Consider the following 141,808-nt stretch of genomic DNA (forward strand, 5'->3'; position numbering starts at 1 on the left):
GTGAATTCACATTTAAATTTAAATGGCACATGAGGTTAGCGGCTGCAGCATGGGGCATCTCAGGACTAAAGGTTTGGTGAGGGGGAGGATTTTCTTTCTCCTTTTGGTGAGGTGGTTGCGTGGAGCGTTTAAGATCAAGGCCTCTGGAGCCAGGCTCCTTGTTCCATCGTTTACTACTGTGAGGACTTGGGCAAATACCTTCTGTGCCTCAGCCTCCTCATCTGTAAATGGGTACAACAGTTGTTCCTGGTACTAAGGAGCACCATGTGTTTGCTATCTGTGGCCTCTGTTTCAGCCGTCTGTCCTTGAGGCACCCCCTGCTTGCCTGCTGTTTGCCCCCAGCCCAGCATTTCCCCCAACCCAGGCCTCCCTGGCCCTGTGTGGGCACTCACCCAGGCCGGCTATCCTGGGTCTGCCAGGTGCTGTCAAAGTCAGCATCGCCAGGGGTGGGCACCTCGCTAGGGAGTGCTTTGGCATCACCAGGATCACCTCTGAAGCCATGGAGGCTACAGAGACGGCCCCAGTGCCTGTCCTCGGTACTCAGGCCGCACCATCAGGAATAGCCTGTTGAGGCTGTTGAAATGCAGTGGGAGCTAGGTGCCCACCTGCAGCACCATGATGCCCTGGTACCACCACATGTGAGCTCCGGGGCCCAGTTACACTGGGAGGCTCACTCCCTCGCTGTCCACCTGGACATGGGGGACGCTCAGGGTCTGACTCCTCCTGCCACCTCCCGCCCCCGCTCAGTGTTGTAGGTGTTGGGGAAGGGAGGAAGCAGTAAGAAATGGACATCTCCAACTCCACGTATCCAAATCTGAGCCCTGTCTCGCCCCGTCCCCCCACCTTCTGCATCTCAGGCAGGGACCGCTCCATCTTTCAGAATACGGAGGCCCCAAACCAAGTCATCTTGGACCTCGCCCTCTCTCTCACCCCACATCTGATCCTTTCAAAATATTTCAAAATCCCACCACTTCTCCGCACCCCCTCCTATCCTTGCCCTGATTCCAACCCCTGTCACATCCCGCCAGGCCTTTCACATCAGCCTCCCACTCCCAATAATAGTCTCTTCCCCATAGGAAGCCAGAGGGAACTTCACCCCATTTAAAATTGTAATCCCCTCCTCACACACATGGACTCCCAATCTTCCCTTCATGTTTTATTTTTCTAGGACTTATTACCATCTGATGTGTATTTATTTTTACTGTCTGTCTCCCACTGTTATAATGTGAGCTCCAACGGGGCAGGGACCTGTCTGTTTTGATCTCTGCTGTGTCCCCAGAGTCTAGAACAGGGTCTGACACAAATTCGCTGTAAAGTTTTGTTGAATAGATGAGTGATGATTGATGGATGGATTTAAAGATGGGTGGATGGATGGAGGGATGGAAGGATGGGTGTATAGAGGGAGGAATGAACTGAAGGATGGAGGGATGGATGAATCAATGGTGTGCTATACACTAGAGATGATTTGATGCAGGGGAGTTTCAATAAAGTTTGATAGAGGAGTAGGTAATTGAGGAGTGGAAGGATGGAGGGGTAGGGGGTGAGTGGATCAATGAATGGATGAAAAGGTGGATGGATGAATGGATTGAGGAGGATTGTATGGACGAATGGTTATATGGATTGATGGATGGATGACTGCATGGAGTTAAAGCATGAAGGTGGGATGAGAGATCGGCCTAGACAGGACAGAGAGTGGGGCTCCCCAGTCAACCCTCTCACCTGAACTTGCTGCCCCCATTTCAGGGTCACACAGGTCTTCAGTCTCCAGCTGCTGAGCTCCTCCTCCTTGCTGCACAGGAAGGACACGTGAGGGCTGCGGAGGTTTCTGTTGGAAGTCACACTGAAGGAGAACCCCCACAGGAATGGGCCAGGTGGTGGGTGTAGGTATCTTGCAAGTGAGCCACGGCCCCATTGAAGGGGAAGTAGTGAGGGTCTCTGTGTCCATACAGGTGCCTAGGGGGCTCTGACAGCCCAACTGGCCACCCCGAAGACCACAGACCTCCCCAGCAGGGCATGGAGCCGGGCTGCAGCAAAGATGTCCTGATCTGTCGCAGTTGCAGTGGTGGGGGCATCAGATCAGCCAGACCACGTCTCCTACCTGGGGAGGGAGGCCAGGTGAGCATCCCCGCCCCAGCCTGGCCGATCAAAACAGGGCACAGCAGAGGCCTGGGGCAGGCAGAAATTTAGGTCTGGCTGCTGGATCGGGAGGAGCAGAGGCTGAGGGGCTGGCTCAGTGAGGATGGGTATGAAGGAGATGCTTGGAGTCAGCGATGGGCATGTCTGATGCTCATGACGGGCCAGAGAGCAAAAAACTGTGAAACCAGTGTCCTCTGGCAGAGAGCACAGCCCAGCAGTGAAGAGCACAGTTGAGGGTCAGAGAGACCTGGAGTGCAGGCCTGGCTCTGCCCCTTGATGGCTCAGTGCACCTGCAAGTCTTGGCTTCCTCCTCTGAACAATACAGATGATAAACTCGAGCTGTTTAGGGGTCAGTGCGATTGTGTGTAGGAGGCACGTGGCACCCAACTGGCCTACAGTAAGCTGTCCACACACACTGACTAATATTACTATTAATAACGTGCTGACTCAGTGCTTGGTTTAGAATGAGGTCTTAGAAAATATTACCTGCTACTATGAGGACAGGATTACACATGTAGTAAATGATGAGACATGCTGGTAAATGACCAACATGTAGTAAATGACCATTTACATGTAGTCAATGTATTACATGTCGTGTAAATGACAACAACCATTGTTGTTATATATCATTAAACACTTAGCACAGGGACACAGCAAATGCCCAGTACCTATTGGCCAATATTATTGCTATGATCACCATCATTTTAATATGCTTACATACAGATAGGCACATGGGAAATACCCCAAATATATTAGCTGTTCTTGTTGTTGTTAAAATGCTTAGCCTAGGCATGAACACAAAGTAAATAACCAATATACTTTCATTACCATGAGCCTTAATAGTAAGGGACTTGACATATGGTCAGGACTCAAATGTCAGCCAAAAAAATAATAGCACCAGCAGGGCTTCCCTGATAGCTCAGACAGTAAAGAATCTGCCTATAATGAAGGAGACCTGGGTTCAGTTCCTGGGTTGGGAAGATCCCCTGGAGGGACATGGCAACCCACTCCAGTATTCTAGCCTGGAGAACCCCCATGGACAGAGGACCCTGGCAGGCTACAATCCATAGGGTTGAAAAGAGTCGGACACAACTGAAGTGACTTATCGTCATCAATGCTAAATAGCTTAAGACTAGGCATGTTCACTGGCCCAGGTTCAATCCCTGCTTGGGGAACTAAGATCCTGCAAGCCATGCAGGGAGTAATGCTCCCTAGAGAATATGCCTTGTCCCCATTGTATCCCTAATGTTCGAGCCTCTGATATCCAAGCATTAGGGAGTGAGGAAAAATTGTGGTGTAGGGGAGGAGGGCAGGATATTTGGGGGACAGTCAGAAAGATCTGAATATGCACTCAGTTCTTCATATCAGGGAATTCTTACTCATTTTGTTAAGTGTGAGCAAATAGTGCCTTTTTTAAAAAGCCGTATCTCTTATTAGAGCATCATGCTGAAATATATACAGGCTTCCACAATATCTGGGACTTGCTTTACAAAAAGTGAATAATGAGTTCAGGAGTGGGATGTATAAAACAAAGTTGGCCACAACTTCAGTTCAGTCACTCAGTCGTGTCTGATTCTTTGCAACCCCACAGACTGCAGCACGCCAGGCCTCTCTGTCCATCATCAACTCCTGGAGTTTACCCAAACTCATATCCATTGAGTCAGTGATGCCATTCAACCATCTCATCCTCTGTCGTCCCCTTCTCCTCCTGCCTTCAATCTTTCCCACCATCAGGGTCTTTTCAAATGAGTCAGTTCTTCACATCAGGTGGCCAGAGTATTGGAGTTTCAGCTTTAGCATCAGTCCTTCCAATGAATATTCAGGACTGATTTCCTTTAGGATGGACTGTTTGGATCTCCTTGCTGTCCAAGGGACTATCAAGAGTCTTCTCCAACACCACAGTTCAAAAGTATCGATTCTTCAGCGCTCAGCTTTCTTTATAGTCCAACTCTCACATCCATACATGACTACTGGAAAAACCAAAGCTTTGACTAGATGGACCTTTGTTGACAAAGTAATGTCTCTGCTTTTTAATATGCTATCTAGGTTGGTCATAACTTTTCTTCCAAGGGGCAAGTTTTGTCTTTTAATTTCATGGCTGCAGTCATCATCTGCAGTGATTTTGGAGTCCAAAAAAAAAAAAAAAAAATATGCCACCGTTTCCATTGTTTCCCCATCTATTTGCCATGAAGTGGTGGGACCAGATGCCATGATCTTAGTTTTCTGAAAGTTGAGCTTTAAGCCAACTTTTTCACTCTCCTCTTTCACTTTCATCAAGAGGCTCTTTAATTCTTCTTTGCTTTCTGCCATAAGTGTGGGGTCATCTGCATAACTGAGGTTATTGATATTTCTCCCAGCAATCTTGATTCCAGCTTGTGCTTCATCCAGTCCAGCATTTCTCATGATGTACTCTGCATAGAAGTTAAACAAGCAGGGTGAACCTGGACCTGTGCGTTGGGAGCATTGAGTGAGCCACTGGACCACAGGTGAAGCTCCCAACACATACCCGAATCTGTGTATTTACCTGTACTCTTTCTGTCTTTTCCACTGGAATGTCACACCCTTTAGAGCAGGATTTTGCCTGTTTTGCTCACTATAATGTTAGTCGCTCAGTTGTGTCTGACTCTTTGCAACCCCATGGACTGTAACCTGCCAAGCTCCTCTGTCTATGGGATTTCCCAGGCAAGAATACTGAAGTGGTTTGTCATTTCCTTCTCCAAGGAATCTTCCAGACCCAAGGATCAAGCTTGCACCTCTAGCGCCTCCTGCATTGGCAGGCAGATTCTTTACCACTAGTGCCACTTGGTGGGTCCCTAGTCAAAAGTACTGCTTGGCACTTAGTAGCTGTTCAATTAACATTAGTTATTGTTAAAGTAAAGTGAGTAATGATCTCAGGGCTTGTCTCTGGCTTTAAGAGGAGGGGCAGGCCAAGGAGGGTAGAATACCCAGCCATCCTCCCCAACACCCCGCCCACCCCACCCCCATCATATCCGTCCCTTCTGCTGGCCTTTGGAACATCCAATGGGCTGCTTCCTTTAGAAAAAACACTAAAACACTTCCTTTAGTGTTTGAGGGACACTAAACTCAAACAAAATGGGAAAGACTAGAGATCTTTCCAAGAAAATTGGAGATACCAAGGGAACATTTCATGCAAAGATGGACACAATAAAGGACAGAGACAGCAAGGACCTAACAGAAGCAAAAGAAATTAAGAAGTGGCAAGAATATGCAGAACTGTACAAAAAAAGGTCTTAATGACCCAGGTAACCACGATGGTGTGGTCACTCACCTAGAGTCAGACATCCTGGAACGTGAAGTCACGTGCGCCTTAGGAAGCATTACTACAAACAAACTAGTGGAGGTGATGGAACTCCAGTTGAATTATTTCATATCCTAAAAGATGATGCTGTTAAAGTGCTGCACTCCATGTGCCAGCAAATTTAGAAAACAGCAGTGGCCACAGGACTGGAAAAGGTCAGTTTTCATTCTAATCCTGAAGAAAGGCAATGCCGAAGAATATTCAAACAACTGCATAAGTGCGCTCATTTCACATGCTAGCAAGGTAATGGTCAAAATCTTTCAAGTGAGGCTTCAACAGTTCGTGAACTGAGAACTTCCAAACGTACAAGCTGGATTTAGAAAAGGCAAAGGAACCAGAGATCAAATTGCCAACATCTGTTGGATCACAGAAAAATCAAGAGAATTCTAGAAAAACATCTGCTTCATTGACTATGCTAAAGCCTTTGACTGTGTGGATCACAACATACTGTGGAAAATTCTTAAAGAGATGGGAATACCAGACCACCTTACCTGCCTCCTGAGAAATCTGTATGCAGGTCAAGAAGCAATAGTTAGAACCCGATATGGACCAATGGACTAGTTCAAAATTGGGACAGGAGTACATCAAAGCTGTATATTGTCACCCTGTTTATTTAACTTATATGCAGAGTACATCATGCTAAATGCTGGGCTGAATGAATCCCAACCTGGAATCAAGATTGTTGGGAGAAAGAGTAACATGGAAACTTACATTACCATATGTAAAATAGATAGCCAATGGGAATTTGCTGTATGGCTCAGGAAACCCACACAGGGGCTTGGTATCAATCTAGAGGGGTGGGATGGAGAGGCAGATGGGAGGGAGGTTCAAAAGGGAGGGGATATATATATATATACCTATGGCTGATTCATGTTGAGGTTAGACAGAAAACAACAAAATTTTTAAAGCAATTATCCTTCAATTAAAAAATTAATTAAAAAAAGATCACTGGGAGAAATATCAACAACCTCAGATATGTAGATGATACCGCCCTAATGGCAGAAAGTGAAGAGAAACTAAAGAGCCTTTTGTTGAAAATGAAAGCAAGTACAAAAGCTAGCTTAAAACTCAACATTCAAGAAACTAAAATTACGGCATCCAGTCTCATCACTTCATAGCCAATAGATGGGGGAAAAATGGAAACAATGGCATATTTTATTTTCTTGGGCTCCAGAAGCACTGCAGGTGGTGACTGGAGCCATGAAATTAAAAGAGTTTTGCTCCTTGGAAAAAAAGACAGAGACAGCAAACCTATGACAAACCTAGACAGCATATTTAAAAGCAGAGATGTCACTTTGCCAACAAAGGTCTGTAAGGTCAAAGCTATGTTTTTTTCAGTAGTCATGTATGAATGTGGGATTTGGACCATAAAGAAGGCTGAGTGTGGAAGAACTGATGCTTTTGAACTGTGGTACTGGAGAAGACTCTTGATGCTTTCGAACTGTGGTGTTGGAGAAGACTCTTGAGAGTCCCTTGGACTGCAAGGAGATCCAACCAGCCCATCCTAAAGGAAGTGAACCCTGAATATTCATTGGAAGGACTGATGCTGAGGCTGAAACACCAGTCTTTTGGCCACCTGATGCGAAGAGCTGACTCATTGGAAAAGACCCTGATGCTGGGAAAGATTGAGGGCAGGAAGAGAAAGGGACGACAGAGGACGAGATGGTTGGATAGCATCACCGACTCAATGGATATTTTGAACAAGCTCCGGGGGATGGTGAAAGACAGGGAGGCCTGGCGTGCTGCAGTCCATGGGGTCGCAAAGAGTCAGACACAACTGAGCGACTGAATAACAAGCTCACTCCGTCCTGAGAAGTGCATGGGACTGGGCTGGGGGAGGGGAGTCACTGGGCACCATGAGTTGGGGGGCGGGGGGGCGGTCCCAGGCCGTCAGGATAAAGCCCTCGCTCCATGCCTGTCATTTCAGGCCCACAGGCCTGCCCCTTGCAGCCTCATCCTTCTGCAGGCTCTCTCTGGCTCCACTGCATGCAGTCCTCTGCACTTAAAATTTTTGCCTCTAGGTTGAAAACACTGTTGCTTCTTCCTGGAACATTTGTCTTCTTGTTTACCTGTCTGACTTTATCTTGTCATTCAGGCCTCAATTCAGTTGTCTCTTCCTCTGGAAATTTTCCCAGACTTCCCCGGCTGGCCCAGATCCCTCCTAAGGGCTCCCAGAGACCCCTAAGTGTCCCTCACTGAGCCCCGATCACTCTGCCTGCCCTTTCCCCATCACAGGCACCCCCTGCCTCCACCCCCCAGGTTCTTGCTGTCTGAGCACAGCTGTCTATCCCAGCAGAGTGTGGATTCCATGGGACAGAGGCAGGGACCTTATCAGTTACTACTGTGTCCCCAGCATCACCTAGGACAAGGTCTGGTCTGGAGTACCTCAACCCACTCTGTAGCTGTGTGTCCTCAAGCCAGACCCCTCACTTCAGTGCCTCAGTTTCTCATCTGCAAAATGGGTAAGAACATGGATCAGGCCACCCCTCAGCTGCCTGCTGAACTAAGGAGGTTTGGGTAAGGCTGACTCCAAGTTTTCCCCAGGACGAGGTGACTCAGGGCTCTGGAACAGCACCTATCACCAAAAGGGCCCTGGAATGCAAGCCCTGTGGGGCTGCTCTGGGGGCAGAATGACATCAATGCAGTGTCCTTCCCTAAAGTGAAGAGGGTAAATAAAATTATGACAGCTAATCCTTAACAGCAGTCACTGTATTACGTGGAACTGTTAAAACACTTGATTCTCACAGCAACGCCACAAGTTAGGTACTATTAGCGTCATTTGTTTTCATGAAAAGGGAAACTGAAGCACAGAGAAAGGTTAAGTGATTTTCCCAAGAGCATCTGGTTAGGAAGTGGTGCTGCCTGAATTCTAACCAGAGGAGGCTGACTTTGGGATCTGCGTTCTCAACCTAAAGGCTGTACAGATAAATTGGACAATCTCTACTTTTATATATATATACATATATATATTTGTTTATTTGGCTGCCTTGGGTCTTAGTTGAGACACATGGGATCTTCATTGTGTCAATTGGGATCCTCCACTGCAGTGCACAGACTCAGGAGTGTGTGAGGTGTGAGCTTACTTTCTCTGGGTGCTGCATGTGGGATCTTAATTCCCCAACCAGGGATCAAGCCCACATCCCCTGCATTGCAAGGTGGATTCTTAACCACTGGACCACTTGGGAAGTCTCAGAAATCCCTGTTAAAAAAAAAAAAAGGCAGAAAAAAGGGAATGGGAAGTATTTGAGTCACCTATTTGGTGATACTTTGTATTATGTATATGCATATATTGGTGTGGCCAAATAATGGCTGAATCCCTGGCTCCTGAGAACCTGTTACATCACATGGCAAAATGCCTATGCAGATATGATTAAGTTATAGACCTTGAAGTAAGGGATGTTATCCTGGATTATTCACATGGGCCCAAATGTAATCACATGAGCTCTTGACAGTGGGAGTTGAAAGCAGAAGGGTTAGAAAGAGACAAGAGAGATTTGAAGTATGAGAGGGACTGAGCCTGCTGTTAGTGGTTTTGATGATAGAGGAAGGGGCCATAAGCCAAGGAATGTGGGAGGCCTCTGGAAGCTAAGAACAGACCTCAGTTTATAGCCAGCAAAGAAATGGAAGCCTCAGTCTTACAACCACGAGGAGTTAAATTCAGCAACAATCCGAATGAACAAGAAGATGGGTCTCCCCTAGAGCCTCCAGGAAAGCCTGCAGCCCTGCAGCCATGTTGATTTTTAGCCTGATGAGAACTGTGTTCAATTTCTGACCTAAAGACTTGAGTGTCATAAATTTGTGTTGTTTTAAGCTATGGAGTTTATGGCACTTTGTTATAGCAGCAACAGAAAATGAATATAATTGGGTCCTCAAACTAATAGTATTTTGTTCTGTGGGTCCTTCATTAAAAAGTATCTGAAAGACTCCTTAATACTCCTGATGAAGGTGGCATGGCAGCAGGGCAAGGATGGGGAGAAGAGTGTATGTTTGTCCTTGGGGCACTGGCCAGCATCCATTGCCCACTGCTAACCTCACCCCAGCTTCTGCCCATGCAAACACCCAGAGCCAAAGCCTGGAGTCGGGGAGAAGCCAATTGGAGAATTATCCCACCCTGCATCCACAAGAATGAGATAGAAAAACATCTCCTGAGAGAGACATTTAAGGTCTCCAATCTGATACCTAAAGAGATTCTCCGACAAGCAAAAGGAGTCTTCAGTGATGGAATAGCCTCAGTTAAGAATCGATGGTTTAGGGACTGACTTCCCTGCTGGCACATTGGACAAGAATGCCAATGCAGGGGACACGGGTTCAGTCCCTGGTCTGGGAGGATCCCACATGCTGCAGAGCAATTAAGCCGTGTGCCCCAGCTACTGAAGCCTGGGCACCTGAAGCCTGTGGTCCGCAGGAGGAGCCACCACCACGAGAAGCCCTTCACCACAATGAAGAGCTGCCTCCCCTTGCCGCAACTAGAGAAAGCCCACATAGCAACAAACACCCAGCTCAGCCAAAAATAATAAATAGCGAAATTATATTTTTAAAAGAATTCATGGTTTAGGATTTTCCAGGACTACATTGAACATCTGGTTGATGATAAAGTGACGGCAAAGGCAGTCCAAAATCTCCCATCAATACTCCCAAAATGAAAGAAGGCTGTAACTACCATCAGCTCTTTGAACTCCAACACCAGAGACACGCCAACAGGCTGCCCCAAAACTCACGTGGACCAGCGCCACTGACCCTTCCCGCCGCACTCTGACCCACTGCAAGGCCACTGGCAAAGCTTAGGCACTCCAGTAGCAGTGGGGTGAAAGTAAAAATTTTCCCTTCCTGTGAAAAGCAGGGGGCTTGAGGACAGAAAAGATCAACTGCCCAGATTTGCTTGAGTGTGAAAAAGTAAGTGTTACTTTTGAAAAGAAAAAAAAAAAAAAATCAGACACAGTGATTGGTTCAAGAAAGAGCGAATCACAGCCATGGAGACACAGTGTAACTCTGCTGGGACTTCCCCACCAAGGATTTCTCTTTCCTGCTGGGCACCTGAGTGTCTGAAGGTCCTGAGCTACTCTGCTCAGGGTGAGCCTGGCTGGACAAGGGCCAGAGTGGCAGGAGGCAGCAAACCAGGGCTGATGATCCTGAACTCCAGGTTGATCCAGGCCTGGAGTAGCTACTCTTAGATCTTTAATCACTTAAGCCAACAAAATGAGCTGCTCTCAGTTGGTGAAAAATCTGCCTACAATGCAGGAGACACAGGTTCTATTCCTGGGTCAGGAAGATCCACTGGAGAAGGGATAGGCTACCCACTCCAGTATTCTTGGGCTTCCCTTGTGGCTCAGCTGGTAAAGAATCCACCTGCAATGTGGGAGACTTGGCTTTGATCCCTGGGCTGGGAAGATCCCCTGGAGAAGGGAAAGGCTACCCTCTCCAGTATTCTGGCCTGGGGAATTCCATGGACTACAGTGGTCCTTGGAAGAAAAGTTATGACCAACCTAGACAGCATATTAAAAAGCAGAGACATTACTTTGCCAACAAAGGTCCATCTAGTCAAGACTATTGTTTTTCCAGTAGTCACGTATGGATTTGAGAGTTGGACCATAAAAAAAGCTGAGCACCGAAGAACTGATGCTTTTGAACTGTGGTGTTGGAGAAGACTTTTTAGAGTCCCTTGACTGCAAGGAGATCCAACCCGTCCATCCTAAAGGAAATCATTTGTGAATATTCATTGAAAGGACTGATGCTGAAGCTGAAACTCCAATACTTTGGCCACCTGATGTGAAGAACTAACTTATTGGAAAAGACCCTGATGCTGGGAAAGATTGCAGGCAGGAGAAGGGGACGACAGAGGATGAGATGGTTGGATGACATCACCGACTCAGTGGACATGAGTTTGGGTAAACTCTGGGAGTTGGTGATGGACAGGGAGGCCTGGAGTGCTGCAGTCCGTGGGGTTGCAAAGAGTCAGACATGACAGAGCGACTGAACTGACTGACAGTCCAGGGGGTCACAAAGAGTGGGACATGACTGAACAAGTTTCACTTTCACTTTTCTGTTTTCTGCAGCTAGCAAGAAGAAGACTCCTGGCCGGCATGGATAGGAAGGCAGAGCCCAGTGCCTGAGAACTGGTGGAGTGGCCCCTCACCACAGTCTACCCGATGTCTTCACAGCTGCAGGCGGAGGCCGTGTGGCTGCCATTGCTGGGTGTAGCTCCCCAGCCGGGCACACAGGATCTCCCTGAGCCCCCAGGGGCATGGAGGTTGTGGATTTGGGCCTCGGCTGGCTCGTCGCAGGCCTGGAAGGGCCAGTTGTGGGCTGTCAGCCCACAGAAGGCCAGGGACTGGTGCCAGGAAACCCTGTTGTGAGGGTACAGAGGGACGGGGCCTGTGATGGAGCGGCTGACTTGGGGAGGCCAGGTCCTTCCAACTGAGTGCAAAGTCTCTGTGTCAGGCAGCAGGGAGCCGTCAGGGCCATGGAAGTCATCCTGGGGATCCCCACTGAAGTCCCCCACCTAGGCTTCAGAGGGCAGCAATGTAGATCTCAGGCACATGGCAGATAGGTGGTGGGCACCAGTCATAGGCCAGCCTAGGCCAGAACCACTGATGCACACGTGGCTGGGGCTGCTAGCCAGAGGCAGGGACAGGTGGGCTGGAAACATAAACGGGGCCGTGTCCACATCAGACAAGCCCCGGTGGGCTCTCATTCCCTCAGGACCCTTGGCATGGGCCATGTCCCCTCAGCATCCCCAAACCCAGGGCGGGGGGGCTTGGACTCTGGTCCTAGCCCTGGCTGAGCTTACCTGGATCTTCCCAGGAGTCTGAGCCTCCATCATAACCTTTACCCCCTGGGCACCCACCTTGATCTGCCATGCCCCAGTCAGGCTGGCTGTGGGGCTTAGGTAGTCATTATCCACCCACACGGTGAATGCCAGTGCCCCTTGGCCAACTTGACAGGCACAGCTTGGCACATAGTGGCGGGCCCCCTGGCTTGTGAAGATGACCCCACAGAAGGTGTGGTGATGGGGGTCACCTGACATTTGGTTACTGCCACTCAGGACTCCGTAGCCAGACCCCCGCACACAGCAGACTCATGGTCCCATCTCCACAAACCTGGAGGATGCAGCGAGGTGGTCGCCCAGCCTCCTTATCCTTGCACAGCTCACGCAGTGGGAGCTCAGCTCTCGAGCCCCTAGGAGCAGGACATGTCTCTGCCGGGGCAGCCACAGAGGGCTGGGTGCATGCAAGCCCCACCACTGAACACATAACCAGCATGGCATACACATCCCTCACGACACAGGCTGTGGCAGGTCAGAGGCACCTTCTTGTGTGGGCACATGGTCTGGCAGTTACTGGCACATGTCTCCCAGTGGCCGTTTTCAGGGCAGGATAGTTCTGGAGCGAGGAGAGAGACAGGGAGAGACATCAGTATTAAGTTTGGTGTTCAAGACAATCCCTGCCCTGACACACACATAGAGTAGGTCTGTATCCTCTCAGACCCCAGAGCAGGGCCAGATGTTTTTGTGCAGTCCACAGCCTATGCAACTGCACACAGCGTTCCCAGTTCCAGCTTTCACACTTCTCTTTACTATCTCCCTCCAGCTTACCACAAAAGTCAGGACCATGCCAGGTGCCCACAGGGATGTCAGTAGCTTGACAGACCCGGGTGAAGGCAGCCAGTGCCTGACAGATGACAGCACACTGCTATACACCGTTCCTCCACACAGCTTGTCCACACACTGGGCGGGTCCAGGCACAAGCCAGAAAGGCCCTCATCAGTTCTGAAAGCTGCCCACAGGTCTTGGGAACTGCATACCTGGCCCTCAAGTAGGCTGCAGGGCTCCATCTCCTGCCAACTGGGCTGGAATGGCCCAGGTTTCAGCTAGGCCATTCCCAGAGAGGTCAGGGTCTTGGGCCTACACAGGCCCTTGGTGATGGTTACCTCAGTGTGTGGTGCCACAAGTTCCAAATACCCGTCCTGGATCCACAGTTTGAGGCCTGCCTCCATGGCCAGGCAAGTGACTAAGTCCCATGTGTGGACAGCGAACCCAGCTTCGGCGATGGAGAAGGACAGGGGAAGCGGGTGCCCATTCACTGTGGGGACAGGACACAGCACTGGGATTGGGGAGCCCCAGCACAGATTCCACTCTGGGGGAGGCTATTGGTGGGAGGAGTCTGAGACAGAAATGCATGTGTCCAGTGAGGCTCATGACAATGACACTCTTGAGGGGGAAAGGGGACACAGATGGGGGTGTTACAATAGAAAACATGGAAGGGACACCTAAAGGAGTGGGCAAAGATGGGGTTGAGAAAAGGGTGGGCTGAGTCCACAGGCACGTCTTTAGAGTGACGGCTGAGAAGGTGGCCTAGCTGGAGAGATAAGAGGAAAACTAGATGCTTGGGGTCCTACAAGTGGGGAAAAATGAGCTTCAGGGAGAAGACAGGTGTTGGGCATTATCTAAAGCTGCTGATGGTCAAGCAGGACATGGCCGGGGGATTAAGCGCTAGACAGGGGTTGGGGAAAGCGAAAGTGAAAGTCACTCAGTCATATCTGACTCTTAGAGACTCCATGGACAATTCTCCAGGCCAGAATACTGGAGTGGGTAGCCGTTCCCTTCTCCAGAGGACCTCATCAAGAATGGTTTGGGAGAAGGAGTTCCTCCTTGATGGTCCAGTGGTTAAGACTCGGTGCTCTCACAACAGGGACCCAGGTTTAATCCCCAACTGGGGAACTAGGATCCTGCAATCCCGCAAACTCGGCCAAAAGAAAAAAAAAAAAAAAGAGTGATTTTGGAGGCCTGAGGTTGAAGGATGACAAAAGCCTGATCAGAGAGGGTTCAAGAGACTGGAAAGAGAGGGTTGGAGGCAGCAGGCTTTGGGGGTATTTGCTGTAAAGGGTGTCTAAGAAAGGGGGCAGGAGCTGGGTGTGGGGGAGGGGTGCAGAGGGACCGAGGGATGTTTCTTGTTGTTCAGTCGCTAAGCTCTTTTTGACTCTTTGCAACCCCATGGACTGCAGCACACCAGGCTTCCCTGTCCTTTACCATCTCCTGGAGTTTGCTCAAACTCATGTCCATTGAAGCCGTGATGCCAACCAACCATCTATCCTCTGTCGCCCCCTTCTCCTCCTACCTTCAGTCTTTCCCAGCATCAGGGTCTTTTCCAGTGAGTTGGTTTTTTGCATCAGATGTCCAAAGTATTGGAGTTCAGTCTCAGCATCAGTCCTTCTAATAAATATTCAGGGTTGATTTCCTTTATGATTGACTGATTTGATCTCCTTGCAGTCCAAGGGACTCTCAAGAGTCTTCTCTAGCACCACAGTTTGAAAGCATCAATTCTCTGGCATTCAGCCTTCTTTGTGGTCCAACTCACACACCCGTTCATGACTACTGGGAAAGAAGCTTCTTAAGATGGACAGATCAGAGCCTGTTGGAAGTAGTGAGAAGGATCCTATAAGAAGAGGCAAATTGATATCACAGCATTAAATCAGTGTTGCCCAAGCTTGAGCTTGCATCAGAGTCCCGGAGGGGCTGGTTAAAACAGACCACTGGCCCCACCCAGAGTGGTAGTCTGGGGTGTCACCCAAGGATATCCACCCAAGAATATTCAAACAAGTTTCCAGATGCTGCTGCTGCTGGTTTGGGCCCCCTTTGAGAAGCACTGATATAGAAGAGAGAGCACAGAAGAATCTCCAGGTGAGATTCAGGAGCAATCACGGAGCAGTGCTTAGCCGGGAGCACAGACCATATTCCATCCCCAATGGCCTGGAAGGTACAGGGGCCTGGGCAGAGGGGAAGGGAGGGTTGGGGCTCACGAAGGGTTTCTGCCCCCATTTCCCAGTGAAATAGGAAGCGAGACCATCACAGCCAAGAATGAGGTGACTTGGTCTGAGGGGAGAGGGGGACAGTGAGGGAGGCTGGTGCGACGGCCCTTCAAGTTCATGATCCCAGGTATGAGGTTGGCCGGGCCACCTAGGGGCGAGAGTAAGAGGAGAGGGGCGTCTTCTGATGAGGGGCTGCCTAGGTGCGAGGGAAGGAGGGCACAGGTGGGCACAGGTGGTGAGGGCGCAGGCCAGGAGGGAGCTTGAAATCCTAGAAGGAAAGGGATGAGGAAGAAGCAGCATGGCCAGGGAGGTCAACCAGCGGCTAGAGTCAGGGAACCAGGGAGTAGGAGCCAGAGACTGGGTTGTGTAACAAAGAAAGGGGAGGGGGTGGGGACAGAGGGGTATCAGCCTTCCTCTCGCTTTCCCTCAGTCTCTTATTTTATTTTTTAAAAATATTTGGTATTTATTAAAAATATTTGTTATTTATTTATTTGACTGTGCTGGGTTTTAGTTGTGACACTTGGGATCTTTAGTTGTGGCATGCAAACTCTTAGTTGGGGCATGTGGGGTCTAGTTCCCTGACCAGGGATGGAACCCGGACCCCCTGCATTGGGAGCGCAGTCTTGGCCTCTAGACCACCAAGGAAGTCCCTTTAGTCTCTATTTTTTATTTCTCTTTTTCTGCCTCCACTCTCCCAGTCCCCACTCCCCAGCCCTCAGTCTACCTATCCCTCTCTCTCTCTTGGTCGTCTCTCCGTCCATGGTCTCACTCCCTCTGCCATCTCTCTTTCCGTCTCTCTCTCTCCCAGTCCGTGTCTGTCTCCCTTTCTCCATCACCCATTTTCTCTCTCTCTCACTGCACTTTCCTCTTTGTCTCTCCATATCTGCCATCACCCTCCTGTTTTTAATCTTTTGCTCTTTCCCTCTGTCTCTGACTCTACCTCCTCGTGTCTCCCACTTGTCAAGGAACCAGATCCTTCTTCCCTGGGCCTGGGCCAGAGAGCCCCAGCCTTGGCCCTTCTCCCTTCACCCCTTTCCTCACCTGGAGACCAAGGGCCCCAAGAGTGGGAACTCGGTCCCAGGTGGCCACAAGCAGGGCACACTGGGAGGAGGCATGGGCCAGATCTTGGGCCTTCCACTGCAGCAGCTCAGGCTGGCAGCTCTCCACCTGCTCAAAGGGGATCCCACTCAGTGTGGACCCATCTGCCCAGAACGGGGCCTCAAAGGCCTGGCCCATCTCCAGGGGAAATAACCTCAGGCGTGAACAGGGCCACAGGCTTCCCAAAGGACTCCAGCCTGTTGGTGCCGACCTGGGGGAGGCAGAAAAGGAAGGGGTGGGCAGAAGGGGCTCAGGTCAGCGATTGGAGAGGGTGCTGGGCCCAAGACCCAGAAGGAGGAGGGAGCAGATATAGACTGGATGAGGCAGGAGTGGGGTCGGGGGAAGTGGGGCCCCTGTACAGTTAGGGGTTTGGGGCACTCACACAGGCCATCCTGTGCGTGACCTCAAAGAGTGTAAAGGGCTTCCGCAGCTGTAGCTCCTCAAGAAGCCATTGCCCTCTGAGGGGGGCCTCATCCCCACGTTCCAGCCCCAAGGGAGTGAGGCTGGGTACACCCAGACCACTGAGGCTCCACCAGCCCCCCCAGGGTGGGGCCATGTCCTCTCAGACACCCACCTGGGTAGGGCCATGTCTCCTCAAACATGCCCTGGTGGGGGGGCCTGTCCCCTCAGACACCCCCCAGGGAGGGGCCCTGTCCCCTCAGACATCCCCCCACGGTGGGGCCATGTCCCTTCAGACATCCTCCCAGGGTAGGGCCATGTCTCCTCAGACACCCACCTGGGTAGGGCCATGTATCCTCAAACACGCCCCGGGGGGAGGCCTGTCCCCTCAGACATCCCACCAGGGTGGGGCCATGTCCCTTCAGACATCCTCCCAGGGTGGGGCCATGTCCCGTCAGATACCCCCCTGGGGGGGTTATGTCCCCTCAGACACCAACTAGAGTGGGGCCATGTCCCTTCAGATACCCCCTGGGGCGATTGAGTCCCCTCAGACACCCCCCAGGGTGGGGCCATGTCCCTTCAGACATCCCCCCAGGGTGGGGCCATGTCCCCTCAGATACCCCCCTGGGGGGATTATGTCCCCTCAGATACCAACTAGAGTGGGGCCATGTCCCCTCAGGTACCCCCGGGGGGATTATGTCCCCTCAGACACCCACCAGGGTGGGGCCCTGTCCCCTCAGACACCCACTAGGGTGGGGCCATGTCCCTTCAGACGTCCCCCCCAGGTGGGGCCATGTCCCCTCAGATACCCTCTGGGGCGATTATGTCCCCTAAGACACCCCCCAGGGTGGGGCAATGTCCCTTCAGACATCCTCCCAGGGTGGGGCCATGTCCCCTCAGATCCCTAGGCCCCTCTCTGCCTGCCCCCCAGTCCTGTTCCCTGACCAAGTTGGGGAGCATGTCTAGCTTTACCTCCTCACTCCTTGCTCCAGGTCACTTGGTTCTGCAGGACTGAGGGAAAAGGAGAAGGTGTCAGCTAAGGGCTGGGGTGCCCGCATCACATCTGACCCTTTTCCAGAGTCTTCTATCGCACTCATCCACCAGCAATGGCCAGAGAAGCCCCCAAAGTAGCCCCATGGGCTGGGTGGTCACTCTGGCTTGTACCTGGAGGAGAAGGGACTGGATTGCCAGGGAAGTCCCATAATAGGTTTGATTTATATTGAAATAAAAGTATGCCACTGCCATATGAAGCCCATGGTTTCAAAAATATTACTATTAATGTCAAGGTTAAGTTGAAAAAGGGGGAAAGACAAAAAGAAAGATAATTATTATATTTTATTTTATTAAATAATTATATTTTATTTTATTAAATAATTATATTTTATTTTATTAAATAATTATATTTTATTTTATTAAATAAAATAAAAATAAAAATGGTACCAGAGTATTTGTTCCTGGTCTGTCTTTCTTCAAGGCAGCTCCATAGGGCAAGGAATTTTGTCTGTTTATTTTTTTGTCTCCATTTCTAAGCCCCTGGTGCTTAGAACGGTGCTTGACACATAATAGCTGCTCAATAAATATTAGTTGAATGAATAAATAGTAAAAGTTAAGAAAATCACACTCAGACATCTGAATTTGGGAAAATGATTAATTAACATACATAAAACTCTCAGCAGTGCCCAACACATAGGAAGTGCTCAAAAAATCTTCATGAATATTCTTATTATTATAAAAATGATTATTATTTAAAGATGCAACACATAGGCATTCTGGCCAAATGCTTATGTGCTCAAAGCTGAATATCATCATCTTAGAATGAACTTCTGAGATATAAAAAAAAACCTGAAAATGTATTTAAAATGTATTACTGTTATAATTTTATTATCCACAAAGGTCAAGGGCAACTCTTCTGAGTTGACACTTCAGATAATTTCTCCACTTTGTCAGCAGCCAGTGTTCAATTGCAGTCAATAAATGTCTATGGCAGTTCTAAAACATAGCCCTAAATTTTCTGACTAGCCTACCATCATGAGGTGGGGATCTGTCTCTGTCTCCCCTCCTTGAATCTGAGCAAGTTTGTGATTACTTCAACCAACAGAGTAGAAAAATAGTGAGGCTGAGCTATGAAAGGCAGCATTTGCTAGCATGTTTGCTATGGAGCCCTGAGCTACATGAGCAGTCCACATGTCCTGAGGCAGCCATGCTGGGAGGAAGCCCAAGCCGCTTGGACAGACCAATGCATTGATGGTTCCAGCTGAGCCCTGCCGCTGAGCCGTTCCAGCCCAGGCACCAGACTTATGAGTAAAGCAGCCCCTTTTCACCAAGTCAGTCCACCCTTTAGGACAGTGGTCCCCAAACTTTTTGGCCCAGGGACTAGGGTCAGAGGGAAGGAGTTTGGGGATAATTCAAGCTCATTATACTTATTGTGCACTTTATTTCTATTATTACTACATTGTGATATTTAATGAAATAATTACACAGCTTACCATAACATAGAATCAGTGGGAGCCCTGAGCTTGTTTTCCTGAAATTAGATGGTCCCATCTGAGGGCGATGGGAGACAGTGACACCCAAAGTATGTTGCTTATGTCCAGTCTACTACTCTGTGATCTTGTTTGGTTGCTGTCACTGCAGAAAACCCTGCTTCACAAATATAGGATGTTGAAACAGAAGCAGGCTTTTCAGTGTTTGGTGGCAATCCTGAGATACTCTGCTTTGACTTTAATCCAGACTGTATGGAGATTTGAAGTCTTCAGCATACTTTTAAGGCCACTGTCATTTGCCATCTCAAGTGGTAATGCAAGCTATAGGGAGCTGTTGTAAACACAGATGACGCTTCACTCTCTTACCCACTGCTCACCTCCTGCTGTGCAGCCCAGTTCCTAACAGGCCATGCACTGGTACGGGCACATGGCTGAGGGGTTGGGGACCCCTGCTTTAGGACTTCTAGCTGAAGACCTGGACATCATGAAGTAGAGTTGTCCCTGCTGTTACCCCTCTGACTTTCTGAACCACAGAATCTGCATAATAAAATGGTTGCTATTTTATACCACAAAGTTTGGGATGGTTTGTTATGCAGCCTAGAACTGGGACAGCTGCTCACTAAGTAACTGTAGGATTTAAATAGTATTACTTTTTCTGCAGAAACTAAAATCCATTCTCTCCTTACAGCCCTATTTGAACATTCAACAATAATTATTTCTGAATACAGAATTCATGGCCATCATAATCATTGTTAATTATGGTGCCAATTTACTTGCAGAAAAACCATGGTAGAAAAAAAATAACTGTATACTTCCCCTTCGATTTGACTGGGAGAATGCCAACTTATAAACCACATATGGAGCTTTCCATTCCAAGTTACATCCAGAAGGCTTTCTATATTTGAAAGTGAATACTCAGATATAAACACTCACCATGAGTGCAAAGCCTTGCATGTATCCCTGAGGTGGTTACATAAATTGGGCCAAAGATAAGATGGGCCAAATATTTCTGGCTCGGAGATACACAGCAAAGACGTGGAAGAAAGAGTTTTGATATTTGATCTTTCTGAAGACCAAGATCCTGGCAGAGCTTCAAAGCAACCCTGTGCTTGTTATTAATATTTTTCTAATATCTGCATGACTCCTTGAGTGGGTGGCAAGGTTTAGTGAGAGCGGAAGGAGAAACTGAGGCTTACCTACCGCTGGCCAACATAGGAGACTGCTGATTGGCTGTTGAGTAAATCAATCTCCCCAACCTCTTCTCCCCTCCAAGAGCAATGATGCAGGCAAAACCCAGAATGACCTCCTGGTTAACAACTTCCCAGAGGAGATCTATAGGTTTTTAATGTCCAGACTTCCAACCAGACCCCCTAGAATCAGATTGCATCTCCTCAAGCTTCCCAGGGTGGGAGTCCTACCCTGGGACTTCAGTCCCACCCAGAACAAGATTGTGTCTTCTCAGACTGGCCCCCTCCCAGCCAGAGTGAGCTGTGTCCCCTTGAACCCTCCAGGACACCGCCATATCTGCTCGGAATCCCCAAGGTAGACCATGTTCTCTCAGAGCTCCCAAACTTAACAAAACACATGTACAGTACATTTTTCAACTGACAATGATAAAGGAAAATTTATAGTCCCATTCCTGCAGTTCAAAACATTTTTAACAAGCAATGTGTGAGTCAAGTCTTGAATTATATCTCCAATATGGTGGGTAGAACAGCGAGTGCAGCCGCACACAGATGTTTGGAAAACTGTGTGGAGATGTGGAGTCAGGGCATTCCTGATGGACAAAGCCATGGTAAGGATCACCAGATCCTAAGGGTCTGATCCAGGGAGAAATGCTCGGGGCATTTTCCAAGTAAATAGTCTGTACTCATTGGAAAAGACCCTGATGCTGGGAAAGATTGAGGGCAGAAGGAGAAGGGGGTGACATGATGAGATGGTTGGGCAGCATCACTGACTCAACGGACAGGAGTTTGAGCAAATTCTGGGAGATGGTAAAGAACAGTCCCTGGGGTCGCAGAGTCGGATATGACCGAGCGACTGAACAACGATGTTATTTGCAGGGACTTTTCGTGTCTATTTGTGTTTTAGGAAATTGCCTGGGGATTTGTAGTTGATGGGCAACACATTGAATTTTTATCATGGGAAATAGGCATCTGGTGGGTGTTTTCCTGCAGAGCATCTGGTGTCCAGCAGCACCTGGTCAAGCCTAACCAGGAAGCCCCATAGTTTAGGAGCAGTGGTGCCCCCTGGTGACCATCTGGGTTCCCCCCGCCCAAGATCTGCCAATACTTATGTGCTGCTGCTGCTGCTGCTAAGTCACTTCAGTCGTGTCCAACTCTGTGCAATGTGCAGTGGTACCCAATCTTTCTGGCACCAGAGACCGGTTTTGTGGAAAATAATTTTTTCACACCCGGGATGGGGAAGCTGGTTTCAGGATAATTTCAGCGCATTGTGTACTTTAAGGAAATGGTGGGCTTCCCTAGTGGCTCAGACGGTAAAGCATCTGCCTGCAGTGCGGGAGACCCGGGTTCGATCCCTGGGTTGGGAAGATCCCCTGGAGAAGGAAATGGCAACCCACTCCAGTACTCTTGCCTGGAAAATTCCGTGGACTGAGGAGCCTGGTAGGCTACAGTCCATGGGGTCACAAAGAGTTGGACACGACTGAGCAACTTCGTTTCACTTTAAGGAAATGGCAACCCACTCCAGTACTCTTGCTTGGAAAATCCCATGGACAGAGGAGCCTGGTAGGCTACAGTCCACAGGGTCGCAAAGAATCGGACACAACTGAGCGACTTCACTTCACTTATTACTATTATTACTACATTGTGATATAATCATAATGCAGAATCAGTGGGAGCCCAGGGCTTGTTTTTCTGAACTCAGGCGGTGATGCAAGCAATGGGGAGCAGCTGTAAACACAGATGAAGCTTCACCCCGCCCAATGTCCACCTCCTGCTACAAGGCCTGGTTCCTAACAGGCCACAGACTGGTAATGGTCTGTGGCCTGGGGTGTTGGGACCCCTGCTCTAGGGAGCAAAGTGGGTCCCAGGGGAAGCTGAAACCACCCTCCAGCCCAGATGAAGAGATGAGGGGGATGTCTCAGGCTGTGCTCACCGGGCCTGGCACACCTGCCTTCTGTCCACAGGGTCCAGCTTCCTGTGGAGATCCACAGTAGATGTCTTTTTTTTTCTCACTGGGTATCTACAACCATTTTTTTTTTTAAACAGCACCTCATTCTCCTCTGGAGAAGCCCTCATTCTCAGGTCATGTAGTTCTTGAGGGTCAAACCTCCTCCCCACCCCATGCACAGGTGCACAGTGATCTGATTAGGGATGAGCATATGGCCCAAATCTGTCCAGGGAGAGCCAGGCCTGGGGCTTCTTTGCTACAGCTGATGGGAAAGAAGCATTCTTTCTCTACTGAGGCTGCTAAGTGGTCCACAGCATATAAGCTTAGAGTTTCTGTGGGTTGGGGGGGAACATTTCTATCTCTAGTTGTAGAAGAGACTGCTTGAAAATGAAGCTGACACAGAGAAAAGCAGATGTGAGAGAGGAAGTAAGGCACAGTCCTGAAAAATGTTTGAGCAGCTGGATCGAGAAGAGAAGCCAGAGGCTCCAGTGCATTTTCAGTTAAGTGAACCAATTAAGATCTTTTCTGTTAAGCCAGTGGGAACTGGAGGATTATGCTCCCTGCCTTGATCTATGCCAGGCCCTAATCGCTCTCTTCGATGTGCCCAAAATGTCCTCATTTGCTGCTTACAGCTGCAAACTCAGAGACCACATTAATCAAAACCATCTTTATTATTTAAAGAGCATCCTGTCTTCAGGAGCACAAGATGGGGGGGGGGGTCCCAGATGGCAGAACAATATTTACATGGGGGGCAGGAGGGTGGTCCCAGGGCTGAGTGGGCCCGCCACTGTGGAGGACCTTGGAGGGAAGAGTATCCTTGGACCTGTGGGCTGGGCCCAAGAAGAAAAATGTTCCATCCCTGGCCCAGGGTGAACCCCATCACGTGGGGCTGGGGCCCCTTAGATCAGCTCGGGCCCTGGAGGCGTGCACAGCGAGGAGAAGCCACAGGTCAAAGCTGGGTTACCATGCCGCTGGCTTCGGAGTGAGTCTGGGGAAAGACAACTAGGGGCTCCCCCCAACGTCCCACAAGTGCCCACCCCTCCCCAGGAGCCCCGTGAAAGCCATCTGTTCCCTAGGGTGACCGCTTCTAAGCCCTATAGGTTTCCAGAAAACCCTGCCTCCCTTTCCCGCTCAGAGTCCCAAACCCTCCCGCCCTCTGGCTCCCATCTGGGCTCAAATTTCACCTTTATGGCCTGGAAGATCCACTCCCGGAAGTCACTGACTTTGGTGTAGACGCCTGGCTTCTGGGCCAGGGCACAGCCGGTGCCCCAGCTCACAATGCCACACAGCCGCCAACGTGGCGTCCGAGAGATGCTATCCTCACACACGAAGGGGCCACCACTGTCGCCCTGGTTGGGGATGGAAGGCCTGGCTGGAGGCTGAGACGGCTGGCCGGGAGGCCCTCCTCGGAGGGCCAGGGGCTGTGGTCATAGAACCCTCTGGCCCTGAGATAGGGAGCCCAATCGCCCAAGGCCCTATGTCTCCATCCCTGGGGAGGCCAGGGCCCCGGCTGCCCCTCAGCATCCCTCACCTGGCAGGCATCAATGCCACCCTCAGGGTAGCCAGCACAGAACATCTTGGGCTTGATCTGGTTCCCGTAGAAGTCGGGGCCGTTGCAGACATCATTGCTGATTATGGGGACTCGGGCCTCCTGGAGCACCCCAGCCTGTTGGCCTGGGGGTGTGTGGGCAAGGCTGGCCGAAGCTGGGAAGCATGCACACCCCCTCCCCTCCCCTCCCAGTGCCCACCTGGGCTGCTCAGTGTCCCTACACCCCCGGGTCCAAGAGGCACTGGCGTAGCCCAATTGCCCTTCCCCAGCCCAGCTCAGAGTCTCCCTAAGGCAGCTTCCCAGCAGAGGACAAGACTCACCGTAGTACTGCGTGTTGCCCCAGCCAGTCACCGTGCAGATCTTGCCATCCACCAGGGCCTGCCCGGCAGCCGGGAGACACACGGGCTGGATGTACTCTGTGCAAGAGACCACACCGGTCTGGGCCCCTGCCAGCCTGCTCCACCCAGGACAAACCTCGCTCCAGCTGCCCCGGCCCACCTTTCCCTCTGTTCTTTCACAAACACCACAACAGAAGTTGCCTCCTATAAACAAGGTCCCACTGCATAGTGCTGGGAACCATATTCAATACCCTGTGATGAAACATAATAGACAAGAATATGAAAAAGATGTGTGTGTGTGTGACTCAGTCACTTTACTGTATAGAGGAAATTAACACAGCATTGTAAATCACTACACTTCAACACAGGGCTTCCCCAGTGGCTCAGCGGTAAAGAATCCACCTGTAATGCAGGAGACATGGGTTTGATCCCTAAGTTGGGGAGAGTCCCTGGAGGAGGGCATGGCAACCCATTCCAGTATTCTTGTCTGGCAAACCCCATGGACAGAGGAGCCTGGCAGCTACAGTCCATGGGGTTGCAAAGAGCTGAACACGACTGAAGTGACTTAGCATAGCATAGCATCCTTCAATACATTTTTAAAAATAAAGGAAGCTGACTTCTATTGAGAACTCACTATGTACTTGCATCTTTCTGGGTGAATTCCCTTAATATCCCATCAGCTCAGAGAGGTAGGGGCTATTATTACCCCCACTTAAAGAGGGGGAAATAAAACCATGTCACTTGTCCAAAGCCTTAGATTGAGTCAATGACAGAGCCCAAATTTGAACCCAGGTTGGCCCAATTTCTAAGCCTGTGTTCTTAACCATGGCCCATGTGGCTGCCCCCTACCTAGAGAGTGACTTTGAGAAATTTTAATTTATTTTTTCAATTTTTTGGCCACCGTGGCATGTGGGATCTTAGTTCCCAGAATAGATCGAATCTGTGTCCCCCCGCATTGAAAGTGCCTCCCATTTAGCTACTGGATCACCAGGGAAGTCCCTTCTGTAAGAAATTTTACAAAGCACTCTCTTGAGATATTGGACTTCCACCTGTCAAAAAATCATCATCATAAACACACCAGTCTATCCTGTCCACAGTAAGAATGGCATCCCTGAGACACGACATCCTTGTGCAGTGTACAACCCATGCAAGTGGTCCTGGCAGCCCTGCTAGCAAGCCTTGCTGGTGACTTCACCTGCCTGAGCTCAGAGCTCTCAGGTGCAAAATGGAAAGAATAATCATTTCCCCCCCAGAGGTGTATCGTGAGAAATTGGTGAAGTGTTAAATAGCATGCCTGGCTAACAGGAAATGCTCATGTAACTAGGAATAGTAATAAACAACAACAGCAATGATTATTAGTATTAACTGAATGCAGGCATTGCTCTAAGCTCTTTGACTCAGATTAACCCTTTTCAGCATTTCAATAACCTTCAGGAGTCATTTAACAGATGAGGGAAACAGGTTTGGAGAGGTGAAGCTACATACCCAAGACCACAGAGCTGCTGAGTATCTGACCCCAAAGCCCATACCACTCCTCTCAGCCCCATTTCCAAATACAGGCCACTCACACGTATTGTTCCCTTAAATGGAGAACTAGTATCATGGACCATTCAAAAGAAAATAACCATTAAAAATAAGAATAAGGCAGACTTCCCTGGTGACCAGTGGCTAAGACTCTGAGCTCCCAGCACAGGGGACCCAGGGTTCAATCCCTGGTCAAGGAACTAGATCTCACAAGCTGCAACCAAAGATTCCCCATGCCACCACTAAGACCCAGTGCAGCCAAATAAATAAACAATTTTTTTAAATTATAAAAAACAAAGACAATAATGACTTTCCTGGCAGCTCAGCCAGGGGCTTATAGGCACAGATTCCAGAGCCATGCAACTTGGGCTCAAATCGTTGCCATTTTCCAGTTGTGAGAATGTGGGGTATTATGCATCTTCTCTATGTCGGGAATTTTCCTCTTGTAAAAAAAAAACAACAACACAGGATCATAAGAGAACCCACCTTCCCCAGGCTGCTGTGACAATGAAATGAGTGCGTGCTTGGGACAAGCTGAGGCCTGTGGCTGCCCACAGGAGGAACTCGCAAGTGTTGGAGTTCATCCTATCATCACTATTATCGTATTCTTTCATTACTATTTTTTAAGATGTTTTAAAATCTTATTTATCTATTTAAGGCTGTGCTGAGTCTTTGTTGCTGTGAGGGCTTCTCACTATTTGTGCGAACTGTAGTGGGGCTACTCTGGTTCTGGTGCACGGGCTTCTCATTGCAGTGACTTCTCTCGTTGTGGAACAGAGGCCTACAGCGATCAGGCTTCAGGAGTTGTGGTACCTGGGCTTAGTTGCTCTGAATCAGGGACTGAACCTATGTCTCCTTCATTGGCAGGCAGATTTTTAACCAACGAACCACCAGGGAAGCCCAAGATTTTTTAATTTTTTAAATATGGACCATTTTTAAACTCTTTATTGAATTTGCTACAAAATTGCTTCTGTTTTATGTTTGGGTGTATTTTGGCAGAGAGAGCATGTGGGTCTTAGGTCCCAACCAGGGATCAAACCCACACCCGCTGCATTGGAAGGTACAGTTCTAACCACTGGACTGCCAGGGAAGGCCCTTTTTATCATTATTATTATCATCATCATACTGATGCCTGCTGAAGGCTCATCATCATTGCTATGATAACTTCCTTATCATTGACATTATTATTATTACTATTACTACCACTTGGTGGCCTTCTGATAGCTGAAGCCCAATGCTGCTGCTGCTGCTAAGTCGCATCAGTCGTATCCGACTCTGTGGGACCCCATAGACGGCAGCCCACCAAGCTCCCCCGTCCCTGGGATTCTCCAGGCAAGAACACTAGAGTGGGTTGCCATTTCCTTCTCCAATGCATGGAAGTGAAAAGTGAAAGTGAAGTTTCTCAGTCGTGTCCAACTCTTCGCAACCCCATGGACTGCAGCCTACCAGGCTCCTCCATCCATGGGATTTTCCAGGCAAGAGTACTGGAGGCTGAAGCCCACAGCCTGCTCTTAATTCAAAAGGCATGTGTAGATGAGGTATGAAAGACACACTGACACCCAGGTAAGTCTTTCTCATTGACAGCAAGGAAATGCTCTGGAGAACTACAAAGGGAATAAATAACTCCTGACTTTCTGACTCATTCATACACTTATTTTTCTTTCATTTCTTTCTTTTATTTTGGTAATAGCTTTTTTGGAGATATAATTCCTGTACCACACAATTCACCCACTTAAAGTAAACAAGTCAAAGGGTTTTAGACAGGTTTTAGATTCAGGGACTAGCCTGCCTGGCAGTAGGAAGGTACCACCACCACCAAGATCGATTTCAGAACATTTTCATCACTGCCTTTACCTCTGACCTCCCAACGTTTCTGTGCCACCCCCATGCCTGGGGAACCACGAATGTACTTTCTATCTCTGCAGGTTTACCTGTTCTGGACATTTCATGGAAATGGAATCATATAGAATGTGGCTGTTTGGGTCTAACTTCTTTCTGAGCACAATGCTGTCCAGGGTCATCCACTGTGTACCATGGATCACTTCATTCCTTTCTAACCTAATATGATTCCATTGTATGGATCTAGCATGCTTTTTGTTTATCTACATGTCAGATGGTAGACATCTGGTGGTTTCCATCTTTTGGCTACTGTAAATAATGCTGCTATGAACACCCACGCACTAGTTTTTGTAGAGCTATGTATCTTCTTTTCTTTTGGGTACATACCTAGGAGTGGAATTTTGGGGCCAAATGGTAATACTCACACACGGTTTTCTAAAGTGGCTGCACTAATTGCCCCTACCTAATGAATGCACAATGAGTGCCCCTGGAGATCATTTCTCTCATCACCATGAATTCTGCCCCAGCCCCTCCTCTGCCCTCCTGGCCCCTGGAGTCCCCAGGCCCAGACGTACCTGTGAGGGGCAGGGTGCCGGAGAGGTGGACCAGGGCGATGTCATTGCTATTCTCCTCGCTGTTGGGGTCTCGAAAGGGGAGATAGCCCCCATGGTAGATGACAGCCTGCACCCCCAGTTGCACGCCATGGGGTGAAGTCTGGGCCACAGCACCAGCAAACACTCGCCATCGTGATAGGACCCGGTTCCGCCTACCGGGGAAAGGAGGGGAGGGTGGCCACCTGTCTGGGCACAGCCTCCCCCAGCTCACCACTCCCCAGCCTCTCCCCTCAGTGCCCTGGGGGACACTCACTCAGGGAAGCAGTGGGCGGCTGTCAGCACCCAGTCCCTAGAGAGCACGGACCCCCCACAGAGATGTGCTCCATCATAGCGAAGACTGACTTGCCACGGCCACCTGCCCAGGCTGGTGTCCTGGCCGCCCACAATGCGATCGACCGGCAGTTTTCGGTGGCCACAGTCTGTGGGGAGAGGGGCAGTCAGGGCAGCGGGAGGCCTGGACTCCCTGCCCTGGGGGTCTGAGAGGTCATGCCCCACTCTGGGGAGAATGAGTGATCACGATCTTAACTGAGGGGTCTGAGGAATATCGCTCTGATGGAGGGGGAAGGGGTCTGTCTGAGGAGACACAGCCCCATCTGTGGGGATCTAGGGGGACATGGCCCTATTTTTGGGGTCTGAGGGGACGTGGAACCCCCACCCTGAGGGAGTCTGAGAGAACACAGCTCCATCTTTGGAGGATCTAAGAGGATAAGGCCTATCTGGGGGTATCTGATGGGCCATGGCCCTACCACGGTAGGGGCAGGGAGTCTCAGAAGAGGGCTCTGAGTTTTGGGGTCTCACCTTGGCAGCTGGTAGCCAGGAAACGGCCTCTGGGACAGTCGCTGTGGGAGGGACAAGGATGAAGACACAGAGACAAAAAAAAGAGGCCAATTAAGACAGAGGAAAGGCACCCAGGGGATAGTGGGTACTCAGGGGTGGTGGGGCCCGCGGCGTGCGCCCCACCTGCCCGCCGCCCTCCTCACCACACGGAGAGGACCTCGAGCAACCTCCGGGCATGCGGCAGCCTCCCCTCGTCCACGCAGAAGAAGCCCGACGTGCCATTGGCGCCCGCCGTCCGCACGTCCAGCTCCGAGAAGTCCAACGCCCTGGGCAGGGCAGCGGTCAGACCTGTCCCCCCGCCCTCCCAGCCCCCCACCAGGGGCACCCTGGGTACCTGAGGAAGCCCATCTCCTCGCAGCTGAGCCCCGCCACCCTGGCATTGGAGCGCGAGGAGCAAAGCAGGCGCCACGTGCCCTCTGTCTGGTCGAACACCGTGAGCCGAGCATCCGCCGGGCCGACCTGCACTGCAGGGCAACAAGAGGAGCGCCTGGGTCGCCTTCCCGCCCGAGCCCTCCCGGCCGCTTCTCTGCTCGTGCCAGTCTAGTCCTGAGTCCTGGCAGGCCCGATCGGAGCACCCCGGGCTCCGCACATTTGTGACTGCCTCTGGAAGGGCTCAGGACTCAAGCTGGACCAAAGATTGGGGATCCTAAGACTCTGGCTGCATCGCCATGGGGAAACTGGGCAAGGTGGGGGAGGGGCGTTCCTTTTGCCACCGGGATTCCTAAACTGGTTGCCCAAGAGCTGGAAGCTAGATTTGTCAAGGTCCATCTTTGCCTGCAGGAGGGGGAATGGGGGGCAGCAGTGATAAACCAATGTAAAGGAAAGCCAGGAGATTCTGATAACATTTTTATAGCTCCTTAATGGTTGGAGAAGGAAATGGCAACCCACTCCAGTATTCTTGCCTGGAGAATCTCAGGAACCGGGGAGCCTGTTGGGCTGTCATCTATGGGGTCGCACAGAGTCGGACACGACTGAAGCGAAAGAACCTCCAGAATCGTTACTTAAATGAGTTAATAATTTCCCTTTTTATTTAGCCAGTTTCTTGGTTTTTCCTTTTCTCTTTTACAGCCTGAAGATCATTGACCAACACATCACATTGCCAAAATATCTAAATAGATTTCCTATAATCTTAAAAAAGAAGAGTTATCTTTTTTCTGCAGGACTCGCCAGAGCCTTGAATACGTACTAAGTTGCAGGATAATTATTCAAGCAGAGGATGCAGTATTCATTCATTCATTCAGCAAGTGTTAACTAGACACATACTCCATGCCCGTTCCTATGTGGGGTGATGCTGGGGGACATAAAAATGACCAAGACATCTCTGGGCTGTACCCTCACCAAGCACAAAGTCCATCCATAGGGGAGACAGACAACAATAAAAAAAAAAAATGACCCAATCAAACACAGCTTCACTGCAGAGTGCTTATGGGGGATTCTTCCTGCCTGCTTAATGCACTGAAAAGTGATGCTCCCCTCAGCCCCTTCCAGCCTGCTCCTCACACATGGCTAGAGGACCCTTGCCACACCTAAGCCAGGTCACAGCCCTTAGGTGTGCTTTAGCAAACACTCAGTCTGTGCCAAGCTCTATTTTGAATGATGAACAAATCAGACAAAACCCCCAGCCATTGGGAGCTCAAAGGCCAATGGGTGAGATGGATAACAAACAGGAGAGAGAAGTAAAATAGATGCTGTGTCACAAAAGAAGGGGCCTGGGAGACAAGTCGAGCTTGACAGAGAGGCAGGAGAGTGCTGACATGGGGAGAGACAGGAGGTTGTCCTTTCCTATAGGTGGGCAGGGAAGGCTGCACTGAGAAGGTGGTATGCAAGCAGAGATCTGAAGGAGGTGAGAAGACAGGTGAGGGAACAGAGAACTAGGCCAAGAGAATTGCAAATGCAAAGATCCCAAGGTGGGGGCGGGGTTGTTGTAGGAACAACAGGGGGTCTGGGCAGAGTGAGCGAGGGGAGAGGGAGCCGGAGACAAGACTAGACTGACTTTGACTTTTACCAGGAGTGAGGGCTGAGCCAGGAGGGCCTTGATCTGACTCAGGGGTTCACAGGCACCCTCTGGCTGTGTATAGGGAGCAGACTGTAGGGGGCAGGATGGGACCAGGGAGACCAAGGAGGAGGCTGCGTGATGGTCCAGGGGGAGAGAATGGAGGCGGGGCCAGGGTGGGGGCAGTGGAGGATTCTGCATAGAATTTGTGGGTGGAGCCCACAGGGTCGGCTACGATTGGATGCGGGTGGAAGGAAGAGGGGCCAAGGGCAATTCCAAGGTGTTAAGCTGAGCCACTAGAAGGATGAGCTGCCATTGACTGAGATGAGCAAGGTGGCAAGGAGTAGGTTTGGGGAAAGATCAGCTGTGAACCCCTTTTCTCTGGAGCCTCCTGAATGGCTCCTGTTCTGAGAGCACATTCTGGGACAGTGAATCTGGTCCAAACTCAACTTTGCATCCTTGGAGGAAGAACTTGATGAGGCCACACCCAAGCTGAGCAGTCTTCCCACAGCCCCACAGATCTGGACAAGGGGAGGCAGAACTTCCGGGGAGAGCCCTGTCCTGCTGAGGACAGAGAAAGGCAAAGAGAAGATTTGCATTCAGGCCTGAGTGACTCCAAACCCCAAGCTTTTAATGTTGCCTGTGACTGCAGTCATGAAACTAAAATACACTTGCTCCTTGGAAGAAAAGCTATAACAAACCTAGACAGCATATTAAAAAGCAGAGACATCGCTTTGCCGACAAAGGTCCGTATAGTCAAAGCTATGGTTTTTCCAGTAGTCATGTATGGATGTGAGAGTTGGACCATAAAGAAGGCCGAGTACCAAAGAACTGATGCTTTCAAACTGTGGGGCTGGAGAAGACTCTTGAGTGTCCCTTGAATGTTAAGGAGATCAAACCAATCAATCCTAAAGGAAATCAACCCTGAAAAATCAACCCTGAATATTCATTGGAAGGACTGATGCTAAAGCTCCAATACTTTGGCTGCCTGATGCGAAGAGCTGACTCATTGGAAAAGACCCTGATGCTAGGAAAGATTGAGGGCCAGAGGAGAAGGAGACAACAGAGGATGAGTTGGTTGGATGGCATCACTGACTCAATGGACATGAGTTTGAGCAAACTTCAGGAGTTGGTGAAGGACAGGGAAGCCTGGTGTGCTGCAGTCCACAGGATCACAAAGAGTCAGACACGACTGAGCAACTGAACAGCCAGTCAAGCAACTTTCCTCCTAAGGGTTAAACAAAAAAGGCACAGTAATAGCACTGGTGAAGGAGTGGGTGGGACAAACTGAGAGAGTAGCACTGAAACATATACATTACTATATATAAAATCAATAGCTAGTGGGAAGTGACTGTGTAACAAGGAGCTCAACCTGGTGCTCTGTGACGACCTAGAGGTGTGGGATGGGGTAGGGAGTGGGAGAGAGGTTCAAGAGGGAGGGGATATATAGCTGATTCATGTTCTTATACAGCAGAAACCAATATAACATTGTAAAGAAATTATCTTCCAATTAAAAAATGAATTTTAAAAATAGTAACACTGACTACATTTCCTGGGGATGGGCTGACCCCCATGTGTCACATGCTATGTGTCATATCTGGGGGGTTCTATCCCACAATCATCCTGGGAGGGAGATACCATCTCTATGCCCATCTTACAGACGAGAAAACTGAGCCTTAGAGAGGACATACTTGCCCCTGAGAATATAGCTAAGAACTGGCAAAGTCAGGATTTGAATCCAGACCTGCCTACCTGCATACTCCCTGCTCCTTCTGTGGCTGTCATACGGACCCTTATCAGCCCCTTTTCCCCAAATATACTCATGTAGGCCTGTACTAGGAGCTTCCTGGTTAACTGGCCTTAATCATGGCTTCCTGTTCTGGGATGGGGCCTGGAATATCTGGTACCTCCACTGGGTACCACCCCTTGAGTTTCCAGACCAAGACTTGGGGTTCTAAACACCAGCTGGGGATGGGAGTGAATTCTTATTTTTAAATGACTTCTCAGTGCTCCAGAGATTGTGATTTCCAGAAAGTGTGAGGTTTTAGGAAAAAAATTATCATTTTATGGATGTATTTGGAGGGAGGAGCGGAAGGAGGAGAAGGGAGGGAGGAAGGAATATCAAATGCCCCCTCCAAGTATTTTTAAAGCTATATTCTGTGCCACTGTTTCTCACTTTTAAACTCTTTATTCTTGTTTGTGTTATTTTAAGCCATGCAGAAAGTACGTTCTGGGTCACCTGGTTTGCTTACCAAATTGTCTGATATATTTAGAGGTGTGAAAAATCCCAGAAAAGTGAGGTGGGGATATCATTTCTGGGTTGTTTCTGTTTGTTCATTTTGTAATTTCCCAACGTTTTTGAAAAACCCAAGTGTAATGGGAGGGCACAGTGCTGGCGATGGCCAGAGTCAGGTCTGAATTGTGGCCTTATTACTTTCCAGCTGAAGCTCAGGACAAGTTAGTTCACCTCTGAGATTTGTCCTCATGCTTATTCATTAAACAAAGGTTTCCTAAGCACCTTCTATGCACCAGACACTGTCTAGGGCGGTAAACAAAATGCCCCTGCCCTTCTGAAATTCACCAGGAGTAAATCATGAGCCATGTGGGGAGGGTCATAGAGGGGGTAGTGGTGGTATGCAGAGTGGTTGTGGGGGGCGGAGGGTATGGAGCCTGGGAACAGAAAGGTCCAGCTCGGGAAAGTTAAAGCCTAAAGGCTGAGACACAGAAGTCCATGTTAACCAAGTTGGCTGAAAGTCAAGCATTGCACGGATCATCACCTCCGCTAATTCTCACCAATTACCAGATAAGGATGCTGAGAATCAGAGAGGGCAGGCCAGGTGGGAGCCTCAGCTCAGCCATGATGGTACAGGACCCAGAAACCTGCCTCTGGGTGTGAGCATAAAGAGGAGGTGAGCAAAGACTGTGGTGCTAGGAGAGTCCTCTGAGAGTGAGAGCAGCCTGTGGGCTGGGGCCTGAAGAGTGCTGGGAGCAAGCATGAAGTGAGGGTGGAGAGGGGCGGCACCCGAGGAGCCTTGGAGTCCGCCAAGTGTTGGGATTTTAGCCCAGCAGCAGTAGCGAGTCATAGAGGCCCATCTGGTAGGTGCATGACCCCTCTGCCCTGCCATTTATTCAATGTGCAAGTTAGTACAAGTCACTGGGCCTCAGTTTCACCCATGTGCAAAATGGGAGTGATGATAAACGGCCCCAACTCACAGGGGTCTTGTGCAAAGGCTGCAGCCAGGGCCTGGCATACATTAGCCATCGACATGGCAACTCACTGGGCTGTTTCTTGAGAAACAATAGAGTGTAGTAGTTCTACACAAGCTCTGGATCCAGGCTATCTGAGGTCCGATCCCTGTGGCCTGGGGCAAGTCACTTGGTCTCTCCACACCTCATTTCCCCATATTAAAATGGCTGTGGGAAGGATTTAATGAACTAATACTTGCAAAGCCCTGAGGCCTGTGCCTGGCACAGGTAAATGCTCTGCAAGTGTCAACTGTGGTGGTTGACCTTGATGGCCTTCCTGCCTAGATGTTCATTTCTGCTCTTAATGTGAGCTGAGTCCTTTATGGAACTAGATGGGCCTCGTGGGAAAATGAAAAATGTGGGACACGTGAAAGATGTGTCCCATCATCCAACTTCCCCTTTCTTCCTGCTGCCCTGGGCCACTGAATGGCAGCCTGGGGTTGGCATTCAGAAAGATCCATTCATTCATTCCACAATTAGTTTCTATATCTATTCGTTTTTCCACCTATGGAAAAACTCAAAGGAACTTTTTGGCCACCCTGGTATTTATTCGCGTGACCATTCCTGCCTCCACATCTCTTCCAGTCAAGCCTAAGTGCTATTCCTGGAGCGATCACATGCCCACGGTGTGTCCTCTCCAGTCCTCACTTTCTACGTCTGTAAAATGGGAATAACAACAGTAGGTACCACCAAGAAGCGACAGAAAAAGGTTGGCTGAATTCATACAGCACCTCTACCTCTCAAACATGTATTGACCATGTTTCACAGTAAGAAACTCATGTTTACATTATGATGTAGCCCCGAACTTCCGTTTCCTGGGGTGAACTATGGCATTGCTCCAAGCCTCAGTTTTCCCATCTGTAAAATGGAGGGAATAACAGTCCCACCTTCATAAAACCCAAAGGAAAGATTAACAGAACTTTTTCTTATGGAAAGAGATGCATTCTGATTTTTTTAATCAAATCTGTTTCATACTTTTTTAAATGTGGTTTTCAACTCACTGATTTCATGATGCACTTAATGGATAACATGTTTAGAGTCTGAAGAACACTGGATTAGACCAGCCACACGTGTACATAAGCACCACCAGTATTCCTGCAGGCATTCGGGCATTCATTTAAAAAATCCTTTCACTGAGTTCCCCCCAGGTGCGAGTTTCCTCCAGGGCTCCCCAGAGGGTCTCAGCCCGCTCTACTCACCTGGATACAGTGGCTCCTGATCACTCCTGAGTAGAACAGTCACTGCAGAGAAGGCAGAAGTGAGGGCAGGCAGGCTGGGGGCTGCCAGGGGCAGGGGAGGGTAGAGGTGCAGGGGTCTGTCCACTCTCACCAATGGCCCAGGACGCTGCCCCGATGCCTGTCAGGAGCAGGACGGTCCCCACAGTGAGAGCGGCCACCTTGGGTCCGGAGCAGCATGGCACAGTCCGGCCACCTGCAATAGACACCATGCTGGGGCCACTGCCAGGTCTGTCCTCACTGTGGCAAGGGGCCAGCTCTGCCCTGCACCCCAGGGTTAACTTAGCACGCCCGAGCCTGCCCTGCCCTGGGTCCAGTTTCTTGGGACGAGCAGTTGGCAGGCCTGTCCCTCCCCTGCGGGAAGGGTGCCCAGCCCCCCAGGGCTTCCAGCTGGGAAGGGGTGTGGCTGGGACAATTGCCACCCTCCCTGCCCACACTCCTGGCACTGAAGGGACTTCTCCTTCCCAATGACGCTGCGCTCTGTATCTCCTTCTTGGACCTCTCACTTCTGCTAACTTTCCCAGAGGTTCTTGGAGCCTCTTGGGGGCTGTGACCCCTGACCTTTGCCCTCTTGGCAGCTCTCTTCCCTGCTGTTTGTCATTTCCTCACTGCCTCATTTCTCTCTGCTGTTCCAGATCCTCTGTCCCTGGGAACCCCCCAAAACCAGACCTCTCCCCAAGGACCCAGCTCCAACGTCAAATTGACCCCAGAGGTTGAGAACCTACATTTGGAATTTTGTCAGCCTCACTTAAAAATATTGGCCTTGGGAATTCCCTGGTGGTCCTGTGGTTAGGACTCCATGCTTTCACCGCTGAGGGCTCAGGGTTGATCCTTGGTTGGGGAACTAAGATCCCGCAAACTGCGTGGCCCAGCCAAATTAAAAAATACATACATTGGCCTTACCCACTGCTATATATGGGACCTTGGGCAGGTACTATCACCTTTTGAAGCCTCAACTTCCTCATCTATTTAATGGGCATCCACCTAGCACTCACCTCTAAAAATAATACTTGAAGTTTCTTTCAAATAATTAAGAGCTGTACTCTTATCATAGCCTTATGTGCCAAGCACTGCTCTGACTGTATTAAATTATTCAGTCCTTGTCTCAGTTATGATTCCTATTTTTCAGACAGGGGAAACGGAGGCTCACAGAAGTGGAGCCACCTGCCCAAGGTGACTCAGCCAGGAAGAGGTGGTACTGATTTGGCACTGGGATCCAGGCGTATAACCACTAAGCCTTGCCACCCTCTCTGTGCTATAGTGGCTGGCGCAGAGCAGGTTCTCAATAAATGCTTTTTTTTTTTCATTTTTATTGGTCAATAAATGTTTTTAAATCATTATAGCTGTGTGGACTTGGACAACTCCCTTCACCTCTCTGGGCCTCAGTTTTCTTATCAGTAAAACGGGGGTTTATTCACTTGTGGTCCTATGGAGCATCCACTGTGTACCTGGCACCATTCTAGGCTCTGGGGACACATCCCTGAACAAGACAGCAGAAATGCTCTCACAGAGCTCACATTCTCATGTGTGGAAAGTGAGGGGGAAACCAAAACAAGCAAACAAGTAAATGAACTCGATCATGTTCAGAACATGGCCAAGTCTATAAAGAAAATGATAGCAGAGGAGGCAGCAGGTTCTTCTGTGGGGTATTCAAGAAGGGCCTCCCCAAGAAGGAGCTTTTGAGCTGAGACCTGAGGGCTGAGGCCAGCCAAGCAAAGAGCTCTCATGGAAGAGCACAGTGGGCAGAGAAGAACACAGGCCAGGGCCTTGAGGCCAGAACAAGCATGGTGGGTAAGAGGGCAAGAGAGGCCACTGATGTGGCCAGAATGGCATGAGCTTGGGGAAGGCATTGGGGCCAAGGCTGGGGCCAGCTGGAGAGACCTGGCAGCCTGAGGAGAAGAGGAATTTTATTCCCAGTGCAACAGGGACCCTGGGGCTGAAAAGCCAATCCTTTGGCTAGGGATGGGGGGAACCAAAGAGAAAAGGCAGCTGAAAGCCTTCGCTGGGCCTGGCGTGCACCCGACTGCCCCTGGCATCTGCAGGACCTTCCAGTTCTGCCATCTGGGTTACGGCAGTATGGCTGATGGGCACAGGGCCAGACCAGCACCCAGAAAGGAGCGGGGAGTGGTCCAGGACCTTCCTGTAATGGCTATTGTCTGAGTGTCTTAAGAATTTGAGAACCCAGCCATTCTTGTCCAGGTGTGCCTCCCTCCAAAGAGGCCCCGGCGGACCAGCTCAGCCCTGCTCCGGCTGGCTGACCCCTCCATGTCTCCCTGAGGGGGCCTCTCAGGCCCCGTCCCAACCTTGCTGCTGCCGTTGCTTTGTCACTGCAGTTGTGTCCGACTCTGTGCGACCCTGTGAACTGTAGCCCTCCAGGCTCTGCTGTCCATGGGATTCTCCAGGCAAGAATACTGGAGTGGGTTGTCATTCCTTTCTACAGGGGATCTTTCCAACCCAGGGATTGAACCCAGGTCTCCTGCACTGCAGGCGGATTCTTAACCACTAAGCCACCAGGGAGGACCCCGTCCCCACCTTGGTCTCCAACCATATTCCTGGTTTCATTGGGAGGTCTTGGCTCCTGAAGCCATTAGGCTGGTCCAGGGTCCTTTGTTTTCAGACATGCCTGCGGAGCTTTGGGCCACCCAGAGCCCAGCTAGAGGACCTGGCATGACAGCTGGGGCAGGAAGCACGGCCACCTTGTGTCACTTAAGGTGAGAGGAGAAACTTGCTCCATGCCCTGTGATTCAGGAGACTTCAGACAACCCCCAAACAGTGCCTCTGGTGGGACAGGAAGCGTCCTCACCCAGGTTCTTCAGAGAGGCATCCTGACTGCATATCTTTGCCAAGGCAGGAAGTGTCCTCACTGCATGATAGGCAGCATCCTGGTGTGATTCCTCGGAGAAATAGAGCCTGATAAGCTGGGACCTCTGAGCATCCTCCTGAGGCTCCGCTCCCTGTTCCTTCACGGGCACTAGGCTGTCCTTGTCTCCTCACAAGGCAGTTCCTTTGCCTCCACCATTTGGCTGCAAAACCCTCCCAAGTGATGTCCTTGGTTCCTTATCTCTGAAACTCCACTCAAACAGCTCCGTGTCTGTCCTCGTGTACCCAACTCCAACTTCCTGAACAAAATTCTCTCCCCATCTGATTTCGGGGACACCACCCTTGTCCGATTTGCTTACTACTTCTCAATCTCCTGACCCTCCACATGCTCTCTGAAATCTGGGGTTCACAGGGTGGCCCTGGCCTCCTTCCCCTCATGCCTCCCCGCTCCACCCCCACAGACTGTGTTGCTCTTCTGTCCCCAGCTCTGGACTCTGCTTAGTCCTAGGCTGGGGGTCCTGCAGCCTCTTAGATGCCTCCCCCCGGAATCACCACACTCCGTCACATCTCCCAGGTTCCATATTGGCCTCCACGTCTCCCTAAGTCCCCAGGTCCCATCTCAGAGGTCCTCACCCGCAGGTCTGTCCCTGTGTGCAGAACACCTCCCTCTCCCCATGGCTCAGGCCTCCTGAGGGTCTCCTGCCCACTCTCTCCTTCCCTGCCCCAACCCCCTCCAACCTCTGGGCTCAGTCTCTCCTTCTGGTCCAGCCTCCACATGGAAACCTGGGGGGTCTTCCCAAACAGCAAATCCAACCTGTCCCTAGAATCCTCCATGTGCCTCTCAGGACAGTCTAAGGCCCTCAGCCCAAGGTGCCAGGCCCTCTAGGATGTAAGCACAGCTATCAGAGATTTGGAGGTTGCACATGTTTTCCTCAATCCCCAGACAGCCATAAGGGTCCTTACCAGACAATTGATAGAGCTTCCAAAAAGCAACCAAAATGACAGGACTTATACAAGGCAAAAAAAAAAAAAAAAAAAAGAAACGAAGAATAACCACCAGCTCCATCTTGTGGAGAGAGCCGGCCTTGCCCGGGCATGGGTCGGCTTCTTACTGGAGTCCTAACAAAACTTGGTCCAGCCTGCGTGTCTCATCACCCGCCCAGCTCCATTTCCAACTTCACCTCCAGAAATCCCGAATTAGCTACATGCCACCATACACCTGGCAGACTGTCACCCCCAGCTGTTAGCCTTGCTCGTCTCTCTGCCTGGCACACCTACTTACTCCTGCCTCATTCTGAGCATCAACTCAGATATCACCGCCTCTGATTTGGAGTCCCCAGGTAGCACCAAGAACCTCACCTTGGGCGCACTTCACCAGCAGAATGGTAACACAAATGTTAGCATAACTGCAGCTCTCAGAAGACACACCAACCCTAGGCCTGTCCTAACCCCATCCTGCGAGGATGTGTGTCAGTGACAAGTTGCTTCAGTTGTGGCCAACTCTCTCTGACCCTATGGACTTCAGTCTGCCAGGCTCCTCTGCGTACGGGATTCTCCAGGCAAGAATACTGGAGAGGGTTGCCATACCCTCCTCCAGGGGATCTTTCCCACCCAGGGATCAAATCCGCGTCTCCATGTCTCCTGCATTGGCAGGCGTTACCACTAGCGCCACCTAGGGAGCCCAACCCCATCTTGCAGTTTCCTGAAATCCTTGCAAACTATCAATGAGGAATGTATCATTATCACCACCCCCCGATGTACAGATGAGGAAAGGAAGCCCAGAGCGGTTCAGCCACCCACACCAGGCAACCCAGCAAGTAAGCCCAGGTTTGCCATGACGGTAGGACTCCCCTCCCAAGACTAGGACTGAGCTGCCTGGAGATGTACTGAAGCTCACTGTGCCTTGGCTGTCTGTCCTCAGACCAGTCCCTGGCCGTCCTTCTGGACACACTCCACTGTGCTTCTCTGGTTCATTCCCCCATAGGCCCCAGGCCTGGTGAGTCCCTTCAGTGGGCTCCAGGAAGGAAGGTTTCCAAAGGTGCAAGGCTCTGCCACCCCCCTCCTCAACAAGGGTGCAGTGCTGTCTCCCAGGCCACTGGGAGCCTAGTGGCTCAGATGGTAAAGAATACCTGCAATGCGGGAAACCCAGGTTCAGTCCCTGCATTGGGAAGATCCTCTGAAGAAGGGAATGGCTATCCACTCTAGTATTCTTTCCTGGAAAATTCCATGGACAGAGGAGCCTGGTGGGCTACAGTCCCTGGGATCGCAAAGAGTCGGACACAACTAGCACTTCACAGCTGGATGGTTTGGGCTCTGATTTTCTAGCTGTGCTGAGATGCAAGGAGGCCAGCGATCCATACCCATCATTTCAGCCAACACACTTAGTGCTCCCTGCCTATCCCTGCATTTAAATCCTCACACCATCCTATAGGGTGGACATTAGTACTGCTTTTTTTTTTTTTTTTTTTACAGAGGAAGAAATGAGGCCCAGAGAGGGTGAGCCACTTGTCCAGAGCCTCACAGCTAGAGTGATACTGCCTGGGACCGAGACCAACTAGCCTGGTTCCAGGAAGAAGAGAGAGAGTCAGCCCCAGCTGGGGAGGGCAGGAAGAAAGAGCCACCCCAAACTGGTCTCCTCCAGCTGGCTCTCAAGTGTGGAGGAGGTTAAGAGGGAGTCAGGGTGTCTGGAGCCCCTGCCAGGGGCTTCCATAAACCCTTGAGTGTCTGTCAAATTGGAGGTGTGGTTTCTCCCCACCATCCCTAGGGTGGTTTCTCTGTTGTTTCTCCTCTCTTCATCCATTCAGACCGGGTCCAAAGTCCTCCCTCTGCTCTGCCCACAGAGTGAGGAGGTGGGAGGAACGTCTGGGATCGGTGGAGGTCTTGGGCCCCAGGTCTCCAAGTCTGCTGACCTCTGCCATGACAGCTCTGGGGCACCCCGCATCTGGGACACCCCGTGTGTTTTATGCATGAAGCCCCAAGCTGGTGCCTTGTGCGTGTTCTATGCTCCCAACAACCTCATGTAGGTAGGGAGGTGGCATTAGAACCCACGCTTGACCCAGGGGGAAATGAAGCCCAGAGGAATGACGACACTTCTCCAGATCGCACAGTAATAATCAGTGGCAGAGGAAGGTTTGAAGGCAGCCTGGTGGGGCTTCCCTGTTGGCTCAGTGGTTAAGAGTCTGCCTGTCAACTCAGGAGACTTGGGTTCCATGTGAGGATCCCACATACCGTAGAGCAACCAAGCCCGTGTACTAGAACTATGGAGTCTATACCCTAGAGCCCGGGAAGCGCAACTAATGAGCCCATGTGTCCCAACTACTGAAGCCTGAGCGCCCTAGAGCCCGTGCTCTGCAACGAGAGAAGCCACCGCAACGAGAAGCCCTCTCACCGCAACTAGAGAAAAGCCTGCATGCAGCAACGAAGACCCAGCACAGTCAAAAATGAATAAATGAATAAATAAAATTATATATATATTTTAAAGGCAGGCCTGTGCATTCCATTCCAGAGTCTATGTCCTGAACGGTGATAGCTAGTTTCCCCGCCTTGACCCCAAGTAAAGGACAGGTCCAGACATAGCTGAGAAATCACTGGGGGGTGAGGGGAAACTGAGGCAGGGAGCCAGGAGGGTCATACGGGGTGGCCGGGAGGCAGGTGGTGTTCCAGCCCCACAGAGAATTTGGTTAATAGTTAATTAGGTGGAGGAGGCTTCGGAAGGGGGTGGGGGTGGGCCCATGAGGGGTGCCAGAGAGAGGGGGCTCCAAGGGAGTGGAGGGTTGGGAAGACAGCACAGAGGGAGGGGAGGGGCACCAGGCAGAGCTCAGGTCTCCGGGACAGGGGGACTCACCCTCCTTCTCCGCCATGTCACAGCCTCTAGTTAATGATTCCCCGGCTGACCTCCGGGGCCGGGGCGGGACCTGTGGGGAGATGAACAAGGGGGAGGCAGGGCCTGGGGGAGCCCAGCCCGGCCCCTGTGCCCCCAGTCCCAGGCGCCCATCCAGGGAGGCTGAGGGACTGGGTCCCGGCCAGAGCACGCCGTGATCACGGACACAGACTGGGCTGGGTTCAAGGATGGGGTCAGTGTGTGACCAGCAGCTAGGGGATGATGGGATTTATAGCGCCGGGGGACCCTGGGCCTGGGCCGGGGTGGAGAGGGGACTGGGGGTCTGAATTCCTGGGTCTGAGGAAGGCGAGCTGGAGGCCTCAACTCCTGGATCCTGGGGAAAGAGAGGTTTGGGGACCAGGACTGCTTCTTATGAGGGAGGGGCAGCACAGGGGCTGGACTCCTGGGTTGGAGGGAGGAGGAGACTGGGACCCGATCTTGGGAGTCTGAAGAAGTGGGGGCTAGAACTCTGAGGTCCTTGGAGAGAAGTCCGACTGGCCCCTCTCGGAGCACCTCTAATGGGAAGTGGGCATTAGGGTGGGTAGGGGTGAGGGGACCCATGTCCTGGGGACGGGAACCTGAGGACCCTGGTCCTTACCCTGGGGTCCGGCAGGTGGGGGCGGAGCTGAGAGATGGTGCGGGTTTAGGGTCAGTCTCCAGGCCTGGGCAGGAGCATGGTGGCCCCGCAGCGGCAGGCGGGCCGGAGGCAGAGGCAGCGGCAGCGCGAGGGGCCTGCTAGGCCTGGCTGCCTCACCTGAGGAGGAGGGGGCGGGGGAAGGGGCGGGGAGGGGCCGGGCCAAGGGATTGGCAGAGCTGGAGGCCACCTGGCTGGATGGACAGGGTTTGCAAGGGGCTGGACCGGGGCGCCCAGCAACCTGCCTCCAGCCTGGACGGGCCCCAGGTGTGCCGGTATGAGGGTATGTGGAGTTGGGACAGATCTGGCCTGAGGGCCCGGAGTCTGGGGAGACAGGCCAGGCTGGGGAGTGCTGACAGGGCCCCCAAGAAGGAGGTGTAAAGTGGAGAGGCACAGATGGAGGGTTGCCCCAGCTGTCCCAAGGCCGCCCTGCCCCTGCATCTCCTCTGCCCCCTGCCCAGCCCCCTGCCTACCGCTGCCCCTGCCATTTCCTGCACCCGTTGTCCATCTCCTGAACAAGGCATTCCCAGCTCCAGACTGGGCCTCAGCCCAGCCCTGGCCCCAGACCCCTCCTGCACCCCAACTCCTGCCCCAGCCTCTGCCCCTTCCAGTGTCCCTGGTCCTGACTCCAGCCCCCACCTTTATTCACCCTCCCCCCAGCCCCCTCCCCCCAGCCACTTTTCTACAAGTCACGGGGGCTGGTTTGCTTTGGCAGCCTCTCTGCCGCCTGCAGCAATGACCTCTGGAGCTGGGAAGTCCTAGACAAGGGGGATGGGGACTTGGCCCGGAAAAGGCAGCACGGAGTGCTGAGGCCCAGGCCAAGTGGCCGGAAGTGTCCACAGGCAAATACGCACTGTCCCGCCAGCAGCCCAGGAGTCATCGACGTCAGACCCCAGGGCCGGATAAACACCCAGACACATAGGGTCACTACTGTGGACAGCCGCCATCCAGACTTAGTCAGGCCACAGCTGCTCACCCCAGACAGGCCGCCCCTATTCCATCAGACCCAGCCCCTGGCCCGACGCACCCCTGCACTCAGAGCCACGGCTCACCTGGGGGACAGGCCGGTGCAGGGTTCCCAGTCCCTTCTCCTCCCCCTCCATTCATTGCCCTCTTTCTCCTTCCCTAATCACCTCCCACCTCCACTACCAGTCTGCTTCCTCCGCTCCAGTCTGGCTCCCTTGAAACTCCAGGTCCCCGCTGAGCTAATGACTCCCTGAACCCCAACACTAATCAAGTATCAAGTAGCTGCACCCGCTGAGACTTCAGGCAGGTGTCGAGCCTGAGATGCAGCTCTCGTCTGTCCTCCCCCATCCTTCCCCCACCAAACGTGTGCACAGAGGCCCTGTCACCAGGCCAGGAGGGCGGGTCCCCGGAAACACCAGGAGGCTCTCTCGGATTTGGAGGGGGTGTAGAAGGTGACTGGGCTCACGAGAGAGACTGTGAATCAAGTCCAAGAATCTTTATTTCATGAACAAAACTACTTGTGTAAAGAGAGACGAGGCTGAATGGGCCCCTTTCTAAGTGGCCACAATCCAAGGCTGGTGAGAGAGGGTGGGTTGGGCTGGGGTGAGAGTGCGTCGCAGGGAGAGGAGACCCCAGGTCCAGCCAGAGGAAGCAGGAGGGGAAATGGCACCAGGGCTCAGAGGGGAGTGGGGGGGCGGGGTCCAGGAACCCCCTGCCCCGAACCGTTCCAGCCATCACAAGCCCCACTGGGCGGGGAGGGGGCAGGGAGGCACTGGGCCCCTGTTAGTGCGTGTCCGAAGCGGCCAGTGTGTGCAAATCAGCAAGAAGGAGGGGTGCGGAGCCGCTGCCCCCACCTCACCGCCCCCCCCACCAAACAGGCAGCAGAAGCAGGGGTAGGGGGCAGCGGCAGTATTGCTTTAGCCATCATGCATGGCGCAGGTGGGTGATGGGGCAGGAGGAAGAAGGCTGGATTAGGGGTGTGAGCCGAGCCCCCTGCCCCCTCCCACCCTGGAGGCTCCGTTGGCAGGACTCTGAGGCTTGTGGAGGCCCAGGAATGGCCAACCCCCATCGGGGCAGACCTTGCCTGGATGTTACCCCGTTAGGGCTGGCTCTTCCTTGAGGCGGAGCCCAGGGCCTGAAAGGGGAGAGACAGGGCACGATGAACCTCACAGCTAGCTGGCACCTCCTAGGCTCTCCAGCCCCCTGCCCGCCTGCCCGCCCACCTTACCGGGGCTATTCGGCCACCTGGACACCCGTACAGTTCTCTTTGCTTTCTGAGGTGATGGCCAAGTATTCCGAGCTGTGGGGGCAAAAGCCAGGTGTTCAGTGACCCCATTGTCAGTCTGGCCCATCCCCCCATGGAGACTGATGAGGGTTGAGGTCTCTGTTCCCCAGGGGCACAGGGGTCAGAGAGAAGAGGAAGTGGCAGGCTGGATCCTAGGGATCCAAGAGGAGCCCAGGCTGGAGGTCTGGAGTCCTGAATGTGGGGGAAGAGGGGTTCTGGGGGCCTAGACTCCTAGGTCGCCAAGGGGTTGGGGTCTGAGTCTGAGGAAGCAGCGAGCGGGGGGCTCAGACTCCTGGGTCCTGGCAGATAAAAAGGGCTAGGGCCTGGAGTCAGGTATCGCTGGAGCAGAGGATGCCAGGCCTGAGCTCTGGATCCTAACAGAAGTGGGTGCTAAAAGAATCTGAGCACCAAGGGGCAGGGACCCAATCGCAGCCTCACCCCATCTTGGGCACCAAACGGTTCCCTCTGGGGAGGACTGGCAGATGGTGCCTGGGTCACTTCCCCACCCGCCTCCCCACTCAGCCCATGATCCCCTCTGGGAAGCACTAGGCATCCTGGGCCGTTTCTCCCCTCCTCAGGACCCCACTCACGCATTCTCTTGTGCGGCAGCCTCCGTGGCAGCGGCAATCTTCTTGTAGCAGTAAACCATCTCTGCCACGAGCCAGATGGTCAACACCACGATGAGCACGTACATCATGATCTCGGACACGATGGACGCCATGTCTCTGTTGGCTGCAGGGGCCAGGCAGGGTCAGGTGGCAGCCTGAGTGTGTCCTGAGTTTGCTGTGCAAGCCTGGGCAAGTGGCTTGACCTCCCTGGGCCATGTCTGCAAATGAAGCCACGCTCTCCCCCTAGAGGCATCATTGTTACTGTGGTTCTTAATAATCAGCCTTGGAAGAGCTTTCGGATCGCCCTGAACCTGTCTCCCTGTGTAACTCGAGGGTGCCTCCATGTCATACAGGTGATTGTAAGTGCCCCAGAGCTGAAGCTCTGCAATGAGAAGGCTCAGGTTCAAATCCTGGCTCTTCCACTTGCCAGCTGTGTGACCTTGGGCAAGTGACTCAGCCTCTCTGGGTCTCAATTGCCCCACCTGTAAAAAGTTGATAATCACAGTGTCTCCTTCATGAGAGTATTGTGAGAATTAAATAAGCTTTTAACACGCTTATAATTGTGCTTGACAGATAGAGAGCACTTTATACATATTTACTATTATCAATATCATCACTGTTATTATTGGGGCGAAACAGCATAGTAGTTAATAGCAGGGCTCTGGAGCCAGACTGTTAGGGTCCAAATCTTATCTCTGCCTCTGCTGTGTGACCACAGGCAAAAGACTCCACCTCTCTGAGCCTCTATTCCCCTGCCGTAAAATAAGGATGATAATACTCATGCCTTCTCACAGGGTTGCTGGGAAGAGGAAATGAGTTAACATCTGTAACATGCATGGATGTGCCCACAGTCAGCTCTGCCTAAGCGCTGGCTATTCGCTGACATTTTCCGGAAACCCTCTCTCCTTTCCACAGCCCTGGCTCTTGCCAATGTCAGCTTCCTTTCATGGAGCCTAAATTTAAACTCTAAAAGGAGCATGTTCAGCCGGGGGACCAGAACGCAAGCCCATGGTGGTGTCCTCGGCCGGATTTCGCAGGTGTCCACCCCGCATCCCCAGCCCCTCTTCCCGGATGGCCGGGACGTCATTTTCCCTGCTGTTCCCACGTGGTCTTCCTCCCCTAGGTGTGTGCTCAGTTGCTTAGTCATGTCCGACTCTTTGCAACCCTATGAACTGTAGCTCGCCAGGCTCCTCCGTCCACAGGATTTTCCAGGCAAGAACACTGGAGCGGGTTGCCATTTCCTCCTCCCCTGGGAGTGGGCGCTTTCTGCTGCTCCACCCGAGGCAGATGGTACCAAGGCTTTCTGGGCCACAGGAAGTGGGGTGCAGGGTCCGATGCTTCTCCCCTGCTTCCCAGCAGGAGGAGCTGGGGACAGGACTCCACACCTCACCCATTTGTTTGTTCGCTTGTTCCTTCACTCCAGAGATACCCTGAATGTGTCTCCTGCGGTGAAAGCATGCTCTCACCCAGGCTCTGTCCTGAGTTCTTTACTTGAACATCTCCCTGACTCTAAAACAACCCCAAGGATACAGAGCATCCAGGCTTCCCATGTCAGCTGACCTCCAGAAGCACAGAGTTGAATACATGTTGGATAAAGCTCAGTGGTAAAGAATCTGCCTCCCGGTGCAGGAGACGCAAGGGATGCGGTTCTATCCCTGGGTTGGGAAGATTCCCTGGAGTAGGAAATGGCAACCCGCTGTAGTATTCTTATCTGGGAAATTTCATGGACAGAAGAGCCTGGTGGTTGGGCTACAGTCCATGGGGTCACAAAGAGTCAGGCATGACTGAACACACACACAAGCAAGCATGGATAAAACTCAGTCATCAGAATTCTTGCCCCTGCTCCTGGAACTCACCAACCAAATGGATTAAGTAAACTGGTATCCTGCTCTCCCAATCAGATTAGGACAGTGGCAGGTACGGCTCTCTAGGCCATCTGCAGGACAAGTTTACTGAGGACTTCCCTGGTGGCTCAGATGGTAAAGAATCTGCCTGCAATGCAGGAGACTTGGGCTCAATCCCTGGGACGGAAGATCCCCTGTGAATGGCTACCCACTCCAATATTCTTGTCTGGAGAATTTCACAAACAAAGGAGCCTGGCCGGCTACAGTCCACGGTGTCGCAGTCAGACACGACTGAGCAACTTTCACTTCACTTCATTTCAGAGAGGAGAAAGTGCCAGGCAAGGATGCACAGCCAGGATTGCACTCAAAGCCAGGAATCAACTCCAAGTGGAACTGACTGCAGGGTCCGAGCTCTTATCTACTCTTAAAAGCTCCTGCAGCCCAAGAGAGACTTGGAAATGGCCGTGGTATGTCCAGGGCAGTCTCCATCAACCCACAGACATCTCAGGAGGCGGGGCTGTCATCCCCTCCACCACACTTCACAGATGAGAAACTGAGAGAGAGCGGTCACACCCGGGAGCAGAGGCAGTTTCTCTGAGGGGCATTTGATTTCTTCAAAATCCCTGAATCTTCCGAGAGCTTCACCTGCCTGCCTCCAGGGGCAGATCTGAAGCCCCAGCCTGCACGTCTACGGGCCGCATGTCTCACCAGCTTCAGTCGCCACTGCACCTCCCCACCTGCTCCCCTCTTACTGGGTGTGTCCAGACAGAATAAGCCTTCCTGTCCCCAGATGCCAGCCCCACCCCTAGTGAGAGACACCCAGATGCTTCCTACCATCTTCTGCACCCCTCCCAGCTCAGTGAAGGCCTCATCTCCAGCACCCACTGCTCCCCCCTTTGGAAACGACACAGTTCATTACTGAGGGGTCATGACCAGCAGGCAATACCGACTGATAGGTAATGTTGAAATGGCAGTAAGACAGTAGCTTATGATAAAGACAGCAATGGCTACTGATGCTAACAATACAATAACACCACGGGGAATGAAATGCCATAGAGTGACACATAATGTTAAAAATACTACAAAATGAGCAAGGATGCCGAATACATACCAAATAAAAATTTTTTAAATACTATGACATGACTGATAATATTTTAGAACATATAGCATGGTGGCTAAGGATTAAAAAAATGATAATATGGTGGATAATATTAAAAATACTCTGGGATGATGGATTATAATTTAAAAAAATATTGTTGTTATGTTTGGTGTTTGGTAATGTGAAAACACTATAGCATACAGTATAACATAACATACTATATCACAGTGGGTAAGGTTAAAAAAGCAGGATTATAACATGGTGGATTAAAAACCACTGGGGTATGGTGGATGGTGCAAAAAATACAGGCTCTGGGAAGATAACAGAAATAGTCCTATATTACATAAATATAAGTCCATGCGTGCTAAGTCACTTCAGTCGTGTCCAACTCTTTGTGACCCTATGGGCTGTAGTCCACCAGGCTCTCTGTCCATGGGATATCCCAGACAAGAATACTGGAGAGCGTTGTTGTTCTCTTCTCCAGGGGATCTTCCCAACCCAGGGATGGAACCTGAGTCTCTTATGTCTCCTGCATTGGCAAGCGGGTTCTTTACTATTAGCGCCACCTGGCAAGCCCAATTAAATATAAGTCCTGCATCACATAAATATAAGCCTCCCACATATACTGGGAAGCAGTATAACGTGGTAGATAATGTTAAAAAAAAAAAAAACAAAAAATAGAGGCTCTTCTGGGACCTGGGCGTGCCTGAGCCCAGGCTCCACCATGCTAGGGAAGACAGCATCATGAGCAAGGGCTGAGCCACAAGATGGAAAGAACCTGGGTGCCCAAAGGGCATCCAGGAAACTTCCTACCCCCTAACCCTTCACCTGAGCACAGATTTGGGAGACGGGACTGACCCAGACTTTGTTAAGCCACAGTATTCGGGGGTGTCTTTTTTACAACTCCTCCACCGTCACCCAACTCACCAGGGCAGGGCTCCATCATCGACGTCTGTGGGTGGCCACCCACCCAGCATCGTGACCTACACCAAAGAGTCGCTCAGACATGTCTCCTGAATTGAATTCTGCTAGATCACTTTGCTAATACCCGTAAAAATGCTAATTACCAACAGGAACCCACAGGCTCTGGCTGACGGCAGAGTATAGTGAATCATGCCAAGAATAAAAACAACAATCACACAGGTTTGGCTGGGTTCAAATCCAGGTCGCAACTCTGTGACCTTCGCCTTGTAATCTTACCTCCCTGAGCCTCAGTTTCCCCACCTGCTAAATGGGGATAAGAAGAGCCTCTACGGCAGAAGGTGGGTTGTTTTTTCGTTGTTAAGTCATGTCCAACTCTTTGCGACCCTGTAGACTGTGGCCTGCCAGGCTCCTCTGTCCGTGGGATTTCCCAGGCAAGAATACTGGAGTGGGTTGCCATTTCCTTCTACAGGGGATCTTCCTGACCCAGGGATCGAACCTGCATCTCCTGCATTGCAGGTAGATTCTTTACTGTCTGAGCCACCAGATGCTGGGTGGGAGGATTCAGTGAGGGACTTCATACAGGACGATGAGGCCAGCCCCGGTCTTGGGGAAGGAGGGCACCAATGCACACGGCCCGTGATGGTGGCATGTACTGATGGCCCCTCGGGACTCACCTGCCATGCTCTTTGGAAGACCAAGGTCTGGGATATCTCCCTGACTCTCTAGGCCAATGGCCCCTGGGGCCCTGGAAAATTCCAATTTACACCCAATCAGAAGATGGTTCAGGGAAGGAGTCCAAAGCAGTTGAAGCCGAAATGATGAAAAATGATTCAAAACACACCTTAGATCTTTGCTGCTCAGCATGGCCCCAGACCTGCAGCCTTGGCCTCATCTGAGACAGAATCCTGGGCCCAACATGGATCTGTTGAGTCAAGATCCAAACAACAAGACGACCGCATATGGTAGAATTTGAGGAGCCCCGCCACAGGTGACACCACTGATTTCCTGCCCCAGGTGACACAGGGGGGCAGGACTAAGGCTGTTGACAATCAGAAGCACCACGACCATGGCCCCCGTGTGCCGAGGCCCTGCTGTGACAGACGCACCAGCCTCGGACGCCCAGCATCTCACTCCATCCTCACCACCTCCCCCACGACATCAGAATGGCTCCAACGACACACCGAGAGAGAGACACCATTATCACCTGTTTCCTACAGGACGATACTCAGGCTCAGAGACAGGGAGGCACCCACTGGGGTTCACAGCGCAGGAGGCAGAGCTCAGCTCTGCACTCAGCACTTCCCTGGGACAGGCCCGCCATGACCTCTCCATGGCTGAAGGGAAGTGGGGGCTGGAGCTGGACTCCAGGCGGGAGGTGTTGTCTCCACCCCCTGCTGCCCAGGCGCTGAGCCAGCCCGTCCATCCCCCCCTCCCCCCCTCGCTTCCGCCATCTGTCCCTCCATCTGGCTGCCCGGGGGCCCGACTCACCTTTGTCCACCACCTCAAGGTGGATCTTTTTGACAACGCTGGTGTTGTGCTCGTAGTTGTCGAAGAAGAGCAGGCGGTACACGTGGCATTCATAGTCGCCCGAGTGGTTGTAGGTGACGTTGGTGATGAAGATGGACAGGTCCTGCAGGTCTTTGGTGCCCCGGCTGCCGTTCCACACCACGCGGCCCTCAAAGCGTTCATCCTCTTCCAGTTGCAGCACCTCGTTCTCATAGCGCAGGATCTGGGGGCAGTGGGCGCGGGGTCACTGCCGGCTACCCCCGCCCCACTGAGACCTCTATTCTGCCCCTCGCCCTGACGCACAGACACAGAAGGACCCAGACTGTGCCCAAGCCCTGACACAACACACGCCGCTGCACGTGTTCTGTGGCCATCCTCCGGAGCCCCCATTCAGCCTTTCTGGTCTTCATTCTCTACCATCTTGCCCGGCCCCCAGACACACTCCCCAGGCAGGGCGAGAGACAGCCCAATTCTGGCTGCTGTAGACTTCAATTCTCTGGAAGGCCCTCAAAAAGTTTATGGAACCCCCTCCTATGCAATTCAAAACACAGAGAGTGAAAAGGAGGTCAAAAAGTTCTGTTTCCTTCCACGATAACAATCTGAGGCATTTTTTGCTGGTATAAAATAATTCCGATGACGTATATTTTGTGACAACCGTGTGCCAGGTGCAGGAACTCAATTCTCACACCAGCCTCAGAGCTGGAGACTACCCACTCCCCTTTCTTTACAGAGGAGGCAGTGAAGGTTCAACGGCTTGCCCAAGGTCACCAGCCGGTCCTGGTGGAGCTGGCATGTGGATCCAGGTCATCAGAAATGGCACCTGGGTGCAAACAAACTCGCAACCCCAACTGGAACCCTGCTCCCCGTCACTAGCTCCCACACAGGTGCCACTCTCCTGTGCCAGGAGCCCACCCACCTTGACAAACTCCTCTGTGCCCTTCTGGCGGAAAGTCCACTCAGTGAAGGTCTCAGCGTTGGTCTCACTGCGGCGCTTGCAGGAGATGCACAGGATTTTGAAGGTCATCCCATACACGGCCTCGGTCTCCGAGTCCACCTCCACGCAGCCCCCCCAGGCTGAGGACACTGCAGGGACAGTGGGCTCAGGTCGAGCCGGGGCATCCATCACCCTTGGCAATGCCAGGCTCACTGGTTGACAGCTCTCAGGCCCCTTGGAAGCCATCTGGTTCCCCTCGATTACGATCAGGAATAGCCAGAACCAGGCTCGGAGCTTGGCCCTGCCACCAGCTACATGCCCTTGGTGAGTCCCTCGTCCTCTCTGATTGCCCCTGTGAATAGTGAGGGAACCGATTGTCTTTCTTCTGGAGGTGGCTGGGCAGGTTCTTTAAGGCAGGTAAGGCTGCAGGGGACTTGATACCTTGTGTGTGCACTCAGTCGTGTCCGACTCTTTGCAACCCCATGGACTGTAGCCCACCAGGCTCCTCTGTCCATGGGATTCTCCAGGCAAAAATACTGGAGTGGGTAGCCATGCCCTTCTCCAGGGGCTATTCCTGACCTAGGGATCGAACTCGGGTCTCCTGTATTGCAGGCGGATTCTTTACTGTCTGAGCCACTAGGGAAGCCACGGTACACTGGATGCCCCCAGTCAACAGGGCTGTTATTGTGGTCAGTAACTTAGAGTCTGTGCTACCCAAGTACCCCTTTCTCAGGAGGCCACTTGTCCAAGGTATTGCAGTGTCTAGGTGGTGGGACCAGAATTCTAGTGGCGTTGGAAATTCAAGGTGGCAGCGTCAGTTCTACCAGCATTGATTGCTCTCTAAGACCAACCGGCCCCAGATAAATGGGTTGGGAGAAGCCAAGGCCTCAGAGAGGGAGGTGGGCACTGGATCCAGGGCAGAAAAACACCTCAGCCCTGCCCCCCAGTCCGGTAAGTTCCCAACATCCACCCCTTCCTATCTTCTCCTGCCTCAGTCCCCTCTGCTCCCAGGCTCCTCACTTCCTGAAGCCAATCCCACCCCCATCATCTTCTCAAAACTCTCTGAGCTCTTTCCCGCCACAGGGCCTTCACATCCCCAGCAGATTCCAGTCCCTTTGAGTCCCTCATCCTCATTCTTACCTGCCTCCTCCTTCCTGCTCACTAACTCGTGCTGTCTTTCCAGCTCCGAGGCTTTTCCTTTGCCCCCCATCCTTTCCTCTATTAATCGGGGTTTTCTGCCCTCCTCCTCTGCTGTCTCTTTCTATCCCCCTGAGCGCCTCAGTCTTTGCCGCCCCCTCTTTATTTCTCTCAGGAATCTCTCCGAAGGCCCCACTTTGTATCTTTACTCCGGCTCAGACACCCTCTCCTGCTCTCCATCTCGCCCTGCACCTTTCCCTGTCCTTTTAAAACTCCATCTCTACCTGTGTCTACCTGTGTCTCTATCTCTTCCTGCCTCGCTCAAGTTTTTCTCTCTCCACCGCTCAGATCCCTAACTCTGGCATACTCTACACCCCTCTCTCTATCTCCCCCCTCACTTTCCAGCTCCCCAGTCTCCCAGCGGAGCACTCAGGAGTACTTCTATGTCTCTCGCCGCTGCTTCCCTTCCGTGTCTCTCTCTCTCTCTCTCTCTCTCTCTCTCTCTCTCTCTCTCTCTCGGTCTCTCCGTCCCAATCTCCGGGCGCCGCCTCCCCCCCTCCCACCTCCCGCGACTGTAGGTGTCACATTGCAGCCTGCGGGGCTCTCCGGGAGCAGCTGACTCCGCGTTTCCTCGCCCCCGGCTGGGCGCCCGCAGCCGCCGAGCCGTGCCAGCCCGGCCCTCGCCCGCTCGCGCCCACCCGCACCTCTGCGCCCTCCCGAGCCCCGTTCCCCGCGCGCACAACTTCTGAAGCGGACTTAGCCGGGCCGGGGGATGAGGTGGGGACGGCCCTCGCCCGCGGCCCAAAGTCCCGAGAGCGAATCCCGCGGCCCGGCCAGTGTGCTGGCTGTGCCCCCGCCACGCGCGCCCCCCGCGCACTCACCCAGTGCGGCGCCGACCACAAAGGCCAGCAGCGTCCCCATGGCTGCGCTGAGCACGCTGCGCCCCCCTCCCGGGCCGCCGGTATTAATAGCGGGGCGAGAGGCGGCGGGACCCGGCGGCGGTTAGAATGTCCCCGGGAGCGCGCGGGCGCAGCAGCTGCGGCTCTGGGACCGACGAGGGGGGAGGGGGGGCGCGGCCCCCCCGCTCCGGTTACCGCCGGGGGCCCAGCCCCGGGGCCCGGCGTCCGGGCATCCCCGCCGCGCGGGCGGCGGCCGCTGCTCGGGCTGCTGCGTTGGCGCGCGCAGCCGGACACATCCGCCAGGTGCGCGGACCCCGGCCCCGCTCCGGCTCGGGCGCGCTAGGGCGCGGGCCGCGATCTCCTGCGCACTGCAGCGGCGGCGGCGGCGGCGGCGGCCACGGCAGGGAGGAGGGAGAGGGAGGGGGCGGGATGAATCACCGCCGGGGGAGGGCGCGGCTGCCCAGCCTTTGCCGCAGCGGCCCGGGAGGCGCCCGCCGCACCGGCCTCTCCCGGTGGTGGCGCAGGGACCGCGGCTTCGGGCGTGGGGCGCGTGGTCTGGGCGTCGGACCCCTCCAGACTCCGGGGACCCCCAGACGCGGAGTCTGGGAAGGGTGACCCCCCTAGAGTCACAAGAGGGCTTGGAGGGCGGTTTGAGGGCAGGGCTCCGGACTTTAAATTATGGAGGTCATCCCCCTGGAATCTCCAGGGGAACCTGGCAGGAATCTCTTGGTGACCTCCCCCTCGGACCCCGGGCACTCGGGCCTGGAGGTCACTGTGTTGGAACCCAAGTGGGCTTGGGGGGTGTCAGGCTAGGGCTACCCATAATACTCCAGACCCCTCCCAAGCAGGAGGGACACCCTGGATCCAAACCATAGAGGCTGCTCTGCTCTGGTTACTAGAGGTGCCACGTTTCTAGAAGAGGACCCTTCGTGACCCCGCTACCCTCTGTCTCTGACGTCATCTTCTACTCCGCCCCTTGCGACCCCCCGCCCCCACCCCGCCTTGCTGCTGTCGAGGCCCGTGCTGTTTCCAGCACACCAAGCTCCTTCCCACCTCAGAGCCTTGGTCCTTCCTCACCTCTGCTTGGAACACTCTTCCCCTAGGTGACCCCAGGGCTGACTTCCTCTCCTCCTGCAGCTCTTGGCTCTAACGTCAGCTTCATCAGGCCCTCTGTCCACTCAGGACAAACTGCCTCCACCGTCCCTTACTTGACCTCCTTTACCAGTTTTTTTTTTCCTCACAGCAGTTGTCACTACCTGACATTATACTCTTCTTTATATGGTTCCTCCATTCACCTCTTGTCCTTCCAACCCTGGAAAACAAGCTCCCTCAAGGTGAGAACACTGTCTCGTGCACCACTGCGTCTCCAGCACCTTCACCTGTGCCTGGCACCTCAGCGTTGTTGTAGTTGCTCAGTCGTGTCCGACTCTTTGTGACTCCATGGCCTGTAGCCCGCCAGGCTCCTCTGTCTCATGGGATTTCCCAGGCAAGACTACTGGAGTGGTTTGCCATTCCCTTCTCCAGGGGATCTTCCCAACCCAGGGGTCGAACCCGGGGCTCTTGCACTGCAGGAAGATCCTTTACCATCTGAGCCACTCAGGGAAGCCCTTTGTCACCTTGCAGGTGCTCAATAAATATTTGTCAGGTGAATAAATAAGTACCAGTGCTAGAGCCCTGCTGTATGCGGGGTCCACTTCTACCTCCACAAGCATGTATATACCAAGTTCTGTTATTAACCTGCATTTTACAAACTGGGAGACTGAGGCTGGGAGAGGGCCATTCCCTTGCCTAGGGTCACGCAGCCAGCCTCAGGTGGGTCTGGAATTCTGCCCGAATGGCAGGTAACTTGTCTGCTAAATGAAAAGGATGAGGATAGGGGCTCTTTCGGGACCACAGTGGGGGATTTTTGGCTGAGGGCTGCTCTTCAGGTCCTGACCTTCAGTTCTAGATAGGGTGAATTTCCAGAATCTCCCCAGCCCAACTTTGCCAGGCAAGAGGAATCAAGGGTGGGGCTGGCCCGGGGCAGAGGGAGAGGAAGCCAGGGACACCAGACACCTTTGCGGTCTGGGCCTTTGTGCCAGCACTTCCTGGGCTGTGAAATTCCCCTGCAAAAAATAACTCTCTTGCTGTTCCGGTCCCTTCTGTCAGGGGTGGCAGGCAGAGGCACAGTAAGGACAGGCCTTAGGCACCACACAGGGGCACCTGCAAACTGATGTTCGCTGAGCACCTACTATGGGCTTGTGCCATTCTAAGCACTTTACTATTAACTCATTTAATTCTTCCTACAAGATGGGTGTTAACATTATTCCCATTTTACAGGGGGGATAAACTGAGGCACAGGATGGGTAACTTGCCTCAATCGCTAGCTAGAGGAGAGGAGCGGCCGGCTCTGTAGTTTACCACTTGTGGTCCATCCTGCCCCATCCAGCCCCTCCTTCAGTCCTCTGCCCCACACCATCAGTTAAGATTCTTACAGCCTGTGACCTGTCAGAGGTCTCTTTTTACCCTTCCTCATTCACTCTGGAACCAGAACAGGATTTGAGTGAGACAGATCTGGGTTCTACCTGGACCAGAGGTTTTGCCTCTAGGCTCATTTCTGAATCGGTAAGACAGGGTCCAGCGGCCTCAAATTCTGGTGTGGGGGGCCTCTGTATCTGCAGGTGGAGACACCAGGGGCTAGGCCTTGCCTCTCTGCTGAGTGGTGCCAGGCATGTAACTATTTGTCTCCATCTCATGGTGTAACTGAGAATTAAATGAACATTTGGGTTTGCTGGTGGCTCAGACGGCAATGCACGAGAGGGGGGTTTGATCCCTGGGTCAGGAAGATCCCCTGGAAAAGGAAATGGCAAGCTACTCCAGTATTCTTGCCTGGGAAATCCAATGGGTAGAGGAGCCTGGTGGGCTACAGTCCCTGGGGTTGCAGAGTCAGACACAACTGAGCGACTAATACTTCAGACCTTGGCACAGACTCTGGTACGTACTTGGTCCTCACTATATGACTTACTTTTTTTCTCCCCTGATTTTTTTTCTGCCATAATAGTAACCTTTATTGAATATTTACTCTGTGCAGGCCCTGTTTCAAGTAGCCACCTTTATTAATTCCTTGAATCCTTACAGAGTGGTTCTCACAGTGAGGTCCCTGGACATTCAGCAGAGCATCACCTGGGAACTTGCTGGCAGTGCACCTCAGCAGACTCATGGCAAGTGGGCTGAGTCTCAAACTGAGGGTGGAGTCCAGCTTTCTGCTTTTTAAGAGTCCTCCAGGAGATTCTGATGCAGCTAAAGTTCGAGAAAACTCACTTCTAACAATCCTAAAAGACCGGTGCTATTGTTTTTCTTGGCCACTCTGTGAGGCATGCAGAATCTTTGTTCCCTGACCTGGGCTCCAACCTGCACCCTCTGCAGTGGAAGCATGGAGTCTTAGCCACTGGACCACCAGCTAAGTCCCTGACTGGTGCTATTCTTATGCTCATTGCACAGAAGAAAACTGAAGCTCAGAGAGGTTGAACTGCTCCGGGCGACATGCCTGCTAAGTATCAGAGGTAGGATAGAGCCAGGTCACCAATTTGTCCTTGGAGCCCCCACCCTGGATCCTGATGGTGCAAAGCTGCTTAGGAATCCCAGGTCACGTCGGTGTCTGTGGCCCCAGAAAATCAATTGTATGCCCCTCCTACCGCGGCGGGATCAAGTGTAACAGGAGGCTCTCACCACTCCCAGGGCCCTGCAAGGACAATCACAGCCATTTCCAACCTTTTATTGGGGCTGTCAGCCCCAAATAAATATAATACATTAAACCCAGAGCTGAAGGAATCGTGTACCCCAGGAGGCACCCCACAACCCCAGACGGGCACAATAAGTTAGTGGGGGGCCTGCCAAAGGCTGGGCCAGCTCCCTGGCAGGGCAGGCAACGGCAGCTGGACTCGCACACGCTGGTCTAAAGTGCATCTCGGTTCTGTGGTCCCCGTGTCTGTGTGGCCCCTGGCCAGGCCACCGGGAGGGTTGGGCGGGAGGTTCCCGGTGCTCACACTGTGCCAGCAGTGGCCACCGAGCCTCTGTGTCTATTTGTCCGTTTAGGAGGATGGCTGTGTGTCCTCAGGAGAAGCTGTCGTCAGGCTGTGGCTGGGAGTCGAAGGGAGGGTCTGAGACGGTGATGCCTTGATGTAGCTTCTCCAGTGAGAACTTCATCTGCAGGGAGAGGTGGGCAGAGTGGGGGGTGAGTGCTGGTAGGGGTGATACACCCCCACCATCCTGCAGCTAAGGAACTGGGCAAGGTCCAGAGAGGCCAAGGTCAGCCTGTGCTGAGAGAGGAGCTTTTCCGCATCCAGTCTGACTTCTCACAGGCAGAGAGCGAGATGGTTGGATGGTACCACCGACTCAATGGACATGAGTTTGAGCAAACTCCGGGAGATAATGAAGGACAGGGAAGCCTGGCCTGCTGCAGTCCATGGGGTAGCAAAGAGTTGGACATGACTGAGCGACTGAACAACAAACAACAACCAAGGCAGCACGTGGAAGGGGCCCAGACGGCCTGGGTTCAAGCCATTTTATGGGGTAACCTTGGGCAAGCCCCTTAACCATCCCGGGTCCCTCAGCTGAGACACTAGTCAGTAATATTCCTACATCATAGGATTACTTCAGGGATCTCCCGGGTGTATGCCTAGGACCCGGCACACAGAGTGCTGGGTGCCTGTTAGCGAGTCTTACTCCCTGCCATGCGACCTTGGGAATGTCTCTGTTCCTGTCTGTTACATGGCAGGGGGTGGGAGGCGTGGAGTGGTAACAAAAGCATCCCCCTCAAAGGTTGGCCATGAGAAACAAATCAGTTGGTCATTTTAGCTCTTAGAACTGTCTGGCTCAATCAGCATCTGCTGTTAGTTACTTTGTGTAGTCAATTCCATGCCCTTGGCAGAAGAATATAATCAGAACTGAATTCAGGATGGGAAGGCCCTGACCTCCTATCTCTGAGTGATGGCACACCAGCCTCGATCCCTCCTCCCTGTCCTGCACAGCCCTTCCCCTTCCTCCTAGCATGATTTCAGGGTGCAATGAGGCCCCTAAAGGTGGACCTCAGCATTACGGTTCAGAGTGACCAGAAAGGACTTTTAGCATCACCCAGCAACGTGGGCTATGATGCCCTTGGGCACCCAGTCAAGGCCAGATGCTCCCCAGCGCCTGGCACCTGTGCTGACGCACCACCACCTTTACTGAACACCTGCTTTGCAGGATCCCACTTATAACAGCAAACATAGGCGAGGTGTTTACGTGAGCTGGACGCTACTCACAGGCTAACTCCTTTCTAGTTAAAACTATTTTCTGGCCACACTCCACAGCATGTGGGGCCTTAGTTCCCTGACCAGGGATCGGGCCCACAGCCCCTGCAGTGGAAGCTTGGAGTCTTAACCATTGGACCGCCAGGGAAGTCCTGGATGCTAACTCCTTCAATCCTCCTGGCAGCCTTTGGAGTAACACTGATTATCATCCCATTCACAGAGGAGGAAGCCAAGGCCCCAGCAGTGAAGTCATTGGCACAAGGTCACAGGTCAGAATTTGAACCTGGCTGTCTGAATAGACACTGCCAGCAAACTACAGCGGGTGTCTGGGGCAACCCCTCCTGGAAATGAGATCCCTGACTTTTGGAGAACCTCTTTCCCACCCTCACATGATCCCTTAGTCACCTTACAGGCAGGAAGGGGTTCAGGGACCAAGCTGTGTCTACCCCTGGCTTCTGTGCCTGGTTGGGGGATGGGCACGTGACCCAGTAGCCAGTGAGAATGAGCTCCTTCCTTTGGCTGCTACCTTGGAGCTGCAGGTACCATCTCGGTCCACCTGGGATGCCCCCGAAACAAAGCCAGGCCTGGGGGTGGGCAGAGTCAACAGAAGGTAAGAGAGACTGATTCTTATTACTGTTGGGCGGCTGGATCCAGCCATGCCTGAAGTCAAGACATCCTGGACTTCTTCCCCAGGATGAGAAGCAATAAATTCTATCTTCCATCTCGCTGATTTCTCTAGCAACCCTGGGAGGTGAGGACTATGAATGGCTTCCTCATTTAACACAGGAGGAAAGCGAGGCCTGGATGCATTATACTGCATCTCGGGACATGACTGCAGGACCCCGCAGCCCACGCCGCACCTCGTCCAGGAGCTCCACAGAAGCCCGCAGGATCTGCCTCCACTTGTGCACCTCGACGCTGTGGAACTGCTTCTGCAGGGCCAGGATCTCCGCCCACTCCGTGGCCGTCTGGGGGAACTTACTGTGGGGAAGACAGGGCCCAAGTTGGGTCTTGGCCTCCCCCACACCTCCCCAAGCTCCCAACCCCCTGGGGCTACCCACTCACCCCTTGGCCAGGGCCAGACTGTGCCAGGACTCAAAAGTGTGAGCTGTCCTCTCCAGGGACCAGAGGCGGTAAAAGAGGAGGACGTTGAGGGCAATGAGGACGATGAGGCTGGGGAGACGAGGTCAGAGGTCAGGATACCAATGCTTCCACAAGTGGTGGGCACCCCCTTGACCATGCCTTGAAGGGGCACCATGACTAGCCCTCTTTCCAGAGGAGGAAACCAAGATTCAGACAGGGGGAGCGACGTGCCTGGGATCACACGAGCCAAAGCCAGGGTTCAAACCCAAGCTAGCCTGATGCCTGAGCCCTTAACTGCTGCTCCGGTCACCTTGCTGGGGGAGCCGGGGCCATGAGTAAGAAGGGGTTGCAGCTAGGGGCCGAGACACAGGGGAAGGGAGGGCAGGACGCAGGACCCTACCTCACACAGATCCTGAGAAGGCAGAGAGAGGGGGAGACAAAGAGATGAGAGCTGCCCAGCCTGTCCTGGCCACACCTTGACCCCCAACCCCAGCAGCCCCAAGCTGAGCGCGCCACACAGCCCCTCATGGACCGCTGTTACTGGCCAACCGAGGCCCAGAGGCTGAGCACGAGGCCGATCTCTCACTGGCCATGATCTGGCAGGAGCATGGATCTCATTTCCATTTCCTCAGAGTGCCCTGCTCCCAGCCCAGGCCTCTGTACATGTGGGACCCCCCTACCAGGCCAGGATACTCCCAGGCGAGGCCTGTGTGCAGGTGGGTCCCCCAGCCCAGGCCTCTGTGAAGGTGGGTCCTTCAGCCTAAACCCACTGTGGGTGGGGGGTGGTCTCAGCTCAGAGTCCTCTGCTTTCCCAGGATGCCTTCCCCAATGACCCACTGGCTGGCCTGGAGGAAGCCTTCCCCCGCCTTCCAAGGCTTCCCTGTCAGCCTCGCCCATTCCCTCCATCACAACCTCATCCCTCTGATCTGGTGCCAGACCTGTCTCGCCCCAGGATTACTGGTCACTACTGTGTCCCTCGTGTCACACAGCTCAGGGCTGAGCACAGAAAACCTGAAACCTCCATGCATAAACCTCTCCTGGCTTACCTAACTCCACCTCTCCTGGGAGCCTGCTCCTCCAGCTCCCTGGGCGAGGCCACACCCCCTCTGACCACTCCCCCAGAGCCCCAGGGTTTCCATCTCCCTGCGGGGACTACCCCTCCATGACAGACTGAGCCATACAAGCTGAGGAGCCCTCCTGGGCGCATCCCAAACATCGCCTCCTTAACCCTTGCTGTGGGGTGAGCCCACGCTCCCATGTAAGCAGAGGCCCAGACAGGCCAAGCACTGGCCCAGGGTTGCACAGCCAGGGTGCAGATCCAGGCCTGTCTGATCCCCCCAAGCCCGGCCCCCTTACTCACACAATGCTGATGAGAACCAGGGCGCTGGGGGTGCCTGCCCCGGGGCCCTGGTCCATAGACGGTTCCGAGAAGCGGGAGCTGAGGGAGCCTGTGGGGGAGCAACTCCAAGTCAGAAGGACTCATCTCTACTCACCCCAGCCAGGCCCCCAGCTCCTCCCCAGCCCCCCACCAGGCCTGACAGAACCCACCCGAGGTGTGCATGCCAGTCCGGGCACAGGGGTCAGGGTCCGGGTGTGGGGTCCCATCACCGTGAGCCCTCCAGCTCAGAGGCCGCTTCCGCCGGCGCAGGCCAGACAGCAAGCCCCGCGTGTCCTTCCCGCCTTCCTCCAGGGACAGCTTCTCGGCCTTGGCGAGTTCTCGCTCTGTGGACACAGGAGAGGGCTCTGCACGGCTGCCCCAGCCTGGCCCTGACCCCGGCTGCGGCCCTCCCGGGTCCCTGCCCCCTACCCAGGTGGTGGAAGTAATCTTCAATGCCACTCCATGAGTTCTTCTCAATCAGGGACTTCACGAGGCTCCAGGGCTGCTTCCGGTAGCGGATCTCGGAGGACACCCTGGGGAAGAGAGCCGGGGGAGGGGGTCAGGAGCTGACTGCAGCCTTGCTGTCCCATTCCCCAGGGGGTGCGTGCCCTCTTCTAATTCAGAGAGGGCCCTGTGTCACCCACACACAAAACAGACATCCCCCACGAGGGTTCCCTGTGATCCCCACACAACACCCCACTTAGCCTGCAGCCCCTTCTCTGTCCACACCCGTGACTATGGCAGACCTTCAGTGCTACCCCAGCATTGCCCACCCAGACTGCCATCCTAGCCCGCACCTCACCCTTGAACCCCTTCCACCCTGCGGCTGTGTCCACCCCCACGTGGGGTGGACATGTCCCAAGCTGAGTACCTGGTCTTCTCCCAAGCCCTCCCCGCCTTCCCCTCCTGGTCAGTGGTGACTCCGCCCTTCTGGTGGCTCAGGTCAACCACCTCGGGGTGTTCCTGACTTCTGCTCATCTGTCAGGGTGGCAACCAGCATTCTGTGGATGACTCGAGACAGGGAGAATGTGGCAGGGGGCCCTGGGACCACCCGGCTGTCAGGTGGCGGGGCCAGGGTGCGGCTTACCGGAGGCGGGCCTTGTTCCGGGCGAGGCCCAGGATGCAGTAGCGGTGGGCAGTGTAGAAGTAGTCTTGGTAAGGGATGCCCTGCGTCAGCACCTCGGAGTCTACCACACACCCTCCCGCCTGGGGGCCACGCCGGAACAGCGTCTGCGGGGTCAAAGGGGGAGCCAGGAGTCAGCGCCATCCTCCCTACCCCGACCCTCGGCCCCCCACCCACCGGAAACCCTGCCCGGCTCACCTGTGTCTCCACCACAGAGGCGCTCTTGGGCCCCAGCGGGTTGCTGATGGGAATGGTGTAGGTCAGCACTCGGCGCTGGTGGCATTTGCTGTCCCCACTCCAGGGGCTCAAGGTCACGTCTGGGGGATGGAGGAACAGAATGAAGACACCATTCTCCAGTCCTCTGCCCTCGGGCAGTAGGAGACCCAGCCTTTTGGGGAAGGTTCCAGTTCTCTGGAGACTGGCTCCTAAACCCGCACCTCCTCCCTGCCCCCACCCCGGTGTCTGCCCCACCTTCCTTCTAGATGCCTGAAACTTTAGATGCTGATGACCCTTGGAGCCAGGACCTCTCTCCTGCCCATACTTCTCAGCCCTCCTGGGCCTCTGCATCCACTCTGCAGCCCTGTCTCCATGCTACCAGTCCTGGTTTCTCCCCTGAGCCTGAGACCTAGGGTCCTGCGACCTCTTGAAAACATCCCCTGGAAGTCCTCAGGACCCCGCACAGCCACTGGCCTCTCCAACCCCTGAAACATGCCCATCTTCGCTGGGCCCCACCGTCCTTCAGGCTCCCTGCAGAGCCTTGGGCCTCATCCTGGACACTATCTATTCACTGACTGTCTGAGCACTGTCCTCGTTCATCCCATCTTTGCCATTCCAGGGCACCTCTCCAGCCTCCCCCTGAGGTTCTGGCCTCCATCTCCAGCTCTGGTCCAGGGGGAGCTTCTAACAGCCAAGGCTGACTCTGTCCCTCCCTACAACACTTTATGACTCCCCAGTACTGCTGGACAGAGTCTGAGCTTCAGTCTGATGTGCCACTCTCTCCAGAATATAAGCATAGTTTGGGGGGGATTCGAGAGCTCCCAACCTAAGGCACAGTCTTACCCATTCCGCAGAGGACGCTGCATGGTTCGTTTTCATCAATCAAGAAAAGACACAGGCCTCTCCCCTACTTGAACCTCTTTCGTAGCCTCCCGAGCTCCCTGCTGGTCTCCTGGTCAGCCCTTCTGCCTCCCCTGGTGCTGTGGCTTGCCCCCTCCACACCTGGCCTTGGGGGCTCAACCCCAAGGGCCTTCTCCCAGTGCCTGCCTCCAGCTTCAGGACCTTTGCAGGCACCCTGCTGGCCTCCCTGGACTTCCTCTCTCCTACCCCCTCCCATTTCCCTAGGAAAGTTCCTCCTTCAGGCCTTAGTTTCAATTCACATCCTTCCAGCACCCTTTCCTGATACCCCCTAGATCACAGCCACCCCTCTGATACACATGCTTATCTGTGTCAGTATCTCTTCACTGCTGTTCCCACGGGACTCAAGTTCATCTGTCCTGGGCTCTGCACTGGCCTGACAGAGCAGTCTTTAATTCATATTTATTAAATGGCTTCCTATCTGCTCCTATTCTAGGCACTTCCCCAGTACTGACTCATTTAGTTCTCACGAGAACCTGACAAGGCAGGTAGCATCACACCCGCCCCACACGGAAGAAACTGAGGCACAGAGGAGGTCTGCCCCTGGCCCAAGGCCACTCAGCTCGTTGGAGGTTCTCTGTCTCACAATCGCTGCTTTTCACTCCCTGACCCACCGCACCCAATTTGCATGGCGGTTCCTGCCGGTCTCCTGGCCTGCTTCTCCCCGCTCCCTCCCCTTGTACCCCAGCCACCTCAGCCCCTGACCTGTGAACTTGCACTGCTGCAGGAAGTCCTGCAGGAAGGGCGAGTCTGAGAAGAGCATCTGCTGGAGCCGCTCAGCACCCACGTGGAAGACGGAGTTGATGAGGAGACGGCCGGAGAGGTCAGGCAGCAGGGCCGCCAGGTCGGCTGGGTGACAGAGAAGGACAGTGCCTGGGGCTGCTTGTGTTCCTCGGGTTCCCTCGGCAGGGGGGGCACACCTCCCCACTCCCAGGCTTTGTGGGGTGGTTGGGCAGCCCTGTCCTCCTGGACCAGAGTGGACACTGACATGGAGCGACTCCGCTCCCTCCACCACGGGATGGCTTTAGGGTGGACGTGCGCCCCCAGCCAGACAATCAGAGCCATCACTGTGCGCTGAAGGTGGAGCACACACCTAGACCTACATGCTTGCAGTCCCAGTGATGACAGGGGTGGACCTATCATAAGCCCACCCTCCAGCTCATAACCTTGAGTCTTTGGCCATGGTGATTGGTTCAGGGTGTGTGCATGTGGGCATGCACAAGTGTGTGTAATCCAGGCCAAGCCATCAGCCATAGTTATGGGACTCGGGTGGGGGTGTGTGTGCACGCATACATGTGTGTCCCAGACCAGCCACAGTGATTGGTTCAGGGTGTGTATATGTGTGCATATATGTGACCTAGGCCAGGCCACTAGCCACAGTGGTGGGCTCAGGGGTAGGCCAGCTCTCCAATCAGAAACAACCCTAGAGCTTGGTGCAATCACTGGGAAAAGCTGGCTTTCTTTCCACTAGGCTTATCCGGGGCAGGGCTGGAGCTCTTTCTGCCCCCATAAGAGTAGAAGCTACCTGAGAAGGAAGCTGGCATGGAGAAAATGGAAATGCTGCTGCCGCCAATGGAAATAAGCCAACACTTATGGACTGGCCCAAGCATTCTACATGTATTAAGCCATTTAATACATAATAGCTTATGTATAGGAGAAGGCAATGGCACCCCACTCCAGTACTCTTGCCTGGAAAATCCCATGGATGGAGGAGCCTGGTGGGCTGCAGTCCATGGGGTTGCGAAGAGTCAGCCACGACTGAGTGACTTCACTTTCACTTTTCACTTTCATGCATTGGAGAAGGAAATGGCAACCCACTCCAATGTTCTTGCCTGGAGAATCCCAGGGATGGGGGAGCCTGGTGGGCTGCTGTCTCTGGGGTCGCACAGAGTCGGACACGACTGAAGCGACTTAGCAGCAGCAGCAGCAGCTTATGAATAACAGTTGTCTCTTCATGACAACCCTATGAAGTAGGCATTATTACTGTCAACCCATTTTTCAGATAAGGAAAATGAGGCTCAGAGGTTGAATAATTTGCCCACGTCACACAGCTGGGAAGTGGCATGGCCAGGATTTGAGCCCCAGCCATCTATGGGGCTCTGTCTATGCTCCTATCCACCTTGCCAAGCTGCCTTCAAAGCAGAGCGAGATACGGACAGATTTCTAACAAGAACACGTGAATGCCTTATCTGCCTGTGCTGTGGATTTTTCAGTCCTGTGAGCCAGCAACTCCCTTGGTCAGCCCGTCTGAGTAAAGTCTGTCTCGTGTAGCCAAAGCAAACGAGTTGGGCCACCTGCCTCACCTTCCTCCCCCGTGGACGAGGAGGAGTTACTTGTGTCTGTCAACAGCTCCTCACTGGGCAGCAGATCCAAGGGACCCAGGGAGGTGGGCCCGTCAGGTGGGGTGGGCTCTGCGCTCGGGGGTTCAGCCACCGGGGTCACTGTCTGGCTGGAGGAGGCATCTGGCTGGCTGTCTGTCTGCTCCTCCTTGTCCTCCTCTGCCTGTAGAGAAAAGCTTAATCCAAGCTTGTCCCTTGGGTGCCCACATCCACCAGAAGGCTTCAAGACTGTAGGAAAACCAACGCTGGGGAGGTTGTGTGTTCCGCTCATAGCTGAGTGGCGAGAGGCGCTGGGGCCACCCGGAGGAGGCCTCCTCTCAGCTTCTCAGTCAGGCGTGTCTTGGATGCCTGGGTCATAAGCTTTCTTATGCCTGTCCTGTCCACGCCTCATCTGACTGCACCCACCTCGTCCATCCATCCATCCATCCATTTCTCTCTTGGCTCTTCTGTCTCTCCCCCTTTCCATCTATCTACCTGTCCCACCCCTGTCTCTCTCTTTCCCTACCTGTGCTTGTTTTCCACACCCATCTTCCCAGCTCCATCCCGTTCCTCCATCCATTCGCTCACTCATCCCTCCAGCCACCTCTTCTCTGTCCATTCCCTGCTGGTGCCCTCAATCTGTGGGTCCGTTCATCTCCCCAGCCCCACCCAGCACCCTCCTCTCTCCTCTACCCTCCTGCTCACCCCATGGTCTGCATCACTGCTGGCCCGGGACAGGTTGGGGGTGATGCGGCCACGGCGTGAACCTGCGGGGCTTGGCTCCTGGCTGTGGTCAGCTGCCCCCGAGGGGGTGATGTCGCTCAGGGCAATTACATCGCCCACATCCTTGGGGCTCCTGCAAAGAAAGAGAGGGAGTGAGACCACTGTGATCTTTGAGATTCCACACACCCTCCTGGTCTCCCAAACTTTTGTACACCCATCTTGGTCCACCCAGGATTCCAGGAGCTATGGACACAGTCCCTTGTGTCTTCTCCCAACCCCCCGGAACCAGCCCCCAACCATTGACTCACCCTAGGCCATTCAGCTGTAAGGGGCAGACATAGTCCTCGTCCTCGCTGGTGAGGCCCAGCTCTGAGCCGTAGCACTGATGCACCAGGTGCCAGAGCTCGCGGGGACTCAGCGTCTGGATGGGCACGACATTGGGTTGGCCTCTACCTTAGAGTCAGAGCCCTTCACTGGCCTCAGCTTCAGCAGTTCCCCCGGTGTCCACAAGGGGGAGCATGACTTCCCATAGCAGACATCTCTCAACCCACTGGGTAGGGAGCCAGTGTACTGGGGAATTTTCCCTTAGGTCCTCACAATACTTTCACAGCTACAGGTTAAACTTCCCAGTTTTATAGAGGAGAATAAGAGGCCCAGAGCAGAGAAGTTATGCTTGAGGTCAACTCTGAAGTTCAAACCCAGCCAGACTCCAGAGCCAATGCTCCCACCCACCATGCAGTCATGCTCCCAACTATCAATACTTCTCCCAGGCGTCCTCAGGAGGTACCCACGGCTAGAGTGGCTAGATGAGACTGATGAGACAGTAATATTAATAATAGTAGCAGCAGCAGCAACTGACATTCACTGAGTTGTTACCATATGCCAGGCATTCTTCTAACTTTTCATGTGTGCCAACTTAATAAGTCTTCAAAACAACTCTGTCAAGTAGGTGCTAATATTATCATCATTTTAAGATAATGACAATAAGGCACAAAGGTGCGTGTGTGTGTGTGTGTGTTCAGTCGTGTAACTCTTTGCCACCCCATGGATTGTAGCCCACCAGGCTCCTCTGTCCATGGGATTCTCCAGGCAAGAAAACTGGAGTGGGCTGCCATTTCCAACTCCAGGGGATCTTCCTGACCCACGGATTGAACCCACATCTCTTTCATCTCCTACACTGGTGGGTGGGTCCTTTGGCACTGGCGCCACCTGGGAAGCCCCACAGAGGTGGCATAACATCATTTAATTAGAAAGTGGAGGTACTGAGGTGATCCCAGAGTGTTGGTTCAGCCCTGGAGCTAACCATTGGACTGCACTACCTCCCAAGAGCTGATGTGATGGAGCACTTATTCTGGGGCCAGCTCAGGTGCTACAAGGAAGGAATGGTCCCCATCTGATGGATGGGGTTCAGTGACTTGCACTCAGTGATAGGGCTGAACTCCATCCCCAGCAGTCTGGCTGCCCTCAGCCTCCCTGAAGACTTTGATGCTGCCTTGTCCCTCCCTCAGGCTCCTGTTCCAGGACTCTTGCCCCTGAGGATGGCCACAGCTGCAGCCCCCTTGGAGGACAGGATGTGAGTAAGCCCTGCTAGAGGAGTGTGTTTGGGCCTTCTGAGGTGCTGCATGCCAGCAGTAGCAGACCCCAACATCTATCCACCCTTCCTTCCTGCCAGCAGGACCCTGATATGTCTGAGGTGAAAATCTTCCCCAGCCCCAGCGAATTAAAACTGGCTTATACCAATTCATTTTTTCATTTGCCATATAACCCATATAACTCTGCAACCACAGGTGATCATGTGACCAAGTTTTAGCCAAAGAAATGTAAGGAAAAGTTTGCTGAAAGAGGCTTTCCCTTCCTGATAAAGGAATGCCCACTTTCCATCCATCCCTTTCTTCCTTCACGTTTGGGATAGTTAAGTGAGGGCACGACATCTGGAGCTGTAGCAGCCATACTGCAACCATGAGGCAATAAGCATGTGGACAAAAAACATCAACAGCAGGATGATGGTGTGAAATAATGGATAAGAGTTTGGATCCTGAATGATGCAGGGAGCCCCCAACCACTCCCCTCTCCCAGGATTGCCTACCTCCATACCTCTTGTTACATGGGCATCAGTGTGATTAAGTGGACTCCAGAACCTGACTACAATGGGTCAGAACCCCACTCAGCCACAGAAAAGCATATGTGACCATGGGCAAGGCTTTCCCTCTGTGCCTCCTTGGTGGAATAAAGATAACCATATTGCCTCAAAGGGTGGCTGTGATGATTAAGTAAGTTAATTCATGGAAAGCTCAGAACAGTTCCTGGCACACAGTAGCTCTGTTAAGTGTTAGCTATCCTTATTACTACCTGAAGCACTTCAGCATCTGTTTGCTTAAACCATTGTCTGCTTGGGTTTTTAGCTGATTGCTGCCAAATTCATGCTACATAAACCCATTCAACCATAATGGTCATTCCAGGACAGCCCACTCAAAGCTGGCCCATAATAGACTACCAGAATGTGATAAGTAAAGGTCTGAAATCCCTTATTCAAAATCTTTGGGGGTAAAACTTGATTCAAAATTAAGAAATTTGGGGATATAAGAAACATTTTACAGTGCCTATACTGTAATACCCCAAATATCTGTATTATATTAGTATCCAGAGGTTCTCAAAGTGTGGTCCAATTTCTGGGTGTCCCTTAGACCCTTTTAGGGAATGCATGAGGGAAAAATTATTTCCATTAAGTATGGTAAGTGTTAGTAGCATAAGATATTAGATATTACTTGCCTTTTTCACTTTTACTCTTTTATGACTATACAGTTGGGTTTTCCCAGAGACTGTGATATTATCATTGTTCTGGTAGCTAATCCAAGTGTATTTGTGTATCTTATGTTTAAAAAGCTCCCAGTTTCAATTTCTAAACCAGTTTATATTGTCAGATATACTGCACTTAAACAAAACCTCCTTGGAGTCTGTAATTAAAGAGCGTAAAAGATTCCTGAAACTCTGGTTTGAGAATCACTGGTATATTCTATACTGGTTACTATAATTTTATGTTGAATCACAGTTATACTTAAGATTGACCCCAGTCATACACATAAATATTTTGTGGCCCATTAATTGAGATAAATACAGACCTGTGTTATATAAGAAGCACACAGGATTTTGTAAGTTTAAATTAATTCAAACTGAAATTAAATTAAAAATACAGTTCCTCAGTCACACTAGCCAAGAGTTCAATGGGCACGTGTTGTCAATGGCTGCCATATCAGACAGCATAGCACCAAGTTCTGTTAGATGGTGCTGACAGGGATTGTAAATCTCCATGTTAGCTCAAGTCAGGTTTTGTTGCCAAACATACCCCAAGTCTCCCCATTTTCAGAGCTTTTTTTCTTTTTGGCCATGCAGCATATGGGATCTTAGTTCCCTGACCAGGGATTGAACCCACGTTCCCTGCATTAGAAGCTCAGAGTCTTAACCACTGGACTGCCAAAAAAGTCCCTTCAGAGCGTTTCTGATTCACTGGTGGTTACTAAGGGGCCGTGGGTATGCATTTCTTGTGGGTGGGCTATGGCACTGGAGCCCGCGGAGGCCCTCTGGGCAGTGGGGGGTGGCCTATGGAGAAGCTACAGGTACGTTGGACCTGCTGCCCATGAGGAAGAGCTGGAGGGGTTCTCCGAGTCCTAGCATCCCTGGCTCCATGGTCCCCTCTCCCCAGCCCGACCTCTAACCCCCTTGTCCAGGACTCGCCCAGGCCTACCTTTTCAAGCAGCGCGTTCTGCCAGAGGCGGAAGATGAGGAGGAAGCAGCGATCTCGGGCCCCAAAGGAGGTGAAGAAATGCTGCAGGAGGGAGAGGAGTATGAACGGTGCGGGAGACACCAGGCCAGAGGGAGGGGGAAGCTCTACCTGTGCACACACTGTGTTCCTGGCTCCCCAGCCCGAGGTAGCTATTCAGTCATCCCCTCGCTCACCCAACAGAATGTCAGTTCTGTGGCCAGTCCAGCAATGGTCAACTCTGGAGTCCCAGTGATGAGGAGATGACCTTAACCCTGCCCCGGGACTTACAGTCCAGGGCAGGAGACAGGGTCAGCCTAGAGTGGCTAGGCTGCTCGGGGGAAGCCCATGGCACATACCCAGTCTCTGACGCCCACTTAGGAGTGGCTAACAGATCCCCTTTTAGCCAAGAAAACACAAAGAGAAGTCTGCTGTGAAGCTTTCCCTCCCTATTTCTTTCTCCTGTCTGGGCCACTGGTGTGAGACAGCCATCTTGGACCATGAGGCAACAATCACAATAGAGCATCAGGGAAGGCTTCCTGGCAGAAAAGGCCTCTGAGCTGATAGAATTTGTCTATTAAGACTATCCCTGAGCAGCTGTGTGAGGGGAGACTGCAGGGCCTGAGTCAGGGGCATGTGCAGGGGTCCAGGCTAGAGATGATGGGAGCCCAGGCTGGGGCTGGAGAGTAAAGAGAACGAGTATTCCCTGTGAGAAGTTGGGTGCAAAGTGAACAGGGCTCTGGGTGGCGGGGAGGAGAGAGGAGTCAGTGAAGATCGGGGACCCGGGACCCCTGTTCGCCTCTCCTCTTGCTCACCTTCTCGTTCTCCGTGCAGATCTGGATGGCATTGGGGATCAGCTTGGCCGTCTTTTCCTTCTTCAGACACGTCACTTCCTTCAACTGGATGGAGATCTGAGAACAAAAGGTGGGTCAGAAGGGGCCAGGCCACTGCCCGCCCTGGGGCCCCTCCTTGTCCCGGCTGGGTCGGCTCACGGTTGTCTCCCAGCGGAAGATGTTGCTGTAGAAGCAGATCCAGTTCTCGGAGAGATAGAGGCGGCCCTGGAGGAGGATCTCGCGCTGCAAGGCACAGGAGTAATCTGAGGCGGCCGAGAGGAGAGACGGGCAGACACCCGAGTCACAAGCTGGCCTGGCCGGGCCGGCGCACGCGGGGAGGGTCAGGAGGGCAGAGCTGGGGGCTCAGGGTCTGGCTGGGGGCGGTGGGGGGACGACTCACCCACAATGAGGCGTTCTGCTTCAGGGAGTTTGCTGAACAGTTTCCGGAAGTCCTCGTTCCGCTGTTTGTATGTGGGGCTCAGCATCTGGGGGACGTTTGGGAGGTAAGAACCGGGATGGATTTTCACACCCCTAAAATTCTGCCCCCCAAAGCTCCCAGCACCCCTCAGTCTCAGCCCGGGACAGCCTCTCTGAGGCTTCAGTGTCTAGCTCACTTCTGGCTCCCACTGCCCATAACACAAAAGTAACCATGATGAGAGCCATTTACTGATTGCTACAGAAGCCAGGCGCTGTGTCCGGTACCCACCGGCATCACTGACTCTCAGGGAGCGTTCCCTTCAGTCTAGTAAGGTGGGTACTGTTTCTCAAGGACAGAGCAGCCCAGAGAGGTTAAGCAACTCACTCAAGGTCACAGAGCATGTAAGTAGCAGCCTGGGATGAGACCACCCCCCAGGTCTCCTGACCCCAGCGCCCACTCTCTGACAGTGGCAGCCAGCGGCCCCTGGGCCCAGTACCTGTCCCCCTCCCTCATCCCTCTGGCAAGGCCCCCTGCCCAGTTACTTACACTGTACCAGCTCTGCATCTTCTGCAAGAGAAAGGAAAGGAGTCAGAAAAAGCCCCTGAATCCCCCTGCCCTCCCATCCTGCCCTCACCCCACCTGAGCCGGCACCAACCTTGCTGTTGCGGATGAAGTTCCGGCTGCCCAGGCTCTGGGTGCTGGGTGTCCCAGGCACCCCACCCTTCTCTGAGGAGCTATCCGACCCCTTCTCCACCATGGTGCCCGGTTCTGGCTCAGGCGGGGGTCGGCTTGTGGGCAAGAGCTGCAGGCGCTTACGGAGGGATGGAGAGCTGCTTGGCGTGCTCCGGCCAGAGTGGGGGGTTGTGCTGGGGGGAGAGGAAGAGGGTTCTTATGAGGGGAGGTAGGCTGGGGGATGGCGATGGGCCTGTATGGGGGGTCCCGCTTCAGCCCACTGATTCTCACCCACCCACCCTGTTCCACCTCTTCGCAGAATGATCCAGAGCAGGCCCCCCAGCTCCCTGTCCTTGGTGAGTTCATCTATAACCCAGGGGTAAGAAACACATGTCATCTTCTTGTTTGGAGGGTTAAACAAGTCCATACGTGTAAAGGGCTTCTAACACAGCCTGGCACGAAGTGAGCTCTTAGTCACGCCTGTGTCGTTTTTCAAACTAACATATTCATTCATTCGTATAATAAATATTTATTGAACAAATACTTTCCACTCAGTTGCCTGAGCTAAAAACCTAAGCTGCTTCTTCTTTCCTACTTACTCTTCATTTTTAATCTGTTAGCAGGTTCCCCTGCTCCAGCTCTAAGATCTATTTCCATTGTTTTTATGTTGCCTACTTCCTCCTGCACCAGGACCCTGGCCCAGCCTCCAGGCTCTCCGTCCTGGACATCTCAGCAGCCTCCTCCCCAGTCAGGTCAGGGCCCTCCTGTCTAAGCTCTCCCCACCGCTGCACTTTACTCCAGGCGAAGGCAAGGTCCTCAGCCCATCCCCTGCTCAGGGCTCACTTCTCTAAGACACCTCCCCTCGCCTCTCCATGTAAAGCACATTCCTCCTCCCAAGCCCCTTCCCTCTCCACCATTCTCATCACTTCTCCTGCGCTTCTGTATTTTCTTGTTTCAAATCCTCCCACACCAGCAAGTGCACTTCACAGGGGGAGGGGGTTTCGTCCCCAGGTGCACCCCCCTGCCTAGGAGGCCTGGCATACAGCGGGTGCTCCGCAAGCTTCTGTCCTGGTGGACTGAATCACTCATTGAATGAGTGATTCAGTCCACCTACCCCCACCTACCCCACCCCCAAACTTGGATTCCACCAAGTGTATGATTTGCCCAACCCTTGGCAGCCTGAGACCCCTGCAGATCTCAGCTGGGGCCCTGCATTGTGTGACCCTGGGCAAGTGTCTTTCTGGGCCTCGGTTTCTTCTCGAGTATAATGGGACTAGTAGCAACATCCACCTCACAGGGTTGTCTGGAGGAGGACATATATACATAAAGCCCACCACTTGGAAGGCACCTTTATTAAGAACTGTCAGACTGAAATGGAGCACACAGCCCTGCTGTCACGAAGCCAGCCCATTTGCTGCCAAAGTGCTATGTTGACTCCAACAGGTACTGCACAAACACCTCAGCCTAACCCAACTGACCCCAACCCCAGCCATTCACTCTCTGAGTGCACACCGAGCCCCTGCCCTGCACCAGGCACTGGGGACACAGAAGGGGGCAAGACAGATGTACCACCTGCCCGCAGGGACCTGGCATTCTGACTAGGGAACGGGGATGATCAATAAGATAACAGGTAAATGAGGATGATGACCTCAGACACTGGTCAGTGCTACCAAGCAGCGCTGCTCAGAGGAAGTGCTCAGAAGTGGTTAGAAATGCAGAGTCCGGGACCCACTGCAGACCTCCTGAATCAGGAAGTGGGGGCGGGGCCCAGGAGACTCTAATGCAAGTTCAAGTTGGAGGACCCCAGAGATAAAGGAGGACTAAGTTGGTGGGGGCAGGGCGGTGTTCAGGGCACACTTGAGCTGAGCCCCAAGGACAAGGATCTGGCAAAAGGCTGGGGAAGGCTGTTTTAGGGGCAGGAACAGTGAGTTCTGGAACAGGACTGAGCTTGGCAAGGCTAAGGAGGAGTGAGGTGGCCAGGAGGTGCTGGGGAAGGAGAATGGGAGGCCCCAGGCCTACCCACAGGCCCTGTGGGCCCTGGGCAGGAGTCTGGGCTTCACCCTGAGAGCCCTTATGGGCTGGGGGAAGGGTTTGAAGGAGGGGTGATCACATTCCCCTCTTGCCTCATCTTCCTGCCTCTCCAGCCTGAAATGATCCCCTGGAGAAGAAAATGGCTATCCACTCCAGTATTCTTGCCTGGAGAATCCCATGGACAGAGGAGCCTGGTGGGCTAGAGTCCATGGGGTTGCAAGGAGTCAGACATGACTGAAGTGACTGAGCTCAAGACCTCCACCCCTCCTATACTCCTGCAGCCACAGGTCTGGGGAGGGTTCCTGCAGACAGGTCCAGCACATGCAGCCAGGGCACGGCCTGCACCCCCAGATCTTGCTCTCGGCAGTACAAAGAGGAAGTGCTGACAACCATGCGGCTGCCCCACCAGGCAGGCTGCAGCAGTGGAGTGGAGGGGCCTTGCCATGGTGACAAGGCTGGAGGGACTTGGACGAGAATGGGGTTCTGTCACTGCAGACACCTCACCTCCTGCCTCCTGGGCCTAAATGAGCCAACAGCTCCCTCTGGGCAGAGTGGGGCAGAGGCATCTTGTGCACGGGTGTGCACAAAACGGACCCTCCACGTGGGTCACACATAGCCAGGGTCCCAGGCAAACCACAGTTCCCCACAGTTGTAAGACGTCTCCCCCACCCCTCACCCCTACACACCCAGCAGTAACATCACAGGTATATTACAGTCACACACAATGCCCCAGAAGTCACACACACACCTGCATGCAAGACAAAGACATGAAGCTGCAGAGGGTGACAGAAACAGAAAAGTCCCAGGTACGTTCATACATACAGCTCCAGGGAAGTTTTTGGAGGAGACTTGAAAGTAACATTTCCACAGTGACAGAGAGGGCCACACAGTGAAAGAACAGTCCCAGAGGTCCCCAGCTAACACAGGCACCACCCAGGTAAATTAAGTCCAGGCTCAGCTCAGTTTTCATGGCACTCCCCATCAGGAGCGGAAGACAGAGCGAAGACCTGCTCTTACGTGGCACGAGATGGACGTGGCAAATGCTGTTGCCGAGTGACTGAGAGTCCTACACACACACAGCCGTGAAGGACTCAGGAACAGCGCAGCCCCGGACGGCTGTGGACACACCTCGACCACACAGTGGCCAGGGACTGAATTTGAAATCATGCGTGGGACACGTCTTATACACAGGAGAACTTTCATAATAATGTCAGCTATTATTATTGCTCCAGATTGTCAAGGGTACACCCAAGGTCTCGAGAGGGAGGGTCCCAGGCTCACTAAGAGCCACAAGGGGTCTCTCTCCCGTATTCTTCACACACCCTTCACACACACAAAGCCCCAGAGGGTCCCAGCTGCTCACATGCAAGCCAGGGGCATACAACAATGTCATAAAGGGACACACACAGGAACTTTCCCACAAAGATGGAATCAGACGTAGATTTAAGGTACAACCCCAGAGGGTTTCACTCATACTCACCAAGGCTGGGGCCAGACAATAATGTCACACATGGACACACTGGTGACTTATATTTGCACACTATGCTAATAGGTACAGAGGTAAATTACAAGCACACACAGAGGTGAAAGGTCACAGCAGCAAACAAAGAGCCCCTGACACAGGCACACACACACTACAAAGTCACAACTGAACACACAGGCAATTTACAGTGACACTTGGAGCCACAGATGGAATCCAAGATAATAAATTCACACACACAGGCACACAGCCAAGGAGGACCACAGCTGTTGCTGCACACTAGGAGGCTTAGACACATGTACACATACTCCAGAGTCACAACTAGACACGCGGATGTCTGATGGAATGAGGTACAGTACACACATACAACCACGGAAAGTCACAGCCACACACACAAAGCCCCAGACACACACTACGATCCCAATCAGACACACACACGGAGCTTACAATACCACATGAAGCCACACACACACACAGAGCCAAAGAGGATCACAGCTGCTTGCACACCAGGAACACAGATACGCATACACGTCCAAGACACCTATAATGCATAATCTAGAATACTCTGGGCCCGGACAGGGACTACTAGGTCAATTCCGTGCTCAGGACCCCGGAGGATCTGAGACACGCGGTCGGCCGGCCACGTAGAAGACCCTATCCGAGCAACCTCGAGACTTAAGACAGACCAGAACAGAGGGGGCTCAGACCTGGAGAGGCTGCTCCCAGGCCTGCCCCGGACTCACGGGCCTGGGAGCCTGGTCGGCGGGGGCTCGTCTCCGCCCAGCCTTGATAGCAGGCCTGAAGACCCGAGTCAGCCTCGCGCCCACTCCTCATCTCCCAAGCAGCTGCAAAGGAGGCCGGGGGCGCTCCCGGCAGGCCGCGCTCCTAGCGCGATGAGCCCCGGACCCCGAGCCAAAGCTCCGCCAGGCTGGCGCATCGCGTCCGGGCAGTGCCGAGCAGACCCGGGGGGCTACCCTGCCGTCAGCGCCCCACCCCCGAGTGCACCCCTGGGCCCCCGAGGCTTCCCTCCCTCCCCTCCGGCCGACCCCTGTGCCCAAGCTCCTGGACTTCGGCTGCGATCGCGCCACGCCGGGCCGAGCCCGTGGAGCCCCCGCCCCAGCGACCCCTCAGTACCTCCCCGCGCCCCCGCCCCCGCCGCGGTCCTCACTCGAACATGGATGCGGCGCGGCGGGCGCGCCCAGCCGCAGGGCAGGGCCGGGCCGGGCTGGGCTGGGCTGTGCGGCGTTGGGCGTCCCCGCCGGTCAGCCGCCTCTCCTTCTTTGGCTGCCGTACCCCCGACCCCCGCCCCAACCCCGCCGCCCTCTGCCCGCACAAAAGGCCGGGGCCGCCGGACGCCGCCGCGGCGTCAGCTCCGCTTTCCTGCCTCCGCCCCGCGCGTCACGGCACCGCCCCCCGCCCGCGGGAGGGGGCGAGAAGGGAGGGATCGGCCCTGCCGGGGACTAGTGGCCTGGAGGGATCGGCCCTGGCGGGGAGGGGCGGCTGGGCCTCGAGGCAGAGACTCAGATCCCCGGAGGGAGAAAGGTACCGGAGGGGAGGCGGGAAAGCAGGAGGTGAGAACTAGAGGGAGACCCGGGGGGGGGGGGGGGCGGGGGTGGTGGGGGTGCTGGTCAGAGGCGAGGGAGGGACGGCGGGGACCGAGCGAGACCCCAGGGAGGAATCCGATGCTGGAGGGAGAATTAGAGATGGAGCGACGCGGCGCAGGAGCAGGAGGAGCGAGACAGAGGTCGAGAGGGGCCGGCGGGGTCGTCAGGGCCCGGAGAAAGCAAGAAGAGGGGAGAAGAGAAACAGAGAGACGGAGGATCTAAGGAGAGAGATAGAGAAATGGACCGGGGAGGGGGAAAGACCGAAACGGAAAAACACAGAGACGGACTCGATCAGAAACACAACTCCGCCGTGGTAGCCTGGGCACAGGCCGGATGCGCTCGCCTGGTACCCAGAGAGGGGTCCTCCGCTCCAATGAGGCCTCGGGCCCGGCGCTCTACGTACCCCTACTCCCTACCCGGGGCGGAAACTGAGAGAGGAGGCGGGGCTGGGGATGGGAGGGAAATTCGGGGAAACGGAGGTGTTGGGGCAGTGGGGACGCGGGGAACAGCAGCTGGCGGGAAGGAGGTGGGGCCCTAGGCCGCCTCCCTCTCAGCATCTCTGAGCGGCGTCTCTGGGGACCCCTTCCAGTGCCAGCCCCAGTCAGCCATGACGTCGAGCAAGTCAACCCAGTCCTGGGAACCCCACTAACTCTGTGATCAGGGTTTTCCCACAGGATGGGATTGGGAGCGAGGGAGGTGGGAGTGCTCCCCTTTTATAGAAGGGGAAGCCCCGGCCTCAAAGATGGGAAGTGAGTCGCCAAGGTCACTGTTGGTGGACGCAATCCTCCACTGATGCCCTAACCCACCTTTATCTCTGGAGCAGCTGCCAGGGTCTCTTGGTGTCCTGGACTCCTCCCCCGAGAACACAGATATGTGCACAGAACCTCACAGCTCCTGGCCACAGGCCCCCCAGCTCAAACTTGCTCCCCACCCCTCTCCAGGATGGGCTGTTCCTACCTCTTGAAAAAAACTCCATTCCCACGGCTCTTCCACACTTAACACCCTTTCCCTCCTAAAACATCCACTGACTTCTCCATTTTGGTGGGTATGTGCTCATTCAGTCCTGTCCAATTCTTTGCAACCCTGTGGACTGTAGCTGGACAGGCTCCTCTGTCCCTTGGATTCTCCAGGCAAGAACACTGGAATTGGTAGCCATTCCCTTCTCCAGGGGATCTTCCCGACCCAGGGATCGAACCCACGACTCTTGCATCTCCTGCATTGGCAGGTAGAGACTTTATCAATATCTCCGTCTGGGATGCCCATTTTGGTGGGTGGAATGCCCCAAATTTCAGCCTTTCTTGACCCCTCTCTTTCCCTCTAGTCTCTCAGCAAACCCAGTAGGCTCCTCCTACAAAATCTATCCAGTTTAAGCTCTTTTCCCTCACTGCCCCAACCCTGGCCCAGCCTCCATCCTCTCCCTCCTGGACGTCCTCTCCCTCCTGGACCATCACACAGCCTCCTCCCTGGTCTCCCTGCTCCCTCCCAACCCCTACAGCCTGCTCCCCGCACACACACAGCCTGAAGGAGCCTGTCAGGTGGAAGCCCTCCAGTACAGAGTCTTCTGGCTGTACCTCAGTCCAGCTAAAAGCAAAGTTGCCAAAGACTCCACTCTTAACTTCTCTGGCTCCCTTTTGTTCACTGCCTCTAGCTTACCCAGCCTCCCTGCTGTTGCTTTGACTTCCCAGTTCCTGTTCCTGCCCCCAGGCCTTTGCACTCCCTTTCCCTCTGTAGGAAAGCTCAGTTCTTGGACAACTGCCTCTCAAGGTCAGATCTCAGGGTCAGATCCCAGTGAGGCCCTCCTCCCACCATCTCCCTCTGTCTCACTGTTCTCTTTCTTTGTATTTCTCTTGGCCTGTTTCTTCTTTTGAAATACTTAAAAAATTTTAATTAGGGAATGTTTATTTCAAACAAGAAAAATACAAGAGTTATCTTGGTCCCCACCAAGCATATATAATAGATGTGGATATTTTACCATTTTTGTACATTTTTCTATCCTTTTTCTGCATCAAGATGCATCCACTAACAAAATCTTTTAAAAAGATACACAATTAGGCTCCTACTATCATTTTGCAACCTGTTTTTCTTCATCATCTTTATTTCTGAGATTTCTCCACATTAACACACAGAGCCCTACTTCATAAACTTTAACTCTTATCCAAATGTTCTTTGTTGGAAAAAGCCACAATGGGCATTTCTGTTAAAGGCCAATGTAGTTCTTTCCTCCTACAGCCTTCAACCTCCTTGTTCCTGTCTCCTTGTGCCAGAGGTAGTGTTTCTTTGTAGAAGTTTTGTTTAAACTTTTTTTTTTTTGCCCATGAGCTGCAACAGGAAATACCTTTTATATTGGTCTCCAAGTACACAATTAGAAATAGAATAGGCCCTCATATCTGCAGGTTCCACGTCCATGGATTCAACCAATCAAAGATCAGAACAGAATTTTTTTTTAATTCTGGGAGGAATACACTTGAAACTAAGACAACATTGTAAATTAACTATACTTCAGTTTTTAAAAACTGGATAGATAATATTATATTAATTTCAGGTGTACAGCATAATAATTTTTGTATAAAAATTTCCAGAACAGGAAAGCAATAAATTAGGAGTCTAAGATTTCCCTGGCAGTCCAGTTAGGACCCAGCGCTTTCACTGCTGGTACTGGGTTCAGTCCTTGGTTGAGGAACCGAGATGTCGAAAGCCCTGTGGCTTAGCCAAAAAGAAAAAAGATAAATGGCAAGGATGTACTATATAGCACAAGAAGCTATATTCAACATCTTAAGATAAATAACCTGTAGTAGAAAATAATCTGAAAAAGAATAGATATATATATGTATGTATAATTGAAGCACTTTGTTGTACACCTGAAACTAACACAACATTATAAATCAACTGTGCTTCAATTAAAAAAACTTTTTTCAGAAAACAAACTTGAGTTTGCTTCCTGGCAACTGTTTACATTGTATTGGGAACTTCCCTGGTGGCTCAGACAGTAAAGAATCTGCCAACAAAGCAGGAGACACAAGAGACAGGGGTTCAATCCCTTTTTTGGGAAGATTCCCCTGGAGTAGGAAACGGCAGCCTACTCCAGAATTCTTGCCTGGAAAATTCTGTGGGCAGAGGAGCCTGGCGCGCTACAGGCCACATGGTCGGGGCCACACGGTCGCAAAGAGTTGGATACTACTGAAGCGACTGAGCACAGCACAGCACAGCACAGCACAGAAACCTGTAAGTAACCTAGAGGTATTCTCAACAGGAGAGTGTGAGTAGTTTAATATGCAAATACTACACCATTTTATGTAAGAGATTTGAGCATCTGCAGAGTTTATCCACAGGGGTCTTAGAATACTCCCATGGGTATGGAGGGTCTGCTATATATGTAATGTCACAAAATTGCTAGGAAACCACACTTGTTCACTGCCTGCTACACTGTGTTATTTTCTTATTCTTTTTTTGTTTGTTTTTTTTTTAACACTGTGTTATGTTCAGTTCTCTTCTGATTCTATTTGGGGGAAAAAAGTGTTCACTGCGGTGTACTACATCGGTTTCATGGCCTTAAATGGGTCATGACCCAAAGTTTGAAAAACACCAGTTGGTGAGTATTTGCCTCTGGTCTTAGTAAGCAGTGCTCAGCTGAGCATAGCTGATTATCCCAACACATATTCCAGTTTTTATCTGCATATATTTTACAACTTCCAGTCAGGCCCCTGTGGGGCTAAAGCCACATTCTAACTGACCTTCAACCCCCAACCAGGACAGTGCCAGCCACAGGGAACCCACCCTCGAGCTTGAGTCCTGAGAGAGAGAACCCCTTTCCCATCCCACCTCCTAGGTCTGACCTGTCCTGGGGCGAACTCTCCCGGTCTGGGGTCCTCGGCAGCTGCAGGCGCTGGGCGGGTGGAGTGCAAGGGGGTGACTCCCCATTGCTGGCTGGTGTTATCTGAATGGTGGGCACCTCCAGGAGCTTCCAGCGCTTAGGGGCCGGGCCATGGACCCTGCCACCCTGTGCCTCCTGGCTCGGCTCCTTGGCTGGGGGCACCCGTGAGTCCTGGGCACAGACATCCTGGGTCAGCAAGGGTGTACAAGGCAGCAGGGGCAGAAACTCAGCCATGGGGATGGCTCTGCCACCCAGCCGGGGTCTTGGACCGTGGTGTGGCCTCTGGGGGAGAAAGAAGAGGTGAAGGGGTGAAGGGGAGACTTCCCATGCAGACCCTGCCCCTCACCACCTCCCGTTGCCCAGTGGGAGGAGGGGTCAGCTGAGCTTCAGAGCATAGCATGGGGGTCAGAGAGATCTGGGTGGGATTCCCATCTCGGCCAACCTTGTGACCCTGGTTCCTCTTCTGGAAGCTGGAGGGCCTGATGGCGACCTCCAAGGGTGGCCGGGCAGTGTCAGGGAGCTCTGACAAGTGGAGGGCTAGCCCAGGGTCTGGCACACGGCAAGTGGTCAGTGAACTCTGTTCGTGCCCCTGGACTGGGGTTTATTTTTTTCTAGCGTGAATGCACTGCGGTCAAGCCCTGGGTTCTCTATACACCCGCCACCCCAGCTCCCTTCCCCATACACAGGGCCAGGAAGGAGCCAGGTCTGAGAGGGCCCCAGAGGCCCAGGGGCCTGAGTAACGGCTGATTAAGGCCAGGATTTCCCTTCTCTCTTTGCTCAGCAATTGCCCCTCCCAAGACAAACAAAGGGAGGGAACGAGGCCAGTTCCTGCTGTTATGATTGTGATACTGGAGGCCGCATGGGTCTGGGGAGATGAGATTAGTGTCTGTCTGTTCTCACCGCAGGACACGGTGAGAGCTTCTTGGCACCCCACTGCTGAGGAGGTGGGGACAGGGAAGGATGACCCATGGGACCCAGAGAGGGTTTCCCCTGGTTTGGGAAGAACCTGAGCCTTACAGGCCAGCCTGGGACCCAGAGTCCTTCCCAGACACCCCAGTGCCCCTACCTTATGGCTTTCTCGTCCTGTCCTCACAGCGTGTGGTTAGGGCGGGTGACCAGGCCCTATTCTTTCCCCCGGGGAGTCCTGGCTGGGCCAGGGAGTCATGACCTTGTCAGGCGGAATACAGTATCCGGCTGGAGTCAGATTCCCCTCTGGCCAACTGTTCCAGGGAGAAAGGGCTGAGTGGGGGTGGGGGTGTTCCGACCTCAGAGGAGGCCCTTTCCTCTTGACTCTGTTCTGGGGCTCTGCGGCTCCATCTTTCCTGTTGGCTGCAGCCAGTCACTGTAGCTTCTGTCCCCATTTCTCCTCCAGCACTGCTCCTCCAAGCCCAGACGTCACCCCCGGGCGGCCAGGTCTGATACTCTTCCCCATCCTCATCCTCCCGTCCTGCTCTTAGCTCCGGGAACCTTCGAGACTCCAATTCCTTCCTTCTGGTGGGTTCTCTTGGCACTCCAGGGCACCCCACTGACAGCTCCTTCTCACTCTGTGCACAGCTCTGTCTTCTCCACACGCTTGGTAAAAGCTGGCATTCCCCACAGCTTAGCTCTTTTTCAATTTTGTTACATGATGATTGACACACGCTAAAGGCTGTCTGGAGGCTAGTTGTGAGGTAGCAAGTTTTAACAGTAAAACGAACCCCTCAGAACCAGTTTGAGAGCCAGCATGTCACTGTGAGTCCTACCCTGCCTCCCTTCCAGAAGTCTCCATCACCCCTCATTTATCAGTTATTAGTCCCTCTTTTAATAGTTTATTTTTTAAATCAGATCGGCATGCATTCCTAACTATTATAATTTTAGCTTTACTCGATTTTGAGCTTATAAAATGGAACATTCTTTGTTCAGTCGCCAAATCGTGACTCTTCTCGACCCCATGGACTGCAGCACGCCAGGCTTCCCTGTACCTCACCATCTCCTGGAGTTTGCTCAAGTTCAGGTCCATTTAATTGGTGATGCCATCCAACCATCTGCGTGTCATCTTCTATGACTAGCTTTCCTCCCTCAGCTTTATTTCTAAGATTCCTCCCAGGGAAGTAGATAGGTATACTTCACCCATTTTTGCTGCTGCACAAGGGTCCCTTGTGGAATTAACACCACAATATATTTATCCAGTTTTCCTGTCCATAGACCCTGGGTTGTTTCCAGCTCTCTGCTCTAAGGAGCAGCTGAACTGCCCCGAATGTTCCTGGATCTGCTTCTTGGGTATCTTGTGGGTAGCCAGCATCCCTCTGATTGCCTGGCCATCTGTGCCTCACCTGTGTGGCTCTGCCTCTAAATGCCCAGGCTGGTTCTGTGGATCTGCCTAACTCTGAATCTATGAGGGTATTCCCTCAATTGCTTCATCTTTAAAGTAAGTCTTGATATGTGGTGAAGCAAGTCTTTCTATCCGGTCCTTCTACCAGCATTGGCTTGTCAGATTCCAAGGGGAAAAAATCAACAATGGGAGTTTAATTGTTATGCTCTAATGGAGGAGCCTGGTAGGCTACAGTCCATGGGGTCGCAGAGTCGGACACGACTGAGCAACTTCACTTTCCTGCACTGGAGAAGGAAGTGGCAACCCACTCCAGTATGCTTGCCTGGAGAATCCTGGGGATGGGAGCCTGGTGGGCTGCCGTCTACGGGGTCGCACAGAGTCGGACACGACTGACATGACTTAGCAGCAGCAGCAACCAACAATTGATATCTTTACAACACTGAGTTTTCCAAAATTTTCACACAGGGTTACACTGAATGTATTTAGGTATGTCTTAATGTCCCTCTCTGAGTGTTTAGGTTCTTTTTTTTTAAGTTGTGGCAAAATGCACATAAAAGTTACTGTCAGTTTAAGTGTACAGTATCATTTTCATTCACATTGTTCTGCAAACACAACTACTATATGTTAAGGTACTTTTGAAACATAATGTTTCTTGGGACTTACCTGCGGCCCAGTGTTTTAGACTTCATGCTTCCACTGTAGAGGGGTGGGTTCAATCCCTGGTTGGGGAACTTAGATCTTGCATACCATGCGGAGTGGCCAAAATAATAATAATAATGTTTCATGTAAAGTTCTTTTAAATCTTTTCCTAGATTTTTTTCCTTTGGTATTTTATGTTTTTAAAAATCTTTCTGTGACAGATATTACTCACAAGAAATGGCATAAAATATAAATGACTTAATATAATTATAAAGGAAACTCCCATGGACCCACCACCCAGGTCAAGAAAAAGCATGTTGTTCCCTCCACCCAATCTCATCCCTGTCAGATGCCACCGAGTGCTTCCCAACCAAATCTCTCTCCACTCCAAAGATAAATACGCCCTTATTTCTAAGTTAATTCTTTCCTTTTGTTTTTATTTGCTGTTTTATTACCTGAGCACATATTCTCCAAAACCCTCATTTAGTTTTGCCTGTTTCTGTATGTCATATAAATAGAATCGCACACTTCAAAGTCTTTTGTGTTTGGCTTTTTCCTTTTAACATTTTGTTTGCAAATCATCTACTTTAGTGTGTGTGGCTGAAATTTGTTCATTTTTACTATTGTACAGTATTCCACTGATGAAATAAATTGGAGATAAATACTACTATTTACTTATTGATTATGTTGATGGGTATTTGAGGGCTTCCCAGTGTGTGTGTGTGTGTATGTGTGCATGTGTGTGTGTGTGTGTGCGCGCTAAGTCACTTCAGTCGTATCCAACTCCTTGCGACCCTGTAGGCAAAGAGCTTAGCTAGCCAGTCTCCTCTGTCCGTAGGATTCTCCAAGCAAGAATACTGTAGTGGGTTGCCATGCCCTTCTCCAGGGGATCTTTATGACCCAGGGATTGAAACTGTGTCTCTGGGCTTCCCAGTTTGGACTGTTAAAAATAGTGCTACTGGGACTTCCCTCATGGTCCAATGGCTCAGACTCCATGCTCCCCATGCAGGAGGCCCGGGGGTTCAATCCTTGGTCAGGGAACTAGATCCCACATGCCATGACTAAGAGTTCCCATGCTGCAACTAAGACCTGCCTGGTGCAGCCAAATAAATAAATATGTATTTTTAAATAGCACTGCTGTGAATACTCTTTTACATGTGTTTTTGTGTTCCTCTCTGTCACACAGCAAGTGTCTATCTATCCACCCATCCCCATCTGTCCATCTATCCATCCATGAGCACTTCATTGGTCCATTTGTAAATCCCTGTGCAAGAACCACACTATCTTAATTATATCTACCTAATTATCATATATATAAACACATACAAAAATACTAAATATATATATGTATACACATATGTATATATATATATATATATATATATATATACATGTGTAGTTTTACAACTAGTCTTGATATCTGGGATGGTAAATCTTCCCACTTTGCTCTTCTCTAATAGTCTCTTGGCTTTTCATGTTAGAGGCTTTCCTCAAATGTGCATTATCCTTGTTTCATATTTAGAAGTGGGGATCAGCCTGTGGTTTAACAACTGAGGGGGCAGAGGATGACCAAAATAAGAAAAGGCTTTGCAGAAAAACATCAAGAATTCTATTTAGGACAACTTGTTGGTGATGCCTATGGAAGCTCCTAATGGGGAAGTCCAGTGGGCAGCTGACAAACAGCTCAGGGCTGGCCCGGGGAGTCCCCAGCATGTGATGTGATCACCCACCCCAAGACACCTGCCATCAAAATGTCCCTCCCCTCCCCTGGTGCATCCGGTCCCGGAACTCAGCCTCTCTTCCTGCACAAGATCACTGTCTTCAGAAAACACTGAGCTTGACCCAGATTCCCTCTTTGGGTTTGAGTAATGTGGGGGACCTGGGCTTTATCTTTTCTGATCTCTGCTTTTGCAGACAGGTCTCTGAGGGAAGTTCATGGCTGGCGTTCAGACTGTGGGGAGAAGGAAACTCATTAGCACCTAATGTCCTTGGAAACAGGAAGGGCTGGTGTATGGAAGTGAAATCTCAAACAGATCAGGGTTACCTAAGAACACCCCACATGAGGCTCCCACGTGAAGGTCCCTGTGTTTCCCCATTGGAAAAACACTGTGGGTTGAAAATCACTTGTTTCTTTTTTTAAAAAAAAGTGGATTTAAAAAAAAATTTTTTTTTGGCTGTGCTGGGTCTCCGTTGCAGTGTGCAAGCTTTCTCTAGTTGCAGTTCATGGGCTTCTCTTTTTGCAGAGCACGAGCTCTGGAGAATGCAGGCTTCAGTGAGCAGGCTTAGTTGTTCTGAGGCTTGCATGTTTCTGACACATAATAAGCAATTAAGTGATATTTTTGTTCCCCAAATACTTCAGGATTTCCCAACTCTTTCCAATGAACCGTGATTTCCGGTTTCTTCTCTGAGTGTATCCACGTGGGTCTAGTTAAGTTTTGACTTCTTACCAAATCTCACCCACTCCCTCTGTATATGCAGGGTGTCTTCCCCCAAGTGTGTGAGATTTTAACAAATTCCTTCCCACAGCCTCCACCCTGGAGAGTCCCAAATTATCTGGTCTTCTCCCCTTCAGTTCTTTGTTTGCATATCGAGAGTTCTCCCTTTGGGCTAGACTGAGCTCCATTTCAACAAAAGAGGTGTAACTGGCCATCTGTGGGGCAGGCTGGACAGTCCCTCCCAGCCGCCCTCTGCCTGACTTCCCACACCGTGTCATTGGAGCATATCTTTCTCTTGCACTTCTGCTTTGTCTTGCCACCATCTTGGGTCGTGTTGGTGCTGCTGCTGTCAGAGCAAAGACGCCCACGCCAAGACCATTTCCTGCCCTTAAACTTGGGGTTTGTCTGGGAGGAAGCTTGGTGGACCTTGAGTTCCCAAGGAATCAGAACCTTGACAAGGACAAGATAGGAAGGAAGAAGATGGACTTTTTATGTTTTGTCAACTACAGCCTTAAGGACTGGGCCTCCCAAGGGTTTCTTCCTTCTCCCAACTTCCTGCCTAGCACCTATTTTTCTGTTCTGCTTTCTAAATAGTTTCTTTTTATTTTTTTGGAATTCTTTTCTGTTTGCTTTTTTTTTTTTAACTTTTTATTTTGTATTGGAGTATAGACAATTAACAATGTTGTGATAGTTTCAGGTGGACTGCAGATAGACTCAGCCATACATATACATGTATCCATTCTCCCCTTCTACCTTCTAATTTTATATACTTTATTCCCACCCTGAAAACTAGAAAGGGAACCCAAGACCTGGTATAAGAAAAGATGCATACTAAGCCACTTTAGTTGTGTCTGACTCTTTGCAACCCTATGGACCATAGCCTGCCAGGCTCCTCTATCCATGGAATTCTCCAGGCAAGAATACTGGAATGGGTTGCTGTGCCCTCCTCCAGGGGATCTTTCCAACCCAGGGATCGAACCCATGTCTCTTACATCTCCTGCATTGACAGGTGAGTTCTTTACCTCTAGTGCCACCTGGGAAGCCTTATGGCCTGTTCTAAAAACCTAATTACATTTTTTTCTGACCATTTGGTTTCATTTCTGCAAGGACTTCTTAAGACTAAATATAACATTTTCTGTAGAAAATAGTTGTTTGGGACATAAAAAGCCAACTAATGGTTTCCAAGGGAGAAAGAGGGGAGGGGAGGAGGAATAAATTAGGCATTTGTGATTAACAGATACTACCATGTACAAAGTAGATAAGCAACAAGGACATACTGTATAGCATGGGAATCTAGATTCAGTATCTTGTGATAACCTCTAATGGAAAAGAATACATGTGAGTGAATCAGTTTGCTATACACCTGAAACATTGTAAATCAACTATACTTCAGTTTAAAAAATAAATAAAAAAATAAAGCAAATAACTGTCGGAGGGAGGGCTTATAAGCCCAGTAGGCGCTCGATTCTGTATTTCACCTGGATTGGGAAATCTTCAAGGAAACTTACAGATATTGAAGGCTTTATTTCAGCAGTGATGTCAGGGGAGGCTTTTGATAAACTGCAGTGATTTTGTAGGCTATCTCTCTTCCTATGGACACACACATTGTTGGCTATTCTCCTAGAAAATGAAAACTAAGCCACTGCCAGACATGGTCCCTGTGGTCAATGTGCTCACAGCCCTCATCTATGAAGTGTGGAAAGGGTTATGACCCACCTCCAAGGGTTTGGAGTGAACTGATGAGATAATACAAGCATAGTGCTTAGCCTGGGCTTAAGCCACAGTGTATACCCGTCATGATTTCAGCTGTTACTATCTGTTCACTGGTGGTGTTTGGATGAGCATATATAGTTCATGATTTCAACAACCACACTATCCAAGATGCTAGAACCCAGATGCTGGGGAAACAGAGCTAGAAGAAGTATAAGAATTCTGGAACGGGGACTTCCCTGATGACCCAGTGGCTAAGACTCCACTCTTTCAATGCAGGGGGCATGGGTCCACTCCCTCATCAGGAAACTAAGATCCAGCCTAATAAATGAATAAATTTTATGGTGCAGCCTAATAAATAAATAAATACAGCACTTGCTGAGTGCTTATAGAAAAAAAGAAAAAGAATCCTAGCATGCTTGTCCTGTCAAAAAAAAAATGTTGGTTTTGTTGTGCTGTGGGTGTTTCTTCACATCACATACTAGACAGATCTTAAAGTGAGAAGATGATGCATGCTTGCTTGCAAAGAGACCAAAGAAGGAGGAACTAGAAAGATTTCATTTTGCTCCACCGTCAGGCTTGTGAGGAAGGGAGCCCTCCAAACAGGACAGGTTTAATATGGCTAACTTTTTTTTTTTCTGTTTAGGTATCAGGATGATGCATATTTTTTTGCTTTTTATTTTAAAACACTTAAAAAATTTAAAAAAGAAAACAGTTAAATTTTAAGCATGGCTAATTTTAATAGGAAAAAACTGGCCTTGCCCCTGCAAAGATGAGTAAGGGAAGGGCAGTGGTAGGGGAATTGGCTGCCCAAGCAGGGGAAGTGCGTCTGCTCAAGGGCCGGCCAGCCGTCGCTAACGGAAACCACACACAGACGAGTGGGCTCGCGGATATGCCTATAAGCCTTCTGGGCCCACCTCAACTCTTGCATATTGAATAAATACTACCTGTTCTCAGAAAGGGGGAGAAACTTAGTCTGGCTTGAGAAAGCCTGCCTTCAAAACAGCTTAAAACGTCGCACTTGAGTGTTGTGCGCGTGACGAGCAAATGTACATGGGTACGCACAAAGTTACATTTTAAACGCCATCTGTCTAAGCTTCCTGGGTCTGCCATAACGCAGTACCATGAACTTGGTGGCTTACAACAACAGAGATGTATTATCTTGGAGTTCATTTCTGGGGTGTGGAAACCCTAAGTGTTGGCAAGGCCGAGCTCCCCCCAGAGGCTCCAGGGGAGAATTCCCTCCTTGCCTTCTCCAGCTTTCGGGGGCTCTCCGCAGTCCTTGGCTTGGAGCTACATTAACACAGTCTTTGATGCCTTCTTCACATGTGTGTCCATTGTGAGGACACTTACTGGATTTAGGGCCCACTGATATGATCCAAGGAGCTTCCTAAGTAGCTCTAGTGGTCAAGAACCCGCCTGCCAATGCAAGAAACTTAAGAGATGTGGGTTCAGTCCCTGGGTTGGAGGATTCCCCTGGAGAAGGGCATGGCCACCCACTCCAGTATTCTTGCCTGGAGAACACCATGGACAGAGGAGCCTGGCGGGCTATAGCCAGGGTTGAAAAGAGTAGGACACAACTTATGTGGCTTAGCACGCACATATGATCCAAGATAATCTCATCTCAAGATCCTTAATTATATCTGCAAAGACTCTTTCTTCAAACAAGGTCACACTCACAGGGTCTGGGGGTTGTGGATATATCTTTTGGGGAGACTGCCATTCAACCCACCATATCACCCAAGAAAAAAGACTGCAAATATCCACTAAAAGGCATGTATTGAGTTGGCCAAAAAGTTCATTCAGATTTTCTCCTAAGATGTTACAGAATACCTGAACAAACTTTTGACCAACCCAACACAAGAATGACGATGACATCATTTGACATTGTTCATAATAGCCCAAAACCTGAAACCACCCAAATGTCCAACAACAATAGAATGATCAAATAAAGTGTGATAGAGTCATGACATGGAATACTATACGAGAATGAAAATGAGCCAACTATCAATGCAAGCATCAGCGAGGAGGCATTTCCATGAATATGATGTTCAATAAAATTTGTATCCTACTGTTGTGTGAAAATTGTATAAATCTTAATTATGTTGAATCGGTCCACAGTGACTTTCAGGTCTGGGTGTCTTTCTACTTTTCTATATATTCTTTCTATTGATTTTTGAGCATTTGATATTGAAACTCCAACTAAAAATCTTAATTTATCTACTTAGAAAACTAATTGTAATATGTGCAAATTGCTCAGTCATGTCCAACTCTTTGCGACCCCATGGACTATACAGTCCATGGAATTCTCCAGGCCAGAATACTGGAGTAGGCAGCCTTTCCCTTCTCCAGGGGATCTTCCCAACCCAGGGATCAAACCCAGGTCTCCTGCAGTGCAGGCAGATGCATCAGGGGAGCCACAAGGGAAGCCCAAGAATACTGGAGTGGATAACCTATCCCTTCTCCAGGGGATCTTCCCGACCCAGGAATCAAACGGGGATCTCCTGAATTGTAGGTGGATTCTTTACCAACTGAGCTATCAGGGAAGCCCATTGTAATATATAGTGGAACTATATGTAACTTTGTTCTGTTATTTGTCAAATCTCCTGTAAATGTGTTATCATACTTCCAAATAAAAAGTAAAATTTTTTAAGTATATAAAATATATGAAGTTCAAGAACAGGCAAAGCTAATCCATGGTGCTAGAGGTTGGAATGGTGCTGGCTTCTTTGGGGTAACGACTGGGAGGGCACAAGGGCACTTCTGAGGTGTTGGAAGTATTCTATGTTCTCATATGCATGGTGATGGTATACATGTGAAAAATTACTGATACCATACATATAAGACCTAAACATATGAGAGATACAATGAGAAATAAGTTCTTTGTATTGAAGAAACATAGTGAAATCATTATCGTATTGCTAACACACATTAAGAATTTACTCTATACCTGGTGAACTATCAAAAATGAGAAGTCATATAAATCGGTGGGCATCAGGTAGGAGATAATCAAAAATTCCAGAATGATGAAACAAACCCTCCACTTGGGGGAGGAGAATGGAGAAGGAAAAACAAAGACAAAACCCCCAGAAACACTCCCAGTGAGGAAAGAGAGGTCAGAAGTTGGATTTTGCCACACCCTGAAGCCACCAATAATTTTTTTTTCAGTCACACAGAGAGGCATGCAGGATTTTAGTTTCCCGACCAGGGATTGAACCTGTGTCCCCTGCAATGGAAGCATGGAGTCTTAACCACTGGACCACCATGAAGTCCCTGGCTATTGCCACGTCCTGGAAATAGCACTTAGAAAATCAGAGAAGTTTTCTAATTGTGACTCATTCTACAAATTTCAGCGTATCTGTTCACACCCCTCCCCCCCACCGTCGCTCAGTTTTCCACTACTGTTAATCGACTCTAACAACACAGATGTGTACTGTGAAAATGAAAGAACGCATGTACAGTGTACTGGACTGTAAAGTTCTATGTAAATAGGGAAGAAAAAATATTTCAAAAAGTCCGTCCTAACACTGCCAAGTTCCTTTAACCTCCAGGCAGCTTCTTTCTTGAAGTTGGGCTCACCTGTTTCACCACCAGTGGAGAGATCTGCCCAGCTTACCATAGCAATTGTGGAGGGTGCTTCACTGAGCACACACTCCGCAGAGGGGAAATGACACACGTGCTGCTCTCAAGAAGTCCCTGGTGGAGATTAGGAGGCACCATCATCAATCAGGGAGCACCCTTCAGGGAATATCTTCACCAAGCATGGCAGGGGCGGGGGTGGGGGGCTGGGTAGAATTTCTGCCTGAGAAGCCGATGGTTTGACCTGGGTCTCTGAAGCACTTTGAAAACAAGGGCCTCATCCTGGGAGATCCCCAAGGCTGGTTATGTCCTTCTCCAACGTCTACACCCAGGTGGACTACACTGCGTGCCCAGGGTTCTTAAGAGTGTGGAATGCGCTGCAGCAACTCTCAACCTTGGCTGCGCATTGAAATCCTCAGGAAACTTTCACCAGTCCAGACCCCAGGACCGGTATAACCAGAATTCCTGGGGTGGGGGGAGGGTGATGGTACCTCTCCATTAAAGGGTTTTTAAAGCTTCTGGGGTCATTTCAACATGCAGCTGAGGTTCAGAAGCACTGAACTGGAGTGCCTCTCAAACTTCAATGTGAACACAATTTGCCTGACAGAATGCAGATTTTGATTTAGTGGGTCTGAATTTGGGGCCTGAGCTGCTGACTTTCTATCAAGTTCCCAGATGCGGCTGGAAACTGTATCAAGGCGGCAGAAAGGAGCCGGAACGCAGGCCCCCGCTTTCCCCCCTACCCGCTTCCATGCCCCAGGAACTGTGGTTCTTGCGCCATCTGGTGGTCAGAACCCCCCTAGCAGCACCTAGCAAGAGAAGACCAGATGATGTTTGAAACCTGTGTAACAGATACAATTTGTGGAGTTCTACAAATTCTTCCCCAGAGCCCAGCCACTGACATTTTCATTTCAGCCTTGTAATAACTTGAATACAAACCTGCTTAGACTACTCACCCTGGACTCCCGGCTTACAAAACTGTGAAGTAATAAATGGGTATTGTTTAAGCTGCTAAATTTGTGGTAATATGTTAGCCGCAATACAAAAATAATACAGAGAATTTTATAGGCTTTGCAATAACAGGCCAAATGAGAAACCCAAATCCACAATTATGCACAATGCCTATTTTATATTCCAGGCCAATGGATCCGCTCTTTCCTTTGTTTTTAAAATTTATTTTGTTTATTTGTGAAAGAGTCACAAAGTCACACATAACTTGGGGACTGAACAACAATTTATCCGGAGGCACAGGGTCATAGTTGCAACATGTGGGATGTTTTACTTGGGACATACAGGATCTTTAGTTGTGGTATATGGGATCTAGTTCCATGACCAGGGATTGAACCCAGGCCTCTGCACTGGGAGCTCAGAGTCTTAGCCACTGGACAAACAGGGAAGTTCCCAGATGGACTCGTTCTTAACTTCCAATACAATGGCAGAAGAGGCAGAAAGGACTGTACTTCTCATTTATCATGGTTATACCTGCTGCCTTCTTTCTCCATGACTGCACACTTCTTTCCACCTTATGATGTGTGTTTTCACTGACACTCATGAAACTCTAGGATGGGCCAGGGGGCTAGCTTGCTCTCTGTGGCAGATTGCATTTTTCCAAAGATGAATTCCATCCTAAGTGCACTTCTTATGATAAGATCTTGAGGCTCCTCCATCATGATATAGGATCTAAGCTCCCTCTCCTTGAAGCTAGCAGACTTAAGACTAGGGTGGGAGTGGTACTAGGTGACTTTCGAGGCTAAGTCATAAAAGGTGATGTACCCACCTGGCTTGTTCTCTCAGGGTGCTCATCTTTGGAGCCCAGGCACCATGCTGTGAGGAAGCCCAAGCAGCCACCTGGAAGGGCCCCCTCTAGGTGTCCTGGCCACTGCCCCAGCTGACAGCCAGCATTAGTTGCAGACATGTCAGTAAGAGAGCCTTCAGAAGACTCCAGCTCCCCTTTTTTTTTATTTTGGCCATCCCCATGGGCTTCCCAGGTGGTGCTAGTGGTAAAGAACCCGCCTACCAATGCAGGAGACTTAAAGAGACTAGAGTTCGATCCCTGGGTCAGGAGGATCCACTGGGGGAGGGCATGGCAACCCACTCCACTATTCTTGCCTGGAGAATCTCATGGACAGAGAAGCCTGGCGGGCTACAGTCCATGGGGTCGCAAAGAGTCAGACATGACTGAAGCAACTTGGCATGCACGTGTGGCAGTGAAAGCACAGAGTCCTATCCACTGGACTGCCAGGGGAGTCCCTTCAGCTCCCTATCTTCAAGTCACTCCAGACATGAACTGCTCCCACTGAGACCTGGGAGCAAAATTAATGTTGCTTTAAATCACTGAACTTTAGCTTATTGTTACTGAGCAATAGGTGACTGAAACGCCCTCAGACTCTCACTCGAGGACAATATGCTGAATTTGACTGGATGTCAGGTTGGGGATGAGGACCCTTTGGCTTTGATTAACCATAGGTAAGTTACCTATTTTCCATTAGTTACTATTTTAATCATGTTTAATTTTTAAAATGTTTTTGTTTATTTGGCTGCACTGGGTCTTTGTTGTGGTGTTCAGGCCTCTCTAGTTGCAGTGTCTGGGGGCTTCTGTCTAGTTCCAGTGTTCAGGCTTCTCTTGTTGCGGAGCATGGGCTCTAGAGCACGTGGGCTTCAGTACTTGTGACTCAACGGCTTAGCTGCCCCGCAGCATGTTGGGATCTTAGTTTCCCAACCAGGGGTAGAACCTGTGTCCCTTGCACTGGAAGGTGGATTTTTAACCACTAGACCACCAGATAAGTCCCTGAAGTGAAAGTCGCTGAGTCATGTCCAACTCTTTGCAACTCCATGGACTATACAGTCCATGGAATTCTCTAGGCCAGAATACTGGAGGGGGTAGCCTTTCCATTCTCCAGGGGATCTTCCCAAGTCAGGGTTCGAACCCAGGTCTCCTGCATTGCAGGTGGATTCTTTACCAGCTGAGCCACAAGGGAAGTCCAAGAATACTGGAGTGGGTAGCCTATCCCTTCTCCAGGGGATCTTCCCAACCCAGGAATTGAACTGGGGTCTCCTGCATTGCAGGTGGATTCTTTACCAACTAAGCTATCAGGGAAGCTGTCAGAGAAGTCCTTGTTAGTTACTATTTTTAAAAGGCAGTCTCATGATAAATTAAGTTCAGTGCTTATAAACTATTAGGAAGTCAGCCCTAAATTTTTTCAGAGAAGTTGGCATTTTTATGACTTTTCCTCTCTGCTATTTAATTCATTTAAAACGCTGTGGCCTAGTGTCACTTTTCAGCATGTGGAGGGACTAATGGTCCCTCCACAGACCATGGCCAGGGCCGGCATTAGCCCAGGTGTGGCCTCTCCTGGGGACTCACAGACCTGAGCCTAAATCTGGAGCTGAGGGGAGTTGAGGAGGGGGGATGCTCTGATACCTCTCCTCTTGGTCGCCACCCAGTGCCTTCATCACAGAGGAACCTGACACCTCCCTAGCCTCCCCCCAGCTCATCTTGTCTTAGCTTGGAATCAGGTCGGGTGCAAGCAAGAAGCAGTGCCAGGTTGGTCAGCCCCCACCCACCCCCCACCCCCGACCACACGCTGTGGTGAAGGTTCTCAGTGGTCCCCAGGACTCAGCCATCCTGGGGCATCTTTCCTGGCTGAATTTTACAAATGATACTGCAATGATCTTTCAAAATGAAAAGTAGCAAATTAAAGTGATTTTATTGTTTCCAAAAAAAAAAAAAAGCTGTGTTCTTAAATATTCCTCAAGAATAGTCTAGGCCCAGAGGGAAGTATAGTTTTAGATATTTTTATGCAAGTATTTCCCCACTTGTGGGAGGCAGACTTTCTTCAAGGGCCTCCAATGACCCCTACCTCCTGTTACTGGTGCACTTGTGTAATCTCCTTCTTTGAGTGTGGGCCTGATTTCATGACTTGCTTGCCAAGAGAATATGGCAAAGCTGACGGAATGATTAGGTTACAAAAGACTGTGACTTCTTTCTTAGTAGCAGACTCTCCAATGGCCCCCTTGGCTTGCATACACTGATGACGCATGCTGCTGGGGTGGGGAAGAGGAGGACCTGAGGGCAGCCTCTGGTCAACCGCCTGTGAGGAAAGACATGAACTTGCAAGTGTCTCCTTCCCGGTTGAGCCATGAGGTGAGGCACCAGGTGGCTGGCACCTTGATTGCAGCCTCGAGAGAGACCCTGAGAAGGGGCCCCAGCTAAGCCCTTAACTGGACGCCTGACCCACAGAAACTGGGAGATAATAGGTGTATGTTGCTCTAAGCTGCTAAGTTGAGGGATAACTTGTTATGCAGCCACTGGTAACAAATAGCCGCTCATGTGTCATTTCTTTATCGGGATCCCCAGTCACGTGCAAGCTGAACGTGTGCCTGTGCTGCCTCACCTCCCCGCCCCCGACACACACAACAGGGCTCTCAGCCCAGTGTGCCAGCCTATGTTCAAGTGAAGGCAGTATTTCTGTCCCACACTGGTTTCTGGCTTCTTTCTTGGTACCGGTGTCTATGTTTGCTGAGCCTCAGTTCAGTTTAGTCCAATCACTCAGTGGTGTCCGACTCTTTGCGACCTCATGGACTGCAGCATGCCAGGTTTCCCTGTCCATCACCAACTGCTGGAGCTTGCTCAAACTCAAGTCTGTTGAGTCGGTGATGCCATCCAACCATCTCATCATCTTTCGTCCCCTTCTTCTCCTGCCTTGAATATTTCCCAGCATCAAGGTCTTTTCCAATGAGTCAGTTTTTCGCATCAGGTGGCCAAAGTATTGGAGTTTCAGCTTCAGCATCAGTCCTTCCAATTAACATTCAGGACTGATTTCCTTTAGGATTGACTGGTTTGATCTCTGGTTTGCTGAGACCAACTTGGAGCAACTGACTGGGTGCACCACCCCTCCAAATCTCCTCCCGGGGGGCCTGGGTCAGATTCTGTCTGAAACAGGTAAGGCCTCAGACACAGGCTCCACCCTGAATACTGCAAATTGAGTCTTCTCCCTCTGGACCAGGCAGAGCTCAGGCTCTGCAAAGCCTGTGGTTTCCTCAGGATATTGACTCTTCCTGTGGCAGGAAGAACCACTTCCTCTGAGTCATGAACTTTCTCTCTTTCGAGTTCCTGCCTCTTCTTCTCTGGCCCCTCAGGCCAGATGTCACTTTAGCTTCTCAATGTTGCTCCCTGAGGAGAGGTCTTACCCAGTACAATTGATGGAGGAATTGATGTAGGAGATAGATGAGCTCCAGGTTAGACATTTACAACTGGCCTCCTGAAATGTACATTTCACGGGGCACCAGGAAGTGGGCTTTGGGCTGGATACTTAACAACTGTTTGCATTTCTTGAGCCAAGAGATAGGTGGGCTCCAGTTAAGGCATTTACAATTAGCCTCCGGTTTGCCCTCTGAAATGGAAGTAACAGCAGAAACAGGGTAAATAGCCAGTGTTTGTCTCTTGTAAACACCTTAAGGTAATAGTCATGGCAATAGACAAGGTATCAGTCATGGCAAGGACAAAGAGGGGCAAAACTCTGTTTGAGTAAAGGATTAACGGATCTCTGCTCCCCCCTCTTTTGGGACAAGGGAGACACTACACATGCACAGCAAGGCTCCTTGTGGGTCAAACATCAGGGAATAATTCCAGGCCATAATGAGTCTTGTTCCTCCCAGAAGCCTTCACTTCGAGATCCATCTTGGCTGAAGGGTGTGTGCCCACTCCAGGGACACGTCAGTTGTGGAAAATAATTTCCCTGAAGGAGGAAGAACTGTCCTATATAAATGACTTAACCACCTCTTTACTGTGCTCCACCTCACTAGGGGGGGACTCCCACACTCTTTCTCTCCGGGTGTGTATCTCTGCCTTGCTTCTATGTTAGCTAAACAAACTGCTTCTCTATGTGCTCTCCTACTTGTTATTCTGCTAGTGCTGCCCCGGTGGCTCAGCTGGAGGCCAGAAGCCAGAGGAGTCACAGGAATATGCCTGCAATACAGGAGTCACAGGAGACACTGATTTCTGGGTTGTGAAGATCCCCTGGAGGAGAGCATGGCCACCCACTCCAGTATTCTTGCCTGGAGAATCCCATGGACACAGGAGCCTGGCAGGCTATAGTCCATATTGTCACAAAGAGTTGGACACGACTGAAATGACTGAGCACACATGCACGCATCAGCATTTACAGTTTCTCCCTCCATGATAAATGTATTTTTCACTAGGGGCAAAGATCTAGGCATAATATCTTCTAGCCTCTAGCCCTTGCAGGTCTGGTGGCTAAGATTCCTGGTTCTCATCCAGGCTACCCAGGTTCTATTCCCGGGCAGGGAATTAAGATCTTGCTTTATGCCACTGCTCACTAGTTGCCTCGCCAAGATCACAACTCTTTTATTTTTTTAATTCAATTTTAATTTTATATTGGAGTATGTTGTTGCTGTTCAGTCACTAAGTCATGTCGGGCTCTTTGGGATCCCAAGGACACATCAGAATTCAAAGTGCGTGCTATCAATTATCCTGGCTTTGCCCAACCTCAGCAACGTGTAAGACTGATAATGAAATAAATCATGATAAACCTAAAAAACAAATTCATGAGTAGAATACACATTCTTTTCAAGCTTCCAAACAACCAAGATAGATCACATCCTGGGTCATAAAACAGAGCTTAAAAATGTTAAAGACTCAAATTTAAAAAGAAATCATGCAGTGTATGCCCTCAGACCACAACAGAATTTAACTAGAAGTCATCAACAGAATTTAACTAGAAGTCATCAACAGAAACATAGTTGGAAAATCCTGAAATAATTAGAGATTAAACAATGCAATTTCAAAAACATGCAGATAAGAAAGGATATTTCAAGAGAAACTAAAATATATTTTAAACTAAAGAAAACAGAAATACATCAAAATTTGTGGGATGCATTGACTGTTTTTTTTTGGAAACAATAAAATCACTTTAATTTGCTACTTTTCATTTTGAAAGATCATTACAGTATCATTTGTAAAATTCAGCCAGGAAAGATGCCCCAGGATGGCTGAGTCCTGGGGACCACTGAGAACCGTCACCACAGTGTGTGGTCGGGGGTGGGTGGTGGGTGGGGGCTGACCAACCTGGCACTGCTTCTTGCTTGCACCCGACCTGATCCCTAGGGATGGTGGGGAGAAACCACACCTCCGGTTTTTTTCTAATGTATAGATTCAATGTTATAAAATTTTAAGCACTGTCCTTCATTATCTCCTTGAGTTTGCCCAAACTCGTGTCCATTGAGTCAATGATGCCATCCAACCATCCAACCATCTCATCCTCTCTTGCCCCCTTCTTCTGCTCTTAGTGTTTCCCAGCATCAGTGTCTCTTCCCATCAGGTGGCCAAAGTATTGGAGCTTCAGCATCAGTCCTTCCGATGAAAATTCAGGGTTGATTTCCTTTAGGATTGACTAGTCCCTTGCTGTCCAAGGGACTCTCAAGAGTCTTCTCTATGCTATAATTCAAAAGTATCAATTCTTCAGTGCTCAGCCTTCTTCATGGTCCAACTCTCACATCTGTACATGACTACTGGAAAAACCACAACTTTGACTATTGGAGTATATTATAGATGATTTACAAAGTTGTGTTAGTTTCAGCTGTACAGCAAAGTGATTCAGATATGCATATAACCATTCTTTTTCAGATTCTTTTCCATATAGGTTATTATAGAATATTGAGTAGAGTTCCGAGCTATACAGTAGGTTCTTGTTGATTATCTATTTTATATATAGTCATGTGTATGTGTTAATCCCAATACCCTAATTTATCCCTCCTCTGACTGAAGATTTTTTTGGCCCCGCCCATAGCATGTGGGCTCTTAGTTCCCCAGTAAGGGATGGAATCCATGCCCTCTGCAGTGGAAGAGCATGGAGTCTTAATCTCTGGACCACCAGGGAATTCCCTGATTGAGGAATAGTTGATTGGAGCAGGCCCGAGGGCAGGAGGAGCAGAAGTGGATTTCTGGGCTGAGTTTTACTGGGAGAAGAACAACTCGCAGCAAAACATGAAACTGGGGCCACTTGAGTATTTCTGCCTGATCGCCCTTTGCCCTCTCTCTGGTCCCACATCTATGTACTTAGAGTGTGTGACGACACAAGTTGTTTTCCCTACCTTCATACTCCTGATCTTTCGTTTTGTCATCACACATCACATTTTCAGTTTGGATTCAGTAAACCAGAATCAAGCACTGCAGACCCAGAAAAACAGATTTGCTTTGGTTCTCAAATACTAGAGGAAAGAATATTTTCCCAGGACTTTTGGGTTCACATGTGTGATGGTTTTAAGAACCAGACATAGAAGGTGTTTTCTGTATTCTGGAGCTAGGCATACTTTAGTTACCAACTAGTTACCATCCCATATTATGAAAAAGGACTCAGCAAGACTAGGTAGGTAACCACACTGACACAGTATTCAGACAGTTGCAGTCAGAGCCAGGGTGTCTTCCCTGCTAGAGGCTCTTACCTGAAGAGATAGGATGCCAGCAGTTTGCTCATCCTCTGAGAAGTTTCAGTGCTTGTTGCTCTACAGGGAAATAAGAGAAACAGGAGGCATGCAGTACATAGGTCTTTGAGATGCAATAAAGCACCACAGGCAATGGAAAAGAATGGTTTCAGGGGAGGACATGTTGAAGAACCTGAGTGCTCATTTTTTTCACCCATTCAACAAATATTTATTGAGTATTACTATGTTTCAGACACTATCTGAGGCCGTGGAGCTACAGAGGAGGAGAAGACATACAGAACCCTCATCACAAATCAGGATCCATTCCAGATGACACAAAGACCTAACCATAAGGCACAGAAACCATAAAATACCATAAGTATGGAAAAGCATTTTTAAAAATTAATCTCAGCTTTGGGGTAGTCTTTGTATGATGTCATAAAAATTTTAAATGTTCACGTTTTTAAAAAGAGTGAAATAATGCTATCTGAAGCAACATGGATGGGCCACATCAACCCTTGCTCTGAGATAATTACTGGAAGATCCATGAGCATTCTATACACATACCATTTTGGTCAGTTCAGACTTTCCTAACTATTAAAATGAACTCATTAAGTTATCCATTTATTAATACTTGTCACCAAATTAATGATGCTTTTCCGCCTGTCCTCCCATCTAAACTAGCTCACACATAGAAAGATTTGGTTCTCTGGAAATGGCACTATCAAAGATTAACCTTGAGGAACTTCCCTTGGGGGTCCAGTGGCTAAGACGCTGTGCTCCAGATGCAGGGGACCCGGATTCAATCCCTGGTCAAGGAACTATTACTAGATCCCACATGCTGCAACTAAGACCCAGCACAGCCAAATAAAAAGTACTTAAAAAACCAACAAAAACCCAAAGGTTATTCTTAAATGTCATTGAAAGAGTTCATATCTGTAAGTTTCAATTCCCCTACTTGCAAACAACAGTGCTGTAAATCAGATCCTTTACTACAGTTTTCTTGGAATATCCTCTGTCCACAATCACTCTTGTAAACTCCAAGAGAGCTCTGATTTATTTGTAATTAATAATAGGCTTTATGTTTTTTAGAATAGTTTTAGATTTACAGGAAAAAATGAGCAGGTAGTACAGGAGATTTCTCTATACTTCTTCCCTGCACACATAACATCTTAGATTATATGGTATGCGTGTTACAGTGAATGAGCCATTATTGATACACTATTACTAACTGAAGCCCATGGTTTACTCAGATTTCCTGTTTTTAATCCAATGCACTTTTTGTGTATCAGACTCCTATCCAGAATACCATATTACATTTAGTTGTCGTGTCTCCCTAGGCTCTTCTTAGCCATGACAATAACTCACTTCTGTTGTTTTTGATGACCTTAACAGTTTTGAGTAGTACTGGTCAAGTGTAGTGTAGGGTGTGCCTCTGTGAGAATTTATCTTGTGATTTTCTCATGATTAAACTGAGTTGATGGGCTTTGGGGAAGAAGAACATAGAGATAAAGGGTCATTTTCCCCATATCATACCAAAGGTATTGTGCTATTATGTAAGAAATACATTTGGTCTTTGTCTCTGGTTCCTGTAAAAAGCTTCCAAAGCCCTTGGAATTTCCTGAGTGATGGAATTATCTTTGTTATTCATCAGTTCAGTTCAGTTCATTCCAGTCGCTCAGTCGTGTTTGACTCTTTGTGACCCCATGGACTGCAGCCAGGCCTCCCTGTCCATCACCAACTCCCGGAGTTTATTCAAACTCATGTCCATTTAGTCGGTGATGCCATCCAACTATCTCATCCTCTGTGGTCCCCTTCTCCTTCCACCTTCAGTCTTTCCCAGCATCAGGGTCTTTCCACACGAGTCAGCATTTAGCATCAGGTGGCCAAAGTATTGGAGTTTCAGCTTCAGCATCAGTCCTTCCAATGAATATTCAGGACTGATTTCCTTTAGGATGGACTGGTTGGATCTTCTTGTTGTCCACGGGACTCTCAAGAGTCTTCTCCAACACCACAGTTCAAAAGCATCAATTCTTCGGCGCTCAGCTTTCTTTATAGTCCAACTCTCATATCCATACATGACTACTGGAAAAACCATAGCCTTGACTAGACAGACCTTTGTTGGCAAAGTAATGTCTCTGCTTTTAAATATGCTGTCTAGGTTGGTCATAACTTTCCTTCCAAGGAGTAAGCATCTTTTAATTTCATGGCTGCAGTCACCATCTGCAGTGATTTTGGAGCTAAGGAGACCCTTTTGAGCACACCTGAGCTTCTGCTAACAAGGTGACTTAAGGTAAGTTCCCTACAAAGGCTTAGGATGGTACTGATCACCAGAAAGATAAGTGGTTTAAGGCTGGAACTTTCAGCTCCATCCATCAACCTCTGGGAAGGAAAAATGAGGGGAAATCGTGGTGGCTTGGAGGGTACAGACTAAACTCTATAAAAACTCTTGAACAACAATATTTGATGAAATTCCAGGTTGGTGAACTCATCCCCATGCCAGGAAGGTGTCACATTCCAGTTTCATAGGAACAGAAGCTCCTGCACTTGGGACACTTCCAGACCTCACTCTGTGTATCTCTTCATCTGACTGTTCATCTGTAGCCTTTCTAATAGCCTTTGTGATAAACTGGGACACATAAGTAAGTTTCCCAGGTGCCACTAGTGGTAAAGAACCTACCTGTTAATGCAGGACACATGAGGAATGTGGGTTCAATCCCTGGTTCAGGAAGATCCCCTGGAGGAGGGCATGGCAACCTACTCTAGTATTCTTGCCTGGAGAATCCCATGGACAGAGGAGACTGGCGGTCTACAGTCCATGTGTCCAAAGAGTCAGACACAACTGAAGCAACTTGGGACACATCAGTAAATGTGTGAGTTCCATGAGCCATTCTAACATATGCTCAAATCCAAGTAGGGAGTTGTAACTTCTGATTTATAGTCAGCTGGTTAGAAGCACAGGAGACAATTTGGACACACAAATTGGTGTCTGAAGTGGGGGCACTCTTGTAAATCTGAAGCCTTAACCTGTGGGATTTGATGCTATCTCCAGGTAGACAGTGTCAGAATTGAGTGAAATGTGTAGAGCACCCAATCAGAGTCTGCTGAGAACTGGGAAAAGGCTTGGTGGTGTTGGAAAACACACATCAGAACTCAAAGTGCATGCTATCAACTATCCTGGCTTTGCCCAACCTCAGCAACGTGTAAGACTGATAATGAAATAAATCATGATAAACCTAAAAAACAAATTCATGAGTAGAATACACATTCTTTTCAAGCTTCCAAACAACCAAGGTAGATCACATCCTGGGTCATAAAACAGAGCTTAAAAATTTTAAAGACTCAAATTTAAAAAGAAATCATGCAGTGTATGCCCTCAGACCACAACAGAATTTAACTAGAAGTCATCAACAGAAACATAGTTGGAAAATTCTGAAATAATTAGAGATTAAACAATGCAATTTCAAATAACATGCAGATAAGAAAGCATATCTCAAGAGAAACTAAAATACATTTCGAACTAAATGAAAACAGAAATACATCAAAATTTGTGGGATGCATTGAAGGCAGTGCTTAAAATTTTATAACATTGAATCTATACATTAGAAAAAAACAAATACTTAAAAGTCAGTTTAGCTTTCACCCTAGGGGTTGAAAAAACAAATCAAAAGCAAAGTAAGCAGAAGAATGGGACCTCCCCGGTAGTCCAGTGGTTAAGAATCTGTCTACCAATGCAGGGGATACAGGTCTGATCCCTGGTTCAGGAAGATCCCACACACCACGTAGCAGCTCAACTTGTATACCACAACTACTGGGCCCATGGGTCTGCATGCCTGGAGCCTGTGCTCCACAACAAGAGAAATCTGCACACCACAGTGAAGACCCAGTGAAGCCAAATAAATAAAATAATTTTTTTTAATAGGAGGGAAATTCAAGAGGGAGAGGATATGGGTATACCTATGGCTGATTAATGTTGTTGTATGGCAGAAAGCAACACAACACTGTAAAGCAATTATCCTCCAATTAAATATATTTTTTAAAAAAGAAATGACTGTGTCTGGCTTAAAAAAAAAGTAAAGTAAGCAGAAAAAAAAAATAAATAAAAACCAGAGCAGAAATCAGTGAAATTGAAAACAAAATTAATAGACAAAATCAACAAAACTAAAAGCTGACTCTTTTGAAAAGATTGACAAAATTGATAGCCAGGCAAACTTTATTAGTCTGCTCATGTTGCCGTACCAAAATAACACAGAGTGAGTGACCTAAAGAACAGAAATGTATTTTCTCAGTTCAGAACAGAGTTTATTTTCTCAGAACTAAGAGAAAGTTATTTTCTTTTAGCTTTGGAGGCTAAAAGTCCAAGATCAAGGTGCCATCAGAGTTAGTTTCTGGTGAGACTTCCTTTCCTGACTTGTAGATGGCTTCCTCCTTGCTGTTTTCTCACATGGTATTTCTTCCATGTGCTTGTGGAAAGAAAGTTATCTCTGGTGTCTCTTTCTCTTCTAATAAGAACACTGATCCTATCAGGTTAGGGCTCCACTTATATGACCTCATGTAATCTTAATTATCTCCCTAACAGCCTTATCTCTCAATACAGTCACTTTGGGGTCTAGAGCTTCAACATATAAATTTTGGGTGCAGGGGGAGACCATTCTGTCCATCAAAATAAACAAACTGAAAAAAAAAAAAAGACACAGATTACTAATTCAGAAATGAAGGAGAGACTATTCACTACTGATCCCATGGTCATTATAAGGATCATAAGGAATATTATGAACAACTCTGTGCCCATGAAAATTTGATAACCTATATGAAATGGACCAGTTCCTTGAAAGATATAATCTTTTAAAACTTTCAAAACTCACACCATGGGCTGTGTAACTTAGATAACTCAATTAGATCTACATCTATTAAAGAAACTGAATCAATAATTGATAACCTTTCAGACTTCCATAGTAGTCCAGTGGTTAGGAACCTGCCTGCCAGTGCAAGGGACTCAGGTTTGATCCCTGGTCTGGGAAGATTCCACATGCCTTGGAGCAACTAAGCCCATGCTCCACAACATGAGAAGCCCTTGCACCGCAATTAGAGAGCAGAGCCCCTCCTCACTGCAACTAGAGAAAGCCTGAGCCAACAAAGACCCAGCACAATCAAAAATAAATACACTAAATAAAATTTTTAAAAGTAATAATCTTTCAAAACAGAAAATAACAAAAATAAAAAGCAAATCTAGATGCACTCACTGCTGAATTCTACCAAACATTTAAGGAAGAAATTATACCAGTTCTCTAAAATTTCTTCCATTAGATAGAGGTAGAGGGAATATCTCCTAACTCATCCTAAGGGTTAGCTTTACCTTAATGTCAAAACCAGACAAAGACATTACAAAACCAATTATAGACCAATACTATGAAAACAGATATAAAACTTCTCATAAAAATTATCAAATGGGATGCAACAATATATAAAAAGAATTATATGCATGATCAAGAGGCTCATACACTGCTGGATCACTACTGGAAAATTAATATAGTCAATCTCATCAACAGGTTAAAGGAGAAACATCACATGAACATATCAATAGATGCAAAAAATGCATTTGATAAAAATCTAACACCCATTCATGATTTTTAAAAAATCTCAGCAATCTAGGAACAGAGAAGAATTTCCTCAATTTGATAAATAACATCGTAAACATAGCTTTACCTTAACGTCAAAACTTAAAGCTGGGGCTTCCCTGGTGGTCCAGTGATTAAGAATCTGCCTTGCAATCCAGGAGACGTCAGCAGACACTGGTTCGATCCCTGATCCAGGCAGATCCCACATGCTACAGGGTACCTAAACCTGTGTGCCACAACTCCTGAAACCCACGTGCCCTAGAGTCTGTGCTCTGCAACAAGAAAAGCCACCACAATGAGGGCCTATGCACCACAATTAGAGAGTAGCCTCCACTCTCCAAAACTAGAGAAAGCCCTTGTGCAGCAATAAAGACCCAACACAGCCAAAAATAAATAAATGAAAAAAAAATTTTTTTTAACTTAGCAAATTAAAAAAAAACACCCCCCAAACCCTATAGCTAACAACTTACTTAATGGTGAGAAAATAGATTCCTTCACACTAAGACAGGAGTAAGGTAAAGATGTCCCCTCACATCAGTCCTAGCAAGGCACATGGTTAATACACAAAATATACAAAAATAAATTGCTTTCCTATAAACGTCATGGGGTCGCAAAGAATTGGACACGACTGAGCAACTGAAATGAACTGAAACTAGAAATGAACAATTGGAATGTTAAGTTAAAATGAATACCATTGAGTCCAAGTGGAGCGAGCGAGCTGAGTGGTTGTGTGATTGCGTCCCGGAGACCGGTAGCGCTTGCAGCATGGCTGACCAACTGACTGAATAGCAGATTGCAGAATTCAAAGAAGCTTTTTCACTATTTGACAAGGATGGTGATGGAACTATAACAACAAAGGAATTGGGAACTGTAATGAGGTCTCTTGGGCAGAATCCCACAGAAGCAGAGTTACAGGACATGATTAATGAAGTAGATGCTGATGGTAATGGCACAATTGACTTCCCGGAATTTCTGACAATGATGGCAAGAAAAATGAAAGATACAGACAGTGAAGAAGAAATTAGAGAAGCATTCCATGTATTTGATAAGGATGGTAATGGCTATATTAGTGCAGCAGCGCTCCACCGTGTGATGACAAACCTTGGAGAGAAGCTAACAGATGAAAAGGTTGATGAAATGATCAGGGAAGCAGATATTGATGGTGATGGTCAAGTAAACTATGAAGAGTTTGTACCAATGATGACAGCAAAGTGAAGACATTGTACAGAATGTGTTAAATTCCTTGTACAAAATTGTTTATTTGCCTTTTCTTTGTTTGTAACTTATCTGTAAAAGGTTTCCCCCTACTGTCAAAAAAAAAAATGCATGTATAGTAATTAGGACTTCATTCCTCCATGTTTTCTTCCCTTATCTTACTGTCATTGTCCTGAAACCTTATTTTAGAAAATTGATCAAGTAACATGTTGCATGTGGCTTACTCTGGATATATCTAAGCCCTTCTGCACATCTAAACTTAGATGGAGTTGGTCAAATGAGGGAACATCTGGGTTATGCCTTTTTTTTTTTTGAGTAGTTTTTTTTAGGAACTGTCAGCATTTTGTTGTTGAAGTGTGGAGTTGTAACTCTGCGTGGACTACGGACAGTCAACAGTATGTACTTAAAAGTTGCACTATTGCAAAACGGGTGTTTTATCCAGGTACTCGTACACTGTTTTTTTGTACTGCTGGTCCTATACCAGAAACATTTTCTTTTATTGTTAACTTGCTTTTTAAACTTTGTTTTAGCCACTTAAAGAAAATCTGCTTATGGCACAATTTGCCTCAAATCCATTCCAAGTTGTATATTTGTTTTCCAATAAAAAAATTACAATTTACCCCCCCCCCAAATAAAATGAATACCATTTAATTAGCACCAAGAAAAATGAAATAGATAAGATATCAATCTAGCAAAATATGTACAAGATCTACATGAGGAAAACTACAAAACTCTGATGAAAGAAATCAAAGAAGAAATAAACAAATGTAGAGCTACTCCATGTTCATGGATAGGAAGACTCAATTTTGTCAAGATGTCAGTTCTTCCCAGCTTGATATATAGATTTGAAATTGCACATCTCAGATTGGGACATTAACTCACTGTCTTTTAATTGATATCACACACCTGGTCTCAGGACTTAGTGAAGCTCAGGTTCTGTATATCTCATCACAGAAAGAATTCAGTGAGAGATAAAGTGATAGGTAAGAAGTGGATTTATTTAGAGAGATACACATTCCAAAGACAGAATGCAGTCATCTCAAAAGGTGAGAATGGCTTTGGGAGGAACACACTCCATAGACAGAGTGTGAGCCATCTCAGAAAGCAAGAGGCCCTCAAATGTGGGGTGACTAGTTAGTGCATAAAGGCTGGGTAATTTCATAGGCTTATGAGAGGAAATGAGTCGACAAGTCCAACCAATGGACATGAGTTTGAGCAAGCTCCAGAAGTTGGTGATGAACAATGAAGCCTGGCGTGCTGCAGTCCAAGGGGTCGCAAAGAGTTGGACATGACAGAGTGACTGAATTGAATGAGTGAGAGGATTATTCCACCTCTCTGGAAATAATCCTTTCTGGGAGAAGGGGTAAAGATATCCAGGAATTGGGCCACCTCCCACTTTTTGATCTTTTACAGTCAGTCTTGGAACTGTCACAGTGTTGTTGCTCAGTCGCTAAGTCATGTTTGACACTTTGTGACCCCACGGACTGCAGCATTCCAGGATTCCCTGTCCTTCACTATCTCCACAAGTTTGCTCAAACTCATGTCCATTGAGTTGGTGATGCCATCCAACCATCTCATCTTCTGTCACCCCCTTTTCCTCCTGCCCTCAATCTTTCCCAGCATCAGGGTCTTTTCTAATGAGTTGGCTCTTCGCATCAGGTGGCCAAAGTATTGGAGCTTCAGCTTCAGCATCAGTCCTTCCAATAAATATTCAGGTTGATTTCCTTTGGATTGACTGGTTTGATCTTGCTGTCCAAGGGACTCTCAGGAATCTTCTCCACACCACAATTCAAAAGTATCAGTTCTTCAGTGCTCAGCCTTCTTTATGGTCCAACTCTCACATCCGTACATGACTACTGGAAAAACAAAGCTTCCACTCCATGGACCTTTGTTGGCAAAGTGATGTCTGTTTTTAATACGCTGTCTAGGTTTGGCATAGCTTTTCTTCCAAGGAGCAAGTGTCTTTTAATTTCAAGGCTACAGTCACCATTTGCAGTGATTTTGGAGCCCAAGAATATAAAATCTGTCACTGTTTCCACTTTTCCCCCATCTATTTGCTATAAAGTGATAGGACCAGATGCCATAATCTTAGTTTTTTGAATGTTGAGTTTTAAGCCAGCTTTTTCAGTCTCCTCTTTTACCCTCATCAAGAGGCTCTTTAGTTCCTCTTTATTTTCTGCCATTAGGGTGGTATCATCTGCACATCTGAGATTATTGATATTTCTCCTGGCAATCTTGATTCCAGGTTGGAATCCATCCAGCCTGGCATTTTGCATGATGTACTCTGAATATAAGTTAAATAAGTAGGGTGATAATATACAGCCTTGATGAACTCCTTTCTCAATATTGGCTCATGTTCCATGTCCAGTTCCAACTGTTCCTTCTTGACTTGCATGCTGGTTTCTCAGGAGACCAGTAAGGTGGTCTAGTATTCCCATTTCTTTAAAAATTTTCCAGTTTGTTGGGATCCACGCAAAGGCTTTAGCATAATCAATGAAGCAGAAGTAGATGTTTTCTGGCATTCCCTTGCTTTTTCCATGATCTAGTGGGTGTTGGCATTTTGATTTCTTGTTCCTCTGCCTTTTCTTTTCTTTTTTTCCTCTGCCTTTTCTAAATCCAGCTTGGACATCTGGAAATTCTCAGTTCATGTACTGCTGAAGCCTAGTTTGAAACATTTTTAGTATACCTTTGCTAACATGTGAAATGAGTGCAATTATATTGTAGTTTGGACATTCTTTGGCATTGCCTTTCTTTGGGATTGAAATGAAAACTGACTTTTCCAGTATTGTGGCCACTGCTGAGTTTTTAAAATTTGCTGACATAGTAAGTGCAGCACTTTGATAGCATCATCTTTTAGGATTTGAAACAGCTCAGCTGGAATTCTATCACCTCTATTAGCTTTGTCTACAGTAATGCTTTCTAAGGCCCCCTTGACTTCACACTCTAGGACATCTGGCTCTGTGTTGAGTGACCACACCGTCATGGTTATCCAGGTAATTAAGACTTTTTTTTTTGTATATTTCCTCTGTGTATTCTTGCTACCTCTTCTTAATCTCTTCTCAGTTGTGGATGTGTCTGGTGGTGAAAGTAAAGTCCAATGCTGTAAAGAACAATATTGCATAGGAACCTGGAATGTTAAGTCCAGGAATCAAGGTAAATTGAGCATGGTCAAGCAGGAGGTTGCAAGAGTGAACACTGGCATTTTAGGAATCAGTGAACTAAAATGGATGGAAATGGAAGAATTTAATTCAGATGACCATATATCTACTACTCAGGGCAAGAATCCCTTAGAAGAAATGGAGTAGCCTTCATAATCAACAAAAGAGTCTAAAATGCAGTACCTGGGTGCAATCTCAAAAATGACAGAATGATCTTGGTTCGTTTCCAAGGCAAACCATTCAACATCATAGTAATCCAAGTCTGTGCCCCATCATTAATGCCAAAGAAGCTGAAGTTGAATGGTTCTATGAAGACCTACAACACCTTCTAGAATTAACACCAAAAAAAGATGTTCTTTTCATGATAGTGGATTGGAATGCAAACCTAGGAAGTCTAGAAACACCTGGAATAACAAGCAAGTTTCACTTTGGGGTACAAAATGAAGGAAGGCAAAGTCTAACAGAATTTTGACAAGAGAACACACTGATCATAGCAAACACCCTCTTCCAATATCACAAGAGACGACTTTACATATGGACATCACCAGATAGTCAATACCAAAATCAGATTGATTATATTCTTTGCAGCCAAAGATGGAGAAGCTCTATATAGTCAGCAAAAACAAGACCTGGAGCTGACTGTGGCTCAGATTATCAGCTCCTTTATTGCAAAATTCAGGCTTAAATTGAGGGATTTAATGTCATTCAGGTATGTCCTAGATCGAGTCCCTTATGATTATATAATGGAGGTGACAGGCATATTCAAGGGATTAGATCTGGTAGATAGAGTGCCTGAAGAAATATGGAGAGGTTCATAACATTGTACAGGATGAGGCAACCAAAACCATCCCCAAGAAAAAGAAATGCAACAAGGCAAAATGGTTGTCTGAGGGGACTTTACAAATAGCTGAGAAAAGAAAGAGAAAGGAAGACAGCCTTCAGAATGGGAGAAAATAATAGCAAATGAAGCAACTGACAAATAATCTCAAAAATATACAAGCAACTCCTACAGCTCAAATCCAGAAAAATAAATGACCCAATCAAAAAATGGGCCAAAGAACTAAATAGACATTTCTCCAAAGAAGACATACAGATGGCTAACAAACACATGAAAAGATGCTCAACATCACTCATTATCAGAGAAATGCAAATCAAAACCACTATGAGGTACCATTTCACGCCAGTCAGAATGGCTGCGATCTAAAAGTCTACAAGCAATAAATGCTGGAGAGGGTGTGGAGAAGGGGGAACCCTCTTGCACTGTTGGTGGGAATGCAAACTAGTACAGCCACTATGGAGAACAGTGTGGAGATTCCTTAAAAAACTGGAAATAGAACTGCCTTATGATCCAGCAATCCCACTGCTGGGCATACACACTGAGGAAACCAGAAGGGAAAGAGACACGTGTACCCTAATGTTCATCGAAGCACTGTTTATAATAGCCAGGACATGGAAGCAACCTAGATGTCCATCAGCAGATGAATGGATAAGAAAGCCTTGGTACATATACACAATGGAGTATTACTCAGCCATTAAAAAGAATAGATTTGAATCAGTTCTAATGAGGTGGATGAAACTGGAGCCTACTATACAGAGTGAAGTAAGCCAGAAAGAAAAACACCAATACAGTATACTAATGCATATATATGGAATTTAGAAAGATGGTAACAATAACCCTGTGTACGAGACAGCAAAAGAGACATTAATGTATAGATCAGTCTTATGGACTCTGTGGGAGAGGGAGAGGGTGGGGAGATTTGGGAGAATGGCATTGAAACATGTATAATATCATGTATGAAACGAGTTGCCAGTCCAGGTTCGACGCATGACACTGGATGCTTGGGGCTGGTGCACTGGGAAAACCCAGAGGGAGGGTATGGGGAGGGAGGAGGGAGGAGGGTTCGGATTCATTTCGATATTTGGCAAAACCAATACAATATTGTAAAGTTTAAGAATAAAATTAAAAAAAGAAAGAGAAAGGAAAGGCAATGCAGAAAGGGAAAGATACATCCAACTGAATGCAGAGTTTCAGAGAATGGCAAGGAGAGATAAGAAAGCCTTCTTTAGTGAACAATGCCAAGAAATACAGGAAAACAATAGAATGGGAAAGACTAGAAATCAAGGTATAGATTGCTGACCGAGAACTTGCATTTTTAATGAATTCCTAGGTGATACTGATGTTACCATTTTGGGAGGCACAGAATTGAAGCAACTTTAAATATTAGTGTTGTAGGAAGGGGGACCCCTTCCAGGGCCCGAAACTGGGCTCTTGTCTAATACTTGGAAATGAATTGTCTGAGGAGACACATGTGCTGACAAAGCAAGAGACTTTATTGGGAAAGGGCACCCAGGTGGCGAGCAGCAGGGTAAGGGAACCCAGGAGAACTGCTCTGCCACGTGGCTCCCAGTCTCAGGTTTTATGGTGATGGGATTAGTCTCCGGGTGGTCTTTGGCCAATCATTCTAATTCAGAGTCTTTCCTGGTGACTCAGCCAAGATGGATGCTAGTGAGAGGGATTCTGGGAAGTGGACGGACAGGAGGTGTCTCCTTTAGACTTTTCCCGAACTCTTCCTGTTGGCGGTGGCTTATTAGTTCCGTATTCCTTATCAAGATCTCCTGTCCTAAAACAACTCATGCAAATTGTTACTATGGTGCCTGGCCAGGGTGGGCGGTTTCAATCAGTGTGCTTCCCTTAACATTAGTACACAAAGAACCCGTATATTAGATATTATCTTTATTATTTAAAGTGAATCTAGGTCCCGGGGAGCCTGCAGGATCAAGAGACCAGCCTACACCCACACAGGCAAGTGTGGGTCTCAAATTACAGACTTCTGAGGGCAGGCGGCACTTGGCCCCAGGCAGTCCCAGAGGTCTGGAGACCGTCCCTTAAGGAAGAAAAGCTCGCGGTGCCTCCCGGCCAATGTCAACCACTAGCGTAAGGTCCGCTCTCCTCCCCAGCCCACCTCCCTCCCGCTCCTCCCTGCGGCCCCTGACCCACCCTGCCGGATGCGGGACAGAAAACACTGTCCGGGAGGCTATGCCGGTGCGTCACCGGCTGGCGCTGGGCCAATGACAGCCCGGGAGAGTGTCGTTTCTTCCGGTCGGGGAGGTGGGGGCCGGAACTTCCTGCGTTTCTGCCCAGCTAGTCGTTTCCCCGGGCTGGGTCGGTGTGCCCCGAGCCGTGGGTCCGGGACTGGGGGTGGGGCTGGGCGGGTACCGCTTCCCAGGCGGTTTTCGGGAACGGGAGGGGAAGGACAGGGAGGCCTTGACCCTTCTCTGCGCTTTTGAACCATCAGTGACCCCCTGGAACGCGGTGTCCGCCAGGGTCCCGCCGCGCCGCGCTCTCCGCGGCACCCGACTCTGGGCGCACTTGACCCGGAGGAGACTGAAGTCCCACCTCGCCCGGGGCCAGGCGCCGTGTCGCTACGCAGAGCCCGCGACACCCGTCTCGGTCACCCGCCTCTGAGGGCTCCTGCGTCCAGGGGCTGCGATGGCGGCGGCTGCGGCGCTGATGGACACAGCGCAGGTGAGTGGAGGGGCTTCAGGCCCGCAGCCGCTCAGCCCTTCATCCTCACGTACTCGCAGCCGCGGGATCAAAGATGGGCATTGCTCTACAACTTGACGTCTTTTTCATCTCTCTGCTTTTGAGTATGGGCTCCTGAGGGTTTGAGAGGGAGCGAGTGGTCACTTGCAGCCTCGGGTCCTGAATCCAGGGCAGGGGTCATAGAGAGCGGGTCCCATTTCTGAACTCTAGTGGATGAGGTGGGAAACGGTTTCCTAGGCAATAGGAACCAGCGGTGTGCAAGTACAGGATGGAGCTGGGAGTGTTCAGAGAGCAGGTGGGCTGAAGTCAGCCTGGAATGGCCGGCTGAGAAGCCTGGCGTCTATTCTGAGAGTGTTGGGAGCCACAGAAGCCACAGAGCAGAGGAGGAAGGTGATGTGATTTACATCCTAACAGGGTCACCTGGATGCCAAGTGGAAAACTGACTGTGGGCTGAGGGTGAAGGTGGGGAGAGCAACCAGTAGCTGCTGCAATACTGCTGGCCAGGTGAGGAGGGCAGGTGATTGCAGGTAGAAGAAGCGATTGGATTCTAGGTAGGTCTTCTAAGTGAGGCTGACCAGATTTTCTGAGGTGGAAACTGAGAAAGAAAAGCAGCGACTCGATGGATTTGGTGTTAGCAGCTGGAAGGATGGATGAACCATCAACTGAGAAGGGAACTTGTTTGTAGGAGGAATTTTCATTGGAAATAGCAGAAGTTACATTTGGGCCATGTTCTGATGTTCCAGGGACCCCTGAGTGGAGTTGAAGCTTGAGCAGCTAGACACACAGTTATGGTGTTTGGGGGAGGCTTAGTTTAGGTTAAGAGACACTGAATATATCAAGGGACATTGGCAGACTATACATAAAATAGAACTCTGACCCACAACCTGCGGCAACCTGGCCAGGAAACAAACCCCCTTATCTACAATAAACAACCCAGGAAGCCATTCTGCTGTAAGTTAGACTTGCAGGAACCCAGATTGCTATCTCTAGTGACAATCCAGGGAGTTAATAATGTCTATAACAGTTGGCCTCAAATAACCAGGACGTAATAACTGACAACTGCTCTCGTTTTTGTTCCAACTTAAGACCAACCAGAAATAGCCAAATATGCACCTCTAACTGGTCACCTAGGATGCTCTGCTTCTAGTTAGTTTGCCTACAGCTTTCGCAGGCCAACAGGGCTTACCTGAAGCCTTCCTTTTTTTTTTTTTTTCCCCACTTATAAAGCTGTCCCATTCCTCTGCCTGCCTTTGAGTCTCTGCCAACATAGGTGGTTGGGAGATGGGGATTGACACATATGCACTATTGATCCTATATATAAAATTGATAACTAATGAGAATCTACTGTATAGCACTGGGAACTCTACTCAGTGCTCTGTAGTGACCTAAATGGAAAGGAAATCCAAATAAGAGGGGATATATGTATACATATAGCTGATTTACTTTGTTGTATGGTGGAAACTAAACATTGTAAAGCAACTATATATCAATAAAATTATTTTTAACAAAAATATTTAAAAATAAAGGGAACACACATAAATTAAAAAAAAAAATCAAAACTTAAGTGGCTAACTCCCTTTCTATAACAAACTCAGAATAAATAGCCTTTAGCTTTCTTGTTTGGTTGGTCTTTATTGTCACAGTGAGAAACACCAGGGACTTCCCTGGAAGTTCAGTGGTTAGGATTCCAGGCTTTCACTGCAGGGGGCATGGGTTTGATCCCTGGTCCAGGAACTAAGATCCCACAAACTGCACTGAGTGCTTAGTCACTCAGTCATGTCTGATTCTTTTGCGACCCCCATGGACCGTAGCCCGCCAGACTCCTCTGTCCAGGGGATTTTTTCCAGACAAGAATACTGGAGTGGGTTGCCATTTCCTCCTCCAGGGGCTCTTCCCAACCTAGAGACTGAACCCACATCTCCTGTGTCTCCAGCATTGTAGGCTAATTCTTTACTGCTGAGCCATTGGCAAAACCTGTGTGACAAAACAAAAACAAAAACATCCAAAATGTGGCATCTGGTGTGTGGACAAGGGTGTAACTGTGTGTCTGATTTGGAGGGTGGCAGTGACCTTAGGGGGAAGGAGGGAGGAAAGTGGAGCCTGAGAACTGGGCATCTTGCTTCGGTACGTTGGCTGGCTTGTTTGGCATCATAGAGGCAGTTGAGGGAGAGTTAGTGTTTGTGGTAGTAGCTGGGTGGGGAGAGGGGGTCTGTGTGTAGGGAAAAGTGTGTCTGGCAGCTGGCCAAATTTTCCTGGGGGCTTAGATACGAAAGGAGGTCTGAGGCTTGATGATGATGGAAGTAGCGCTCAGTGAGGCCTCGGCTGGTGCTCGTTTGGCCATCTGCATTCTCACCAGGCCTTTGTGGACCCTCGAGGGAACCATGGGATTTTCAGTCAGGCTGGAGAACCAAGGGGCAGATGGGGCAAGCTGGGAGAGCTATTAGACCCTGGTGGGTGGGGGCAGGAGGACTGGCTTTGAATAAGTGATGGTGAAGGGATAGAATGTGCCATACAGAGAAGCGAGGGGTCTGCTGTAGTCCCGGGTAGCTTGGATTGAAGCTAGGATCATGGCCAGGTTGGGAGGCCTTCACCTCAAGGGTGGATGTTGCCCTTGGCAGTGGGAGTCATAGAAGGTCTGGGGCAGGTTGGGATCGTAGTTGTATTTGTCTAGAATTCTCTGGATGCTGTCAGGGAGGGGGAAATTTCTCTCTCTACCTCTTGTTTGAGTTCTCGTGGATGCACTAATAAAAATAATTAGCATAAGGCACATTAACAGGAGAAAAATACATTTTAATGTAAGTGAAGTCAGAAATGGGACCTAAAAAGTGGCCAAAGTCAGCATCTTTTACTTATTAGACAAACAATACCTTTGTGAGTAATCAACTGGACAAAGGAACTTAGATTTTGGGTGCCCAATTATGAAGAATCTAAACAAAGTTTGGGCTTCAGGTAGTAAATTAAAGAAGTAACAAGGTTTACTTATATAGGTTTCTTGGTCCAAATTCCCTCCCTTTGGCAATAAAGGTGTGCTTTACCTCCAGATACAGGGGGTGCACTTTTAAATAGTTTTTTTTTTTTTTAAATATCTTGACCCAGTTTATTTTATGTATTTATTTATTTATTTTACTTTTTGGCCATGTGTGACATGTGGGATCTTAGTTCCCTGACCAGGGGTCAAACCTGTGCCCCCTGCAGTGGAAGTGCAGAGTCTTAACCGTTGGACCTCCAGGGAGTGCACTTTTTACGTAGAAATTAATTTTCTGTTTTCAGGGAGACAGAAATGTGGGTCACAGTATTCCTCTTGTGTTGGCTGTTTCTTCAGTAATTTTAATTCAAAATAATCAATAGGCCATTGAGGCACATTTTGGGGAGGCCTACACTAGACCCCTAGAGAAGGCAATGGCAACCCATTCCAGTACTCTTGCCTGGAAAATCCCACGGACGGAGGAGCCTGGTAGGCTGCAGTCCATGGGGTCGTGAAGAGTCAGACACGACTGAAGTGACTTAGCAGCTTAGCAGCAGCACTCTAGGCCCCAGTAGTTCCCTCTCTGGAACTTCCTCTGTGGAAAGAGAACAGGTAAGAGGAGTTCTCCAGCTTACTGAGGGCTTCCCAGGTGGTGCTAATGTTAAAGAATCCACCTGCTAATGTAGGAGACATAAGAGAGGTGGGTTCAGTTGCTGGGTGGGGAAGAGCCACTGGAGTAGAAAATGGCACTCCACACCAGTATTCTTGCCTTGAGAATTCCATTGACAGAGGAGACTGGCAGGCCACAGCCCATGGGATCACAAAGAGCTGGACACGACTGAGCGTCTGAGTACCAGTTCATTGAAGCAGATTGTTAGTTCTGAGAAGAGGTCAGTTCAGGAAAACAATTATACCTCATTTCAGGAGGCAGTGATGCAGATGGGCTCCAGAAGCTAGGCCTATGGTAAAAGCGATCAGGTAATGAGACATTTCTAGGAAAACAAAAGAAAACAAAGGGTTAGTGTTTGGAGCCAATTATAAACCAGTTTCTGACATCAGGATGCAGTCAAGAAGATTTCTAGATGTCAGGGTCGAAGCATCTTTTGCAGTTTGAAATGTCTCTGATGTCACCAGGTGTTCAAGAATGCTTTCTAAGTGGCTCATACAGCAGCAAGCATGAAGATTGTTTAAATATGAGCTGTTGTGGCAATTTCTCTGAAATTTCTATCAAGTTGTCTAGCTTCAATTTTCAAGGCATGAGGAAAAGGGCAGTTTTAGTTCTCAATTATTCCAGGTCAAAAGGGTGGGAGAAAATTGGAAACATTAACGAGTTGTAGCCAGATATTGGATGAAATTAGAACACTTCAGGATCTAGTCCAGATTTCAAGTAAACAGCAAAACCTCAATGAAACTGCTGCTGCTGCTGCTAAGTCGCTTCAGTCGTGTCCGACTCTGTGCGACCCCAGAGACAGCAACCCACCAGGCTCCCCCGTCCCTGGGATTCTCCAGGCAAGAACACTGGAGTGGGCTGCCATTTCCTTCTCCAATGCATGAAAGTGAAAAGTGAAAGTGAAGTCGCTCAGTCGTGCCTGACTCTTAGCGACCCCATGGACTGCAGCCTACCAGGCTCCTCCATCCGTGGGATTTTCCAGGCAAGAGTACTGGAGTGGGGTGCCATTGCCTTCTCGTCAATGAAACTAACAGTACTAAAATCATACATACAAGGGTTCAATTTAGAACCAGGGTTTAATCCCCGGTCAGGGAACTAAGATCCTGCAAGCTATGGTGCAGCTAAAAAGAAAAATAATGAAATAAAGTCAAGTTCTTTCAAATTGTTTGATCGTATCTGAGTCTGTGTGTATTTCTCAAATATGACTTTCCAGTCAAAGGCCTTGATAAGATAACCAATATTTCTAATTGTGTTCTATTTTAAGGAGAACAGAGTCTTATTGAACTTTTCCAAATGTAATTATATTGTTAAGAAAATAAGAATACTCATGAGAGTTTCTGAATTCTGGAGCAATCAGGTGGGGAGAAAAAAATGTTTCATTTTTGCTTACAAAGGTATGCTGTGCCATGTTTAGTCACTTAGTCGTGTCTGACTCTTTGCGACCCTGTGGACTGTAGCCAGCCAGGCTCCTCTTTCTATGGATATTCTCCTGGCAAAAATACTGGAGTGGGTTGCCATTTCCTTCTCCAGGGGATCTTCCCAACCCAGGGAGGAACCCAGGTCTCCCGCATTGCAGGAGGATTCTTTACCATCTGAGCCACTAGGGAAGCCCAAGAATACTGGAGTGGGTAGCCTATCCCTTTTCCAGGGGAACTTTCTGACCCAGGAATAGAACCAGGATCTCCTGCACTGCAGGTGGATTCTTTACCAGCTGAGCTACCAAGAAGTACGATTCACCAAACTGCTGTAAATCTTTTTAAAATAATTCCTTGCATTTGGAAAACAAAAGATTAAAAAAAGTAATATTGTATTTTAAACAAAAAGTCATAAAAACTATAATCATATTCATTAGTTCATTCAATTCCGTGTAATTAATTTTTGTTCCTCTTTGTGTCCAGTTCTTCCATTAGTTCTGTTGACTTTGCCTGATGATTAAGCGTGAGGGTAACAGTGATATTCCAAGGAGTTTGTGAGATTTTTGTTAAGGCTTGAATGATTTGCCCAGTGAGGTGGGTGCCTTGATCACTGGAGATTATGTAAGTTATACCCCAAATAGAAAATACATTATAAAAAATTGTTTCTTTGCCCCTGTGGTGTCATCAGTCTTGTAGCAAGGGAAGGCTTCAACCCATCTGGAAAGCATACATGTAATAATAAGAACATTCTGATAAACCATACTTAGTGGCAGTTGAATGATGTCCAGCTGCAGGTGCTCAAAGGGTCCAGAGAGAAGAGGTCTGAGGCACCTGGGGCAAAAATAGTTTTTCCCAGGGTTATGGACCTGAAAGGTCAGACATCACTGATAGGGTGTTTTTTCAGTTTTATAGAGTTCTCCCTGCCAATGTCTATTTAAATGCACCTTAAATGCATGATGGTGAGTGAAGGAATGCAGGGGGAAAAAATGAGATTTGCCAGGGAGCTGGGGAGAACTAAGTAGCCATCTTGGTTTTCCCATAGCTCTGACTATTTGTTTAGTTTGCAACTATTGTTTACCTATTTTAATTTCTCTTATTCAGTAGCATACTGTTGCCTTGGTACAAGGATATCAGGATGGCAAAAGTCTGGCAAGAAGGGGTCAGGATTTTTGCAGAAGCAGAATGGATTTTGTTCACATGTGCCACAGTCTGTATAAATTCTGTTGCTACTGCCTTCGCTTGAAGGTCAGTTAGGGCATTTCTCTGATACTTGGGTTCAATTCCTTTAGTCTGAGCCTCCATCTTGATGACAGATAACATTTTATGCCAGGACATATATGACTTCAGGAATTTCACCTTATTTCTGGAACACTTAGAACACATACCTATATAGACACAACATAAAGAAGATGATAACAATTTCCACATAATTTAACGTATCAAATATAGCTGATTAATATCTTTTTATAAGGAGAAAGAATAAATCTTTGAGGTATTTTAGATATATATCTAAAAACTATCTCATCTCTCAAAGTCCTAAATCAAAAAGATTTCATTTACAATTTGATTTGAGGGAAGTTTGTCAAAAGTATTTTTAAAAATTGGACTTTGTCAAATAGATCTTCACAGCAATGCTTCGTTATCCATTCAACGAAACTTAACAATTAAAACCTTCGGCAAATATAAATGGTTATGTAGTTCTGAGCAAAATTTAGCTCTTTTAATAGCAATAGATTTACTCAATGAATCAAAGAACTGATAAAGACAACAGAACATAAGTAATTATTTTGACAAGACAGAAGATCTTTGGTGTTTTCCTAAGTATATTATTTAAAGGTAAAGAAAAGCCTTTCATAATCTCTGATTATCAAGAGCAGACCAACAGGAAAACAAAACTTTGTTCTTTTAATAGAAAACCAAATTCCAATTTTTACTGTTTTACTTTGATATTAAAACTTATTTGTTTAACTAAATCCATTCCAATCTTATTCAATCATGACCACATATAAAATTCCTTTCTAAAGACTCCTTTATGCACAATCCTACAGAATTTCATTTTAGTTTATCCCTTGTTTTCTTTCCCATTTAGAAGAAACTAGCTTTAGGACAAAATTACTTTCATTTTCCTTAACAAAAACACCTCCACACCTTATTTTTCCTCTTCCCCAAACACATTCTATTTCTATTATTGTATCTGGCAGCTTTAACCACATATTTAATTGGAATCCTCAATCCTTTGAAATCTTAATTTTTTAGTGAAAATAAAGAAGTAAACAGCTGTAAATTTTATTAACATTTTGTGGCTTGGCAAATTTATAAGTACATTGTATAATTTCTAGAAACATATGCTATTTCATAGTACAGTCTTTCAATAAAGCGCAAGATATATTCACCAGAGCCAAACATACTTAATCTGTCTGTAATGAGAGGCCAAAAGTACATATAAACTTAGACTTTAGCAATTAATGTTTCAGTACTTTATCTTACTTGGAAATGATCTAGGCATCCAACAAATTCCCATCATTTAATTTAACATAGCAAAACATAGGGTATAACTTACCAAATGGATTTATGGAGTTATTTAAGTGGACATACTGTAACACAATTATTGTTTAAAAATCTACCTAAAAACTGATCACATTTACATCTATTTTATATATTTATTTTTATTTATTTTTCCTGTCAAGTTGCATGGTTTACAGGATCTTAGTTCCCTGATCAAGGATTGGCCTGGGCCATGGCAACAAATCCTAATGACTGGGTCACCAGGGAATTCCCTAATTTATTTGTTTTTAACAATTATACTTAGATTACTCATAAAAATTTCATAAGACTTTAAAATAATCATTATTCTAAGTTTGTTTGTTTGGTGACAAACTTTGCAACAGAGGCAATGAGCCCATTTGACTAATAAACCCAGGTAGAACAAGTTGTTTACATTATATTTAATGTTAAATTTGAGATATTCCTGTATTAATTTAACCAACAAGTTTAAAAGTAGCTCTTATTTACTAAAGATTATCCTAAATATATGAACTTGAAAGATATTTGTTTTTTTTATTACATATTTGAGAATTTTTATATAAGTGCTTATTTTTATAAGCCAATTAAATAAAGGCCTTTTAGAAATTAATTTTGGCAGTGCCATCAGAGGTAGCATACACATATGGACTTACAGACAGACACAACCAAAGAACTCATAGTTCTCATTTTAAAACTTTAATCATGAATCAAGTACAACATAAAACTTACGCATGTGTGCTCAGTCTATTAGTCATGTCTGACTCTTAGCAACTCCATGGACTGGGGCCTGCCAGGTTCCTCTGTCCATGGAATTTTCCAGGCAAGAATACTGAAAAGGGTTACCATTTCTTACTCCAGGGGATCTTCTCGATCCAGGGATCAAACCCAAGAGACTCTTGAGTCTCCTGCATTGGCAGGTGAATTCTTTACCACTGCACCACCGGGGAAGCATATAAAATTTGCTAGTTTATAAGTAACAGTTGGAATAAATTAGATTATTTGCTCGGATTGTGTCCTTTGAGGAGAAGACAAATAAGATATGTATTTGCCTTTGGCAAACAGTTTTAAGGAGGTTGTGACTTAGAGTTTCAGCAAGAGAGGCTTTTTAGCAGTTGGGGTTTTAAAAAGTCTCTCTCTCTCTCTCTCTCTCTCTCTTTTCAATTTCAAGTTTTACTAATTGAGCTAATCTAGGCTCAGGCTCAGTGGGCTGTGTTTACATTCAAAAAACATGATAAGGTTTATAACTTGAAGAGACAGAAAAAGAAAATATGCTTTCTCCTAGGAGTTTTGGAGTATCTTTGTCTATTATCATATGCCTTAGGGTAATTATTAGGGGCCCTGCATTTCAGACCCAGAGCTCAACTGGTATCTCTCTGCCTACTTGCCTGTGGGTATTGCTGTGGACTGACACAGCAGTCATAGAAGGTGTGGAACCGGGGTCTGAGATCTCCTCTGTGTTGGGGAGCTGGGGAGGAGGGTGAACAGTGAACAGAGAGGGAATCCTGAGGAAAGAAGCTGATCATGGAATGAACTGTATCCATCATCATGGCAGGGCTGTGTGACCTTTGAGGACGTGACCATTTACTTCTCCCCGGAGGAGTGGGGACTCCTTGATGAGGCTCAGAGACTCCTGTACTGTGATGTGATGCTGGAGAACTTTGCACTGATCGCCTCCCTTGGTAAGGCTTTTACACCCACCCAGGTGTCCTGAGCTCATCTCCGCCCATTCCCTCTTCCCAAGAGGTGGTTCTTTCCTTCCCACAGCTGCGCTGTGGGCATTGCTTCCTCCCCTCCCCACTGCCTTTGTTTTTGGGGCTATGATGGGTCTTTGTTGAAATGTTCAGGCTTCTCTATTTGCAGTGAGTGGGGTTCTCTAGTTGTGGTGTGCAGCATGTGGGTTCTTAGTTCCCCGACCAAGAATTGAACCCAAGTCCCCTGCATTGGGAAGTAGATTCTTAACCACTGGACCACCAGGGAAGTCCTCCCACCTCTTCAGGTATATGTGCTGTGGATCCAGAGCTGAACTGTGTGCAGGGTCCCATGCTCTCCCCAAGCAGCCTCAACACCTACTGTCTCAAAGCCTGGTGGGGAAGGGTCCTAGAAGGAGGAGTCTTGTGGTCAGCCCAGCAGATCCTGTCTGACTCAGCCACGGATCTCCTGGATGATTGTTCAGATCTCTGACAGTTCTGTTTGGCTCCTTTGCTTTAGCTAACATTGCCTAAGGCCTGACTGCCAGGAACTCTAGGCACTTATGTGGTCACTGTTTGCCATGACCACTGGGATGTTCCTGCCAGATCTCCCTTGTGTGTTCCTTTTGTAATTATGTTTCCTTTCCTGTGTTCTATTGTGGGATAATTCACCTGGGCAAAGTGCTGGTCCCTTATCTGCTCCATCTTCCCCCTAGGACTTGCATCTTTCAGGTCTCACATAGTTGCCCAGCTGGAGATGGGGGCAGAGCCCTGGGTGCCTGACCAAGCGGACATGACTTCAGCCATGGCAAGAGGGGTGTATAGAGGGCTTGGCTCAGGTAAGTGTGCGTGGGGGAGCATGTGACATCACTACTGTCTTCAAATCATACCTGACACTTTTCTTGTGTTCATCATTCTTTTGGTGCCAAGCCAATGGGCTTATATCTTTTCTACCTTGCCTTTCCTATTTTTGGTATGTTGACCACTGGTCATTTCTTCTCTGATTGGGGCCTTTTCCAGTCAGGGGCCCTTTTCCAGTCCTGTGGCCACTGCTGAGTTTTCCAAATTTGTTGGCATACTGAGTGTAGCACTTTCACAGCATCATCTTTCAGGGTTTGAAATAGCTCAACTGGACTTCCGTCACCTCCACTAGCTTTGTTTGTAGTGATGCTTTCTAAGGCCCACTTGACTTCACATTCCAGGATGTCTGGCTCTAGGTGAGTGATCACACCATCGTGATCATCTGGGTCATGAAGATCTTTTTTGTACAGTTCTTCTGTGTATTCTTGCCACCTCTTCTTAATATCTTCTGCTTCTGTTAGGTTTCTACTATTTCTGTCCTTTATCGAGCCAATCTTTGCATGAAATGTTCCCTTGGTATCTCTAATATTCTTGAAGAGATCTCTAGTCTTTCCCATTCTGTTGTTTTCCTCTATTTCTTTGCATTGATAGCTGAGGAAGGCTTTCTTATCTCTTCTTGCTATTCTTTGGAACTCTGCATTCAGATGCTGATATCTTTCCTTTTTTCCTTTGCTTTTCACTTCTCTTCTTTTCACAGCTATTTGCTAGGCCTCCCCAGACAGCCATTTTGCTTTTTTGCATTTCTTTTCCATGGAGATGGTCTTGATCCCTGTCTCCTGTACAATGTCACAAACCTCCATCCATAGTTCTTCAGGCACTCTATCTATCAGATCTAGTCCCTTAAATCTATTTCTCACTTCCACTGTATAATCATAAGGGATTTCATTTAGGTCATACCTGAATGGTCTAGTGGTTTTCCCTACTTTCTTTAATTTCAGTCTGAATTTGGCAATAAGGAGCTCATGATCTGAGCCACTGTCAGCTCCTGGTCTTGTTTTTGTTGACTTCTCCATCTTTGGCTGCAAAGAATATAATCAGTCTGATTTTGGTGTTGACCATCTGGTGATGTCCATGTGTAGAGTCTTCTCTTGTGTTGTTGGAAGAGGGTGTTTGCTATGACCAGTGCGTTCTCTTGGCAAAACTCTATTAGCCTTTGCCCTGCTTCATTCCGTATTCCAAGGCCAAATCTGCCTGTTACTCCAGGTGTTTCTTGACTTCCTACTTTTGCATTCCAGGCCCCTATAATGAAAAGGACACCTTTTTTGGGTGTTAGTTCTAAAAGGTCTTGTAGATCTTCATAGAACCGTTCAACTTCAGCTTCTTCAGCATTCCTGGTTGGGACATAGACTTGGATTACTGTGATATTGAAAGGTTTGCCTTGGAAACGAACAGAGATCATTCTGTCATTTTTGAAATTGCATCCAAGTACTGCATTTCGGACTCTTTTGTTGACTATGATGGCCACTCCATTTCTTCTGAGGGATTCCTGCCCACAGTAGTAGATATAATGGTCATCTGAGTTAAAGTCACCCATTCCAGTCCATTTTAATTTGCTGATGCCTAGAATGTCGACATTCACTCTTGCCATCTCCTGTTTGACCACTTCCAATTTGCCTTGATTCATGGACCTGACATTCCAGGTTCCTATGCGATATTGCTCTTTACAGCATCAGACCTTGCTTCTATCAGCAGTCCCATCCACAACTGGGTATTGTTTTTGCTTTGGCTCCATCCCTTCATTCTTTCTGGAGTTATTTCTCCACTGATCTGCAGTATCATATTGGGCACCTACCGACCTGGGGAGTTCCTCTTTCAGTATCCTATCATTTTGCCTTTTCATACTGTTCATGGGGTTCTCAAGGCCAGAATACTGAAGTGCTTTGCCATTCCCTTCTCCAGTGGACCATATTCTGTCAGACCTCTCTACCATGCCCCACCCATCTTGGCTGGCCCCACAGGGCGTGGCTTAGTTTCATTGCGTTAGACAAGGCTGTTGTCCTAGTGTGATTAGATTGACTAGTTTTCTGTGATTATGGTTTCAGTGTGTCTGCCCTCTGATGCCCTCTTGCAACACCTACAGTCTTACTTGGGTTTCTTTTACCTTGGACGTGGGGTATCTCTTCACGGCTGCTCCAGCAATGCGCAGCCGCTGCTCCTTACCTTGGATGAGGGATATCTTCTCACTGCCACCCCTCCTGACCTTGAACATGGAGTAGCTCCTCTAGGCACTCTTGCACCCGCACAGCCACTGCTGCATGGATGTGGGATTGCTGTTCTCGGCAGCCGTCCCTGACCTCCGGCTTCTGGTATGACCTCCCTTATTTCATGAGCTTACCGGCCCAGGACTGCTGGGAAGACCATTCCTTATTTTGACCTTAGGCCTCTCATCTTGCCAACAGTCCCATGGACTCATTCCTGGGTCAGACTTGCATTTGTGATTGGATTGTTTCCTTCCATGAAAATTAACATGAATATCACCAGCATTTCTCTACTTTCAGATTTTTACTGTGGAACAGAGAGTGAGGAATCACCTGCTGAGCTCAGTGTTTCTGTAGAAGTGTCACAGAACATGAACTCCAAGGCAGTTTCATCCACCCAGAAGGGCTACCCCTGTAACCTGTGTGGCCTCCACTTGAAAGACATTCTATATCTGGCTAAACATCGGGCAACACATTCCAAGCAGAAACCACATGTGCATGAGGCACATAGGAAAGAATTGAAGTTCAACGCCCACTTTCACCAGCCACAGATGCAGCAGAATGTGGACAAGTCTATTGGAAGGAATGAAGGCAGGGCCTTGCTTGTGAAAAGCTTCAGATATGACACATCAAAGAAATCTTTCACATTCAGGGAGAATGGGAAGGCCTCTGTGGCCAGATATGGTTTTCTCCAGCATCAGGTCACTACCAGTGTGGGGGAGCCAGAACAGAGCTCTGAAAGTGTGGTGGATTTTCCCACTGTGCAACTCCATAAGAAGTGCAGTGAATTTGAGAATGCTGTCAGTGACAAACTTTCGCTTGTTCAGCAGAGAACCCACACTGGAGAAAGGTCTTATGAGTGCAACAAATGTGGGATATTCTTCAGCTGTGCTGCTGGCCTCTTTCAACACCAGAGAGATCATAATCGAGGAAAGCCTTATGAGTGTGGCGAATGTGGGAAATTCTTCAGCCAGCACTCCAGTCTCATTAAACATCAGAGAGTTCACACTGGTGAAAGCCCTCACGTGTGCAGCGAGTGTGGCAAATTCTTTAGTCGAAGTTCTAATCTTATTCAACATAAGAGGGTTCACACTGGAGAAAAGCCTTATGAATGCAGTGAGTGTGGGAAGTTCTTCAGGCAACGCTCGAACCTTATTCATCATAAGAGGATTCATACTGGTAAAAGTGCTCATGAGTGCAGTGAGTGTGGAAAATCCTTCAACTGCAACTCCAGCCTAATTAAACACTGGAGAGTTCATACTGGAGAAAAACCTTACAAGTGCAATGAATGTGGGAAATTCTTTAGCCGCTTTGATGGACTTGTTCAACATCAGATAGTTCATACAGGTGAACGACCGTACAGATGCAGCGTATGTGGGAAAGCCTTCCGCCGGAGCTCTGACCTCATGAATCATCAGCGAGTCCACACTGGTGAAAGACCTTATGAGTGCAGTGAATGTGGGAAAACCTTCAGACGAAGTTCTAATCTGAGGCAGCATCGGAAAGTTCACAAACCAGATAAGACATATAAATGCAATGAATGTGGAAAAGCCTTCAGCCAAAGGTCTACTCTCATCCAGCATCAGAAAATTCACGCTAGAGAAAAGAGTACAAAGGATGTTCTCCCTCCTTCAGCACAACAGCACCTCCTAGAGATGAACTCTGAGAGTGGTCTTTATGAAGGAGCTGTCAGCCAGAAGTTAAACCTTGTTCATCCAAATATCTATGCTGGAGAGATTCCCAATGGATGCTAAATAAATTGGAAGCTTTCTGGAGAAAGCATACATTTTCTGATCCCAAATTTTGTCAGAGTTTTTGTCACTGCTAGTATCTGTGGAAGAAGTCATCTCAGCTCTACCCACTGGCAGGTCTCCAGAGTGTGTGCCAGCCACTTCCTGTTCTCAGAGAAGACAGGCCTCTGTTTCCTCTTTTGAGACGGAATTGTGAGTAGCCTGAGGCCATAGGAAGATGTCTTCCCTTCCACTGTGACTGCTTTAGCTGTGATCATGACCCATCTTTGCCATGAAGACCTGATCTGGGTCCTACTGGCAGCTTGCAGAGGTTTCCCTTTTCCAAGGACATTGTTGATCTTGTATGATGCTCATGATGGATTCATCCAGCTTCCACATTATCCATCCTTGACTTTACATTGCTCTGGTTTGGGTGATAAGGGCCTTATTGATAAAATCACCTTTAATCTCCTGTATTCTGACAACTGTGTGGAGTGGGTTGAGAACAGGATGAAGGTCTTGCAAACCAAACAAGTCTCCAAATTTATTGCCTCAGTGAAGAGTGGGATGGCAGAGAACAGTTCTCAGTCCAGAGTTGGCCTCATTTGTGTTGCTACCTGAGGTCTCCTAGGGAAGATTATAGGGCTTGGTCGGCCTAATGTTGTGACCTGAAGGGCATGACTTTTTGTAGATCAGAGATTACCTTGAGGAAGGGAAGGTTGTGCAACTGCCAGTGTATCTGGAAGCAGCCTGATTTAGCCCCCCCCCCCCCTTTTTTTTTCCTGAGGATGGCTTCTATTCCTTAGCACTGTCTAGTAGACATTGTTTACCTGGCCTCTGCCAAGGAGTCATATGCCTTTGATGTCTAAAATCCAGTATAAGTCACCTATTGTAAGACTTACTGGGTCCAATTGGCAGATTAGAGGGAATGTATCTTATAAAATTGCATCCACAAATGTTCCCTTAAATGTAACTATGCAGGATTCAGGACTTGAAGAAATTCTCAGGACCTCCAGACCTCTGTCCTATGACTAAGGCCACTGGCAGAGGAAATCAGCTAAAGGTTTTGTGGATTATTGCAGGCTGTCTGCATTATTCATGTCAAAACCAGTGTTGTGTTGGCAGAGAAATAGGGACTAAGAGAAGGTATATCTTGTAACCCAGGGAGGAGGCATTTGCAACACAGCCAACTATTTTTGGTGCCAACACATGAGGAGAGAGGGAATATGGAGGTGCCAAATCTTAAATTTTCTAAAATGAGTGGGAGAGCAGATTTTTACTTGCAACAATTTCTTTTAATGCTTTGTTGAGATATAATTTCTATGCAATAATTGGCTGTACATATTTAATGTGTACACTTTGATAAGTTTTAATATATGTGTACACTCAGGAAACGAACACCACAACCATAATAATGAACCCATCCGTCACCCACATGGCTACCTCGTGCCCCTTGACAATCCATCCTTGCCTTCCCCAGAGAACTGTTAGCTACATCCCAAGGAAACCACTGATTTACCTTTTATTCACTGTGAATTTGGTTGCCTTTCCTAGAATTTTGTACAATTGGAAACAAAGTATTTATACTCTGTTTTTGGTCTGTTTTCTTTCATACAGCATAATCATCTTGAGAATCATCCATTCTGTGAATATGAAGAGTTCATTCCTTTTACTGCTGAGTAATCCTCTCCTGGGAACTTCCCAGGTGGCAGAATTGGTAAAGAATTCACCTGCAATGCAAGAGATGTGGGTTTGATCCCAGGGTCAGGAAGATCCCCTAGAGTAGGAAAAAGCAACCCACTCCAGTATTCTTGCCTGGAAAATTACATGGATAGTGGAGCTTGGCAGCCTGCCATCCATGGGATTGCAAAGAATTGTACATGACTGAGTATTCACACACACACACACACACACACACACACACACACACACTTCTCTGATGAATGAATACCTTAACTTTTGGTTTTTTAATTAAAAATATCTTATAAAATCTTAAACATTGTTAGGTATACAGTTTAATGGTATCAAGTATAGTCACGTTGTGCAACTATCACTACTATTCATCTCCAGAATTCTTTTCATTTTGTAAAACTGAAACTATATTCATTAAACAATAACTTCTTATCCCCCCACCCATTCCCCAAGCCCCTAAAAACCAATATCTAACTTTATGTAATGGAATTTGACTACTCTGGTTACCTCATATAAATGGAGCTATATATTATTTGTCTTTTTGTGACTGGATTATTTCACTTAGCATAATGTCCTCAAGGTTCATCCATGTTATAGCATGTGTCAGAATTACTTTCCTTTTAAACTGAATAATATACCATTGTATGTATATGTCATATTTTGTTTATTCATTCATCCTTTAATAGATACTTGTTTCCACCTTTTAGTTATTGCAACTAATGCTGTTATGAACATGGGTGTACAAATATCTGTTTGAAACCTGCTTTCTCTTTTGGGTATATACCTGAAAGTGGAATTACTGGATCATATAGTAATTACATTTTTAATTTTTTGAGGAATCTCCATAATGTTTCCCACAGTGTCTATACCATTTTACGTTTTCAACAAGGGTTCTAATTTTTGCACATCTCTACTGACACTTGTTTTTTCTTTTTAAATAATATCTATCCTGATGAGAATGAGGTGGTATTTCATTGTCATTTTGATTTGTATTTCTGTTAATGAGTCATGTGTTTCTTGGTCATTTGTATATCTTCTTTAGAAAAATGTCATTTCAAGTCCTTTCCACTTTTTGAATAGGATTGTTTGTGTTTTGTTGTTATTGAATTTTAGGAGGGCTCTATATATGCTGGCTATTAATTTATTAGGTATGTGATTTGCATATAATTTCTCCCATTCTGTGGGTTACCTTATTACTCAGTTGATAGTGTCCTTTAATGCACAAAAGTTTTTAATTCTCATGAAATTCAGTTTGTCCTTTTGTTGTTGTCTATGCCTTTGGTGTCATATCCAGGAAATCATTGCCAAATTCAATGTTATGAAACTTTGGCCCCATGTTTCCTTCTAAGAGTTTTATAGTTTTGGGTCTTACTTACATTCAGGTCTTTGATCAACTTTGAGTTAATTTTTGTGTAAGGTGTTAGGTAAGGGTCCAGCTTCATTGTTTTGCAGGTGGATATTCAAGTTTTCCCATTGGTTGATCTTGTCAAAAATTATTTGACCATATATTGGAGGGCTTATTTCTGGACTCTATTCTATTCCATTAATCTGTACTTTTATCTTTACACCAATAACTCAGTATTTTCATTAATGTGGTTTTGTATTACAGTAAGTTTTGAAATTGGAAAATGTTGAGTCCTCCAATATTGATATTCTTTTTCTTTAAAAAACTTTTTTTCTAATTGGCAGTGCTGGGTTTTCATGGGATATACCTGGGTTTTCTCTAGTTGTGGCGAGTGGGTGCTCTGGTTTTGTTGCGTGGGATTCTCATTGCAGTGGTTTCACTTGTTGTGGAGCATGGGCTCTAGGGTGCATGGGCTTCAGTAGTGCAGCTTGTGGGTTCTAGAGTGCAGGCTCAGTAGTTGTGGTGCAGGGGGTTAGTTGCTCTGAGGCATGTGTGATCTTCCTGGACCAGGAACAGGAATCTGTGTTCCCTGCATTGGCAGGCGATTTTAAACCACTGGACCACCAGGGAAGTCCTTTGATATCCTTTATCAAGAATGTTTTAGCTGTGTCCCTTGAGAATCCATATGAATTTTTGTATAGATTTTTGTTTTCCAAAAAAAAAAAAAAGGTTACTGGGTTTTTGATTGGGATTCATGAAATCTTTAGATTGCGTTGGGTAGAATCAACATCTTAACAACAATCAGTCATCCAATCCATGAACATGGGTTATGTGTGGCTGCTAAGTTGTTTCAGTCGTGTCCGACTCTTCAACCCCGTGGACTAGCCCACCAGACTCTTCTGTCCACAGGATTCTCCAGACCAGAATACTGGTGTGTGTTGCCATGCCCTCCTCCAGGGGATCTTGACCCAGGGATTGAATCCACATCTCTTATGTTTCCTGCATTGCTAGGCAGGTTCTTTACCACTAGCGCCACCTAGGAAGCCTGAACGTGGGATGTTTCTATTTATTTATGTCTTTAATTTTTTTTCAACGATGTTTTATATAGTAGAGTTTATGTAGTAAAGTTTTTACCTCCTTGGCTAATTCCTAAGTGTTTTATTCCTATTGATGCTATTGTAAAAACCTGTTTTCATCATTTTCTACTCATTGTTAGTATACAAAAATGTAACTGAGTTTTCAGCATTGGTTTTGTACCCTATTTTGTTGACTTAATTTACTCTAACGGTAATTTTGTGGAGTCTTGAGGGTTTTCTAGGTTTAAGATTATTTCATCTGTAAAAAAAGATAATTTTACTTATTCCTCTCCAGTTTGGATGCCTTTTATCTCTTTTTCTGGCCTGATTGCTCTGGCTAGAACTTCCAATACTGTGTTGAATAGAAGTGGTGACAGTGGGCATTCTTTCCTTATTCCTGTTTGAAAAGCTGTTAGTTCTTCACTGTCAAGTATGATGTTAGCTGTGGGTTTCACATATATATCTTTTATTATGTTGAGGTAGTTTTCTTCTATTCTTAACTTGTTGAGTGTTTTTATTGTGAAATATTGTTGAATTTTGTCAAACACTTTTTCTGTGGCAAGTAGATGATCATGTTGTTTTCCCCCTTTATCTTATTAATGTGATGTGAGATAATTTTCATACGTTGAATGAACCTTGCATTCCAGGGATAAATCCCACTTGAACATGGTGTTTAGTCCTTTTAGTATGTTCCTGAATTCTGTCTGCTAGCATTTTGTTAAGGATATTTGAATCAGTGTTCATAAGAAATATTGGTCTGTACTTTTTGTTCTGTATCTTTTTCTGGCTTTCTATCAAGACAAATGAATTAGTGTTCTCTTTCAAGCTTTTGGAAATTTTTGACAAGGATTGGTGTTAACTTTTCCTTAAATGCTCAGTAAAATTCACCAATAAAGCTTCAGGTTCACAGCTCTGTGTGTTGTTGGGAGATTTTTGATCACTCAGTCATTTTGCTTAGTGCTTAAGAGTTTTATTCAGATATTCTCTTTTTTCATGACTCTGTCTTGATGGATTTTGTGTTTCCATTTGATTTATTTGATTTATCTTTATTTTATTTATCTTTAAATATTACTATTTCTTTCTTTATAGCTTTTAGTTTAGTTTGTTTCTTATTCTAGTTCCTTAAGTTGTACAGTTGGGTTATTGATTTGAGATCTTTCTTCTTTTTAATACATGCTTTAAAGCTGTAAACTTCCTTCTTAATACTGCTTTTGCTGCACCTCATAAGTTTTGGTGTGGTATGGTTTTGTTTTCTTTCATCTCTAACTACTTTCTAATATTCTCTGTGATGTCTTCTTTGTTCCATTGATTGTTTAAGGGTGTATTGTTTAATTTCCACAAATTTGTGAATTTTTCAATTTGCCTTTTATTATCGATTTCTACCATCATCTCGTTGAGATTGGAGCAAACACTTTGTGTGATACCTACCTTTTAAAATCAACTAAGCCTTAATTTGTGGCATAACATGATCTATTATGGAGCTGTCCCATGTGCACTTGAGAAGAATGTGTTTTCTGCTGTTCAGTACAATATCATGTACATTTCTATTAGAGTTAATTGGTTTATTATGTCATCAAGTCTTCTGTTTCTTTATTGATTATTTTTGTCTGGTTCTATCCATTACTGAGAGTAGGTATTCAAGTCTCCAGGTATTATTGTAGAACTCTTTTGATTCTGTCATTTTTTTGCTTTGCATATTATCTTGATGTATTGTTAGGTGCTTAAATGTTTATAATTGTTTTATCTTCTTGCTGTTTAGAACCATTTATTGCCATGTGAAGTCTGCTTTGGCTTTTGTAACCTTTTTTTCCCCTATAAAGTCTGTTTTGTTTGCTATTAGTATAGCTATTCTTACTCTCTTTAGTTATTATTTGCTTGGAATATGTTTTTCCATCCTTTCATTCTCAATGTACTGTAGTTGGTTCATTTTTAAAAAATCCATTCTGTCAATCTCTATCTTTTGATTGTATAGTTTAATTTATTTACATTTAAAGTAATTACTGATGAAGGATTTACTTCTGTCATTTGCTATTAGTTTTCTATATGCCATATAGCTTTTTCTTGGTCCCCCATTTCTTGTATGACTGTCTTTTTAAATTTTAATGTGAATTATTTTAATTCCCTCATTTCATTTTACATATATTCTATAGCTATCTTCTTTGTAGTTATCATGTGGTTACCATCCTAAAGTTATAACACTGTAATTTGAATTTATACCAGCCTAACTTCAATAATATATAAGAACTGTGCTTCTATACAGTTCCATCTCCAACCTTTTCAGTTACTGATGTCACAAAATTACATCTTTATATTTTGTATATACAAAAACATAGACTAATAATTTTTCTTTTTAATGCATTAGTTTCTCAATTGTACAAATTTTTAACTGGAGTTACAGACCAAAGTTACAATAATAGTAGTTTAAAAAATTGCCAATGTATGTACCTTTGCCAGAGATCTTTATTTCTTCATATAGCTTTGAGGTATTCTAATGTCCCTTTATTTCAACCTAAAGGGTTCCCTTCAGCATTTCTTGCCAGGCATGTCTAGTGGTAACAAACTCCCTTAGCTTTTTTTAATTTAGGAATTTATTAATCTTCGCTCCCTTCTGAAAGACAATTTTGCCAGATATAAGATTCTTGATTAACAGGTTTCTTTCCTTCAGCAATTTGAACATAACATGCCCATTGCCTTCAGGCTTCCAAGTCTTCTGATGAAAAAACTCTTGTGTATAATCTTACTGTGTATCTTTTGAATGTGACAAGTCACTTCTCTATCATTTCTTTCAAGGTTCTTCATCTCTGTTTTGACTGTGGTTTCTTTTTCTTTTTGGCTGTGCTCATCTTTGTTGTGGTGCTAGGGCTTTCTCTTCTTGCAATGCATGGGCTGTAGAGGGCGTGCATGCAGTAGGTTTGGTCCGGAGGTTTGTGGGATCTTAATTCCTCGACTAGGGATTGAATCCCAGCCCTCAGCAGTGAGAGCTTGGAGTCTTCACCACTCGACCACAAGGGAATTCCTGAAAGCAGTTCACTGTAGTGATCAAAGGGCAATCTTTCACCATGGTAAATGACATAGATGAAAGATCAAAAGCTAAGATTATATTTAATGGGAAAGAACTATATGTTTTCTTCCTAAGATTAGACAAGAGCCAAGATGTCCATGCTCATCCCTTCTATTCTACAGTATACTAAATGCCCTAGGAAATGCAGTAAAAGAAGGAAATTCAGACTAGACAGGAAGTAGTAAAAGTATCTTTATTCACAAATGACATGGTTTTGTATGCATAAAATTCTAAGAAGTCTAAAAAACCTATTAGAACTCCAGTGATATCATAGGAAAGAAAGTCAATATACAGGAAAATTATATATATAATTTTCCAGTTATTCAGCAATAGAATTTATCATAATATTAAAAATTATGATATACTTAAGGCTAAGTTTAACAAAATATGTAGAAAACCTGAACACTGAATATTACAAGACATTGCTAAGAAAAATTAAAGGCCTAAATAAAAGGAGATGTTTATGGACTTGTCGGACCTAACAGTGTTAACATATGAATTACCTCCATATTGATCTATAGATTCAGTGCATTCCATGTTATAATCCTTAAATCCATTGTGCCCTATAGAAATTGACAAGCTAATTTTAAAATGTGTAAAAAGGACCTTCAACAAAGCAATTTGAGATGAGCAGCAATTAATATTTTTTGGTATTAGAAGAATAAGAAACACATGGTACCATGGCATTGGGGAGTTTTCTGAGATATGAGTTTATATTTTGCTAATTTTGAACAAAGCAACTCAATAGAGAAAGGTAATCTCTTCAAGAAATGGCCCCAGAATAAATGAATATTCCTTCTTTTAACAGATATATTGGTTGCATACACTATGACAATTATTGCACAAGTGGTAGGGATAAAGAAGTGAGCTATCAAATTCTGGCTTTTAATCCTGGTTTCCTGTAGGCATTATTTTTCTAATTAATTTTGTTATTTTAAAATTAATGTCCCAATTACAGTTCTTTCTTCATAGAAAAAGTTTTGATACATAGGTATCTCATTATTATTCTTTCCTGAATAGGCTACCATTTCAAATTTATACATACATACATGTGATCACTTCCCAAATGGAGATGTTAAAAATATCCCTATTCAGATCACTAATTACAAAACAGGAGCTGTATGATAGAAAACTCCAGCAGTGACTACCTCGACCAATTCCAATTAGTATTACTAATTACTATTAGTAATTTAGCAATTAGTATTACTAATTATGGGAAACTCTGATAGTAGGTGTTTGCAAATATATGCAGTATTACCTTAGAAGTGTTCTTCAGAATCCACTGAAATCTTTTAAACTTACAATATAGGAAAAACCTGGGGTTGAGGAAAAAGTTAAATGACAGAGTGAGGAAGCAAATCTAGAAAGTGAGCCATTCGGTAATCAACTTCCTTCAAGAAAAAGGTGGGGTTTAAGTGCAAAAGATTAATATTCAGGGGCAAAGTCTACAGCTTCTTCTTCAGTTCAGTTCAGTTCAGTTGCTCAGTCGTGTCCAACTCTTTGCGACCCCATGAATTGCAGCACGCCAGGCCTCCCTGTCCATCACCAACTCCCGGAGTTCACTCAGACTCACGTCCATCAAGTCAGTGATGCCATCCAGCCATCTCATCCTCTGTTGTCCCCTTCTCCTTCTGCCCCCAATCCCTCCCAGCATCAGGGTCTTTTCCAATGAGTCAACTCTTTGCATGAGGTGGCCAAAGTATTGGAGTTTCAGCTTCAGCATCAGTCCTTCCAATGAACACCCAGGACTGATCTCCTTTAGGATGGACTGGTTGGATCTCCTTGCAGTCCAAGGGACCCTCAAGAGTCTTCTCCATCACCACAGTTCAAAAGCATCAATTCTTCGGCCCTCAGTTTCTTCAGTCACGTCCAACTCTTCATGACCCCAAGGACTGCAGCATGCCATGCTTCCTTGTCCATCACCAACTCCCGGAGCTTACCCAAACTCATGTCCTTAGAGTCAGTGATGCCATCCAACCATATCATCCTCTGTTGTCCTCTTCTCCTGCCTTCAATCTTTCCCAGCACCAGGGCCTTTTTCCAATGAGTCAGTTCTTCGTATCAGGTGGCCAAAGTATTGGAGTTTCTGCTCCAGTGTCAGTCTTTCCAATGAATATTCAGGACTGATTTCCTTTAGGATGGACTGGTTGGATCTCCTTGCAGTCCAAGGAACTCTCAAGAGTCTTTTCCAACTGGTTTTTAAAAATTAAGATGAATTACCTGACGTTCCAAATGATTTAAAAGCAATTGGAAGGCTTTTAAATTCACTTATTCAATCGTATTAGAATATGTCATAAATGCTGTCAATATTATGAGCATTAATAATGTTTCCCACTTTCTCTGAATTGGCCACCAGTATGATGATGATATTCTGATAATTTAAACACAGGAATGACAAGTGAAGGCTTTCTTACCTTTTCTGAATTAAATATCATGAATTCTCTAATAAAAGATGAGAATATTTTCTAAAAGCCTACCAACATATTTTATATTCAAAAGATTCTCACCAGCACAAATTCTCTGATGTTAAACAACGTTTGAACCATACATAAAGGACTTTCTAAATTCCTTAAATTCTTAGGGTTTGATAGCCATGTGGTTTCTCTGATGTGCTCTAAGGCCTTTATGTCTAAAGGCCTTTATGTCTAAAAGTCTTCCTGTATTTTTTACATTTAAAAGGTTTCTCAACAGTGTGTATCCTCTGATATTCAGTAAGAAATGAATTAAGTCTAAAAGTCTTTCCACATTTCCTTACATTCAAAGGGTTTCTCACCTGTATGAATGCTCTGATGTCCAATAAGTTGTCCATACACAGTAAAGGCTTTGTCACATTTGTTACATTCATAAGATTTCTCACCAGTATGAATTCTCTGATGTTGAACAAGGTAAGAGTCAGAACTAAAGGCCTTCCCACATTCCTTACACCCATAGGGTCTCTCACCAGTATGGATTCTATGTTGTACAATGTATGAGGCATGACTAAAAATTTTGCACATGCTTTACATTCATAGGGTCATTAGTGTGAATTTTCTGATGTTGTATAAGATGTACATGTACTCTAAAAGCCTTTCCACATTCCTGACACTCAGAGGGTTTCTCACTAGTATAAACCTTCTGATGTACAGTAAGTTGATAACAACTAATAAAAACCTTGCCACACACCTGACATTCATAGAGTTTCTCACCTGTATGAATTCTCTAATGCTGAACCAGCTAAGCCAGTACTAAAGGCCTTACCACCCTCCTTACACTCATAAGGTTTCTCACCTGTATGAAGCCTTTCATGTTGAACAAGGTATGAGGCTTGACTAAGGGCTTTTCCACATTCTTTGCATTCATAGGGCTTAACTCCTGGATGAATTCCCTGATGTGCATTAAGAAATGAACTAAGTCTAAAGGCCTTTCCACATTCCTTGCATTCAAAGGGTTTCTTATCAGTGTGAATACTCTGATGTCAAGTAAGCTGTCCATAAACAGTAAAGGCCTTCCCACATTCCTTACACTCATAGGGTTTCTCACTTACATGAATTCTCTGATGTTTAATAAGGGGGAGGGGGGAGCTAGTGCTAAAGGTGTTCCCACATTCTTTACATTTATAGGGTTTTTCACAATATGAATTCGCTGATGTTGAACAAGGTATAAGAAGGTACTAAAGGCCTTTTCACATTCTTTACAGACAAAAGGTTTTTCCAGTGTGAATCCTCTGATGCCAAATAAGTTTTCATGCACTATGAAAGTTTTCCTTTCATTCCTTACATTCACAGGGCTTCTCACAGTTATGGTTCTTTGATGTTGAACAAGGTATGAGCTATTATAAAAAGCTTTCCCATATTCCCCACATTCATAGCGTTTCTCACTAGTATGCAGACTCTGATGTACAGTAAATTGATGGCAACTGCTAAAGGTCATCCCACATTCCTTACATGCATTTGGTTTCTCACCAGTACGAGTTCTTCCATGCTTAACAAAGGCTGAAGTGAAGTGAAGTCGCTCAGTTGTGTCCGATTCTTTGCAACCCCATGGACTGTAGCCTACCACACTTCTCCATCCATGGAATTTTCCAGGCAAGAGTACTGGAGTGGGTTGCCATTTCCTTCTCCAGAGGATCTTCCCAACCCAGGGATCGAACCTGGGTCTCCCACATTGTAGGCAGACGCTTTACCATCTGAGCCACCAGGGAAGTAAGCTTTCCCACATTCCTTACATTTTTAGGATTTCTCACCAACATGCAACCTCTGATGTACAGTGAGCTGATTTCTTTTGCTAAAGTTTTCTCCACATTCTTTACACTGGTAGATTTTTCTGCTAGAACATGTTCTCTCATGTTGAACATGCATTGAGACTTGACAAAAACTCTCCCCATATTCCTGACATTCACTTCATTTCTCTCTATTAAAATTTCTCTGATGCAGAGCAAAAGATGCACATTTTTTCATAGGTGAGAATTTCTTTATAGCTGATTATTTCATCCTTCAATGAAAAAATCTGAAAGAAAACAAAAACTTCCCAAATATTTTATTTTCCTATATGAGAAAAATTGGATTTCAATGGAAGGAACAAATTGAAAAGAGTGTCCATTAAAAATGGGTAACCTAGATAATATTAAAATACTGTTATGAAAATTTTAAAAAAGGTCAAAGAGGAATGCAGAGATGAATGAGAGTATGTAAAATAGAAAGGCTGGTGATTAGCAACAAAGGTTTCATTTCTGATACTTAGATATGGATAAGAATCTCTAAAAGAGCCTGTTAAAAAACTGATACTCAAGCACCATCGCAGACCCCATGAATCAAAACATGCAGGGAACATTCCTGGGCACTAATATTTTTTTTTTTTTTTTAACATTTCAAACAGGTTTCTGGTATAGATGAAATTTCATCCCCCACCCCCTTTTATACTTGACATTTAGAATAGAATCCACATATCTTTCCATTAATAATATGGTCCCTGCTTACCTATCAGGCCTCATATCAAGTCATAATTCCCTTTGTTCCCTATTTACCTCACTTGCCCCTTTCAGCACCTAGAATGTGTCACAAATTTTCTCATCTTTGGTTCCATCTGCTGGTGGCTTCAACTCCCCCAAACCCTTTGGCACATGTTGTTTTCAGACTGGATCTTTCTCATCCTATATATGGTGGTGGTGATTTAGTTGCTGAGTTGTGTCCAACTCTTATGATCCCATGGGCTGTAGCCTGCCATGTTCCTCTGTCCATGGGATTCTCCAGGAAAGGATACTGGAGTGGGTTGCCATTTCCTTCTCTAGGGGATCTTCCTGACCCAGGGATAGTTTAAGGTAAACCATCACTTCATCAGGAATACTGAAAACTGCTAACCTTGTCTAAGGATGTCCATGCTTTTCTGTTCTAATGCTTCATTCTTGTCATTCCTACCTGTTTCAGTTACACAATTATTTCTCTTTGTTATGATTTTTATTTCCCCCAAACCTCCCTCTAGTAGGTAGTATTAAGGCCTTCATGACCTTTGCTTTCATCATGCCTATGAAGATACTGCATCACATGGAAAAAGGTATATAATCAAGTTTACCCCATTAGCTGATATATCACAAGGTGATGATCCTGGATTCTCTGGGAAAGCCCTTCAAAGAGCTTTCTCTTGTCTCAGGAAAGAAGGGGAATCAGAGACATTCAAAGTGAGAGGACGAGACCTTGCCGGCTGTTGGCTTGAAGACAGAGGGGGCCACATGGAAAGCTGAGAAAAGAAATTCTGCCCAATAACCAGAAAGAGGTTGAAAGAGGACTCCATGTGCTAAAGAACTGCAGCCACAGCTGGTACTTTGTTTAGCCATCACATGCTGAACTTCTGACCTGCAGAACTACGTGATAATAAGTAAGTGTAGTTTTAAGCTACTAGTTTCTGGTAGTTTGTCACATAGTGGTAGAGAGATAATATACTTCCCAAGAGCAAGCCCAACCCCTGTTTCATTCAGCACTGAGTGGACAGATAATGCTCTAGCATGAAGTAGGAACTGATTACAAAACAACAACAAAAAAATACCTAGACTGAAGAAATGAATTAGGATATTATTAAAACATACTATTATAAAAATAATTAACTGATAATCTATTAATATGAAATAGGGAATCCTTGAAAAAATAAACAGTTTATGAATGAGGCAGGGAAAATACAAGGTGA

General features: G+C 48.4%; 5 protein-coding genes across 11 annotated transcripts; 2 read left to right on the top strand and 3 right to left on the bottom strand.

Moving 5' to 3' along the window:
* Positions 1-23,023: 23,023 nt before the first annotated feature.
* HPN (hepsin) lies at positions 23,024-43,011 on the bottom strand. Of its 2 annotated transcripts, XM_027514317.1 has the most exons (13): positions 42,845-43,011; positions 42,211-42,280; positions 35,641-35,742; positions 35,511-35,552; positions 29,407-29,536; positions 29,216-29,338; positions 29,034-29,074; positions 28,489-28,654; positions 28,197-28,387; positions 24,241-24,336; positions 23,903-24,045; positions 23,556-23,720; positions 23,024-23,359 (listed from the first exon to the last, which is right to left on the bottom strand). In XM_027514317.1, exons 2-13 carry the CDS (start codon positions 42,224-42,226, stop codon positions 23,321-23,323), a joined length of 1,254 nt encoding a protein of 417 aa, XP_027370118.1. In that variant the 5' UTR covers positions 42,227-42,280; positions 42,845-43,011; the 3' UTR covers positions 23,024-23,320. The 2 variants fall into 2 exon arrangements, with proteins under 2 accessions (XP_027370118.1, XP_027370119.1); XM_027514318.1 differs by lacking the exons at positions 35,511-35,552; positions 35,641-35,742 and having other exon boundaries at positions 42,845-42,995.
* Positions 43,012-44,327: 1,316 nt separating this feature from the next.
* On the bottom strand, positions 44,328-54,440 carry SCN1B (sodium voltage-gated channel beta subunit 1). The gene is made up of 6 exons (XM_027514383.1): positions 54,065-54,440; positions 52,029-52,195; positions 51,095-51,335; positions 45,722-45,863; positions 45,075-45,146; positions 44,328-44,981 (listed from the first exon to the last, which is right to left on the bottom strand). Exons 1-5 carry the CDS (start codon positions 54,102-54,104, stop codon positions 45,080-45,082), a joined length of 657 nt encoding a protein of 218 aa, XP_027370184.1. The 5' UTR covers positions 54,105-54,440; the 3' UTR covers positions 44,328-44,981; positions 45,075-45,079.
* Positions 54,441-57,820: 3,380 nt separating this feature from the next.
* Positions 57,821-83,153, bottom strand: GRAMD1A (GRAM domain containing 1A). Of its 6 annotated transcripts, none has more exons than XM_027514182.1 (20): positions 81,740-82,059; positions 72,775-72,985; positions 72,666-72,686; positions 72,102-72,186; positions 71,861-71,964; positions 71,684-71,779; positions 70,854-70,934; positions 67,420-67,532; positions 67,094-67,244; positions 66,374-66,572; positions 64,776-64,919; positions 63,135-63,253; positions 62,901-63,043; positions 62,243-62,346; positions 61,984-62,157; positions 61,796-61,883; positions 60,836-60,847; positions 60,418-60,525; positions 60,213-60,333; positions 57,821-58,267 (listed from the first exon to the last, which is right to left on the bottom strand). In XM_027514182.1, exons 1-20 carry the CDS (start codon positions 82,009-82,011, stop codon positions 58,175-58,177), a joined length of 2,439 nt encoding a protein of 812 aa, XP_027369983.1. In that variant the 5' UTR covers positions 82,012-82,059; the 3' UTR covers positions 57,821-58,174. The 6 variants fall into 6 exon arrangements, with proteins under 6 accessions (XP_027369983.1, XP_027369985.1, XP_027369988.1 ...); XM_027514184.1 differs by lacking the exon at positions 81,740-82,059 and adding an exon at positions 77,471-77,853; XM_027514187.1 differs by lacking the exon at positions 81,740-82,059 and adding an exon at positions 77,010-77,105.
* A 24,040-nt stretch (positions 83,154-107,193) lies between these two features.
* Positions 107,194-108,348, top strand: LOC113875709 (calmodulin-like). Its single transcript, XM_027514406.1, has one exon. The coding sequence runs from the start codon at positions 107,385-107,387 to the stop codon at positions 107,724-107,726; it is 342 nt and encodes a 113-aa protein (XP_027370207.1). The 5' UTR covers positions 107,194-107,384; the 3' UTR covers positions 107,727-108,348.
* Positions 108,349-113,702: 5,354 nt separating this feature from the next.
* Positions 113,703-128,549, top strand: ZNF792 (zinc finger protein 792). The gene is made up of 5 exons (XM_027514244.1): positions 113,703-113,824; positions 114,181-114,410; positions 123,554-123,680; positions 124,406-124,528; positions 127,049-128,549. The coding sequence occupies exons 2-5, from the start codon at positions 114,375-114,377 to the stop codon at positions 128,500-128,502; spliced, it is 1,740 nt and encodes a 579-aa protein (XP_027370045.1). The 5' UTR covers positions 113,703-113,824; positions 114,181-114,374; the 3' UTR covers positions 128,503-128,549.
* Positions 128,550-141,808: the final 13,259 nt, after the last annotated feature.

This window comes from Bos indicus x Bos taurus, chromosome 18 (assembly GCF_003369695.1).
Source record: "Bos indicus x Bos taurus breed Angus x Brahman F1 hybrid chromosome 18, Bos_hybrid_MaternalHap_v2.0, whole genome shotgun sequence".
NCBI lineage: Eukaryota > Metazoa > Chordata > Mammalia > Artiodactyla > Bovidae > Bos > Bos indicus x Bos taurus.

Excerpts from the sequence above, each read along its gene's own strand:
- GRAMD1A (XM_027514182.1), bottom strand. The coding sequence starts at position 82,011 with ATGGCTGAGTTTCTGCCCCTGCTGCCTTGTACACCCTTGCTGACCCAG. Across the intron at positions 70,935-71,683 it reads TCTGCACGGAGAACGAGAAG|CATTTCTTCACCTCCTTTGG; the intron begins GTGAGCAAGAGG and ends TCCCTCCTGCAG. Across the intron at positions 60,334-60,417 it reads AGTCTGGCCCTGGCCAAGGG|TAAGTTCCCCCAGACGGCCA; the intron begins GTGAGTGGGTAG and ends TCTTCCCCACAG.
- ZNF792 (XM_027514244.1), top strand. The coding sequence starts at position 114,375 with ATGGCGGCGGCTGCGGCGCTGATGGACACAGCGCAG. Across the intron at positions 123,681-124,405 it reads TGCACTGATCGCCTCCCTTG|GACTTGCATCTTTCAGGTCT; the intron begins GTAAGGCTTTTA and ends TCTTCCCCCTAG. Across the intron at positions 124,529-127,048 it reads GTATAGAGGGCTTGGCTCAG|ATTTTTACTGTGGAACAGAG; the intron begins GTAAGTGTGCGT and ends CTCTACTTTCAG.
- HPN (XM_027514317.1), bottom strand. Across the intron at positions 29,075-29,215 it reads CTCGAGGTCCTCTCCGTGTG|CGACTGTCCCAGAGGCCGTT; the intron begins GTGAGGAGGGCG and ends TCCCTCCCACAG. Across the intron at positions 24,046-24,240 it reads GGGCAACACGCAGTACTACG|GCCAACAGGCTGGGGTGCTC; the intron begins GTGAGTCTTGTC and ends ACACACCCCCAG.
- SCN1B (XM_027514383.1), bottom strand. The coding sequence starts at position 54,104 with ATGGGGACGCTGCTGGCCTTTGTGGTCGGCGCCGCACTGG. Across the intron at positions 51,336-52,028 it reads GCACAGAGGAGTTTGTCAAG|ATCCTGCGCTATGAGAACGA; the intron begins GTGGGTGGGCTC and ends CACTGCCCCCAG. Across the intron at positions 45,147-45,721 it reads GCTGCCGCACAAGAGAATGC|CTCGGAATACTTGGCCATCA; the intron begins GTGAGTGGGGTC and ends TTGCCCCCACAG.
- LOC113875709 (XM_027514406.1), top strand. The coding sequence starts at position 107,385 with ATGAGGTCTCTTGGGCAGAATCCCACAGAAGCAGAGTTACAGGACATG.